The sequence below is a fragment of the Natrix helvetica genome (assembly GCF_964273705.1).
Source record: "Natrix helvetica genome assembly, chromosome: 7".
Lineage (NCBI taxonomy): Eukaryota > Metazoa > Chordata > Lepidosauria > Squamata > Natricidae > Natrix > Natrix helvetica.
The window spans coordinates 76079363-76223541 of NC_138558.1; the positions used below are offsets into that span (position 1 = coordinate 76079363).

General features: G+C 44.4%; 1 protein-coding gene and 1 long non-coding RNA gene across 2 annotated transcripts; one reads left to right on the forward strand and one right to left on the reverse strand.

The window, feature by feature from the left end:
* Positions 1-25972: 25972 nt before the first annotated feature.
* On the reverse strand, positions 25973-26736 carry LOC309395086. Its single transcript, XR_014175852.1, has 2 exons — positions 26547-26736; positions 25973-26500 (listed from the first exon to the last, which is right to left on the reverse strand). It is a non-coding gene; the product is annotated as an uncharacterized lncRNA (long non-coding RNA).
* Positions 26737-31203: 4467 nt separating this feature from the next.
* DHX15 (DEAH-box helicase 15) lies at positions 31204-77542 on the forward strand. Its single transcript, XM_081958968.1, has 14 exons — positions 31204-31361; positions 36847-37189; positions 39683-39876; positions 41639-41798; positions 43812-44030; positions 53277-53444; positions 61728-61814; positions 62723-62872; positions 64513-64621; positions 67116-67307; positions 70394-70516; positions 72445-72635; positions 74425-74594; positions 76954-77542. Exons 1-14 carry the CDS (start codon positions 31291-31293, stop codon positions 77069-77071), a joined length of 2295 nt encoding a protein of 764 aa, XP_081815094.1. The 5' UTR covers positions 31204-31290; the 3' UTR covers positions 77072-77542.
* The last annotated feature ends 66637 nt before the right edge of the window (positions 77543-144179 follow it).

Sequence of the window (144179 nt, forward strand, 5' to 3'; positions counted from 1 at the left end):
CAAACCATTGTAAAGTTGATTTCGCCAACCACCCTCAAAATCCTACTGACTAATACCCCATTTCTGGAAAAGCTTTAGCTAATACAGATGTCTTTGTGTGCAAGAGACAGTTTTGTACGTCAGGAGGATTGGGAAACAACAATCTCCCGTGTGTGTGTGTGTGTGTGTGTGTGTGTGTGTGTGTGTGTGTGTGAAAGATGGAAAGATGGTTATTCTGCATGAATCATTAATATGTATCTTGATCATAGATCCCTTACGGTACAATGAGTAACAGTCTGGCTATCAGAATGTTAAATCACGACTTGCTAAACAAGTTTGGGGATAAAATCTCTGGCAATGTTCACGACAACCACACAATGTTCATGATAAGCACAATCACACATCGGTTCAGCAACCAGGAAAAGCACCAGGCCCAAATGAGATAATTGCTTCTTGCTTAAAAGTCTGTGCTGACCAATTGGCCCCCATCTTCACCCGAATCTTCAACAAATCTACTAGAGATGTGCTATGCTCCTTCTTGCTTCAAATGTTCCATTATCACCCCAGTGCCGAAGAAGCCCTCCATCAAGGAACTGAATGACTACAGACCAGTTGCTCTAACATCTGTAGTTATGAAAACCTTTGAAAGGCTAGTGATGTTTCACTTGAAAAACATCACGGATGTGCTGTTAGACTCCCTGCAAATAGATCGACAGATGATGCTGTTAATATGGCCCTGCACTACATCCTACAACATCTTGAATCTCCAAAGACCTACGCAAGGATCCTCTTTGTAGACTTCAGCTCAGCATTCCATAACATGCCGGACATTCTTCTAACTAAACTAAATCAGCTAGCGGTACCTGAAGACACTTGTAAATGGATCATAAGCTTCCTAACAGACAGGAAGCTGCAGGGGAAGCGAGGCAAAATCACTTCATACGCCTGTACAATTGGCACAGGATCCCCCCAGGGCTGTGCGCTCTCTCCACTTCTCCCTATACACCAATGACTGCACTTAAAAAGATCCCTCTGTTAAAATACTGACGTTTGCAGTTGATACAAGAGTGATTGATCTCATTCGAGGCAACTGTGAATCTGCATACAGACGGGAGGTTGAACAACTATCCTAACCAGAACAATCTTGAACTAAACACACTCAAAACGGTAGAAATGGTGGTAGATTTTAGGAGAAACCCTCCTATACAACCTCCTCTTACAATACGAGACAACACAGAATCAACAGTAGAGCCCTTCAGGTTTCTAGGTTCTATCCTATCTCAAGACCTAAAATGGACACCTAACATCAAAAACGTCATCAAGAAAGCACAACAAAGAATGTTCTTTCTGTTCCAACTCAGGAAGCTCAAACTGCCCAAGGAGCTGCTGATTCAGTTCTACAGAAGAATTATTGAGTCTGTCATCTCCACCTCCATAACTGTCTGGTTTGGCTCTGCAACCCAATAAGAGAGAGACAGACTTCAGAGGAGAATCAGAACTGAAGAGAAAACAATTGCTAACAACCTGCCTTCCATGGAGGACCTACACACTGCATGAGTCAGAAAGAGGGCTGGGAAAATATCTACAGACCCCTCACATCCTGGACATAAATTATTTCAACTCCTACCCTCAAAAGACGCTATAGGGCACAGCAACCAAGACAACTAGACACAAGGATAGTTTCCCCCCCGAATGCCATCACTCTGCTAAACAAATAATCCCCACAACACTGTCCAATTATCTACTAAGATTGTATTACTATTATTCTTCTCTTCCTTTCTAGTACTGATCTCTTTCCATTTATGACTATAACCCTGTTGCTTGTATCTTTAAAATTTATATTGTTTTATTTGTTTCCTAGTATATTTTGATACTAGGAAACAGTATCAAGGATCAGCAAGCTTATTAGTACCCTATGACTATCACTAAGTGTTTTATTTTGTGATTCTTGATGAATGTATTCTATTTTATTTTTCTTTATGTACACTAAGAGCATCTGCACCAAAGACAAATTCCTTGTGTGTACAATCACACATGGCCAATAAAGAATTCTATTCTATTCTGAAGAAATCCGAGACTGATTTCTTGCTGTTCTCAAGAAAACCAACCATAACCTAATAGTCAGCAACCTTGGCTGATCTCAAGAAACCAGATGGGATTTCTCCTGCTGGATGCACGGATAGCACGACAATAGATTATACTAGTTTTTCTCAAACTCCAAAACTTCAAGACGGATGAACTTCAATTCCCAGAAATGAAATTCCTGAGAATTCAAATCCACTCATCTTAAAGTCATTGAAGTTGAGAAATGCTGGATTAGATGGGGAAGATCTCCACTGGTTGTTGTTAGTTGCAAAGTGGTGTCCAACCCATCGCGATCCCATGGACAATGTTCCTCCAGGCCTTCCTGTCCTCTACTATCCTCTGGAGTCCAAGGGACTCCATTGGAGGAAGGGGCAAATTACTTGCAAGGTTAACAATGTAGAGTCAACTTGAAAGAGGCTTGACACATAACATCCAAAGAACAACAAAGCATGTCCTTCCTGCGTCAACGCAGAAAGCTCAGGCTGCCCAAGGAGCTGCTGATAGAGTTCTTACAGAGGACTAATTGAGTCTGTTATTTTTACCCCCATAAGTGTCTAGTTTGGCACAGCAACCAAACAGGTCAGACGCAGATTTCAACAGATAGTTAGGACTGCAGAAAAAACAATGGCAACCCGCCTGCCTTCCATCGAGGGCCTGTATATTAGACGGGTCAGAAAGAGGGCTGAGAAAATATCTACAGTCCCCTCACATCCTGGACACAAAGTCTTTCAACTCCTGCCCTGAGGATGCTGTTATAGGGCACTGCACACCAAAACAACTAGACACAAGGACAGCTTTTCCTCGAATGCCGTCACCTTTCTAAACAAATAATTCCCACAACATTACCCTGGGATGTGAAACCACGTAGAAAGACTGTGTTACTATTATCCTCCTCATCTTTCCTATTACCCATTTCCTTAGCTTCTTATGACCACCGCCTGGTTGTTTCTATCTGATGATTTACGTCGATGATTTCTATTGAGTAACTTATGACCATCTGTGAATGTTGCATCTTATGATTTATGATGAGTGTGACTATAATAATAATAATAATAATAATAATAATAATAATAATAATAATAATAATAATAACAACAATAACAACAATAACAACAACAACAACAACAACAACAACAATAATAATACTTTAATTTATAGACCGCACCCTTTCCTGGACAGGACTCGGGGCGGTGTACAGTCATATTAAAAACAATGTGGATACAAAAATATAGATATACATAGATAGACGGAGGAGGTAGGATATACACTGTACAATAATGGATTAAAATTCGAATAAATTAAAAATTACCCTTAAAAACTACCCCCCAAAAAGATGTTTGCCAGGAGGTTGAAAGTGGGACTATAAATCAGCTAGGCCAGCTAATTGCAACAGGTGGGTCTTAAGTTTCTGTCGGAAGGAGCGGAGGTTGGTAGTAGTTCTGATATCGGGGGGGAGGTCATTCCAGAGGGTTGGGCCCATCACAGAGAAGGCTCTACTCCTGGGCGCCGCCCGTTGACACTGCTTAGTGGACGGCACCCGGAGGAGTCCCTCCCTGTGGGAGCGAATTGGTCGCAGGGATGTATGAGGTGAGATGTGATCCCGCAGGTAACTAGGTCCCGTGCTATGAAGCGCTTTGAAGATGGTAACCAACACCTTGAAACGCACCCGAAAAACCACAGGCAGCCAGTGCAGCTCGCGCAGGAGTGGTGTTATATGGGAGTATCTGGTCCTCCCCATGATAGCCCGCGCGGCCGCATTCTGAACTAGCTGTAGTCTTCGGGTACATCTCAAGGGGAGCCCCATGTAGAGAGCATCATCATCATCATTTAACAACCCCATAATAATCCCATGGGGGGTGGAGTCTGGGCAACTGAATGGAGCTAGCGTTTTACTGGCCGGATGCCCTTCCCTGTCGCCAATGCGGAGTTTTGTTCAGCAGATATATTCTCATTGTGCCCAAAGAGAGAAATATCTGCCTCTACCTAGGGTCAAACTCACAGCCTCCTGATGGTGAGGTGAGAGCCCCACCTCTAGGTGACCGCACCACTCATTGTATTTTATGTCTATGATCATGATTTATTACTTTTGTACATACAGAGGTTCTGTACCGGAGGCAAATTCCTTGTGTGTGTCCAACCACACTTGGCTGATAAAGAATCCTTTAAAACAAAAAGAGAGAGGGAAAGAAATCTTAAAAGAGTGTATCTTGCATAAGCTGCTTATACACAAAACAACGACTGGGTAGGTTAAATGGACCCAGGTGTGCGGTGGCTAGAAAAGCAGAAATGAGCCTGGGAGCAGAAGGAAAAGAGAATAGGCCATAGGAACAGTCAGAATGTTTGGGAATAAGAAAAGTTGGTGTTTTAAGATCAGCAAGCACAGCTAAAGCTCAAATCATCAAGTAATTCAGGAGTGCTATTCAGACGGTTTGGATCGGTTCAGGCAAAGTGATAATGGCGCCCGCCCACCCTGGCTCTAAGCCAGGGGTGTCCAAACTTGGGAACTTTAAGACTTGTGGACTTCAACTCCCAGAATTCCCCAGCCAGCTGCTGGCTGGGGAATTCTGGGAGTTGAAGTCCACAAGTCTTAAAGTTCCCAAGTTTGGACACCCCTGCTCTAAGCTATCCTATTTAGCTACGTTTTCTAAGCCACGTACATGCGTGCAAACCGCGCAGAAAGCCACACACTTGCGCGGAAGGCTACGCTTGGAGCCCACCCACAGGTCGCCACTACCGGTTCTCCCAAACTGGTCCAAAGTGGCTGAATCTGACCACTGGCGTAGGCTAGAAATTTGACATCCAGGCAAGAAGCTTTCTTAAGCGGTTCACTCTGATGCTAGGGAGAGAAAGTATTTCAGTGTAAACATGTCTTTTGTTGCTTTGATGCATGTCTGGGGAACATGGGCTGGGACCTGGGAAGATATTCCAAAGAGGAAGCCCAGCTGTGAATGTTGGCAGGCATTCATTTAGTGTTTGGGTAATAGCGATTGCGGTTGTTTTCGCAAAAGATACGTTGCAGAAGAGGGGGTTAAAGCCCAGTTACTTAGGGGACATCTCCCTGGGACAATGTCCCTCAGCTGCGGAGTTCAGAACTAAAATGAGCTAAGCAGGGCTTTGCCAGGTCACATGCTTTCCGATTAATATCTGACTAAGCTTGGCACAGGTTTTTTTTTTTTTAATTTCAACATGCTTGAAATTTCTCTGAGTCATTAAACCTGTTGCATGGATTACAACAATTTTGGCAGGCAATGCAACAAAATGTTTAACTCACATTTTGTTTTTCTAGGCTGATCCTGGCGGAGGGAAGGGAAATCATATATATACAGTACATACACACATACATACATACAGTACATACATACATACACACACATACATATGTGTGTGTTTGTAGTTACATTTTTGCTGATAAATAAATGAAGGTAGACTAGTATAGATCTATTTCAAGCTATTTAGCTCTCATCAGCTAGCCATACCCTTACTGGGATTCGAACCTGGGCTGTTTTTACATATTAGGCAGTTGTATTAACCTCTAAGCCACAAGCTCTCCTCCCTTATCAGCTGAGCCAGGCGAGTGATTAAGTGTTTGGGGTTTTTTTATGTGATGTGCCCAAATATGGGAGGGAGCATACTGCTTTCCTTTTGCCTTTCAGCCCCATTCCAGGAGCCTACACACAGAGACAGATACACAAAGAGACACATAGACACACACACACACACACACACACCTGGATCAGTGAAATTAAAACCATTGCAATGCAAGATAAAATGCTAGGTTTGCTGAATGTCTGTGGCAGGCATTTTCGTAGGAGAGTCCTAAAAAGTTGTTGACCTCTGTTGTCTTTTCGCTTTATACACAAAACTGAAATGCTGCAAACCGGGGCGAACTCACAAAGACTCAAACTTAACTGTAATCACATCTTATCTTATACGCCCATGGAAATTCTCAGTCCTCCAAATTGCGGATGTCCCAAAGACGCTTTTTCAAAAGGCAACTGGAGGGGAGGGATACAGCAAGGCTTTCTTTCTATTTACAACACAGTCCTTTCAACAGTTCCAAGAAGGACCCTCACCCATTTGAACTATTTAGGTGACCCGGAGGCAGAGGTGGGATTCAGCCGGTTCTGACCGGCTCTGGCGAACTGGTAGCAGAAATAGTAGTTCAGATAACCGCCAAATACTATCTCTGATTGGCGCTGCCCCCAGATGGCCTGTTTTGGGGGCATTTTTTTTGGGCCGTTTTCTGGTGCTCAAGCGTCCGCAAAGACCAGCTGGCCAGTCCGCATCCCAGTTGGGGCACTCAGTGCCGAAAAGGTTCGCCATCACTGCTCTAGCCCCTATCTAAAGATGGCTTGTCAACGTTTAGTCTCTAGAACTTCTTTGAGGAGCTTGGTGGGCCAATTCTTTGCACTGTTGGTTCTCAACAGCCACCTTAGCTAGCCTAAGCAAAACTCTGATTCTCTGATGTTCTCCCATTGTTTTCAATTGAGTTTCTAACCTGATTGCCCTCTCCATCGATATAAAACCAGGGAGCTAGAGATATATTGAAGGGTTTATGACTGCGAGCCACCCAGCTAATTCATTCTGCCATGTGCTGAAAAAGGGAGTCCCAACACCCAAATTAGGTCAGAGTTGAACGGTTGACAAGAAACTCTGACCATTTGAAGGTGATCAGAGAAGCTCCGGGGCGATGGCTGCCTCCACTCTGTGCCAGTGATGGCTAACCTTTTTCTAAAGGCGTACCAAAATTGTGTGTGCGTGCACACTATTACCTCTGTGTGTGTGTGTGCTCGCACGCCTGTGTGCCCAGCCTCCCCAGGCTCCGGAAGTTTTCCTGAAGCCTGGGGAGGGCAAAAAAGCGGCCCAACGGCCCAACTGGAAGTTCATTGCAACCCACCCGATGCAGTGGTGAGTTCCAGGCAGTACGCCCCAGTATGGGCGTCCGGTGCTCTCGAGGCCCCACCCTCCCTCCCTCGTTCCTCACCTGTATTAGAAGGAAACGGGCCACCTAGGCATGGGCGCGCAGCGTACAGTGCCTGCATGACGCTATGCCGAGCAGCTGGAGTGGAGCGGAGGCGTCGCGGAGCATCGCGAGGGTTAAGGACACATGCGGGTGCTGCGTGCATTCATGTGGTGGCCGCTGGGCCCTGTTGCACCGTACCAGTTGCACCGGGATCCGGAATCCACCACTGGCGCGTTGGACCTGTTTTTCGCCCTCTCTAGGCTCCGGAGGCTCTTGAAAAGCCCAGGGAGGGCGAAAACGGCCTTCCTGGGCCTTCCGGAAGGCCGAAAAGCAGCTGGCCGGTGCGCGCATGTGCGCTGCAGCTGAGGGCTATCGTGCCGGCAAATATGGCTCTGTGTACTCCAAGAGGCTGACTTTGTAAACTGCTTAGAGAAGCTATAAAGCCCTGTGAAGCGCTATATAAGTCTAAGTGCTATTGCTAGTCCGTCCTTCCTTCTTCCTTCCCTCCCAGTGGTTAGAATGCAGTATTGCAGGCTAACTTTACCCACTGTCAGCAGTTCGATCCTGACCGGCTCAAGGTTGATTCAGCCTTCCATCCTTCCGAGGTGGGTGAAATGAGGACCCAGATTGTTAGGGGCAAGAGGCTGGCTCTGTAAACTGCTTGGAGAGGGCTATAAAGCACTATGAAGTGGTATATAAGTCTAAGTGCTATTGCTAGCCCTTTTCTTCCTTCCTTCTTTTTTCCTTCCTTCCTTCCTTCCTTCCTTCCTTCCTTCCTTCCTTCCTTCCTTCCTTCCTTCCTTCCTTCCTTCCTTCCTATATAAGTCTAAGTGCTATTGCTAGCCCCTCCTTCCTTCCTTCCTTCCTTCCTTCCTTCCTTCCTTCCTTCCTTCCTTCCTTCCTTCCTATATAAGTCTAAGTGCTATTGCTAGCCCTTTCTTTCTTCCTTCCTTCCTTCCTTCCTTCCTTCCTTCCTTCCTTCCTTCCTTCCTTCCTTCCTATATAAGTCTAAGTGCTATTGCTAGCCACTTCCTTCCTTCTTTCATTCGTTCGTTCGTTCCTTCTTTCCTTCGTATATAAGTCTAAGTGCTATTGCTAGCCCCTCCTTCCTTCCTTCCTTCCTTCCTTCCTTCCTTCCTTCCTTCCTTCCTTCCTTCCTTCCTTCCTTCCTTCCTTCCTTCCTTCCTTCCTTCCTTCCTTCCTTCCTTCCTTCCTTCCTTAGCATATAAGTCTAAGTGCTATTGCTATTGTTACCCAAACATGTCCAGACACACGAATGGTTAAAAACACGCACTTTCATGGCTGTGAGAAAGCCGAAGTATCGGAATGGTGTTTCGTCGATTTATCTCCAAAACCCATTTTGCAAGAAGGAAAAAAAAAGGATTTCTTTTTTTTTCTTTTTGCTTCCCCTGTTGGTTTTAGAAAACAAATGTTTTCCCCCAAATACTGTTTTTAAAAAGCTTCCCACTTTTCAAAACAGTATTCACTCTAATGGGTCGGCGTTTGCAAGCCTAATTTAAACCCCGGGAGACTAATGAAGTTTTGGGGGATGGGTTAATTATTTTTTTCTCCCCTCTCTCGGTTAAAGCAAGCTCCTCAATTCTATTTGCAGCGTGAAACTTCAGGCCGAGGGAAAATCTTCTTGGCTCATGGGGATTTCACAGGCCTTGCAATGTTGCTGTTGAACACATCCACACACACACACAGACACACCACGGCGAGGGCTCCTTAAAAGTACAGGGGGTGAAGATTTCCGAACTGAGAAAACTTAAGACTTCGATTGTTTTCACTAATCCAGCCAACCCAGGAGAAAGGGCTGGGCGATGCTTGCTGTTTCTAATGGGGAATCAAATGAGATTATGGGGTTTCTTGGATCCAGCTCTCCCAGGGTGTGAGAGAATCACTTTCCTGTCCTTGAATGAAATAAAATCTCACTCTAAGCGGCAAGGCAAGGTTGATTATAATCCAGGTAGTCCTCGACTTACGATCACAATGGAACCCAAAATTAATGTTGCTAAGTGAGACTTTACTTTACTTTTATTCATATTTATAGACCGCCCCCTCTCCCAAAAGGGACTCGGGGCGGTGTACAGTCAATACATAAAAAGAATACATAGATAAATCAATACTTAGATATTAAATACATAAATAATTAAATGCTTAGATGGAGGAGGTTAAAAGAACTGTACATTCTGTACAACTGTACAAGTAAAGTATATAAAATACAATCTTTAAAAGACCCCTAAAAATACCCCACAGAATTAAATTTAAAATGGTTCGCCAGAAATTTCAATTAAAATATATCTGCCGGGAGGTAAAAACTATGAGTGTGCCAGGCCAGCTGTTCAAGAATAAAATAGGATAGGATAGGATAGAGATAGAGATAGAGATAGAATAGGAATAGAGTAGAGTAGAGTAGAGTAGAATAGAATAGGAATAGAATAGAAATAGGAATAGAATAGAATTAGAATAGAATAGGAATAGAACAGAAATAAAATAGAATAGGAATAGGAATAGGAATAGAACAGAACAGAACAGAACAAAATAGAATACAATAGCAGAGTTGGAAGGGACCTTGGAGTTCTTCTAGTCCAACCCCCTGCCTAGGCAGGAAACCCTATACCGTTTCAGACAAATGGCTATCCAACATCTTCTTAAAGACTTCCAGTGTTGGGGCATTCACAACTTCTGGAGGCAACTTCTGTTCCACTGATTAATTGTTCTAACTGTCAGGAAGTTTCTCCTCAGTTCTAAGTTGCTTCTTTCCTTGATTAGTTTTCACCCATTGCTTCTTGTTCTACACTCAGGTGCCTTGGAGAATAGTTTGACTCCCTCTTCTTTGTGGCAACGCCTGAGATATTGGAACACTGCTATCATGTCTCCTCTGGTCCTTCTTTTCATTAAACAAGACATACCCAGTTCCTGCAGCCCGTTCTTGACTTCCCATCCCATTATCAAACTTAAATTTTATTTTAACTTTGATCAATGGGTTTATATGCAGCCGGGCTTTATTTCATTAGCAGCTTTCCAATAAATAAAGGATTTCTTTCCTAAACTGAGATCCTTCTTCCCACAGCTAATTTTCCTGAAGTTTAACATATTTCTGGAAGAATGTCAGGTAAAATAAATGGCATTGAGATTCAGCAGGTAGGTAGGTGATTTTGGTCTCTCAAAGCTTTCCCTTTTTTTCATTTTTTTGGAACATTAACTTATGCTCCAGAGGAAACTCGGTTGGCAGAAGAAGGAAGCAGGAAAATGTCAGATGATTTATTGCAGCATTCGCCTCATGTATCATGTCCTCTCACCAAATATTACTGCATGAGGAACCTTTGCAAAAAGATTGTTTTCTTTCCTTGACTTTGGCCAACGCCAACTGTTAAGAGAGCAAGCTTTAGTCACTTAAAGGTAAAGTTTCCCCTCGCACATATGTGCTAGTCATTCCTGACTCTAGGGGGCGGTACTCATCTCTGTTTCAAAGCCGAAGAGCCAGCTCTGTCCGAAGACGTCTCCGTGGTCATAAGACCATCCTTGGATTACGGCAGAGGTGAGTTTCACACAATTTTACCACTGATTCTCCCCCCCGCGCACACAAAACACACTCCCTGAGTGCGCACACTTCCTGAGCGCACGTATCTTCCACACATGCACTTTGCTAGTGTGTGCGGGTTGCACGCATGTGCACGGTTTTGAAAACATGGCTAAATAGGATGGCACAGAGTCAGGGCAGGTGGCAGGCCGCCACTACTGGTTCGCCTGAGCCAATCCGAACCGGCTGAATCCCATCTCTGGATTACATTATCTACTTCTGGTTGCCACGATATAAAAAAGATGTGGAGACTCTAGAAAGAGTGCAGAGAAGAGCAAGAAAGAGGATTAGGGGACTGGAGGATAAAACCTATGAAGAACGGTTGCAGGAACTGGGTATGTCTAGTTTAGTGAAAAGGTTTCCTGCCTGAGCAGGGGTTGGACTAGAAGATCTCCAAGGTCCCTTACAATTGGTTGCCGCAATACAAAAAAGAAGTTGAGTCTCTGGAAAGAAGAAGAGCAGCTAAGATGATTGAAGGCCTGGAGACTAAAACATATGAAGAACGGTTGCACGCGAGAGAGGTAGGGGTCTTGGCTCTATTCCGAAGTCACCCAGAACAGCGAAAATGTCCCACAAAAGTTAGTGTGCATTTAAACCGTTATTGCTAGCCTGTACAATAGAGAATAACAGAATAAGAGAATAACAGAGTAGCAGAATAACAGAGTCGGAAGGGATCTTGGAGGTCATCTAGTCCCAACCCCCTGCCCAAGCAGGAGACCTTACACCATTTCAGACAGATGGCAGTCCAGTCTCTTTTTTTTAAAAAAAGGCTTTTTATTAGGTAAACATTAAAAAGCATTGGACATAGTGCGACATTTCTGGCATAGTCATTTCCATAGAGTTCATAGAGAATAGCAGTTTATATTCATTATATAGGTATGTATAATCTGTCAAATTGCCTATCCATTAATCCCTTTCGCTATATAGCTATTTATTTTATTTATTATTCATGCTTCTAGACCGCCCCCTCTCCCAAAAGGGACTCGGGGCGGTGTACAGTCCATGCAAAATATATCAAAATACAATAAAAATTGAATATGTACAGTTGGAATGGAGGAGGTTAAAAATGGAATTAAAAGAACTGTACAAAGCAATATATATAAATATAGGATTTTGAACCCCTAAAACACACACAATAAGTTAAAAACAATACCCCTAAAATAACCAGTTAATACATTTGCCAGGAGGGACAGTTGTAATTATGCCAGGCCTGCTAATCGGAACAGGTGAGTCTTCAATTTTTGCCGGAAGGAGCGGAGGTCAGTAGTGGTTCTAATGTCGGGGGGGGGGAGGTCATTCCAGAGGGTTGGGCCCATCACAGAGAAGGCCCTACTCCTCGGTGTCGCCCGCTGGCATTGCCTAGTGGACGGCACCAGGAGAAGTCCCTCCCTGTGTGAGCGAATTGGCCGCAGGGATGTATGTGGGAGGATGCGATCCCACAAGTAACTAGGTCCCGTGCTACTATAAGTACCTAGAGATATCCAGTTCCTACCTATCGTACAATATTAATACCATATTTCCAATTCTTAACTTATCTGTGTTTTTCTGTCTCGAACTTTTCCCCTTGTTTCTAGCCATCTATATGTCCCAGGTTTTATGATATTCTGTCTCCCCCTTGTCCTTGAGCTCTAGAGTCAGCCAGTCCATCTCTACGCACGTCAGTATCTTATTTATTTTTTCTTGTTCCGAGGGAGTCTCTTTATTTCTCCCTTTTTGTGCGAAGGTCAATTTTGCCCCCTGTTAAAATATGCAACATTAAATATAGTCCACCTTTGCTATATTTTTCTTTTGTGATCCCTAAAAGAAATAGTTATGGCCTCAACTCCATCCTTTGATCTAACGCCTCTTCCAAACACTTTCTTATTTGGGTGGCAGGCCAGTCTCTTCCTGAAAGCGTCCAGGGACGGAGCTCCCACAACTTCTGAGGACAAGGTGGTTGATGGTTCTCACTGTCAGAAAATCCCTCCTTATTTCTAGGTTGAATCTCTCTCCTTGTTCAGTTTCCATCCATTATTCCTCATCTGGCCTTCGGGGGCTTTGGAAAATAGACAATAAGCAGGCACAGATTTTTTTTTCAGCAAACAAATTTGTGCTTTGCATGTTTAGGATGGGAGGAGGACGGGTTATTTGTTTATGACAGCAGTTGTTTGATGTGTTTAGAGAATGAGCTGGCCAGAGGGTTAGCTCCCCATCACAAACAGACCCATTCCATCCACAATTTGACAGCAAGATTGCCTCCCAGCTTTCCCGACATGACAGCTTTCTAGAGTCTTCCAGATGTTTGATTCTAGCACAATTAAAACAAATGTTTGCACAGAACTCTCGATGCTGGATAGAAATATTCTGACAACGGCAAGCGGAGGAAAGCAAATAATTGGGAAACCGGAGTGGCACTAGGCTTCAGAACAAGAAAGCACAACGGGCAAAACCCACAACTGACTAAGCAAATATGATGAGGAGATGCATTTTTCACACCTAATCCCTCCCCAGCCCCCCAGAGCAAAACCTGCAAGTGACTGTTGGCTCTTTGAGCGATTTTTTGGAAAACCCAGGCTTCGAAAGAAATGTGAAGGTCATAACCATCCATCCATTGGATGTGTTGTGGCAGCCGAATCAGATGAGGAGGAGGGGGTGTAGGAATCAGGGTCAACATCAAGGCAACCCAAGAGCTCTGAGTGGGGAGAGGGAATGGAGCTGTCAGAGAGAGGGGGGGAAGGGGGGAAGACTGGGCCATCCGTCAGCCCTCAGATGGAGAGTCCACAGCCCCCAGGTCTGGAGGTGGCTGATGGGGAAGAGGAGGAACAGCTGGATCCAGTGCCTGACGCAAGGATGCTCAGAAGGCAGAGGAGAGGAGAGCAGTGGAAATCTATGGGCCTGTCCTTGGGCTGGAAGAGTCACCTCTGCTTGCTAAGCACCACCTTAACTGTGGGGATGAAAGGCAGGGTGCGGAGATGGATAGATGTGGCAGGCAACTATTCATCTACCAGACGGACGGACTTGTTAGCAGGCTTTGAGAGAGAATCTTTTTGCCGCTGCTCCTAAATAAAGGCACCTTTTGAGTTCACTTCAGATGGTTTGTCGTGTTTGGGGAGCTGGGTCAGAACAGGATGCAAAGCAAATGTTTTGAGTCTCGTAGGCAAAATACTTCGGAAATTTCACTTGATCCAGGATTAAATCATGAGCCGATTAACTAGAATTAACTATGTTTTGTCATAAGGCTCCTGCTACTTTGTCCCAATCCATTGGCTGGATGATGGAAGGGAATTAAAGGCAGTCCTCGACTTACGACCACAATTGAGCCCAAAACTTCAGTTGCTAAGTGAGACATTTGTTAAGTGAGCCCTATTTTATGATTTTTCTTGCCACAGTTCAAAGGTGGTTCGGCCCAGTAATGGAATTCGGGCCTGGGTCACAGAAATGGGTGATAGGAACGATGAGAAGATTAATAGTAATGCAGCCTTAGTGAATGATTTGACGGTGTTGAGGGAATTAGTTGTTGAACAGAGTGATGGTGTTCAGGGGGAAAAACTGTCCTTGTGTCCAGTTGTTCTGGTGTGCAGTGCCCTATAGCGTCGTTTTGAGGGTAGGAGTTGAAACAATTGATGTCCAGGATGCGAGGGGTCTGTAGATATTTTCACGGCCCTCTTTTTGACTCGTGCAGTGTGCAGGCTAGGACACCCACAAGGATTCACCTCCTGTTGCTTGGCCACGATTGTGAGTTCCAGCGATCGGATTTGGGGATTATGAGTCCTGGAGTCTTGAAGTCTGAACTTGAAAACTCTCCCGGCTTAACGGGAAGGTCAGAAGCAGCCTGCCGAAGCTGGGATGCCTGAGAGAAAAAAAGAAGTGCTGATCCAAGCCTAATGCTGGCTAAGCAAATGGCATTTGATATCTTCATTTCCAAAATAAAGAGATGCGGCAAAAGGAAAGCAGGAGGGTGTGCAGGGAGCGAAAAGTCCTGTGATCTGTATTTCCTTACAACCACGTGATGGGGAGAGCGATAGGTTGCATGAAGGATAGGAGCAGTTGTCTTCCACAGACCAGGATGGGAACCTTTTGCTGACGCCAGCAGAGAGCTTTGTCTTTTGCTAACATTTCTGGAAGGACATATCCACTGGGGAGTGTGTGTGTGTGACATTTTGCACAATCATGGATTTTGGATGGCGGTAGGAATAAAAAGGGTGGCTCAGTAGCTAGGATGCCGAGCTTGTCGATCAGAAAGGTCGGCAGTTTGGCGATTTGAATCCCTAGAGCTGCGTAACGGAGCGAGCTCCCGTTACTTGTCCCAGCTTCTGCCAACCTAGCAGTTCGAAAGCGCATAAAAAATGCAACGAGTGGGTATTAAAAACTAGATATCACATTATTTGGGAGCGCTGGGTGTTTTTAGATGGCTATTTGACTTCTAAATGTATAAGCCAGATTTATTGGTTGGCTGTTCGAATCCCTAATGGAGTGAGCTCCCGTTACTTGTCCCAGCTTCTGCCAACCTAGCAGTTCGAAAGCACGTAAAAAATGCAACGAGTGGGTATTAAAAACTAGATATCACATTATTTGGGAGCGCTGGGTGTTTTTAGATGGCTATTTGACTTCCAAATGCCATAAGTCAGATTTGTTGGTTGGCCGTTTGAATCCCTAATGGAGTGAGCTCCCGTGACTTGTCCCAGCTTCTGCCAACCTAGCAGCTTGAAAGCACGTAAAAAATGCAAGTAGAAAAATAGGGACCACCTTTGGTGGGAAGGGAACAGCGTTCCGTGCGCCTTTGGCATTGAATCATGCCGGCCACATGACCACAGAGATGTCTTCGGAAAGCGCTGGCTCTTTGGCTTTGAAACGGAGATGAGCACCGCCCCCTAGAGTCGGGAATGACTAGAACATTTACCTTTACCTTTTTATAGGAAATTTCAGGTTGGCCAAATAGGGCCAATAATTTTTATGCAGCAGCTGAAAATGATCTCAAGGGTTTTCCCAGATCAAAAAAAAAGTTGATCAACTTTTGGACAGCTTATCCTCTGTTGATCTGAAAGCCCCAGGAGTGATTTTGAGAAAGTAGAGAACTGTTACAGCGTACATGATCCACAAACCCAAAGACCTCAGTTTACCTATTGTCAGCCTTATGGGATAAACTAGACCGTAAAACCAAACTCCGTAGGAAGGCTGAAACACTGGCCAAGTGGTTAAGGCTAGAAACTAGGAGATTGTGAGTTCTAGTCCCACCTCAGATCTGGAAAACAAAACAAAACAGTTACCGTATTTTTCGGAGTATAAGATACACTCCCCCTCCTAAGAGAGGGGGAAAATTTGGGTGCGTCTTATATACCAAATGTGGCCAAAAAACAGATGCGAGGCATGGAGGAGGTGATGGTCTATGGCAGGGGTGTCCAAACTTGGGAACTTTAAGACTTGTGGACTTCAACTCCCAGAACGGCTGGGGAATTCTGGGAGTTGAAGTCCACAAGTCTTAAAGTTCCCAAGTTTGGACACCCCTGGTCTATGGCAATCCCTGCAGCTTGGAACAGCTGATTGGGAGTATTCTGGGAGGCCAATCCACCCGCCAATCAGCTGTTCCTGTTGAATCAGGCTGCAATAATGTGCTGAAGCTGACCAGGCTGTTCCCTATTTGCTGCAAGGACGTGTCAGAGTTTGCAGCAGCAATCACATTCAGAAAGCACACACAAGTAACTGATTCAGCAGGATTCAGTAGCTTCTCTTTATATATAATATTAACACATGAAGTAAAAATATACAACACCAAAAGCAGGTTTTCCAACGTGGCAGTTCAGCAGAGAAGTTTCACTTTCAGTTTTAGTTTCAGATCTCAGCCCAGCATGCAGCTTTAGTACAGAACAAGCCACGCCCAGGCTCCTTGCTGTCTCCTTCCTTGTTGCTCATACATCAAATACTGTTTGTTTCCAAACAGTCCTCAACTCTCTCACACACTGACAGGACGCTAGCCAGATGAATACGATGGATGCTGGTAGGCAGAGGCAGATTTTTTTTCTTAGTATTATTTCCCTCCCCCAAAACTAAGGTGCATGTTATACTCTGAAAAATACGGTGTTTCAAAGACACACACAGCCCTTTTTTTGGGGGGGGGGAGGTGTTTTGGAAGTAGGTAATGAAATCTGTAATTTTATGCACAGGTGAAAGAGGTGTTGTGTATACCTACAAATGCGCCTCAGCTCACTGATGTCTCTTATCTACCAGACTACAACTCCCATCACCCTTGGACAGCATAGCTTGAGTAAAGAAAGGTCATGCTTTCTTTATAAAATAAAGGTCTTTGTTTTCCAGAGGTGGGTTCCTCCCAGTTCGGCCCAGTTTGGCTGAACTGGTAGTAGCTGTGACGGGAGGCTCCCCCCACCTGCCCGAATCCTTCTGCGCATGCACAGAAGCATTGTGTGCGCAAACGCTCCCGAACCAGTAGTAGAAAAATTGGCAACCCACCACTGATGGACACCTGTTGAGCAAGGTCCCCTTCGGGGTGAAAAATCCTCATTCTGCAGACCTGAAGACTGCTATCTCCATCAATGCAGAAGAGGATAAACGCAAAGCAGAGTGACTAACCGACTGTATGTTTTATTCACAATTTTTTTTAAAAAAATACTGCCTTGATGATGCTAATAGATCTTTTAACAATGAACCGCTTTGAAAAGCTGAAGCTTTAATACACAGATACAAAATTATGTCTTCAAAGCTATATAAATCATGGCTAGGCAATAACGCCATTAATTTTCTGGCCTGCCTAGTTGGTGACCTACTTAGCCAGACCACAAACACTAATCTTGCTGGGTAATTAAAAGAGAGTAAATACCATTTGTTTTAGCCCCCACAACAATTTGTTGCCGACGCTGAGGAAATTCTGGGCTTTTGTGAATAGGAATCCCTTGGTTGTATACAAGCTCAATAGCAGTAACTGGAAGAGGGATCTTGGAGTCCTAGTGGACAATCACTTAGATATGAGCCAGCCATGTGCTGCAGCTGCCAAAAAAAGCCAATGCAATCCTAAACTGCATTAATAGAGGGATACAATCAAGATCCAGGCCTTTGAGCTCTGGTGGTTGGAGAAGAAGACTCCTGCATTGAGTCCCTTGGACTGCAAGGCCATCCAACCGGTCAGTCCTAGAGGAGATCCACCCTGGCTGCTCTTTAGAAGGCCAGATCCTGAAGAGGAAACTCAAAGACTTTGGCCACCTATGGAGAAGGAAGGACTCCCTGGAGAAGATCCTCATGCTGGGAACGATGGAGGGCAAAAGAAGAAGAAGGGGACGGCAGAGAAGGAGGTGGCTGGACGGAGTCACTGAAGCAGCCGGTGTGACCTTAAATGGACTCCAGGGGATGGGAGAGGACAGGAAGGCCTGGAGGAACCTTGTCCATGGGGTTGCAATGGGTTGGACACGACTTTGCAACTAACAACAACAACAATCAAGATCACGTGAAGTGTTAATACTTTATAAGGCCTTGGTGAGGCCACACTTGGAATATTGCCTCCAAATTTGGTCGCCATGATGTAGAAAAGATGTGCAGACTCTAGAAAGAGTGCAGAGAAAAGCAACAAGAATGATTCGGGGACTGGAGGCTAAATATATATAAAGAACAGTTCCTGAAATTGGGTATGTCTAGTTGAATGAAAAGAAGGACTGGGGTGACATGATAGCAGTGTTCCAATATCTCAGGGGCTTCCCCAAAGAAGAGGGAGTCAAGCTATTCTCCAAAGCACCTGAAGGACAGGAGAAGAAGCAGTGAGTGGAAACTCATCAAGGAGAGAAGCAACAAAGAACTAGGGAGAAATTTCTTGACAGAGAGAACAATTAACCAGTGGAACGACTTGCCTCTAAACTCAAGGATGTGGACACTCCCACACTGGAGGCTTTTAAGAAGGGATTGGACAATGATTTGTCTGGAACGGTATAGGGTTTCCTGCCTGAGCAGGGAGTTGGACTAGAAGACCTCCAAGGTCCCTTCTAACTCTGTTATTCTTAAGCAGTCCCTAATAAACCTTACACTTGGTTCTTCATGCATCTTGAAGATGAGTGTGCTATGATGCCAGGGGAGTGCATTCGGATGTGTTTTAATTGTTGTTGTCATTGTTAAGCTTTTGTTTTACTTTCAATAGGGCTTCCAAGTGACTATCCCAAATTGGCAAGCGTATTGCCTGTTTTACTGGTAGTCAGACAGTAGCAGAATACTTGGCTGTGAGTCCTTTTAATTACTCACAACTAATTTAGACTCCATGACTTCAGTTAGATTCCAGTTAAAAGGTGACAAGAGATTTTTAAAAATGGTTGTGGGGATTGGAGAAGATAAATTATTTCACATTGGATACAGTGCTGGGATTCAATTTTTTTTACTATGGGTTCTGTGAGTGTGGCTTGGTGGGCGTGGCAGGGGAAGGATACTGTAAAATCCCCAATCCCTCCACACTCCAGGGGAAGGATACTGCAAAATCCCCATTCCCTCCCCACTCCAGGGGAAGGATACTGCAAAATCCCCATTCCCTCCCCACTCCAGGGGAAGGATACTGAAAAATCCCCATTCCCTCCCCACTCCAGGGGAAGGATTCTGCAAAATCCCCATTCCCTCCCCACTCCAAGGGAAGGATGCTGCAAAATCTCCATCCCCTCCCCACTCCAGGGGAAGGATACTGCAAAATCCCCATTCCCTCCCCACTCCAGGGGAAGGATACTGCAAAATCCCCATTCCCTCCCCACTCCAGGGGAAGGATACTGCAAAATCCCCATTCCCTCCCCACTCCAGGGGAAGGATTCTGCAAAATCCCCATTCCCTCCCCACTCCAGGGGAAGGATACTGAAAAATCCCCATTCCCTCCCCACTCCAGGGGAAGGATACTGAAAAATCCCCATTCCCTCCCCACTCCAGGGGAAGGATACTGAAAAATCCCCATTCCCTCCCTACTCCAGGGGAAGGATACTGAAAAATCCCCATTCCCTCCCCACTCCAAGGGAAGGATGCTGCAAAATCTCCATCCCCTCCCCACTCCAGGGGAAGGATGCTGCAAAATCCCCATTCCCTCCCCACTCCAGGCGAAGAAAACTGCAAAATCTCCATTCCCTCCCAATCAGCTGGGACTCAGGAGGCAGAGAATAGATGAGGGTGGGGCCAGTCAGAGGTGATATTTGCTGGTTCTTTGAACTACTCAGTCTCTGCTACCAATTCTCCAGAACTGGTCAGAACCTGCTGAATCCCACCTCCGATCGGATACGAATTTCACTCTTACTCGTTCTAGAATTACATCAGTTCCTTCTCCCTTCCTGATGCTCTTCTCTTTGGATGGGATGGGATACTGTAGTTTTCATAATGTTGAGCTTGGAAATTGACATTTTAAGAGCAGCCATCAAGCAGGGCAGGCAACAGTACAAGGGTCTTTGGGCAAAACAGGTGCTCCCAAGGCCCAGAGCAAAGCAAGCTTCTGATCCAATTTTTGCAGATGACAAATTTGCAGATGACACTAAACTGGCAGGAATAGCCAACACCGCAGAAGACAGGGGCCCAAAAAGATCTGGACATGCTTGAACAATGGGCCCTATACAACAACATGAAATTTAATGGGGAGAAAAGGAAGGTGTTGCACCTGGGCAGGAAAAACCAAAGGGACAATCTTTGATTGCATAAAGAGAGGAAGAGAGAGAGAGAGAGAGAGAGAGAGAGAGAGACAGAGTGGGAGGGATGTTGAGAGAGGGAGGGAGGGGGAGAGGGAGAGAGAGGAAAGGAGGGAGAGAGGGAGGGGGAGGGAGGGAGGGGGAGAAAGAGAGGATGGGAGGGAGGGAGAGAGGAAGGGAAAGGGAGGGGGAGAGAGGGAGAGGGAGAGAGGGAGGGAGGGAAAGGGAGGGAGGGGAGGGAGAGAGGGAAGGGGAGAGAGAAAGAGAGAGAAATTAGTCTTTCTCTCTCCTTCTTTCCCTCTCTCTCTTTCTCTTTCTTCCTCCCCCCCCCTCTCTCCCCATGTTTATCTGTGTGCGCATATGCTCCTCCATGCCATTTGTTTTGGTCTGCCGGTTGTCGTTTCTCAACAATGAATCTGCTCTTTTGAGTCCCGACTCTCTGGGATTCTAAGAGGTTATTTCAGGCTATGCAGCCTTTGGAAAAAAACGATGCTTGTTAAGTTTCACAGATCCGGGACGATGCATTCGATTTCGTACCCAGTTTTTATGGCATCCCTAAATAAATGTGCTGCACATTAAAGGTAGATGGTGGCAGTACCCCGTAATTGTTGGAAAGACAAAACGCCACCAACTGCTAGGAAAGGAACATTTCAGGGTGCAGCCATTAATATGTGGTCAGAATGGGCACTGTAAAGAGGCAGTTAATCACCTCTTGTTTTGTGATTGCTTATTGAGGGGGGGGGAAGTGCCACATTCCACCCCTTGCTGGCACATTTCATTCTTTGTAATTAGTCAAGCCACAGAATTATAGAAGACGTGTTAAGACTTGTTGGAAGAGAAATCCGGTCTGCTTCCAAGCCTTCCATGGAGGACCTGCACACTGCACGAGTCAAAAAGAGGGCCGTGGAAATATCTACAGACCCCTCGCATCCTGGACATAAATTGTTTCAACTCCTACCCTCAAAACAATGCTATAGGGCACTGCACACCAGAACAACTAGACACAAGGACAGTTTTTCCCCCCGAATGCCATCACTCTGCTAAACAACTAGTTCTCTCACCACTGTGAAACTATTCACTAAGGCTGCATTACTATTACTATTAATCTCCTCATCATTCCTATCACCCTCTCCTCCCACTTATGACTGCAGGATTGTAATTCTGTTGCTTGTATCCTCATTATTTATACTGATATTGATTGTTTCCTGATTGCTTATTTGTACCCTCTGACTATCATTAAGTGTTGTACCTTATGATTCTTGACAAATGTGTCTTTTCTCTTTATGTACACTGAGAGCATCTGCACCAAAGACAAATTCCTTGTGCGTCCAATCACACTTGGCCAATAAAGAATTCTATTCTATTCTATTCTATTCTATTCTATTCTATTCTATTCTATTCTATTTCCTATTCTATTCTATTCTATTCTATTCTATTCTAAATTCTCTTCTTCGTTCCACTATCTATTCTATTCTATTCTACAATGGGAGAAAGTTTCTTATATTTCTCCTCTCTTTTCTGCCTTCCCTCTTCCTTCCCCAAATATTGCTGCCTGCTTAGTTTTCTCAGTTCTCCTAACATCTTGATTTGTGTTTCCTTTCCTCATTGTTCTCCACGCATTCCATAAAGTCTTGCACAAATACAATGCATGTTTGGCAGCTTACCGGGAGAATTTCATCCACATCAAAGGGCTAAAGAGCAGCACAGGTGCAGCGTGAGGAGGTGCCACCTGCCAGCGCCTCCGAGGAGGGCAGTTCGTTTGTCCCCGCTTGGAACAGAATGTTAAAACCTTTATAAAAAGAAAGAAAAACAAATGTGATGGAGTAATGGGGTATGTCTAGCCTAGTGAAAAGAAGGATTAGGCAGTAACATGATAGCCGTGTTCCAGGAATTAAGCAGCTGCCGCAGAGAAAAGGGAGTCAAGCTATTCTCCAAAGTACCTGAAGGAAGGAGAAGAAGCAACGGGTGGAAACTAATCAAGGAGAATTTCAGTTTAACATACTTTGGTCCAGTTGCCCTAATTTAACTGTTTTTGAAATATTTTTGGCCTGAATCTGGTGTGAAATCCAACAGGTTCTGACAGGTTCTGGAGAACCGGTAGTGGAAATTTTGAGTAGTTCGGAGAATCGGTAGCGGAAATTTTGAGTAGATTGGAGGGCCGGCAAATGCCACCTCTGGCTGGCCCCAGAGTGGGGAGGGAATGGGGATTTTGCAGCATCCTTCCCCTGGAGTGGGAAGAAAATGGGGATTTTGCAGTATCCTTTCCCTGGAGTGGGGAGGGAGTGGGGATTTTGCAGTATCCTTCCCCTGCCATGGCCACCGTGCCACGTACCAAGCCACACCACACCCACCAAGCCACGCCCACAGAACTGGTAGTAAAAAAATTTGAATTTCACCACCGGCCTGAATGATTGAGTCTTTGTTGACATGAATCACGGAGAAAACCAGCCGAGAACTAAGGAGGAATATCCTGACAGTGAGAAAAATTAACTGGTGGAACAGAAGTTGCCTTCAGAAGTTGTGGGTGCTTCATCACTGGAGGTTTTTAAGAAGAGATTGGACAACCGTTTGTCTGAAAAGGGTCTCCTACTTGGGGGGTTGGACTAGAAGACCTCCAAGGTCCCTTTCAACTCTGTTATTCTGTAAGATGAGTGACTGGCCAGTATGTAGTACAAAACTCCTGGGCTTTGTAGGAGCTGCTCTTGACTGATTGCTTCTGAGAAATAATGTGAATCATAAATTCGTTCATTCATTCATTCATTCATTCATTCATTCATTCATTCATTCATTCATGCCAAAACAAAGAACAGTTGCAGGAATTGGGTTGGTCTCATGGCATGCGTGGCTAGATACCCGTTCCAAGTTTGGGTTTCTGACATGCATGCATGCACAACGATCAGCTAGCTTTCGTGCATGCAGCAGTGCCAGAAACTGGAAGAGCTGGTCTTCCATTTTCCAGTGTGAGCAGGCGCACCAGCCAGCTGATCCTCACGCATGGGCACCAGTAACTGGAAGACTAGCCGGTCGGTGTGCACTGGAAACCAGAAGTTCATTTTCCAGCGTGCGCACGCCCCCTGGGCAGCTCCTCTTCCGGGATGTGGCCCAGGCGAGTGTGCATGCTGAGTTCGCCATCACTGGTCTAGAGGAACAGCTTGCTTCTAGACATCGTGAAAGCTCCAGCTCTGGAGGTTTTCAAGAAGAGATTGGACAACCATTTGTCTGAAATGGTGTGGGAAGCAATATATCCATCTGGTTCAGTTTCCAAGCTGGGAGAAAGACACTGGAAACACAGAGGCTGATTGGAAAGATGGTTTATTGATGAAGCAGAACGATGTGGATTTGTGGTTGTGGGCAGCTGACAAAATGGAGAGACTTTTTATACTTTCTTGAATGGGGGCAATTTGAACCTTGTTTAAACCAAGTTAATGGCCTTTTAGGTTTATTCCGCCTGAGTAGAGTTCACTTTTTGAGCAAAGTAAGAATTATATGTCACAGGGGGGGGGGGCATCAAGATTTTAGAAATGCTTAGGTGGGGCATGGGCAAAAGAAGATTGGGAACCATTGGTCTAGATACTTGTCCTCGTCCAATAAGCTGTTTATCTGTTTAAGTGCTGACATCTGCTGTGGGCAGAAAAGGAGAGGGGCTGCTTCCTGCCTCTAAAAAACCATGTTTCTCCATTTCTCATTTAGGAAAATATAATATTTTTAAAAAACATTCCTCAAAATATTTAATTCTTCTAGGAGGGTGTGTGTGTTCCCAGAATGGTATAATACGACTTCAGCAATAGAGTAGTAAATGTCTGGAACACTCTACCTCAGGGGTGTCCAAACTTGGCAACTTTAAGACTTGTGGACTTCAACTCCCAGAATTCCCCAGCCAGAGGGGAATTCTGGGAGTTGAAGTCCACAAGTCTTAAAGTTGCCAAGTTTGGACACCCCTGCTCTACCTGATCCTATTGTTCGTTCCTCTAACCCCTGGGACCTTTTACTTTAAACTGTATACCATGGACTTTACACGTTTCTTTCTTTTTAAAAAAAAACTTTTTCTCTTTTTAAAAAAATTTTATTCAGCATTTTTAAACATTAAAATCACAGTTACACTTTCACAGCTTTCTGGTATCGGTATTCTTTTTTTTTTATAATTTCTAATTTTCCATTCTAAGTCCTATTGTTTCATACATGTACCTCCTTTTTTCATGATTATTATTTTTATAATATATATAACATTTACATCTCTATTGGTTTCTGATATATACCATCTCCTTTTGTTATATTTTCTATACAATCATTATGCATTAATTTTACATCTCTTTTTGAGCCAATAATACCACCTATTCCATATCTTACAATGCTCTGTTTCCTCTCTATCCCTACGGTCCATTGTTAATTTATCCATTCCCGCGCATTGTAGCACCTTTTTTATGATCTCTCCATTCGAGGGGATGGTTTTTTGTTTCCAGTTTTGTGCGAATGAGATTCTGGCTGCGATAATTACTATATGAAGCACAATATATTGAATTTATTTGCTTAGATTTCCTTTTATTATTCCCAGAAGAAACAGCTTGGGCTTCGTGTCAATTTTTTGTTCGGTTACTTCCTCCAACCATTTTTGAATTTTAGTCCAGATTTCCTTAGCTTTGGGACAAGTCCACCACATGTTGTAGAAGGTCCCTTAGTTGATAGTTACATTTCCAGCCATTTGGAGGTCTGTCGCCTTACACGTTTCCTAAGAGGTGCGCAAAGGTCCGCAAAGGAGGCGCGCAGAAGCCCACCAGCCTGCCTACCGTCCCCTGTCCTACTGGCCCCATTGCTATGTACTCATATTTATGTGTTTATGGCTATGTTTTGCTTTATTTATATCCATTTATTTGTGCCATTTTTCATGTCTTCATGTCTATTGTCTATACTGATGCTTGTTTCCTTGTACTTGTCAATAAATAACAATAAATAAATGAGACCCCCACCCCAATTGGAATCGGGACACCTGTGGATTTTGGTTGCAAGCAGAACAGGGAAAACAAACACACACAACTTGGCTCAGTCAGGACATGCCTTCTAAGAGAGGGCCCGATTTGGGGAGCCGAAATTCAGGGGACCCTCAGCGGGTCCGAGGACACCCTCCCTCCTGCAACCCCCACCCCCACCCCACCAGCCAGAGAAAGACTCCCCCCCCCGTTTCGCGCGTAAGCCGGAACCCTCGCGCGGGGGGCGGAGCTTCCCCGCCGGAGGCGTCCTGGGAACGGACCCAGCCCGTTGTCTCCCTCTTTGCAGCCCCCTGCGCGCGGCGCTTCCGGTGGCGTCCGCGGCTTCCTTCCGGCCGCCATTTTAGCTGCTGGGAGAAGGGAGGGGCGACCCGCCGGCCGAGGCGGGAAAGTGAACCCGAAAGAGGAGGAGGAGAAGCAGGCCGCGCCGGTTTCGTTCGGGGAGGCCGGGCAGGAGCTCCATAGGCGGCTCAGCCACGATTAAATGGCGGGGGGGGGGAAAGGGGGGGTTGCAGGTCTCTCCTGGACTGGCTCCCCGCCCCCCCCATACTGTCCTCTATATATAGTCCTAGGTATCTTTCGCTTTCCAGAGAAGAGGAGAGCCTAATTCGCAGGGAATACAGAAGAGAATGAAGATTAGGAGAGTAGAGTAGAATAGAATAATTAGAATAGAACAGAATGGAGATTAGAATAGAGTAATTAGAGTGAAAAATGAATGATTGGAATAGAAAAATAATTGGAATATAGAAGAGAACGAAGATTAGATTAGAAGAGTAGAATAATGATTGGAATAGAATGGAAAGAGAATTGGAATAGAATCAAGAACGGAATAATGAGAATAGGTTGAAAAATAGAAGAGAATGAAGATTAGAATAGAGAAATAATTGGAATGGAATATAGAAGAGAATGAAGACTGGAAGGGCAGAATAGAAAAATAGAATAGAATGTAGAATATAATAATTAGAATAGATTGAGAAATAGAATAGATAAATAATTGGAATAGACTATAGAAGAGAATGAAGACTAGAATAGAAGCAGAGTACAGCAGAATAGAAAAATAATTAGAATAGATTGAAAAATAGAAGATAATGAAGATTAGAATAGAAAAATAATTGGAATGGAATATAGAAGAGAATGAAGACTAGAAGAGCAGACTAGAGCAGACTAGAAAAATAGAATGGAATATATTCTATTCTGTACTCTGCTTCTATTCTAGTCTTCATTCTCTTCTATATTCTATTCCAATTATTTCTCTATTCTAAACTAGAATATAGTTTAGTATAGTGAACTAGAATAGAAGTATAGTGTATAGTATAGTATAGCATAGTGAAGACTAGAATAGAAGCAGAGTAGAATAGAAAAATAATTAGAATAGATTGAAAAATAGAAGAGAATGAAGATTAGAATAGAAAATTCTAAATGAAGAATAGAATAGAATAATTAGAGTAGAGTGAAAAATAGAAGAGAATGAAGTTTAGAATAGAGTAGAATAGAATAGAAAAATAATTAGAACAGAATGTAGAATAGAATTTATTTATTTATTTATTTATTTATTTATTTATTTATTGGATTTCTAAACCGCCCCCTCTCCCAAAAAGGGACCCCAAAAAGAGAATGAAGATTAGAGTAGAATGAATAGAATAGAATACTGTCAAAAATAATTAGAATACATGTGGTTATATGTTATGAAAATGAAAAAATAAAAAAACTATAAAAATAATTAGAATAGAACAGTGTTGGGCAACCTTTTTTTTCAACTGAGCCAAATCTCGCCAAAACCACGATTGAAATTTATTTTGAGAGCCACACTTTTAAAACCGAAAATACATAGGATGGTACACTGTTTTTAGTTTCAATAAACTCTGGCATTTGAAGCACGCAAGTCTTAAAGCTGTCAAGTTACAAGATCCTTGCATCCCTAACCCTTTAGGAAAAAAACCCCAAGGGGTCTTCAAACCTGACAGCTTGAAGACTTGTGGACTTCAACTCCCAGAATTCCTCCTCCAGTCATGTTGGCTCAGAAACTCTGGCATTGAAGCATGCAAGTCTTAAAGCTGTCAAGTTGCAAGACCCTTGCACCCCTAACCCTTTTGAAAAAAAAACCAGGGTCTTCAAACCTGACAGCTTGAAGACTTATGGACTTCAACTCCCAGAATTCTGAGAATTGAAGTCCACCAAGGGCATCAATCATATTAGCCCAGGGATCTGCAAAATTGGCTCTTAAGACTGGTGGACTTCAACTCCCAGAATTCTGAGAGTTGAAGTCCACCAAGGGCATCAATCATATTAGCCCAGGCAGGGATCTGCAAAATTGGCTCTTAAGACTGGTGGACTTCAACTCCCAGAATTCTGAGAGTTGAAGTCCACCAAGGGCATCAATCATATTAGCCCAGGCAGGGATCTGCAAAATTGGCTCTTAAGACTGGTGGACTTCAACTCCCAGAATTCTGAGAATTGAAGTCCACCAGTCTTAAAACAGCCACCTTTGCAGACCTCTGTGTTAGCCCAAAGCCTGGCGCTGGGCGGGCCTTGCTCCCCCATTGGTGGAGCCCCAGGAAGCGAGGAGAGAGAAAAAGAGACGGAGGCAAGGAGCTTCTCCCCCCCCCCGCAAAAATATTATCAGGGAGCCGGCGGGCAGTAGCAAATTAGCTGATCACGCGGCGTGATCAGCTAATTTGCTACTGCCCGCCCAGCTCCCCAGTTAGATTTTTGCTGGGAGGGGGCGGGGGGGGGGAAGCTCCTTAGCCTGCGTTTCTTTTTCTGCCTCCTCGCTTCTCGTCCCCGCCCGACTTCAGGATCCTCCCTAATCATTGTGGATCGAAAAGAAAAAAGGGAAAGAGGCGCTTGTTTTGAAGTGCCCGAGAGGAGGGAGGGGAGCGGGCGCTTCAAAACAAGCGCCCCTTTCCCTTTTTTCTTTTCGATCCACAATGATTAGGGAGGATAATAATCCGGCACACAGAAGAGCCGCATTAAAATGTGTAAAGAGCCGCTTGTGGCTCGCGAGCCGCTGCTTGCCGACCACTGGAATAGAACAATAGAGAAGAGAATAACTATTAGAAGAGTACAGAAGAATAGAAGTATAGGAGAGAAGAATATAATTAATTTTATTGTCATTTTGAATGTATGCTAATCAGCATACATTAAAATGATTTTGTTTTTTGCACACAGCTACAAAAGTTGGTCTCATGCTGGAAGGGTTGCTATGCTGGCAAAACATTTGAAGACCCCTTTCTATCAGATGATGGGCCACAGTGTTAACTAGCACTCTTAAAGTCCTGAATGTAGTAAGACCTCAAAGTATATATATTTTTCTGTAGGGGTTTGTGAAGCAGGTAGCAAGGGCATTAATGTGGCATCCTTTTACAGCCTTCGTTGGAGGAATCAGTAATTAACTACTGTTTGGTATATCGCTTGGACTTGTTGAAAAGGAAGTTACCCTGTTGGCTTGTGTGACTAAAGCAAGATGAGAATGATTCTGGCTTCATATATCTTTAAGCTTTGGGGTGCGGTGGCTTCCCTGAAAGCAAAGAGTTTCTTTCTTGTAAATTTTAGTTTGAAAGAGTGATGCAGTTGTGATAAAGTACTATCTGGGTCTTTACCCTGGCTTGTGGCGAGGGAAGTCCTCTTTAATTATTGTGTTTGCTATATTTTCTACACACAACACCCATTAAATTTTGTTACAAGGTTCTTGGATTGTTGGGAGTCAGTGGAACAGAAGTTGCCTCCAGAAGTTGTGAATGTCCCAACACTGGAAGTTTTTAAGAAGAGGTTGGATAACCATTTGTCGGACGTGTAAGGTTTCCTGCCTAAGCAGGGGGTTGGATTAAAAGACCTCCAAGCTCCCTTCCAACTCTTGTTATTCTATTCCCATTCCCATTCCATTCCATTCTATTCTATTCTAGATTTACCGTATGTGCTCAGGGCAGCGTGTTGAAATGCAGCATGGGATGAAATTTCTTTGGTAGGATTGCTAACAGTGAGGTCTCTCACTTTGCAGAAGCTGCACAACAGCAAAAGGGAAATTGAGACTTCTTTGCTAGAATTTAAACTACCAGCCTCTTATCCCAAGAATAGTATTTTAGAAAGAATAAATTGGGTTTCATAGCGGGTTGTCTCAACAAAGTTTAGCCATTTCAACAGAGAAATGACCACACGTTACTACTACTTCTCGTGCCATATCCATCATCAAACGTTGGCGATCATGTTGGCAATCTTATTTTTGTCAACAGCCACGTGAAAAAGTGCTGCTAACCAGCCCCTTAGGTTTTGAAGCCTTGATGTTCTTCACAGGTGGACCTCGTTTGCTTTCAATTTTTTCCCTGGAGGATTAAGTGAAGGATGCCATATTTTTCTGGATGTGGCATCCCATGTCCAAAATATTCTAACTTTTGCTTTTTAATGGCTTTGATGATTTCCCTTGGCTTTCCCAGGCAGCTTATCCTCTCCTCTTTTGTGATTTTGTTAACCCAGTGTAAGGTTTGAGAATATGTTTAGACCCATAGAAGTTTTAAAATACATCCAAGTCACAATGAGACAAAAATGAGACAGATGGAGGCTTGAACAACAATCAGCATTTAATCTCTGATCAAAGTTTAAAGACATGATGGTCAGTTCCAAACACATCCAAGGATATGCAGGGAAGAAATACAAGAGGGGAAATGCCTTCTTTTTACCATTAGAAATGTTACAAAGTCAGTAAAATCCCCCAATCCTATTCCTGCAAAAGGATAGAATACTTCCTCATTAGTGCTATCTTCTTCCTTTGTTCTCACGATTGACCACTTAGCTTCCCATTGGACATCAAAGGTGGCAGTTTTACAGCTCCATTCCAGGGTAAATTCTATGCCCATAGATTGCAGATTGGTAAGAGTTCAAATGGCCGGGATCACACATTTTGACATTTGCCAGATATTTTACAGACCCCAATAACAGTGTTACAGGAAGTTAGTTGCAGGAAACAAATGTTTCTACTAAAACCAACAAGTTTCTACTTATTCCAGTATATTACATTCTGGTATATCCTTATTACTATTCCCCTTCACCAGCTTATACATGTTACTACAGATAGTCCTAACTTACAACTATTCATTTGGATCTTGGAATCCCAGTGGACAACCATTTAAATAGGAGCCAGCTGTGTGCAGCAGCTGCCAAAAAAGCCAACGCAGTCAACAGAGGGATAGAATCAAGATCAGGTGAAATGTTAATACTTTATAAGGCCTTGGTAAGGCCACAGTTGGAATATGGCATTCAGTTTTGGTTACCACAATGTAAAAAAGATGTGGAGACTCTAGAAAGAGTGCAGAGAAGAGCAACAAAGATGATTAGGGGACTGGAGGCTAAAACATATGAAGAACGGTTGCAGGATCTGGGTGTATTTAGCTTAAGAGAAAGAAGGACTAGGGGAGACATGATAGCAGTCTTCCAATATCTCAGGGCTTGCCACAAAGAAAAGGGAGTCAAACTATTCTGCAAGGCACCTGAGGGCAGAACAAGAAGCAATGGGTGGAAACTAATCAAGGAGAGAAGAAACTTAGAACTGAGGAGAAATTTCCTGACAGTTAGAACAATGAATCAGTGGAACAGCTTTGCCTCCAGAAATTGTGAATGCTCCAGCACTGGAAGTTTTTAAGAGATTGGATAACCATTTGTCTGAAGTGGTAAAGGGTTTCCTGCTTAAGCAGGGGGTTGGACTAGAAGACCTCCAAGGTGCCTCCCAACTCTGTTATTTTATTCTATTCGGTGACTGATGTTCACTAAAGAGGTTTGGCTCGTTCTGCCAAGGAAAAGGATTTAAGGAGAAGAGCCCCTTCATTGAGTTGACAGGGAGAGAGGAGCCAGGGCAGAAGGAGAGGGAAATGCACCAAAAGCAGGCCGGAACCTTCGCGCGGAGGCGGAAGTTCCCCCGCCGGACGCCAATTGGGGACGGACCCGGACCGCTTTTTTTCCTCTTCCCCCCGCCTCTGTCTCTGTCTCTACCGCGCGCGGCGCTTCCGGCGGCGCGCGCGGCTTCTTTCCGGCCGCCATTTTAGCTGCTCGCTCGCTCTCCGGCTGGCAGGGTCGGCGTCCCCCGCCGCCATGTCCAAGCGCCACCGCCTCGACCTCGGCGACGACTACGCCTCCAACAAGAAGCGCGCCGCCTCTGACGGGTGAGGGGAGGCCGGCGGGACCGGGGGGGGGGGAATGGAGGTTGGCGGGGGCGAGCGCCGCCTCTCGCGCGTGACCGTGTTTGTGTTTATGTGTGTGGGGGGGAGCAGCGTTAGGGCCTGTGGGCGGTGGGGGAGGGGAGGGGGCTCCCAGGGCGGTTTTGAGGCCGCCCCGAGGAGGAGGAGCCAGGTGGGGGGGGACGCGGCCTTCTGGGCAAGGCCGGGGTTGTGGCGATTCCTGGGCCGCCCACGTGCTCTGCAGCGGGGATCGCGGCCTTTTGGAGGCTCCTTCCTTGGCTTGAGAGGTCCTTCTGTAAGCCCCGACGGGAGCAAGGTTACGATGTCTGTACAATGCCTTTGTGGTGCCTTTATTTAGTGTCTTTGTAATGCCTTTAAATAGCGTCTTTTAAATGTCTTCCTGAAGCCCTTAGGATAAGTATAATCTTTATTGTCATTGTACTTGAATACAACGAAATTGGTTGTATTTGAAATGATGCCTTTATAGCGCCTTTATATAGTGTCTTTAAGGCCTTTAAATAGTGTCTTTTTAATGTCTTTATATAGTGTCTTTAAGGCCTTTATCATGTCTTCATGAAGCCCCAATAATGCCCTTATAATGCACTTTAGGGCCTTTACATAGTGTCTTTTTAATGTCTTTATATAGTGTCTTTAATGCCTTTAAATAGTGTCTTTTTAATGTCTTTATATAGTGTCTTTTTAATGTCTTTATATAGTGTCCTTAATGCCTTTAAATAGTGTCTTTTTAACGTCTTTATATAGTGTCTTTAAGGCCTTTATCATGTCTTCATGAAGCCCCAATAATGCCCTTATAATGCATTTTAGGGCCTTGACATAGTGTCTTTAATGCCTTTAAATAGTGGAATAATGGGGACCACCTTTGGTGGGAAGGTCACAGCGTTCCGTGCCCCTTCGGCATTGAGTCATGCTGGCCACATGACCACGGTGATGTCTTCAGACAGCGTTGGCTCTTTGGCTTTGAAATGGAGGTGAGCACCGCCCCCTAGAGTCAGGAACGACTGGCACAGATGTGCAAGGGGAACCTTTACCTTTACTGCTATAAACCAAGGCCTACAAATTTGTACCTATACGTGCAAAATGAACACTTCCCTTCATGTAAGGCTGATTGGATTTTCATTGTGAAGCCTCTTTCTCAAGGCCTGTATACCATTAAACGTGGTAAACTAAGAGTCACATTGTGGTGATTTGGGCACCAAAAATAAACAAACAAACAATGGACCTTGTTTGCGGCCATTGAGAGCTGTTTTCACCTTCCCAACTTTTTCATTTAAAGTTATTTTGTTCTGGTTGACAGTGATTTCCATACTTGCTATTGTAGTTTTTTTTTTTTTTAAATGCTTCCTCTGCCCTCACTTGAATCTTTAATATTGACTTGAAATTCTTTATCGGCCGACCATTTTGTTGGATTTTTTTCAGCATTGCTCCTGGACACCTGATAAGCACTTCTGGGCAAATCTGTTTTAAAATATACACTTGCACTTTGGTTAGCGAAAAATGCATGATCATGTGACCCTGGGCAATGCTGCAACAATAGTTGTAAGTGTGAAAAAGGGCACATTTTTTTCAGTGCTGTTGTAACCTTGAACCAGTCAGCACAGGCGTACCGGAGTCTGCCTGGAGCACCGGATACCGTTCCGGTACAGTGCTCCGGAGGGCCGACCCTCCCGCCCGAGCTCCTTACCGGTCTTTTAAGTCTTCGGCACTTCCGTGCATGGCGTATACAGCGCCTGCACTCCCCTCCGCTGAGCAGCTGGAGCGGTGCAGAGCCCACGGAGGTGCTAAGACGCATGCGGGCACTGCGCGTGTCCATGTGGACGCCGTGGGGCCCGTTCCAACCTTACCGGTTGGAACAAGATCCAGAGCCCGCCACCACTCTTGAATGGTCACTAAATGAACTGTTGCAAGTTGAGGACGAGCTGCAAAAAGGGAAGAAGCAACTAGGATGGATAACCAGTCCAGGGATGGTTTAAAGCAGGGGTGTCCAAACTTGGGAACTTTAAGACTTGTGGACTTCAACTCCCAGAATTCTTGGAGTTGAAGTCCACAAGTCTTAAAGTTCCCAAGTTTGGACACCCCTGGTTTAAAGTTACAATTAGGGGATACAATAAGATAACATTAAATTTGGTCACTTTTGAAAATGTCAGGATAGTCCTGTTAAACAAGCTACTGTGTAACATTCAGGCCCATCTAATCACCGGAAATTCAAGTTCCCGAACTTTATTTTGTGTTCCATGGAGTTGTGCTGCAGGGAGTTGTGTGTTTCTTTCAACACATTTCCACTTGCAGAGCTGGTTAAATTTCAGATGCACAAAAAAAGATGAGCTGCCAAGGATCCGCATGAGAAATTTATGGCATCCATGATAACTCGCCTTCTTCCGCTTTTATTCCTTCTTACAATTGCAAAGAAGAGCAGAAAATAATTTTGTAATATTGGTAAATGTCAGCAGGATCTGTTCTGTTATTTCAGGGCCAATTTTCTAACTATTGGAATTCCCCAATCATATTCTTCCTTTTCTTTTTTTAAATGGAGGACAGAAAAGCTGGTGCTTGATTAAAACTTTAGTACTTTCCAAGGATAACGGCATCCTCTGTAGTACAAAACAGCTTTTGTTCTTGTATCAATTGTTATATTTTTAAATTTTAATTGGATTTGATTTTTAATCTTAACATTCTTTATTTAATTTAATTATTTTGCCTTTTGCATTCTTAAAGTTAATTTTTGTTAAGATGGATGCATCTTTTTCCAGTGCTATAAGGCACATTTTTGAAACATATTCATCTGAAAACACAGGTGAGGAAAGTTAACGAATGTGTAGCCTACTATTCCTTGTTTATTCTTTGGATAGTGATTAGTGTAATGTGCAGGTTTAATATGAACCCCGGCCTCATAAAAATATTGCTTGTACTAACACCAGATTTTGGGCAGCTTAGTATTTACTTCTTTCTATGGTCCTTCCTTATGGTATTTTTTTCCTGATATGAATTTCAAAAGCTGCTTGCTTTCAATTCTGTTGTGGCAGTCAATACATATTTTTCGTGGCCATTTAATAATTTTAAAAATCAAGTCACTGAAGCATGAGCCGAACCCCCAATAATGACAAGTACAACCAACATTTTGATTAAGGTAGAATAATCTGGAATTAGAGGGAACAATTGTGGATTGACTTCCCCCGTGGATTAACATTTTTTGTAGGAGAAAAGCTGCCTGCCGCAGAATCAAAAGATGAAGCAACCCATTTTGCTAAGTCTACTAACGGCCCTCAGTTGCGCAGTCAAGAGTGATAGTTGAGGCTGGTGACTAGGCCACTTTGTGTAGCAGTTGGTATCAGGATACTTAAAGACAGGCGTTGTTCTGGGAATCAAATGCTCTCAGCCTCCTGGTCTGCCTGATACAAGAGGTTTAGCATTCAGCGCAATGTTCTGCCCCTTTTAGTTCTTGAGCACCATAAGTGCTAGATATGTTTTTCTATGAAGGTTCTTCGTCATCCAGATCACGGTTGCCCCAAAGGTGCTTTTTCAGGAGGCAACTGGACTTCCTTGTTTTTCTTTGAAGACGTTTCGCTTCTCATCCAAGAATCTTCTTCAGCTCTGTCTGGATGGTGGGGAACGGAAGGTTTGATACTCCTTACAGACAGCTGGTCATTTGAGGCCATCTCCAAGTGTCCTCAAGGACACTCTAAAAAGGATGCAAATGACCAGCTGTCTGCAAGGAATATAAGTCCTATAAAAATCAGAAGATGAACATAAAATTCTTCAATGCTTTATTTATAACCTGTATGAATCCTCCTCCATTAAAATACAAAAGCCAACTTTGAGGGTCTTTTAAAAATAACCGTTCTTCTCATATAGCTTATATGTGTATGGTAGAGCTCACATAATTTAGCATTCTTGCTCCAAAGTATGATTGTTTAAAACTATATATTAATAATAAATCTTTGAATTATTTATTAATATAAATACAGAAAAGGAGGAAGAGACTTAAGCAATCTCCCCCGTTTGAAAATAGGTCACATTTTTTGTCTGTTATAAACAGTGATATTTTCACCATTGGAATTAATGGGAACATCTGTCAAATATGTTGTTCAAGTTTGATATTTTGGACAGATTTATGTTCCTGGGATACTTGGAAAATATCCCATCAATCTTCTCTTGTCAGAGCCAGCAAAAACATTACTTTCTCTATCATTTCCCCTGTTGTTTCATTTTACACAATTCAACCTGGGCTGAAAAAACGCTGAAAGCATTTCTGGTATGAGAAAAGCCACCAAAGGGGAGGGGGGAACCTGCAGTACAGAAATATTTCCCCTGAACAACATCTGTGTAGGATACTTTACGTATGTTTATTGTATGTAATTGCACTTGGCTAGTTCCAGTAATGGTTAAATTTGCAGAGTTTGTGGAGGCTGATACTATCCCTTGGTTTGGTTTGGTTTGGCTTTGTATGTTGAATAATTGTTAGGTGTAAGCAGAGAGTGGTATGTAGCACCTTGTAGCATTCCACCTATTATCCTGCGTCAATCCGTAACTTCACAAATTGGTTAAGAGGGAAATGAATTACTGAAGGTTGGTTGAGATTCTTTCTTTCTCCTTCCTTTAATCCAGCAGTCACCAACTGCTGGTCCGTGAGAACATTTTGGTGGTCTGCAGAAAAAGTATTTGCATTTTTTTATATCGCACTCAATCAGGGGTCCTCAAACTACGGCCCCTGGGAGGGATACGTGCAATGAACACTTGTGTTGCTGTAGAGAGTCTCCCCCTTTGGGGTCTTTTTGTGTGGGTCAGAGGGGGGCAGAAATTCTGACTGGGGGTCTGCTTCGGCCTCCTGGTGGGGGGCTTTGGGCGAAGGCTGGAGGGAAGCACCGCTAGTGTTGAAGAGCCGGAGGGCCTCGTTCCAGTGGGACTGCATCATGGCCTGGAACTGGCTGACCATCTCAGCCCACTGAGCCTCCAGGTGCCGGTACCTGGCCTTGCACTCTCGAAGGTCTTCCCTCTGCTTGGAAAGCCCATGCTCCTAGTCCTCAGTGAGGTGCTTCTGCTGAGCCTCCTCCTCGGCCAGATCCAATTTGAACTGAGCTGTTTTGCCAACTCTTTCTCATGGCAACTGCTTAGCTCCAGCAACGGCTTCCCGTTGGGGCCCTAAAGAGCCCCGGGCGGGCAGGCGAGGAGGGGCTGGGAGGGGAGGGGTGAGTAGAGGCTGGCAAGGCACCCATCGACATGAGTGACATAGTTAGCCACGCCCACACGGTCACATGACCACCTAGCCACGCCCACCCAGCCGGTCATTAGGCAGATCGTATTAGTGGTCCACGGGATTTAAAATTATGAATTTAGTGATCCCTGAGGTCCGAAAGGTGGGTGACCCCCGCTTTAACTCACTGTTTTCTTCTTTGATAGCATGGAGTTTTTGTTCCTTTCAAAACTCTTCCTTTTTCTCCTGAAAACCATTTAGGAAGGATCGGGATCGTGACAGGGATCGGGATGATCGTTCCAAAGACCGGGACAGGGATCGAGACAGAGACCGCGAACGGGAAAGAGATAAGGAGAAGGATATGCGTCCTTCACCCAACTCGGCCCTCCTCGCCGGAGTCGGGCTTCCCCCTTTGAAACCCACCGTATTCCCACAGAGTATCAACCCTTTTACAAACCTGCCACACACACCTCGCTATTACGAAATCTTAAAGAAACGCCTGCAGCTCCCGGTGTGGGAATACAAAGAAAGATTCACCGACATCCTCATCCGAAACCAATCCTTTGTGCTGGTTGGCGAGACTGGCTCCGGTAAAACCACGCAGGTGGGTTTGGCTTCGGCCGTTCCTTCCTTTTGCAAACCTCGCACGCATCTGTACGCCACAGCACACCGCAAAATAAGTTTGGACGTCTCTTGTGAAATTATTCCACCCACTATTAGCAATATTTCAGGGTCCTCAAAGAAACCCACTGTGCGTTGACACATGGCAAGGCTTAGCCTTTTGAGCAAGATCGGTTAAATGAACCTTTTCAGTGGTTTAATGACTAGAAAATGATGCGATGAGCTTTCGCTATCTCTCCCCCCCCCCCCCCATATCCCCTCACCCTCCAACTCTGGCATTTTGTCTGGTTCAGTGAGATTTGAATTGCTTGGTATAAACCTCTGTTAATCTATAAATATCCGCTGTACCGCTTTTCTTGCCAAAGTTAGACTGATCAGGAAGCAAAATTGAGACAAAGTGGGTTTTTTTTTTTTTTGATGCGACTACTAACTGGCTTAAAAAATAAAATAAAACAGAATGCCATTAATCGCTTTCTTAAATCGAATTCCCTGAAAACACTAAATGTTCCCTGTAGATCTGCAGATTGAATTTATTTATTTTTTTGGTATAAAAATGAAAGGATACAGTCCTCCGAGCAGAATTAACGATGCTCTGAAAAATCTACATGCAAGAAATATGGGCGGTCTGGGATTTTCAAAAGCTAGTAAAATACGGTGAATATTGCTCAGGGATAGATTATTATAGGCATGAAATATTGAAGTGCCTTTGCTATTACTACATGTCTGACTGGTACATCCTCATGACATCAGTTTTAGTATCCTCGATCCTCAGGTGTCGGAGGGATTGGTGACGATATGTGCCATGTTTGGACCTTCCCTTAATGACAGAACTTAAATTCTTCTTCTTCCTTCTTCTTCCCCTTCCCCCTCGTCTTCTTTTTCTTCTTCCTCTTCCTCCTCCCCATCCCCCTCCCTCCTTCTCCTTCCCCTCTCTCCTTCCTCCTCCTTCCCTTCCTCCCCCTTTCTTCTTCTTTTTCTCCCTACCGCCCTCCCCCTCCTTCTCCCCCTCCTCTTTCCTTCTCCTTCCTCCTCCTCCTCCCCCCTCCTCCCTCTTTCTTCTTCTTCTCCTCCTCCTCCTCTCCCTTCTCCCTCTTCTCCTCTTTCTCCTTTTTCTTAATTCTCTTCTTCCTCCTCTTCCTCCTCCTCTTCTCCTCCTTCTCCTCCTCCTCCCTTTCCTCCTCCTCTCTTCTTTGCATTATGAAAAAAGAACTTTTGGGAAAATAGACATAGCACAGTGAGTGGTGTGGAGCTCTCACCTCACAATCAGGCTGTGAGTTCAATCCTAGGTAGAGGCAGATATTTCTTTCTCTGGGCACAATGAGGTTATATCTGCTGAACAAAACTCTGCATTGGCGACAGGGAAGGGCAGTTGGCCAGTAAACATTCAGCTCCATTCAGTTGCCCAGACTCCACCCCGCAAGGGATTATGCGGTCATTATAGGAGGGGAAAAAAAGATTATAGCACAGTAACACATCATTCCAAATGACAGTGGATACTTGTATTTCCTTTAAGCCTAAAACAAGTTTGTTTTGTTTAGTGATGGTTCAACGTAACAGTGGCACTGAAAAAAGTGACTTATGACTGTTTTTTACACTTAACGGCCATTGCATCGCCTCCACCGTGGAGTCAAGGGATCAAAATTCACGCGCTTGGCCAGTGACTCGTATTGATTCCCCGGGGTCCCTTTTGCCGCCTTCTGGCAAGCGAAGTTAATGGGGGACCCAGATTCGTTTCGCATCCAAATTTAACGCCTGCAGTGATCCGTTTAACAATGGTAGCAAAAAAAGGGCGTAAAATGGGGCAAAGCTCACTTATGATGTGTCTCACTTAGCAACAGAAATTTTGGCATTCGGTTGTGGTCGTAGGTTGAGGACCACCTGTATTTAAGGCTTTGAATTACATAATTGGGTTATATCATCTATGTACGTCACTGGCAAATGTTGACTGGCCTCTTAATACTGGATTGGTTGAGCTACTCTGTAAGGTGGGGGTTCCCCCCCCCCAAGTTTATTTACAGTGACTTTATGACATTTATTGAGGCTTCCTTTTTAAGGCAATCTGTAGGCTGGTGATGGCGAACCTATGGCATGTGGGGCACCCCAGCCGTCGCCCGAGCTCAGCCCCAATGCGGCTCCGGCCTCCCGCTGGCCGTCTGATTTTTGGGTCTCTGCTGCTCATATGCGGGGGGACGGGTGGGTCGCGCATGCATGGCATGGGGTGGAGGGAGCATGGGGGGGGGTTGCAGCGTGCTCCCCTGCACCCGTTTTTTGGTCCCAGGAGGCTTCAGGGAGTAAATAAAACTGACCTCAGTTAACGTTTTCTCATAGGTCTTTCTGTAGCACAGCCTTTTGTTCTTTTGTTCTACCGTTGTTTGATTGGAGCAGATCTGTTTGCCTTCACTTCAAATCCAGCTGTAACATCTTCCAAGGTCTCTTTAATAACTAAGACTCTTCTCTCCCCCCCCCCCCCATTTAGATCCCTCAGTGGTGCGTTGACTACATGCGGTCGCTGCCAGGCCCAAAGAGAGGCGTGGCTTGTACACAGCCCAGGAGAGTCGCTGCGATGAGTGTGGCCCAGCGAGTTGCAGACGAAATGGATGTGATGTTGGGTCAAGAGGTCGGTTATTCGATTCGGTTTGAAGACTGCAGCAGCGCCAAAACGATTTTGAAGTAAGTACATACTTTGATGTCTTTGAGTGGTGCGGTGAGCCAGAGGTGGAGCTCTTACAGCCTCACAATCAGGAGGCTGTGAGTTCGATCCTAGGTAGAGGCAGATATTTCTCTCTCTGGCCACAATGAGAATATATCTGCCGAATAAAACTCCGCAATGGCGACAGGGAAGGGCATCTGGCCAGTAAACACGCTGCTAGCTCCATTCAGTTGCCCAAGGGATTACAGGGTGATTAAAAGAAGATGATGTTGATATACCTTGATGTGTTTCTCCCAATCAAGTCCTCAATTTATCTCAAGATTGGTCATTATTATTTCCTTGGGCCCTAGTGCTGCATCTCTCTCTCAGTTATACTAAAGGTAAAGGTTCCCCTGTACATATACGCTAGTCATTCCCGACTCTAGGGGGCGGTGCTCACTTCTGTTTCAAAGCCAAAGAGCCAGCGCTGTCCGAAGACGTCTCCATGGTCATGTGGCCGGCATGACTCAACCCCGAAGGCGCACGGAAGGCTGTTCCCTTCCCACCAAAAGTGGTTCCTATTTTTCTACTTGCATTTTTTACCTGCTTTCAAACTGCTAGGTTGGCAGAAGCTGGGGCAAGTCAGGGATTTGAACCGCCGAACTGCCAACTTTCTGATCAACAAGCTGAACGTCTTAGCCACTGAGCCACCGCATCCCATCAGTTATGCTAGGCGATATTATATGAATAAAACCAGCCAGTCTTTCCCAAGCAGGACAGGAATCTCGTCATTTCAGGAAGATACCAGTACATAGTTCTTACAGCATCGGCAAGAATTAGGGCCAATTATATTCATGTCTAATCATCATGCCCAGAACAATTCAATCGTCCCCGTCCAGCTGTGCATATATGCACGACCCCTTCCCCAGCCCCCAGAGGCTTTCCTGAAGCCCAGGGAGGGTGAAAACCAGCCCCCACGGCCCAACCAGAAGGGCGGAAAATCAGCTGGCATGCCAGGAAATGTGGCTCCGTGTGCCACCTGTGGCATGCGGGTCATAGGTTCCCCATCATGGTTATAGGACATCATCTCCAAACCCCCACTCAAGCAGGAGACCCTACACCATTTCTGACAGAGGTTAGTCCAGTCTCTTCTTGAAAGGCTCCAGGGATGAAGCTCCCACCATCTTCTGAAGGCAACTTTTGTTCCATGGGTTGATTGTTCTCACTGTTGGAAAATTTCTCATTTCTAGGTTGAATCTCTCCTTGGTCAGTTTCCATCCATTGTTCCTTCAGGGGCTTTGGAAAATAGCTTGACCCTCTTCCTCCTCTCTGTGGCAGCCCCTCAAATATTGGAAGATGCTTTCCTGTCTCCCCTGGTCCTTCTCTTCCCTAGACTAGCCAGGCCCAGTTCCTGCAACCGTTCATCGTGTGTTTTAGCCTCCAGTCCCCTCATCATCCTGGTTGCTCTTCTCTGCACTCTTTCTAGGGTCTCCACATCTCTTTTTATAATGTGGTGACCAAAACTGGGTGCAGTACTCTAGGTGTGGCCTTACTAAGGCTTTATAGAGTGGTATTAGTTACTCCCTTGATTTGGAATGCATCCCTTTGTTATTGTATGTATGTATGTATGTATGTATGTATGTATGTATGTATGTAAGTATGTGTATATGTGTATATGTGTGTGTGTGTGTATATATATATATATATGTGTGTGTTGTATTTGTGCTGATTTATATATATATAAAATGAAAAAAAAAAAAAACAGAGAAGCTCTGGAATTCATCTACTGGTTTCCCACTCAAGGTACATGACCGATGGTATGTTGCTGCGTGAAGCGATGAACGACCCTCTGCTCGAACGTTACGGGGTAATCATTCTTGACGAGGCCCACGAAAGAACGCTGGCTACAGATATTTTGATGGGAGTGCTGAAGGAGGTGGTGAGGCAGAGATCGGATTTAAAGGTCAGTGGAATATATCAAGCCGGAGTGTGTGTGTGTGTGTGCTGTTTGATGCAGAAGAAGGAGAAAAAATGTGTTTTGCTTCAAGTCTGAAACAAACTAACAGGTTGGCTGAGATCCCTTAGAACGGGGGTCTCCAACCTTTCTGACCTCAGGGACCACTAAATTCATAATTTTAAATCCTGCGGACCACTAATAAGATCTGCCTAATGACTGGCTGGCTGGGGGGTGGCTAAGTGGTCATGTGACTGGGTAGGCGTGGCCAACTTGATATCATTCACATCGAGGGGCGGCCTATACTCACCCCTCCCTTTTCAGTCACTCCTCGCTTGCCTGTCCGGGCTCCTTAGGGCCCCAACAGGAAGCAGTGGCTGAAGCTAAGCAGCCACCATGAGAAAGAGTTGGCAAAACAGCTCAGTTCAAATTGGATCTGACCGAGAAGGAGGCTCAGCAGAGGCACCTCACTGAGGACTAGGAGCATGGGCTTTTCAAGCAGAGGGAAGACCTGCGGGAGTGCAAGGCCAGGTACCGGCGCCTGGAGGCTCAGTGGGCTGAGATGGTCAGCCAGTTCCAGGCCATGATGCAGTCCCACTGGAACGAGGCCCTCCAGATCTTCACCACCAGCAGCGCTTCCCTCCAGCCTTCGCCCAAAGCCCCCCACCAGGAGGCTGAAGCAGACCCCAAGTCAGAATTTCTGGCCCCCTCCAGCCCACACAAAAAGTCCCCGAAGGGGGAGACTCTCTGCAGCAGTGCACGAGCGTTCATTGCACGCCTCTGTCCCAGGGGCCGTAGTTTGAGGACCCCGGATTTAGTGCTATATAAAAAAATGCAAATAATATTGCTTCAGACCACTGGTGGACCAGCACTTGGTGACTGCTGCCTTAGATTACGCCTGGATGATTCTGACTCCCAAAGTCATTTAACAGAATTATCAGAGTTGGAAGGGGCCTTGCTTCTCTCCTTGATTAAAAGTCTATAGATATTCCCACTTGTCCAAGTCCTGGTTATCCCAAAGGTGCTCACAGTTCGTGACCTTATCAGCTGACCTCCAAAAAGAAGAGTCCGTCAGAAAAGCCGGATTTGCTGAATAACTGTGGGATTCGCTTAACGGCGAGGGCAAAAATGGCCATAAAAACGATGGCTCATTTAACAACAACTTCTGCTAATGACTGAAATTCTGGTCCTAGTTGGCAGCTGCCTGTCAAATACCAGCAGAAACAGGTTTCGTTTTTTAAATGTACCATATTGTTCAGAATATAAGACAGACCTTAGTTTTTAGGGAGGAAAATAGGAAAAATAAATTCTGCCTAACCAGGTATCCATCTGGCTACCGTCCTTAGCCTGGTCAGCTTCAGCACATTGGTTCACTGGTTGTGAGCGAGCATCCTCGTTGGGGATGAAAAGCAGCTTCTGAAGCACAGCTGAACATCACAGGGAGGTCCAGTTAATAAAGCAGGCGAAGCGCGGAGGCAGTAAGGTGAGGCAGCAGCTGTTCCGGGTTGCCATTTTGGCCTCCGCATCTCGTATTTTCAGCCTCCGAACACTCCGTTTGAGACCCGTTCAAGGCTGTGCGGATCGCCAAAGCACATCACTGCTGCCCACCACCCAAAAACATGATGCACAGAGGCCAAAAACGGGGTGTGTGGAGGTCTAAAAGGCGCTGCGCAGTGGCCGAAAATGCGATGCGCGGAGGCGGCAATCGGCGGCAATGAGCTCTGGCGATCCCAGCAGCCTTCAATGGGTCTCAAACGGAGTGTTTGGAGGCTGAAAACACGAGGCGCCGAGGCCCAAAACGCAAGCCAATTGTGGCAATCTCTGCAGCCAGAAAGAGGATGCGCGGAGGCTGGCGGGTGGGCGGGGCTACATTTGGAGTATAAGACGCACCCAAATTTTCATCCTCTGGGGCGGGGGGAGTGCATCTTATACTCCGAAAAATATGGTACTTTTGAAATTTAAGACTTGGTTCCAACAAGGTCCAACTTTTCATTCTTCCTGTCTTTTTCGGGTTTTTTTTAGGTGATCGTTATGAGCGCTACTCTAGATGCTGGCAAGTTTCAGATCTATTTTGATAACTGTCCTCTCCTCACGATTCCTGGTCGTACACATCCGGTGGAGATCTTTTATACTCCGGAGCCAGAAAGGGATTACCTCGAAGCAGCCATTCGGACAGTAATACAGATCCATATGTGTGAGGAAGAGGAAGGAGACCTTCTTCTTTTTCTTACCGGACAAGAGGTATTTTACATGTTGTGTGTCTCAGATTTTCCTCTGTGGTATGGTTTTGCATTTGCTACGTTGGGTTTGAATCTGTGGTTTAAAATATCTTAATATTTATGGAGAGTGGCTCAGTGGCTAAGATGCTGAGCTTGTCGATCAGAAAGGTCGACAGTTCGAATCCCTAGTGCCGCATAACAGAGTGAGCTCCCGTGACTTGTCCCAGCTTCTGCCAACCGAGCAGTTCGAAAGCACGTAAAAAATGCAAGTAGAAAAATAGGAACCACCTTTGGTGGGAAGGGAACAGCGTTCCGTGCGCCTTCGGCATTGAGGCATGCCGGCCACATGACCACGGAGACGTCTTCGGACAACGCTGGCTCTTCGGCTTTGAAACGGAGATGAGCACCGCCCCCTAGAGTCAGGAACGACTAGCACATATGTGCGAGGGGAACCTTTACCTTTTACCTAATGTTTATGAAATCCATATACTTCCGACTTGCAATGATAGTACATTGGTATTTGATAATCTGCTAATTAAAATGGAAAGCTTATATATTATGACTTTTCCCACGTAACAAAATCTGGTTGTACACTATCAAAGTTTTAAGGTTTAATTGCCCTACTGGTTACTTTATGAATTTGAACCAGGGAGTTTTTCATGAAAACCATTAAAATACTTAGTATTTTAGCTATACAACTAGCAATAAAATAAATATTCTATGGCAGCACTACAGAGAAATCCAAGGACCCCTTGAAGAATCCATTCTTTTGCAAAACGATGCCTAGAGAATAAGCCGGGCATCCATTCTGTGCCCTCTCCTTTGATAGGAATAATAAGAGAAATGGAAGTACAGGTAGTCCTCAACTTACAACGGCTCACTTAGTTCAAAGTCACAACGGCACTTTAAAAAGTGACTTATGACTGTTTTTGACACTTCACGTCCATTGCAACAATCCCAGAATCCAATAGACAGTCAGGACTGCAGAAAAGAATCAATTGTAACCAACCTGTCCTCCATTGAGGGCCTGGACACTGCACGAGTCAAAGAGAGGGCTGAGAAAATAGCTACAGACCCCTCACATCCTGGACATAGTTTCAACTTCTGCGCTTAGGATGCTACTATAGGGCATTGCCGGCTAAAACAACTAGACAGTTTTTTCTCCCTGTGCCATCCCTCTGTGAACATTTAATTACCATAGCGCTGTCTCATTTCTCATTATTTCCCTCCTCATCTTTTATTGGTTTCTTACAATTTATCTGTTGTTGTTTGCAACTTACGATAAATGATTGTAACTATGATTTATGACCTATCACTTTGCCGTTTGTATATACACTGAGCTGCTGCACTGGAGACAAACTCCTTATGTGTCCTATCACACTCGGCCAGTAAAGAATTCTGTTCTATTAACTGTTATTATTAAAACCTCTGCCATCAAAGATAGAGGAGAGGAGAAGAGAAGAATAGAGAATAGAATAGAAAATAGAATAGGAATAGAATAGAAAATAGAATAGGAATAGAATAACAGAGTTGGAAGGGACTTCTAGTCCAACCCCCTGCTCAAGCAGGAAACCTTATACCATTTCAGACAAACGCTTGTCCAATCTCTTCTTAAAAATCTCCAGTGTTGGAGCATTCACAACTTCTGGAGGCAGAAGTTGAAGAAGATAGCAATGGCCACTGTTGAGGTGGGGTTATAAGGAGGCTGGGATTTTGGAGGAAGAAATTATCTGTATGCCTTAAATACAATTTTGTAGGAAACAGTGAAAAGGCTTTGGGTTTTTTTAGGCTGTGTGTGCGAGGCTTCCGAATGGCCCTGGCTGGTATGAATGAGAATTATGACTTGAAGAGGCTTTTGACTGGATAAAGTAGTTCTCTTTGGTAATAATAATAATCTCTGCAGCATAGGAATTTGGATTTAATTTTCATTTGTCGAAGATTAGACCCATCCTTGAGTTCTGAAGCAAGGCTTGGTGCCTGTTCTATGTGCTTCAGTCCTGGGTGATCGACAGTGATAAAATTTGCTGGTTTAAAAACATATCCTGGGATTAGGTTATATCTTTAAATACAGAAAATGAATGCTTCTTGTGTTAAAACCCCAAAAGCTGCATGAAGGGCTGCTCTTGGTTTGTCAACAAAATATTCTTCCGTTGTCATAGTGATGGATTAGTTTATTAAAAACAGCCCTCTTCTGTTATTTTGAGTGATTTCTAAAACCCTGCTGTTGAGAAATCTTATTTCACGTTTTTACAAAATCGTCTATTGCAAAATGGTGGGTTTGATGCAAGGAGGGGAAGGGTTTTTATTTTTTATTTTTTCAGTTTTCAAGGGTTGCCTCCAGAAGTGCTGGGGGCTTCATCACTGGAGGTTTTCAAAAAGAGATTGGGGAGCAATTTGTTCGGAATGGTATAGGGCAGGGGTGTCCAAACTCGGGAACTTTAAGAGTTGTGGACTTCAACTCTCAGAATTCCCCAGCCAGCATAGCTGGCCGGGGAATTCTGGAAGTTTGAAGTCCACAACTCTTAAAGTTCCCAAGTTTGGACACCCCTGTTATAGGGTCACCAGCTTGAACGGGGTTGGACTAGAAGACCTCCTAGGCCCCTTTCTTCTCCATTCGCCTATGATTCTGTAAGGCTCTGCTGCTTGAGCAGGGAATTGGACTAGATGACCTCCCAGGTCCCTTCCTGCCCTAGTATTCTCTGATTCCGATTCCTTTTTTTCCTCCAGTTTTCTAAAGTTGGAGTGTTTGGTCTGTTGCCAGCTGTGAGCAGAACGCACGAGACCGGATGTGGGCATGCTTGGAGGGCATGGAACACCTTGAGGCTAGGCTGACCTAAGAGCACCTGTACAATTTCAAATATATGCTTGTAGGTTTGCGGGTGTTGCTTTCCGCCGCTGGCACACCGGGTGGAAAGTACAACGCCAGACAGAGCGAGGAAAATAGAGGCAAGCAAAATAGCTGCCTTCCATTCTCCGGAGGGAACGGAGCCTTCAGGTGACTTCAGGTGTTCCCAGAGGAAACACATCTCTCAAGTCCATCAGGGTTGCTAAGCAGCTGGAAGAGCCAAGTGACTCTGCTCGAGTTGCTTTGGCGGCTAGTGTGAAGTTACAACTCGGTGTTTCATCAGCAGTTTTCCTCTCTCCCTCCACTCCTTCCTCCCTTCCTCCCTTCTCTCTTTCCTCCCTTCCTTCCTCCCCTCTTTCCTCGCTCCCTCCGTATTGTCGTAACTTTCAAGACAATTCTGTATAGGGAATGCTTCATAGTCCTTCCCTCTGACTCCTTACCTTTATTTCTGTCTAATATAGATCTTTTCTTCTGCCATTCGGCTAATTCATCCATTGAATGAGGATTATTTGGAAATAGTACAAGAACTCTTGTTAATAGGGAAAACTTGTCATAATTGTTTCTTGGGTTCCTTAAGAGGACTTTAAGTGGCAAATGTTTTGAGAGTCAGATTACTGGGAGCGCTTCACTTGGGAAGAGGCATCGAGTTTTCCTGTGAAACTCCAAAGGGGGGGGCTGTGTGTCCTCTTGATTTAGAGAGGGAGGGGCCTTCTTTTTGGAGCCACTCTGTGTATACTGTGAAGGTGCATGTTCTCATTAGATACAATAAAAGCAAATTCCCCCTCTAATTGCATTAGTGGTACGTGACATTAAAGCTTAATTGGCTTATTTAAAACATTGTGCACATTAATTTCCTTCAGATTGTGAAAGAGGAAAAGGTCACGAGTGCAGTTTAATATTCCTGGGTGAGAGATTTCAATTTTAGTACAATTTGTAGAGAATTAATTAGGGAATATGACGAAAAGAAAAAAGGGCATTGAATACAAATAAGGCGGTTACCTTCTCCATAGTGAGGGGAGGAGTATCCAGGATGGGGGTTGACCTTGTTCTCTCGTTGATTGGACTGAGTCAGATAAGCTCTTTGGGACACGCCCTGGTCACCAGGCACTGCCCAGTTATCGACTCAGTCCCTCAACTGGATGGTTTGCCATTCTGGATCTCCTGAAAACTTGGAAAAATACTCTGAAATACGGAATTTGCCTCCCTGCAGCAACGTTCACAGCCTCCTCCGGACTGGACTAACTCCCTGGTGGGCTGAAAGGATTGCCACAAGCCCTCAGGGGCGGCACGCTGCCCAGGCCACTGAGTGAGACCAAGTTCACTCAGTGAGGACTTCTGCCGGGCAAGCAAGAAAACTAAAGGCACGAGCCTTACCAAGGCAAGCCTTGCCGCGGAGGCTATACCGGCACTGGAGCGCTCTGCTGCTCCCCTCAGGGGTCGAGTGGTGAACCGCTGCTTCTCCAAGCGCCGCGGAGCGCCCGCGACGCTTCCACGTGGTCCGACTCAATGGAGAGGCCAGGAGCGAGAGCCCAGCCGCAGCGGCAGAAGTCAAGGAAAACCGACGGCAAGGGTGCAGGGCAGCTCCTTGGAGCACAAGCCGCTTGGGAAACCCTTTTTAAAGGCACCACTCTTTGTTTTTGGCGCACGGCACCATTTTGAAGCCGGGAGGAACCATGTGACCCAAGATGGCGGCACCCAGCAGCTCCGAGGAAGTTGGCAGGACCTGGGTAGCCACATCTACGGCCAGCAGTCCTACTGGAGGGTCAGAGGAGCAACCATCCAGGTCAGTAGCCACCCCAGAGGCTGCCCAGAAGGGGGAGGCGCAAAGGCTAAGGCCAAGAGGAAGCACATTTCCCCCAGGGCAGAGTTAGAGGCAGAGGATGGCCCCAAGCCTTCCAAACCCTCTTCAAAGTTTGAAAAGCGAAGGCCTTGGAGCGGATCTGCAAAAAGGCAGGCAGCCAAAAGATTACCCCAGTCGCGGGAACAGAGGGGAAGGCTCCAGGGATTTCCTCACCCAGCGGGGCCACAGAGGAGGACCCAGCTTTGCAAGTAAGGATCCCTATTGACACCTCAGGCCTTTGGGGCTCTGCTCAGGGGTGGCAATCCCACCCACCCACCCACCGCATCATTGGGGACAGCCCCGCCCACGCGACTACCACCTCTGGAGTTTCCCCGTGCACAGGTGGGCCTGGGCACCAGCCAGCAACTTTCAGGACATGATGATGCGTGCCTTCCAGCATTGCATGGCAGCAGCATTCCAACAGCCACAGATGCAGCCACAGGTGGCATCCCCTCCTAGGGTCCCAGAAGGCCTGGAAACCCAAGGGGAGGACCCCCCAGTTCCCCGGCCTCATCCCAGGAGGACAGTGACCTGGAATGCGAGGAGGGTGAGATTAGAGAGGACAAACTGTCTGAAGGCGAAGGCATGCCTCCTCCTAAGCCGACCTTTTCCGGGTTATTCCAGCCCTCCTTGTACAAGTCACTTCTCTTCAAGGCCAAGACAGCCGCCAAGCTCGGCAACAGATCAGAAGAAGCACCGCCTCAACGCCAGGGCTTCTCAGCAGAGACCATCTTCGATGAGCAGGCCATCGAGGCCAACACGGTGCCAACCCCCAGGGCCTTCCTTGACCTGGTCAAGCGTCAATGGGCATCTCCCACAGCGGGACCCATGCCCACATCCACGGACAAGGCTTTCTTCAACGTGGATCAGGACACGGCTCAGGTGCTGTCGCAACCCACCATCGATGCACCTGTCACGGCTCTGCATATGCCTACCAACATGCCCGGGGAACCAGAGGATGCTCTGAAACTGGAGGACAAGAAGGCGGACCTCACCCTGCAAAGGGGTCATCAAGCGGCCGCTTGGGCGGTGAAAGCAGCCACCACCGCCTCCTCCTTCAATCGGTCGTCTCTGCTGTGGCTACAGGAGCTGCAGCAACGAATCCCCATAACTGATGTCAGATCGTACCAGGACATCAACAAACTGGTGGCAGCCATCCAATTTTCATCGGACGCCACCTTGGCCGCAGCCAAGTTTGCTTCCAGGGCGATCGCCTCGTCCATAGCATCTCGTAGGCTGCTGTGGCTGCGACAGTGGCAGGCGGACGTACGCCACAAGTGGCGCCTGGCATCGGCCCCCTTCACGGGGGACTCCCTGTTTGGAACGGCTCTTGATCCCTACCTGGTTGAGAACAAGGACAAGCGGAAGGTGCTTCCCACCACTCTGAAGAAGGGCAACCTCAGGACGGCTCCATACCCCAGACGTTCCTATTCCCGGGGACAAGACTTCGGGTCCTCCTTCCAGGGTCAGGATTCCTTCAGGGGGTCAGATGTGGGGTACTCAGGTTCCATGCAGTACCAGGGAGGATTCTCTGCCATGCAGAGATACCCGGATAGACAGCAGAGAGGCAGGCAGCAGAAGCGGCCCTTTTGAGGGGGGCGGAGGAGACGGCGGGGAGGCGCCCCTTCCGCAAACACTAGATCTAGACCTAGCTCACTCCCCCATTGGGGGGCACTTGGTGTACTTCGCCGACCGCTGGGACCTATCCTCCGATAAGTGGGTACAGAGCACCATCAGGTATGGCCTTTCACTCGAGTTCCTCTCCAGCCCCCCAAGCTTCTTCCGGATCTGCCCGGTCTCAAATAACTTGACCTGGAGGTTGCTGATGCAGGAGGCCATCCAGCACCTTTTGGACATCAGGGCTATCCAACCAGTGCCTCTAGAACAGCTGGGTCAGGGGTATTACTCTATTCTCTTTGTCATTCCCAAGGCCTCGGGGGGCTGGAGAGCGATTCTTGACTTGAAACGCCTGAACCGTTTCATTCGCTATCGGAGGTTTAAGATGCACTCACGGCATTCCATCTTGGAGGGGGTTAGGCAGGGAGATTTCCTCACCTCCATAGACCTCACAGAGGCCTGCCTGCACATACCCATTGCTCAGGAACACCGCAAATATCTCAGGTTCTTCTACCTAGGGCACCACTTCCAGTACCGGGCCTTGCCTTTGGGGTTGTCTTCCGCCCCCCGAGTTTTCACCAAGGTAATGGCTGCTCTGGCAGCGTACCTGAGGCAGTTACCGGTTCGAATTCAGGTAGCCAGGGAGCGTAGGGTGTCCTTAGCCACTCTGACCAAACTGCTGGGCACCATGCTCTCTGCCATTGGCATCATCCCTTGGGCTCGCCTCCACACCAGAGACCTCCAATGGTTCCTTTTGCCTTTCCAGTGAAGGTGCATGAGCTGCTCCCAGACCAAAGTACTTCTCCCAGCAGAAGTCTCCCGCTCACTGATTTGGTGGATGTCCCCGGCGATAACCAAGGGCGAAGTCTTCAGGACCCCAGACCGGGTGACGGTAACAACAGCCTGCTCGGGTGGGGCGCTCATCTGCAGGCTCAGATGGCGCAAAGACAATGGAGCCAGGCAGAATTGACTCACAACATAAACTCGTTGGAGCCCAGGGCGGTCCGCCTGGCCCTGTTACAATTTCGCCATTCCCCTCAACGCCCAACTCCCAGGGTTCTTCTCCAGGTACCAGACACGGGGGGCGGAGGGGGTGGACACTCTCTGATGCCCATGGCCCCAGGGACTCCTCTATGCTTATCCACCTTTGCCCCTGATTCCCAAGGTCATACAAAAAATCCTTCGGGAAGGGGTGGAGGTGGTGCTGATTGCCCCACACTGGATCCGGAGGCTGTGGTTTGCAGATCTCCAGTCACTTTCAGTGGAGAGGCCCTGGAGGATTCCCCAGGAGAGGATCTCCCTCAGCCAGGGGTCGCTGGAGCATCCGGACCCGCAGTGGCTCCAGTTGACCGTTTGGTGCTTGAGCGGAGCATCCTGAGGGAAGACCTCTTCTCCCCCAGAGTTATACAGACCACCCAGGCTGCTCGCAGACCCTCCACAGAGCGCATTTATGGTGCTACATGGCGTGCCTTCTCTACATAGTGGCCACTGTTCCACAAGTTCTGGACTTTCTCCAGGCGGGCCTGGACAGAGGGTTAGCTCCCAACACAATTAGGAGACAGGTCTCGGCTATCTCATCGGTTCTTCTGTGCGGCAGGAACCAGACCTTGACTCACCATCCCATGGTCAGGCGATTCCTCAAGGGGGCGTCCAACCTCAAACCACCCACGGTACATAGGTACCCTTCCTGGGACTTGCACAAGGTATTGGACGCCCTGGCAGACGCTCCGTTCAAACCATTACGAACGGTTTCTCTTACGTTTTTGACTCTTAAGGTGGCCTTCCTGGTGGCCATCACCTCCGCCACGCGGATATCCGAGCTGCAAGCGCTGTCCACCAGGGAGGATCTCTGCGTGTTCCACCGGGTCAGAGTGGTGCTACGGTTGGATCCCTCCTTCATCCCCAAGGTGTGCTCCTGCTTCCATCGAGCATAGGAACGGATCTTGCCCAATTTCTGTCCAGACCCTTCTCACCCGTTAGAGAGGAAGTGGCACACTCTGGACATAATGAGGGCTCTGGGGATTTACCTCAGAAGAACCCGGCCGAACAAGAAATCCGAAGCCCTGTTTGCCTCCTTCCAGCCGGGGTCTCTGGGAAACAAGGTGACTTCCACCACCATAGGCAGGGGTTGCGAACCTGTATTGCTACTGCCTACCAAACACAGGGCCTGCAGACACCGAGCCCTATTACGGCACACTCCACGCGAAGCGCGGCCACTTCAACGGCCTCATTGACTGAGATCTGTAGGGCAGCCATGTGGGCTTCCCCCTCGCCATCCGCGAGGAACTACAAGTTGGACTCCTTTGCCTGGGCAGAAGCCTCATTCGGCTGCAGGGTGTTACGGGCTGTTCACAGGGAGACCAGGAGCATAAAGTTGGCCATGTTCTCTCTTCATGTGTGACCCCCCCTAGGGATGTGTAGGCTTTGGTACGTCCCATCCTGGATACTCCTCCCCTCACTATTGAGAAAGGGCGTTGGTACTTACCTGATACACCTCTTCTCATAGTGGGGGAGGAGTATCCAGCCCCTCCCTGACATGGTTATGTAGCAAAAGCATTATGTTTGGTTGTTAAACTGTTTATGTTGAAAGAATAAACCAATAAAGGCTTGAAACGAGAATAAGAGTCTGGAGTGGATGGCACAGCGAGTCGGATAGAGTTCTTTGCCGATAACTGGGCAGTGCCTGGTGACCAGGGCGTGTCCCAAAGAGCTTATCTGACTCAGTCCAATCAACGAGAGGACAAGGTCAACCCCCATCCTGGATACTCCTCCCCCACTATGAGAAGAGGCGTATCAGGTAAGTCCCAACGCCCTTTCCCCGATACGGAAACAGTAAACCCCTTGGACTCAACCGGTGTACAAAGAGGCTCTGAAGCATCATGCTTTTTTTAAAAAAAAATGTACAGCAATTAACATTTATTTCCTTTTATTTTTTTGATACTGTTTTCATGGACTTCCCTGCGTAGGAGATAGATGAAGCCTGCAAGAGGATAAAGCGTGAAATCGACGACCTGGGCCCCGAGGTTGGTGACATTAAGATCATCCCGTTATATTCCACGCTTCCCCCTCAACAGCAGCAGAGGATTTTTGAGCCCCCACCTCCCAAAAAGCCCAGCGGTGCAATCGGGCGAAAGGTAAGTTCACTAAAGCTTTATTTATTGCACCCCTGATTTTAATACTGCACTTCCATAAAGACTTGGCAATAGAAATGCATAAAATGCACTGCAAGATTGTTTCCTTCTTCATCTATGTCCCAAGGGTGCTTTTTTGCAAGAGGCAACTGGATTTTCTTCCTTTTCTTGGAAGATGTTTCGTTTCTCATCCAAGAAGCTTCTTGAGCTCTGGCTGGAGAATGGAAGGATTGATATCCCTTGCAGACAGCTGGTCCTTTGCATTCTTTTAGAGTCATTTTGAGGCCACTTGGAGGTTTATCTATATCCAGGGGTCACCTGAGGGGTGCAAATGAGTGTGGAGCCTTCTTGGAGCTGTGGAAAGGACTGTGTTGTAAACTGGAGGTAGACAGATGGTGTCGTATCCCTCCCCCTCTGTTGAGAGAGGGCTGTTCACTTTTGCCCTAGATGGCCTCTTTGACCCCTCTTCCAAACCAGAGATCCTCTGTCCAAAATGTGGACTTTGCTGTCTTCAGAAAAGTGGCCTTCGTCTTTCAAATGCAAATGGACCGCTGATGGGTTGTTGCGCTGTGCGTTTGTGAAGTGGTTGTTTCGTTTCCCCAACCTACCGATCTGCACACCTCTCCCTGCATTGTACTATGTCCCTGTTTAGCCATGACCCGGATGACTGAGACTCTCTCTAGACGTTCTGGGCAGGGTTTATTCCTTAGCTGTAACCCACTGTGCGTGCCCGGTGGAGTGTGACACTGATGACAGTGTGTTCTGACAGAGGACATTGCTCTTTGCGTCTAGGGAAATAAGCCTCTGTTATGTCAGTGGGTGGTTGGGCATATATTTGAGGTTGACAAAGCTAGGGCAGTAGTAAGTTATTATTATCCTGTTATGAACTGGTGGTAGTTTCCCATTTCCCCCCTCAAACTAGAAACGCTGGTGCTGTTTGATTCAGCATACGAACATTAGAGATTGGTAACGTCATAATAGACGAGCGCTTTGTTGCCTTGGGTGCCTTGTGCTTTTCTGGAAAACACGAAGGGCGCGTTGCTGTTGTTTTGTGGTTGCAGATCCTTAGCAAGGACTTGCAGAATATAAGTAACTGACACCTTCCTGATCAGTGGTGGGTTGCTCTTACCGTCATCATGGGGAATTGGGTGGATTAGATCCGAAGTGAAGCTGTGCTCTCTCTCTCTCGTTTTCCGAGGAGTGAAGAATTTAATTCCATACCAGCACAGCATCCTTCATGGGGGCAGCCCAGGTGTGTTACAAGCCAGGTGTTTCAAAAGTCTTTATATTGTCACGCCCTGAAGACAAGTTAGCAGAGAAGAGGTTTCCCATCAGCCACGCTTGACTGGCAATTTCAAGGTTGTTTATTGAAATGCAGGCCTCACGGGACAACCTTAAAAATACTCCTAAAGTACAGCTGGCCTGGAATAGCTTCTTTTCCCCCCTTTACCCCGCAGGATTTACATCGAGAATTTCTATGCTGTAGGTTGAATACAATCTGGGAACCTTGTAAGAATTGTAGGAAGTTAGCATCCACCCTTTTACTAGAAAAATGAAATATTAGGTAAAAGTAAAGGTTCCCCTTGCACATATGTGCTAGTCGTTCCCAACTCTAGGGGGCGGTGCTCATTTCCCTTTCAAAGCCGAAGAGCCAGCACTGTCTGAAGACGTCTCCGTGGTGATGTGGCCGGCATGACTCAATGCCGAAGGCTCACGGAACGCTGTTTCCTTCCCACCAAAGGTGGTTCCTATTTTTTTACTTGCATTTTTACATGCCTTCCAACTGCTAGGTTGGCAGAAGCTGGGACAAGTCACGGGAGCTCACTCCGTTACGCGGCGCTAGTTAGTCAAACCGCCGAGCTTTCTGATCGACAAGCTCAGTGTCTTAGCCCCCGGCTCCATTACAATTGAATACAATTAAAGTCCCCCCAAAACTGCATGGTATCAGGTGCCCCAAATCCTGTCTGATGGAAGGGCGGCTGTTTAGGTGAAACCATCAAACCTTGTTTTGATTTCTGCTCCTGAGTTTTGGACAGGAGACATCACAGCGGTTAGACAACATCCTGATGGGAGTTTAATATCAAAACTTCAATACAATACAATACAATACAATAGTAGAGTTGGAAGGGACCTTGGAGGTCTTCTAGTCCAACCCCCTGCCTAGGCAGGAAACCCTATACCGTTTCAGACAAATAGCTATCCAACATCTTCTTAAAGACTTCCAGTGTTGGGGCATTCACAACTTCTGGAGGCAAGCTGTTCCACTGATTAATTGTTCTCACTGTCAGGAAATTTCTCCTCAGTTCTAAGTTGCTTCTCTCCTTGATTAGTTTCCACCCATTGCTTCTTGTTCTACCCTCAGGTGCTTTGGAGAATAGTTTGACTCCCTCTTCTTTGTGGCAACCTCTGAGATATTGGAATAATGCTATCATGTCTCCCCTAGTCCTTCTTTCTCTTAAGCTAAACATACCCAGTTCCTGCAACCGTTCTTCATATGTTTTAGTCTCCAGTCCCCTAATCATCTTTGTTGCTCTTCTCTGCACTCTTTCTAGAGTCTCCACATCTTTTTTACATCGTGGCGACCAGAACTGAATGCAGTATTCCAAGTGTGGCCTTACCAAGGCATTATAAAGTGGTATTAACACTTCACGTGATCTTGATTCTATCCCTCTGTTGATGCAGCCTAGAACTGTGTTGGCTTTTTTGGCAGCTGCTGCACACTGCTGGCTCATATTTAAATGGTTGTCCACTAGGACTCCAAGATCCCTTTCACAGTTACTACTACTGAGTAAGGTATCACCTATACTGTACCTGTGCATTCCGTTTTTGTTGCCTAAATGTAGAACCTTACTCTTTTCACCATTGAATTTCATTTTATTAGATAGTGCCCAATGTTCAAGTTTGTCAAGATCCTTCTGTATCTTAAGCCTATCTTCTGGAGTGTTGGCTATTCCTGCCAGCTTGGTATCATCTGCAAATTTGATGAGTTCCCCATTTATTCCCTCATCCAAATCATTGATGAAGATGTTGAAGAGTACTGGGCCTAAAACAGAGCCTTGGGGTACTCCACTGCATACTTCCCTCCATGTAGATGCAGTTCCATTGAGAACTACACGTTGAGTGCGGTTGGTCAGCCAGTTACCAATCCATCTGGTGGTGATGCTGTCTAACCCACATTCTTCTACTTTATCTAGTAGTAGGTTATGGTCTACCTTATCAAAAGCCTTACTGAAGTCCAAGTAAACTATATCAACGGCATTCCTCTGGTCCACTAATTTTGTCACATTATCAAAGAATGCAATAAGATTAGTCTGGCATGATCTGTTTTTGACAAATCCATGTTGGCTTTTGGCTATTACTTTGTTTGCTTCTAGGTGTTCGCAAATTCGTTGCTTGATTATTTTTTCCAGAATCTTTCCTGGTATTGAGGTTAGGCTGATAGGTCTGTAGTTTCCTGGATCTAATTTTTTCCCTTTTTTGAAGATGGGAACCACATCAGCTCTTTTCCAGTCCTCTGGTAGTTCCCCGGTGTTCCAGGATCTCTGAAAGATATAATTCAGTGGTTCTGAGATCTCGTCTGCTAGTTCCTTCAGAACTCTGGGGTGTAATCCATCCGGTCCTGGTGATTTGAACTCATCTAGGGTAGACAGGTGCTCACTTACCATTTTCTTCCCTATTTCAATTTGTGTTCCTAATTTTGTGGTGCTGCTTTTGATAGGTTGGACTGTTTTATCCCTTTGTGTAAAGACAGATGCAAAACATGAGTTAAATAGTTCTGCTTTCTCCCTGTTGCTTGTCACCTTCTTGCCACTTTCTCCTAGCAATGGACCAATTGTTTCCTTAACTTTTTTCTTGTTTTTAACATGTTGGAAGAAGCTTTTTTTGTTAATTTTTACTTTTGTGGCAAGCCTTTCTTCATTGTGAGCCTTAGCTTTCCTCACTTCATCTTTACAGGCTCGGGCTATTTGCTGATATTCTGCCTTAGTTATGTCCCCCTCCTTCCACTTTTTATACTTACTTTTTTTGTCTTTCAGTTTGTCAGATAGTTGTTTATGCAGCCATTTTGGGAGCTGTTGTTTTTCTTCTTCATTGGTATTGTGTTAGACTGGGCTTTTCTAATCTCATTTTTCAAAATTTCCCAAGCTTCTTGAGTTGTTTTCCCCTCGAGGATTCTCATCCATGGAATTTTTCCCAAGCTCTCTCTAAGTTTATTGAAATTAGCTTTCTTAAAGTCCAAGACTCTAGTTTGACTTTGTTCTACTACTTGTGTTTGGATAATGTTGAATTCCAATATTGCATGGTCACTTGCCCCCAGGGTTCCTATGACTTCAACACCTTCTATCATTTCCTCTCTGTTAGTGAGAATTAAGTCCAGTATGGCTGATCCCCTTGTTTCCTTCTCTACTTTTTGGAAAACAAAGTTGTCTGCTAGGTTTGTTAGGAACCTGTTGGATCTTCCACTTGGTGCAGAGTTTGTTTCCCAGTTGATGTCAGGGTAGTTAAAATCTCCCATTACTATTGTGGTGTGCTTCCTACATACCTTAGTTAGCTGACTAGCAAAGAGTTCATCTTCTTCCTCTGCTTGGTTGGGTGGCCTGTAGTATAGACCTATGGCAATGTCATTTCCCCCACAACCTTTAATATTGACCCAAATGCATTCAAGATAGTTCTCATTATTGTTGTGCTCTATTTCTGTAGAGACATAGTTATTTCTTATATATAGTGCAACTCCACCTCCTCTTTTATTTGGTCTATTTCTTTTAAATAATTTAAATCCTTCTAGCTGTATGTTCCATTTGTCAGTTTCATCCCACCAAGTTTCTGTAATGGCAATAATATCATATCTGCCCTCTTTTACTTGAATTTCTAATTCTCCCTGTTTATTCCTCATGCTCTGTGCATTGGTATATAGACATTTGAGTCCATTTTGATTGACCTTGTGTTTACTGTCTACATAACCTGTATTATGCCTGACTGCCCCTATTTTCTTGCCACTTGTGTGATTCATGCACATGGTATGACAATCACTATTACATGCTTGGTTTTGCTTGACAGCAGGAGTGATAATCTTACCCACACACACATCTATGTTACATGCATTTATAACCCTATGAATTTTAGTTTGCTGGGGACAGAGATGTTCTGTATCTATTAATTCTCTGTCCCCGCTCTTCAGTTTAAATGTTTATCAAGAAAATCTGTGAATTTAATGCCAAGTAACTCAGTTCCTTTCTTGGATGGGTGCAACCCATCTCTTTTGTACAGTTTTTCATTGGACCAGCTACAGGCTTCATGACTAATAAAACCAAAGCCTTCCCTTTTACACCACTCCTTTAGCCAAACATTAAACTCTGCTACACGCTGGCCCTTCCCTTTTTGTTCCTTATATACAGGTAAAACCTCTGAAAAGATAAGCCTACAACCTATACTATTAAGTTCATACCCCAAGTTCTGGAAATCATTCTGCACAGAAAGTACATCTTTCTGGGATAGATCATTAGTGCCAAGATGTATAATAGCATCAACGTCACAGTCCTTACTTGCATTCTTGACTATCTTAAGAATACGCCTCTTGTCTCTGCTGGCAGTAGCACCTGGCAGACACCTGACCTCTTTTAAAACCTCCGTATCCTCTCCTAAATTAACATCTCTTACGATTGAATCACCAACCAGAAGGTGACTTCTCTTTTTACATACCTTGATCTTCTTCTGCGACTGATGTGTGATACCTGGTTCCCCTTTTCGCCTTTCCGAAGAAAGTTCTTCGTTTTGGACCACGATCCCCTGCTTATTTGAGTCATCATTATCACAACTGCCTTGACCTATCTCTTTAGTGTCCCCATTAAGGTCAGCAAGGGCACTATATCTGTTTTGCTGGGTCGCAGCAAAAGCTTTGGGTTTATGGTTCACAGCTCTCAACCTGCCAGATCCCACAGTTGTCCAGACAGCTCTTCTCCTGCAAGATCTTTGTGGTAGAGGGGGCTGATAGTGTGGCTTCACCATAGAGTGGAATGGCTGACGTAGACACCTAGTTTCTGCTTGGAGAGCACAGATTACAGATTCTAGATAGGTAATCTGCCTATGTAGACTCGTAATTTGTTTACAAAGGGGACAGTATCCAAATTTGAAAAGAGTACTGCGAAAGACAGGTGCAAAACAGCTATTACATTGAACTAAGCCAGTCATTTTGAAATAAATAAAATCACAATCTCAAACACACTAATCCAGAATGTATTATTGCTATTTTGGTTTATAGATATATGATTCGCGCGCCGTTAGGCGCGCGGGCCCCCACCTCAGTGTCTTTGTCTTGTGACTCACCCCCTCCTTCTCTCCAGCAGCTCCAATCCTAGCTTCAGGAAGATTCAAATGATATATTGAATCTTAACAGCTTTCAAGCATAAACCAAAGGAGCCATTGTTACGTTTCTTGTCCGGTGTAGTTTTCTGCCCTCTAAATAACACTTTCATGGTATCCATAATTCAAAAAAATTGGACACCATTATAGCTGAATAAGAACAGACAAAGCCATGACTCACGACGATTCATTTAGTGACCGTTCAGAGATAAAATGGCACCATGCTTAGAGAAAATGTTACATCGATGTATAGAATTGAGACCAAGAGTCATTTTTATTGGGCATCTTATCAGAGAAATATAGCAAAGAAGATGCATATTTGATTATACCTTCTATAATAGCGGCTAAAATTTGTGTTTGCACAAAACTGGAATCCAGATAAAATCCCATCAGAAGGAGAGATAGTAAAAAAAAGAATTTAAATTGCGCAGAAATGAATAGGTTAACACTGAGAATAAAAGATAAGGAGGAATCGGTGTACTTCAAGACTTGGGGGCAATTTTATGAGTGGTTAGAAAAGGAATATGAATAAAAGAACACAGGTGAAGTTATTCAGACGACACACTGTTAAAGGAAGGAGGGGAAAGAGGAAGAAAATAAAATAGTATTAATATACAAATATACGTTTAAAATATTTTATATGTGGAATTATTATAATGTAAAATAAAAGGAGGAAGAGGGAATTTAAGAGTGTGATGTAAATATAGAACCCAGTTTGCCATCCCAAAAATACATCAGATTGAATAAAATATGAAAATACAACAACGGAAGGAGGGAAAAGAGAGGGAAGAGGAGAGGAAAGGAGAGGAGAGGGAAAGAAGAAAGGGTAAAGAAGAGGAAGGAAGAGTAGGAGAGAGGGGAGAAGAGGAGAGAGAGTAGGGGAGAGGAAGGGGGAAAAGAAAAGAGAAAGAGGAGGAAAGAAGAAAGGAGAGAAGGGAGGGTAGGAGAAACAGAGGGAAGATAAAGTTGGGTTGTTGTAATATATGATGGATGGATGGGATGGCAGGAAAACAAATCTCGAGTATATTATTATATCTTATGGGGAAGAACGGAATCATAAATGTTAAAGGATAATATATAACACTAATCTATGAGAAATGTATATTTGTGAAATGTATGTATGAGAAAGAAAAAAAAACCTTTCAAAAAATATGGCACCGAAAAAGGAAGGTAAGAAGAGAGGGAAGAGGAGAAGAGAAGGAGAAAAGAGGTTTTTCGCACTTTCGACCATTGCAAGCATCCCCGTGGTCACGTGATCGAAACTCAGACACTAGGCAATTGACTCACATTTATGATTCACTTAACGACGGTGTCACTAATTTAACAATGGCAGTGATTCACTTAGCAACTGTGGCAGGAACGGTGGTTAAATGGGGCAAAACGCGCTTAGGAAATGCCTCACTTAGCAACACAAATTCAGGGCTCCTTGTGGTCGTACGTCAAGGACTACCTGTCCTTAATCATTCTTCCTTTGAGTGCATATTTCCATGTGACATTTGGCCTAAGTAATAGGCAGGCATTTCACAGTATCCTGAATTCTAAGTGGAAATATGAAGTATTTTGAATGTGACCCGATCAGTGTAGGGCAGGGGTGTCCAAACTTGGGAACTTTAAGACTTGTGGACTTCAACTCCCAGAATTCCCCAGCCAGCTGGCTGGGGAATTCTGGGAGTTGAAGTCCACAAGTCTTAAAGTTCCCAAGTTTGGACACCCCTGGTGTAGGGATATCTAGCCAGTACGAGAAAACATTGCAAGATTTCTCTTTATTCTGCTTTTAGGTTACTCCATTGTTTTGTTTTTTTCCTGCCTCGCCTGACGGACATCCTAAGCATGGAAATTGTGCCTGACGTCCACAAAGTCATGTTTATGTGCTAGCAATATTTTAACACTTTTGTGTAATGCAGAAAACTCTCCTGTGTTTTTCGACAGGTTGTTGTATCAACTAATATTGCCGAGACGTCATTGACAATAGATGGGGTTGTTTTCGTCATTGATCCTGGCTTTGCGAAACAAAAGGTAAACAAAGATTTTTATTTATTTATACATTCAGTGTATCACAGAAGTGAGTACACCCCCCGCACTGTACTCACTTTTGTTGCTAGCAGTTTAGACATTTAATGGCTGTGTGTTGCGTTATTTTGAGGGGACAGCACATTTACGCTGTTATACAAGCTGTCTGCTCCCTTCTTTACAAGTGTCATTTTTTTCAGTGTTGTCACATGAAAAGATATACTTAAGTATTCACAAAATGTGAGGGGGTGCACTCACTTCTGTGAGATACTACAACTGCCATCTGATCCACAAGATGATGTAAATTTTCCATTCTGTTTGTATTGCTGATGAATGGATTTATTATCTGGATCAGTGGATACATTTAAATAATACATCTAAATGTAATAAATGATAATACATCTAGATCAATGGATACATAGGGGAGGGGTGTAATGGCCAAAGGTGGAGCTCTTTCCCCACAATCAGGAGTCTGTGAGTTTGATCCTAGGTAGAGGCAGATATTTCTCCCTCTGGGCACACTGAGAATATATCTGCTGAGCAAAACTCCGCATTGGCGACAGGGAAGGGCATCCGGCCAGTAAACACTCTGCTAGCTCCATTCAGTTGCCCAGACTCCACCCCGCAAGGGATTATGGGGTCGTTAAAAGAAGATTAATACATTATTTGGATCTACAAAAGGAACAAAGTGTTTACTTTGCAAGCCTATATAAAACTCCTTCCTCCTCCTGGCAAACCCCACTCCGTTCTAGCACTGACGATGTTACCTAGTTGGGTCATGAAATGTCTGCAAGAAAACAAGTTCAGAGAGCAACAAGGATCCCTCATTTCAGCCCCGAGCAACAAATATTCTCCTTTAAGGGGGAATAATTCACTGTGAACATTTTATTATTTATACTCTTCTGCCCTAATAGGTCTACAATCCGCGAATCAGGGTGGAATCTCTGTTGGTGACCGCGATTAGCAAAGCTTCCGCTCAGCAGAGAGCTGGCCGCGCAGGTCGTACTCGCCCCGGGAAATGTTTCCGGCTATACACAGAGAAGGCGTACAAAACCGAGATGCAGGTTCGTAAAGTGGCAGTTCATCAGCTTTGGATCATAAGCGATTTGGGTTTGTGGAAATACAGGTATCCCTCAACTTACAACAGTTCATTTAGTGACAGTTCAAAGTTACAGCGGCCCTGAGAAAAGGGAACATTTTTCGCACTTAATGACGGTTGCTGCATCCCTATGGTCACATGATTTACATTTGGGCGCTTGGCCACTGGCTCATATTTATGACCGTTGCAGTGTCCCGGGGTCATGTGATCCCCTTTTGCGCCCTTTTGACGAGCTACGTCAATGGGGAAAGCCGGATTCACTTAATAAATGTGATTGAGAAGTTGTAAAATGGGGTAACATTCATTTAACAAATGCCTCACGTCACAACATAATTGTGGTCATAAGTGGAAGACTACCTGTACGTTTTCATCTGTAGCCGTCATAATTTATTTTCTTGGCTAGGAAACAATGTGGCTGTTCTGACCGAGGCTTCCCCAAAAAGCAGGAGGCAGAGTCCTCGTCCCGACAAAACCCCCTTTTACTTAAACAAATGTGAATTCCTCCCATTCACCTTCAGCCAAGGCCTGGCAAACGGTCTTTCAAAGGTGAATTTATGACCACAGACCTCATCTAGCTTGGGAAGCTGCCATATAAATATTTTCCCAAATGAAGTTCTGTGCAAGGAAAGTCTTGGCACAGAGTCTCTGAGATTCAGGGACAGATCTTCACACTCCTGAAACGAACGAACGAACAAATTATTTCCTGAAAAAGCCCCTTTCGCTCCTCCTTTATTTCCTATGGGAGGGGGCATTCACCTTCTACCTGTGGCTTTACTCCCAAGTCAACCCTGATTTCTGAGCTGTTCTTTTATTCTGGCAGCTCTGCGCATGCGCACACTGGGAACAGGCTCCAGCTGTTCCTCTGCCTCACTGATGTCTGACTCTGAAGGCAGCTGAGAACTGGCATAAGGCCCTGGCCCCCTCTCTGCCTCCTGCACAGAGCCCCCATCAGAGCCTTCCCCAGACTCCAGGACTGGCCCAGGTTCCTCCCCAACCTCCTCACTGTCCGAATCTGCTGCCTGATCTGCTGGCTGGCCACAACAATGACCCAATAAAAGAACGAGTGGTTTAATATTCTGCCTTTTAATATTCTTATTCATGTACTATATTTGCTTCTCTGGTATCATTTTTTTTTTATTTGCTTCCACCCTGGTTTTTTTTTTTATGGCGATGGTTTGCTTTCACTCTTAGTTCAAAATTTCATAATGCTGAACAATTTGTAGATATAAACACGTTTGCAGTAAAATGGCTGCTACTGTTACTCATTAAGGTAGCAGTTTTTAGGAAATAGCTACTATTATACATGAAACAGGCTTTTACAATTCTATTTAGGTTAACTGGGTTGCTACCAGATCGGGCCTACCGATAGCGGAATGTTGGTCTGGGCGCAGATACGGCAGTGACCCAGGCTGGCCACACCTTCGAACCGGTTCCCCGGTTACCACAGCATGCTTTTTTGGCAATTTTTTTAATGTTCTGCGCATGCACAGACCTATTTACAGGCACCTGGGCATGCGCATGGAGCAGTAAGCTTCCTATTAATCAAAAAAATACCAGAACAGAAACTGAATTAATTCTAAAATATATAAAAATCTTCGTTTCCAGGACAATACCTATCCTGAGATTCTGAGGTCCAACTTGGGTTCTGTGGTGTTGCAGCTGAAGAAACTTGGTATAGATGATTTAGTTCACTTCGATTTTATGGATCCACCAGGTATATTTTTAAGAATCCCTAAATCTACATTTGTGGAACATAATGTTAAGTGTTAGCAAGATGCATTTTTTCCCCTTTTCGTATCATGAGTTAAATAAATGTGTGTTCCCTGAATGTGAACATAAGCAAATTCATTGTAGTGTAAAAGCCATCAGTCAGTGCCAAAAGTCTTTTTTTTTAAAGGTACACTTTATTATTTTTTTAAAAAAACCTTATCCGCTGTACACTTTGTATGCAGAGCTCTTTGATAGCAAAGTTTGTTAAACACATGGAGCGAGTGCTACAAGAATGACAGCAATATACCGTATTTTTCGGAGTATAAGATGCACTTTTTCACCCCTAAAAGAGGATGAAAATTTGGGTGCATCGTATACACCGTATGTAGCCCCGCCCACCCGCCGGCCCCCATCCTTTGGCCTCTGCCTCTCACAGTTTGCCTCCTTGCGACAAACAGAGAGCAGCCTGTTTCAGCTTCAGCACAGCCCGATTAGCATAAATAGCTGATTGTTGGCTGGATTGGCCTCCCGACTATCAGCTGTTTTAGGCTGCAGGGATTGCCATTGTCTATTGCGCATCCCGTTTTGGTCTCCACACGCCCCATTCTGATCCCCGTCTCCCAGAATGGGCGGAAAACGGGGCATGCAAAGGCAGCAATAGGCTATGGCAATGTCTGCAGTCTGAAACAGCTGATTCTCGGGAGGCCGATCCAGCCGACAATCAGCTTCTTGTGCTAATCAGGCTAAACTGAAACTGAAACAGGCTGTTTGCTACAAGGAGGCAAATTGCTGGGAGGCAGAGGCAGATTTTTTCCCCTTGTGCTAATCAGGCTAAACTGAAACTGAAACAGGCTGTTTGCTACAAGGAGGCAAATTGCTGGGAGGCAGAGGCAGATTTTTTCCCCTTGTGCTAATCAGGCTAAACTGAAACTGAAACAGGCTGTTTGCTACAAGGAGGCAAATTGCTGGGAGGCAGAGGCAGATTTTTTCCCCTTGTGCTAATCAGGCTAAACTGAAACTGAAACAGGCTGTTTGCTACAAGGAGGCAAATTGCTGGGAGGCAGAGGCAGATTTTTTCCCCTTGTGCTAATCAGGCTAAACTGAAACTGAAACAGGCTGTTTGCTGCAAGGAGGCAAATTGCTGGGAGGCAGAGGCAGATTTTTTTCTCTTGTTTCCCCCCCCCCCCCCCAAAAGCTAGGTCTTATACTCTGAAAAATACGGTATTTAATATGAAATAACTTTAATGGGTCATCAACCAGTATGGGTCATAGGACTCTTCTACAAACCAGTTGGGTTTGCTTTTTAATGGAATTCCTGGGATTTGAAACGGCAGGAAAAAGGTTAGATCCAAAAAAGGTTAGTTTTCATACGCTAAGTTGTATTGATGAAAGTCCTCTTTCTCATTACTCTTTCTGTGGAAAAATAACTGAAGACCTTTAAGTCTTACGCACATAATATTTTACATTTTTTCCTAGAAGTCTTTCCCAGCGTAATGGCTAGAAATTTGGGGGAATCTGGGTAGATTGTCAAAATGCATCTGGAGGGTCCCATTGTAGGGAGGAAAGATTTGGTAGAAGCCTGTATTATATATTGAGTGGAAAACGGGGTTTGTCGTCATAATGCTGGGTGCCAGTTGTGCTTCTAACATCTTTTGCTCAGTTACTTTATCTGTAGCCAGGAAAATTGATTAAGGTCAGGGTTATAAAACTACAGGGATTATTATTATTTTTTTTGGCAGTAAATTTTCAAACACGTTGAACAAATCCATAGGTTTACAACAGATTTACTGACTATGGGAAAAATATGCCTAGAAGGTGGGGGGGATGAATAAAATGAAGGTGTCTGTCCAAGTCTTTGGACATGGTTTTCTGTTAAATTGCCAAACTTTATAGACAATTAGCCATGTTTTTTTCCTCCCAAGCTTCTTGCTTTTAGAATTGCAGAATTGACCTCTTCTCTTCCAATGCCAAAAACTCAGCCAGGTAGTTGTGGAGATGATTTGATTTCCCCATACTTCACTGCCCTTAGGGAGGAATTAAAACTCTTAACGGGGTAAAGTTTGGGGTAGGCCCAAAGGCAAAGAGCTAAAACAGCAGGAATTCAGCAGGAGTAGAATGAAAATAGTATGAAGAATAGAATAGGAATTTATAGAATAGAATAGAATTCTTCATTGACTAAGTGTGATTGGACACACAAGGAATTTGCCTTCGGTGCAGATGCTCTCAGTGTATATAAAAAGACAAGATATATTCCTCAAGAATCATAAGGTACAACACTTAATGATAGTCACAGGGTACAAATAAGCAATCAGGAAACAACCAATATCAATATAAATGGTAAGGATATAAAGCAACAAAGCTATAGTCATGCAGTCATAAGTGGGAGGAAATGGGTGATAAGAATGATGAAATTCATTTTGCATTTAGACAGAGCGGGGCTGGCATTGCTGACCAGCGATCTGTTTGTGTTTTTGTCCGTGTGTGTATGTGTTTTGCAGCTCCAGAAACTTTGATGAGAGCCTTAGAGCTTCTGAATTACTTAGCCGCCTTAAACGATGACGGAGACTTGACTGAACTTGGCTCCATGATGGCGGAGTTCCCTCTTGACCCGCAGCTGGCTAAAATGGTTATTGCAAGTTGCGACTACAACTGTTCTAATGAGATTCTATCTATTACTGCCATGCTGTCAGGTAATAGCAGGGACAGAGATGCCAATCAAAACCCAGCTCTCCAATTAGGGGAAGCTTGTAATATTCCTGCAACAGGACTACTTTACGGTCTTTTTTTAAAAAAAATTGATTTGTGCCGATCAGACGTACTCTGTAGTAGGCTTCACAGTGGAGTAAAAAAAAAAAAAAATCCGTAAAAAGAAATCAACGTTGAAGCTCCAGAAGTCATTGTGTGTGGAAAAGGGGAAGCCTAACTCGTCTCACGTCCAGAAAAAATTTCTTTCACCCTTTAAAGGATTGCAAAAATATCGTAGGAAAAAACACGTCTTATTCCTTTAGAAACTGCAGTTCTTAAGCCCGTTTCTTGTTATATGAAAGTGAGCAAATAGCAATAAGAACTGGGTTTGTTTTCTGGTCCTGTAAATTTGCGACTTAGAGCATTTATAAAGATACGACAGAGAATCCTCACAAGCTTACACAAAGTTGGAAAAAACATTCATTGTTTAAAGGGAATGTTGGAAGGAAAGATGGCAGCTTTTAATATTATTATCACTGCATATAAATATATATATATAAACGATACGATTGGGGAGGGAGGGAAATTGGTTTGAACTTTGCTTATCATGGGATGGATTTTCCTAGCTAGCAGTGTCCGGATGCTTCCTAGAGCCTGACCATGTGAATGTTAATTTTATATACATATAAAATTTAATTATTCCTTTCTGGAGAAAACCAGTTTGATTCCGGGAAAAGCCAGGAAAGAAATGATGTGCTTAAAAGCTTCCTTAACTAATTCAATATCATTTAAATATTTGTGTGGAACAACGGGGATATTGCCAGTTAAGGAGTGCCAGAGGGGATATAATTTTGGGGGCATATCTCAAAATATGCACGTTTGTGGTAAGAGCGTAATATAAGATAAAGGGTTGTGTTTTTTTTGGTGAGACAAGCTGTCACACTGTAGGGTATTCTTCCTTTTTTTTTTTCCTTCTAAAAACTAACTACAATGTTTATTGCCGAATTTTGACACTTCAGACTCAGAGCAGATGGGCAGGGCAGAATCTCATTGTCTTTGAGTAAATTGTCGCCTTATTTGCGGAGGTGGTGGTAGGTTGATACCTGCCTTTTCATGCAATCCTGCTTATAGGAACTGAATTCTTAAACGAAGTGGCTATGTGTTATTCCCTCTAATTGCATATGTGAGTATTTTGACTTAAAAAAAAACCACACCACCTTCTCAGTAAAACTGCAAAATGTTTATACGTACGCATGATGAATTTATGGTTCTTCCAAGACAATAAGGATGTAGCATCAATATACACAGCGGAGAAGAAAATTGTGGGGACACTGTCTCCTTGGACTTAGTTGTGGAACAATTGTCTCTCCACTGGTTTCCAGAAAGTGCCACTGACACACACCAGTGAACACAATCGGATTGAGCCAAAAGAATATACGAGCCATCTAACAACAGGTTCAGGATACCGTCTTCCCAGAAGTAATCCATTAAATTGAGACCTTTACTGTGGGAAGACTTGAGAGGGCAATCTTGAAACACTTCTTAGAGAGGCCTAAACAAAGGGGGGGAAAGGGTGAAGGAGAAGCAGCAATTTGCTGACCAAACCTCTCTTAAATTGAAATAATCCCATTTCCAACCCCCTGAGAACTAAGAGCTTCCATTAAATGGGAGTAACAGATTAGCACTGCTCTTCAAAATATTCAACTTGCAGTATAAACATGACTATACGTGTACTTAGGTAGTTTTTGTGCTTCAATATTGATGGTTTTCGGCAGCCTTAGTTCCACACAATTTCATCTGTTTTCAGTTTCTGGATGTTGACGTCAATGGGGTTGTTTTTATTTTTCCCGCAGAAACGTTTCTCTTGACACTTCCACTTCTTAATTTTAAAAAAAGAAAACAAGTGCTATAAGCAGTGGACCTTTTGCAATATTGCTGTTGGCATATTGGCAGAGTTGTTCATAGTCTTCCATTTCTGTGCTTATTTTTTCCAGTCTTTTCCCAGCGTTCCTAAAAGGCCAATCTAGAAACTGTGCAAAATGATTTAACACTTGAGACAAAAACTTCAGTGGAAATGCTTGAATTTGGGTTCGGATTGAGATCAAAATTTCAAGGCACTTGAGGGAAGAGTGGTTTTTTTTAAAGCCTGTTCCCTCCTCTACCCGGGGCGATTAATTGTATTTAAGCAACCTACATAAAAACCAATGGGGAATTTTACAGGATCGCTACCGAAATGACCCAGCTTTTCCTACGTAAAAGTCATTTTAAAAGCAACAACAGACTTTCAAAGTTTTCAACAAAGTGCTTTGTGAGATACTGACCTACTCTAAACAATGAAAGTCTGGTTCATGTATCTTCCAAATGATTAGATAAAAGAGAAGGCTCTGTGTAACGAGATGGAGCCTCGGTCCACAAATACATTGGTCGACCTCTGATAAAGCTGTTGAGCGTCTACCTTCCACCACGGCCGCTGTGACTCTGGCCCTGGGCCACCACGGGGCCCCCTCTGGTTCCCCCAGGATTTTGCCCACCGGTGCTGATAGCGATGCTTGCTGCTGGCGACGGAGCTGTGATGCAATGCCTTAACGCTTTTGCCAGCGGAGGGGATGTTTGCCCAACCGCTTTTAGGGGGCTCCTTTTTCTCGAATGCCCTCCTTTTACCCCCCCTCCCTCCCGTGTGTTGCTCTTCTAGACCCATGGATTATTTCCATGGGGATGCTTGGTCTCCACAGCGCACGGCAGAGCTATCAGCATTTGGTTCCTTGCCATGGTCACGCCACTCTTTCCGCAGGCTGATGGCCTTCAGGGAAGACTCTATTTTTATTTTCGTTTTTGTTTTCCGTTTCGGATGCCTACTTCTAGTCCAAATAATCAGGCCTTCTTGTAGCTTTGAAACCCCTCTTGTCTTGCAGATGTGGTTAGGTGTTGATGTCCCAAATCAAGGTAGTAGGCAGCCCAAGATGCAGTTGGAGGCCATCCTGCCCTGCCCTATGCTCTGTGAACTGACCTAGCTAGGCCTTGTACCTCTGTCTGTGAATGCGTGACTCATCGATATGGGCGTTTGTGTTGGGCCCATACCAACCTTGTTTAGTCCCACAGTGCTTTGTTCGCCCCACGGAAGCCAAGAAAGCCGCAGACGAGGCCAAGATGAGATTCGCCCACATAGACGGAGATCATTTGACGTTGCTGAATGTCTACCATGCTTTCAAACAGAGTGAGTAGGAGCTGCTCTCGGCACGAGTTGGGTTGGCCGTCGGAATTCCAGCCAGACAATTATTTCGACCGTGAGCCAGCCATGGCAATTTTTGCATGCTTTATGTCTCGGGGTTTTTGATATGTGTTGTACAGTTTTAGGTAGCTTGTAACTGAGATTCACAGTTTGCTCTTAACTCTGATTGTGGTCTTGATTCTGGCCATGCTGCTAAATTTAGTTTTAAGACCACGACTATTCTGATCCAACAACGTCAAAAAGTCCTTACTCACTCTCAGGATTGGGAATATGGAATGGGATGCGTGGGGAATGGAATGTGATCTGTAACGGAAATGGGACATGTGTGGGGCACGGTGGCTCAGTGGCTAAGACGCTGAGCTTGTAGATCAGAAAGGTCGGCCGCTCGGCGGTTCAAATCCCTAGCGCCGCGTAATGGAGTGAGCTCCTGTGACTTGTCCCAGCTTCTGCCAACCTAGCAGCTCAAAAACATGTAAAAATACTAATAGTAAAACAGGAACCACCTTTGGTGGGAAGGGAACAGCGTTCCATGCGCCTTCACCATTGAGTCATGCTGGCCACATGATCCCGGAGACGTCTTCGGACAGCTAGCACACATGTGCGAGAGCAACCTTTTACTTTTAATGGAAATGGGGAAAATGCCCTCTTTAGAAATACCATTAAAGAAGAATGTTCCTAAAATATGGATAAATGCTAGCTAAAAAGCAAAAGGCAATATTATTTGCACATTAATATGGGAAAAAAGATAGTTTCATAAATCAATCAGAATAGAGCTGGAAGGGACCTTAGAGGTCTTCTAGTCCAACCTTTAGCTCAAGTAGGAGAGACCCTATGCCGTTTCAGACAAGTGGCTGTCCAGTCTCTTCTTTAAAACCTCCAGGGATGAGGCACCCACAACTTCTGGAGGCAACTTCTGTTCCACTGCTTGATTGTCCTCACTTTTAGGAAGTTTTTCCTTAGCTCTAGGTTGAATCTCTCCTTGATTAGTTTCCATCCATTGCTTCTTGTCCTGCCCTCAGGGGCTTTAGAGAATAGGTGTGCCCCCTCTTCATGGCAGTCCTTCAAGTACTGCTGTCATGTCACCCCTAATCCTCCTTTTCTTTAGTCCCTAGAAATAATTCAGTCTGATTAAATGTATACCCTGTTTCACCCAAAATAAGATTTCCTCGGATAATAAGCCCAATTGGGCTTTTGAGCGCATCCCCTAAAATAACCCCTTCCCCCGAAAATAAGCCCTCCCCAAAAATATTGCAACACAGCAGCAGCCGTGAGGTGACTGCACCCCAAAAATAATAAGACCTCCCTGAAAATAAGGCCAAGCGCTTATTTGGGGGGGTGTCAAAAGAAAATAAGACCCTGTCTTATTTTGGAGGAAATATGGAAGTTATATATTGCTGAATGGATTTTGCATTGTATGGAATGAAATACTGGTTAGTGACTAAGGGAACTAGGTTATATAGATTCTTGATATTCTGATAAGAACACTGTCGGTGGGGGAAATTAATCCCCGATCTGTGAAGTCAACCGAACACCCTGATGTTTAGTTGGCTAGGCCTGGTTGGACTTTACAGACTGCATAAGACAAGGTTTAATTTTACATACCAAAAGCCATCATCACTTCCTTCTGTTTACTTCATTCTCCCTCATTGTTTCCTATTGTCCCGACTTCCTGGGGGGGGGGGGGGGAGAAGAAATTAAACAATTTGGGGTTTATTTCCTTGGTGCTGCAGCAATTTTTTTTTTCAAAAAAGAACATATCACTGAAAAAAAAACATCATTCAAGAGTTTAATTGGTTGAATTGACTTGGCCTGGTTTTCTGATTGTGGGTTTGTTTTTAATTGGGTATTAAAATGCTCAGTTTTAGATGATTCATGCCTCTTTCTTTCTTTCTTTCTTTTTTTAAACGTTGCAGATCATGAATCGGTTCAATGGTGCTATGACAACTTCATTAACTACAGGTCCTTGATGTCAGCGGACAATGTACGCCAACAGCTGTCACGAATCATGGACAGGTTTAATTTGCCCCGTAGAAGCACAGACTTCACAAGCAGGGACTATTACATCAATATACGGAAAGCGCTGGTGACCGGTTACTTCATGCAGGTATGTCCCCAAAATAAAAGGAAGGAAGTCTCTGTATAATTTTCCGTTTCTTAAACCTTTTGTTGCCCTTAGATAGCGGGGTAAATTCATGCTAATCTTGCAGTGTAAGTTAAATCTCGCTAATTTCAGGGCAGGAGGCAGAAATGGCTCTGTTCTAGCCTCATTTTTTCCTCCTGAAGGGACACGAGAAGTCTTGACATCTGCTAGCTTTTGTTACTAACCTTACTGAAATATTTATGATGTGCATATACTACGGAGGTGGGTTGCTAGCGGTTCGCATCGGTTTGGGCGAACCGCTAGTGGAAATTGTGACCGGTTCCTCCGTTGCCACGGCATGTGGTTTTTTTTGGCATTTTTTAAAAGTTTTGTGCATGCGCAGACGTATTTACAGGCAACTGCGCATGTGCACCGAACTGGCAGTAATGCCGGCAGCCACCCACCCCTCGTATGCTGCCTACCTCTATTTATTTATTCGGCTTCCAGGGCTGCCCAGCTAACAGCCCCACGTTGCATGGCGTACACGCAATTTTGGAAGTTATCATGGCTCCAGAGCTTGACGACTGAGGACTCCTGTCCAGGGGCGTCAAACTTAATTTCATTGAGGGCGGGATCAGGGTTATGTTTGACCTTGGGTGGGTGTGGCCATGGTGGGCGTGGCCAGCTTGATGTCACTGGTGTCCGGGGCACTTACGGCCAAGTGCTAAGGCAGAATTTCCCTCGGTCCCTCCCTCCATCATTATAATCTCCCTTCCTTCCCTTCCCTTTTCTTTCCTTCCTTCCTTTCCTTTCTTCCTTCCTTCTCTTCCTTCCTTCCCCTTCTTTCCTTCCTTCCTCCCTTTTCTTCTTTTTCCTTCCGTCTTCCTTCCCCTTTCTTCTTCCTTCCCCCTTTTCCTTCTTTTTCCTTCCTTGCTCTCTTCCCATCTTCCCTTCTTTTTCTTTGCCTTTCCTCTTTCCCTTTCTCCTTTCCTGTCCCTTCTTGCATGCTCAATTGCAAAAGGGGAAGCGTGTCTCCTTTTGTTTTTAGTTTGCTCCGATAGCCCTCTGCAGGAGCTCCATTTTCGCTGTCAGAGGCACCGAGGGTCGGTCCTTAGATGCTTCCAGGGCGGCCTTGCGTGGTCAGCCCTGCCCTAGTCAATATGCCTCAACGGATTTAGTATTCTTGCCTAGCTCCATGGGATCAGCCAGGTCTTCAGTGCCTCATCAAAGACTGATGAGTTGGAGCAATTGTGAAATTCAAATCTTTTTACTACCGGTTTTTCTGTGGGTTTAGTGGGCGTGGCAGGGGAAGGATACTGCAAAATCTCCATTCCCTCCCCACTCCTGGGGCCAGGCAGAGGTTCTCCAAACGACTCAAAATTTCCACTGCCAGTTCTCCAGAACCTGTCAGAACCTGCTGGATTTCACCCCTGGGTTGGCGGCATCTACATTTTAGAAAAGGAGAGCAAGAGAAGGCTCTGGATCTGATCAGATGTTTGATTGAAGAGGCTCCCTTGCAAGAAAACAGCTGCCCTTCTCCAGAATTAAATTCAAACCATGTAAAATGGTCCAGCGAAGGGTTAGCAACACAAGAAAGGGATACTTACGCACTCTTACGTAGTGTCCTGCTTGAGGGGGGGGAAATCACATTCTCAGATTTTGGGTCTTTTTCATTCCTGCTGACAGATTTCCTCCCCCCCCCCCCAGAGAGACTTCCATTAGCACAGAAATCATTTTGTAAGCCTAAAGCGTGACCGCTCTTAATGCGTATCTTGGCTTGAGAAAGTGACCTGTCATCATCTCGTTCTCGTAGGTGGCACATTTGGAAAGGACGGGACATTACCTGACAGTGAAGGATAACCAGGTGGTGCAGCTCCATCCCTCGACAGTTCTCGATCACAAGCCGGAATGGGTGCTTTACAATGAATTTGTTCTTACCACAAAGAACTACATTCGCACTTGTACAGACATCAAGCCAGAATGGTAAGGCTGCTTGTCTTCAAAGCTGGGGATTTTTGGGGGGTTGGGGGGTTGGGGTGGGGAACACAATCCCCAGTTGACAGGGAAGTGCCTACATAGGGATGAAAGTTGGACAATTTGTCTCCAGAAGTGCTCCATCATTGGAGGTTTTTAAGAAGAGACTGGACATTCACTTGTCTGAAGTGGTATAGGGTCTCCTGCTTAAAGAGGGGGTTGGACTAGAAGACCTCCAAGGCCCCTTCCCACTCTATTCTGATTGATTGATTAACCTACCTACCCCTATTTCACGAGGAAGCAACCAACGGTAGCATATTTGTCATAGAACTTCATTTGCTTCTGCTTCTATCTGCCCTTTTACCCATCACCATGTATAAGAAAGCGTTTTTCGACAACTGCTAATATTGCACCAAAATATTTGGCAAGTGGATTAGTCAAAAGTTGGGATTTCAGAGAATTCGTGGGATTCCACTAGATCATCCTTTTATTTTGTATATTTATTTTGTATTCTGTATGAATCATTACCCTCTGGTTTAACTTCTACCACTTGAATATTAGCTTTCGACTTGAATGTATAAAAAATATAGCGTGTTTGCATTACGCAAGAAGAATCAAAACTCCCTTGAGTACCTGGTTACCCTTTACTATGAGACGCTGCTTCTACAACTAGCTGAGCCATTGCTATTGACCGTGTTACATGTTTTGTTTTGTTTATATAACATCCAATTTTCATCAAACAGTTTGTGTTCTGGGCACAATTATGCTTAAATAATCATCTTATACATCTTTTCGTTATAAATCCTCACCATCATATAATATAATAACAAAAGAACATAATAACTATTATAATAGTTATATTATTATAATATAACTATTATAATTATATAATAATAATAAATAATAAATAACAACAACAACAACAACAACAACAACAGTAGTAGTAGTAGTAGTAGTAGTAGTAGTAATAAGTCACCTGAAAAAGCCTGAAAAAGTCACCGAAAATCAGATGGTCAAGATCCTATGGGATTTTCGTATACAAATGGACAAAATACTGGCGCATAACACACCATTTGAGAAAAATAAGGTTACAATCATAGACATCGCAATGCCAGGTGATAGCAGGGTCGAGGAGAAGGAACATGAAAAAATCGCGAAATACCAGGACTTAAAAATCGAAATCCAACGATTATGGCACAAACCAGCAGTGGTAATTCCAGTGGTAATCGGCACACTGGGTGCTATTCCAAAAGCACTGGGATTACATTTAAGACAGTTAAAAATTGACAAAATCACCATCAGTCAAATGCAAAAGGCCACACTGCTTGGATCCGCACACACATTACGAAAATACGTTACGACGTCCTAGGCCTCTGGGTGGGGCCCGACTAGTAAGCAATGCCAAATCCGGCAAAACAACTGGCCGCTGTGATACAATTCTGTTGATGCAATAATAATAATATGTTAAATAATATGTTAAATAATATTTAACATTTGCCATCTTTTTTAACAACTCTCCTCTTTACCACTTCCTTCAATTGTATCTCCTCTTTTCTAACTTCTATTGTTTAGCCATTGATAAAATATGTCCCATTTCAAAAAGTATTCCGTTTCTCCTTCATCCTTAATAGCAAGTGTTAATCTATCCTTTTATAATTTTTTCCAGCCCTGTATGTTTTTTCATCCAATATTTTCTTGCTTTGGGGCATGTCCACCACATATGATAGTATGAACCAGATACTTGCTTACACTTCCAACATTTAGCCGCTCTATCTTTAAACATTTTTGCCAATCTTGCTGGTGCAAAGTCCCATCTGTAAAACATTTTATACCGATTTTCATTATAGGCAGTTGATGTCAGGGCTCCAAATAGCATCCAAAATAAAATAAGAATCTGAGGCAAGAGATTCCTCAAAGTTCCAATTTATTAAAATTGGGAAAACCCGAATCTGAAAGCTTCCATGTTTTCCCACCCAGTTGAAAGTTCAAAATCCTGCCCCAAACACCCACAAGTCCATCACATGGTCCAATTTGTCACTGCCACGAAGACGGAGTCCTCCCATCCAGATCCTGCCAGGTGCAGAGACAAAGATGACTGTGACTTTCTAAGAAGAATGTTGTTGTGGCTACATATCACCCAACTCCGTATGATCCGCCCTCCCATTTTCCCACAGTAGAAAGTCCAAAAAGAAAAGATGGCTTGCAGGTCTGACAGTCGACACTGTCAATCTAATATTTATATCCCACAATTTCTGCCATTTATCTAAGTCTATTGCATATCCCAATTTTTTTAGCTCAGGTAATCATCGTCTCCTTTACACATTCGACTGCTTTGTGTACGTGACAGACTCTTCCCTTCCTTTGACAGGTTGGTGAAAATTGCTCCCCAATATTACGACATGAGCAACTTCCCCCAATGCGAAGCAAAGAGGCAGCTGGACCGTATCATCGTCAAGCTCCAGTCCAAGGAATACTCGCAATACTGATATTTGCCTTTTTTTTGAGTCGAACTTGCTCAGAGAACAGCGGAAAACGATAAAATGGAGTTTCCTCACTTGCAGGTTGTGCTCTTTTTTGCCTTGATTCGGGAGCTTTTTAATTTTCTTTTACAGTAAATATTCCATTTTGATTTCATACATTAAAAGGATGTATGCTCTCTTTTTATTGTGTTCACGCTGTAACTCATACGACGAGGGCAAACGCTGATCAATGTTTTGCAGTTTATTAAAAAAAAAAAGTAGTTTTCTCTCTCTCTCTATAACAATGTTGTAAGCATTTCTTTAGAAATGGTTGAAAAAAATGCTTCTGAAATGTGATTTATCGACCATGGCATGATCGTTGTAATTGTTGACATTCCTTTTAGAAGTTGTGAAATGTTACAACGTGCTTATGTAGACGCGACCTTCAGCTTCACTACAGAAGTGTACTGACTTCAATAAAGTCTATTTATACTAAAATCTTGGCAGTTTATTGCTTCTGCTCCCTTAATCGAGAAGTAACCGTGGACTAAGTTAACCTGATGTCTTAATTGGATTGCCTACAGCGTTTCCGCTTATGTGTTCAGATGTTTGGGTAATGTTGGGTAAAGATTAGACCGGCGTGGTGAATTAATGCATATACAGGAATGTATTATTTGAAAAAGAGTAGATTCCCACCTTCATGTATATTGAATGGAGAAACCCAGAGCCGAGAAAATACATGTTTTAAATCCATTGTAAGACAGAGTAAGGTGGCTCAGTGGCGAAGATGCTGAGCTTGTGGAGCAGAAAGTCCAGCAGTTCGAATCCCTAGCGCCGCATAACGGAGGGAGCTCCCATTACTTGTCCCAGCTTCTGCCAACCTAGCAGTTCGAAAGCACATAAAAAATGCAAGTAGAAAAATGGGGACCACCTTTGGTGGGAAGGGAACAGCGTTCTGTGCACCTTTGGTGTTGAGTCATGCCGGCCACATGACCACGGAGATGTCTTGGGACAGCGCTGGCTCTTCGGCTTTGAAACGGAGATGAGCACCGCCCCCTAGAGTCAGGAGCGACTAGCACATACTTGCAAGGGGAACCTTTACCTTTAATACAGAGTACTTTTTAAAATGTTAGCTCTTATCATGGAAAGCTCTCCCTGGTGTATCCAGGTTTAATCAAAGAGTTTAAACCTACTAGTTAATAATACCAGAAGAATCCAATTCATTCACTTATGCCGAAAGTCTTATATAGGTGATCCTCGAATTTACAACAGTTGGTTTAGTGACCATTCAAAGTTACAGTGGCACTGAAAATCGTGACTTCTGGATGTTTTTCACAGTTCCGACCTTTGAAGGATCCCCACGGTCACACGATCAAAAGTCAGCCACGGATTCATATTTATGGCGGTCGCTGTGTCTTGGGGGGGGGTGTCATGTGATTCCCTTCTGAGAAGCAAAGCGATGGGGGGGCCCGATTCACTTCACAACCGTGTTACTAGCTTAATGGTGGCAGCGATTCACTTAACAACTGGCGAGAAAAGTCGTAAAGTGGGGCAAAGCCCGCTTAATAGATGTCTCACTTAGCAACAGAAACTTCGGGCTCAATTGTGGTCGTACATCAAGGGCGATCCATGTAGTCTTTAGCAATTAATTTTGCAGAGTGGTCATTTCATAAAAACACACACGAAAAAGGGAGTGTTTTTCCAGGACTTGTTAAGGGGGTTATGTCAGTTCCCTCACTCTTTGTCTACCAGCTTGTTAGAAGCAAATCCTTCCCTTGAGATGTCATATACCTTGTCGAATGTTGCAACAGAAAGCACTCCAAAGAATTTTTGTGTATTTGCTTTGACTATTTAACCAGCGTGCTCTTTATACAATCCTGCTGGTTTATCTGGGGACTCTTTTTTTCTTCTCAGTACCTTTGTGTTAGACTGGGCTTTTATAATCTCAATTTTCAGAGTTTTCCAAAGTGTTTTGAGTTGTTTGCCCCTTTAAGACTTCCATCCATGGAATCCTCCTTAAAGTATTTCTAACTTTGTTGAAGTCTTTTAGAAAAGGCTTTTCTCCTTTTCTATTTTCAAGTGAGACTGGTTTGGTTTACCTTTATAGATATTGTTTATTTCCATTATCTTATACGCAGAAATAGAGACACCGGCCTACATTTCTTTTAGAGGTGAATTTTGCCTGTGCTAGTTTACCATTGAAAATTATTTTGCTAAGAAATAGCAAAACATTTTAGGCATTTGCTCTCATTAGACTTCATGCTAGAAAAATTACTATTTCTGTCTGCTTCAACCACATTTTTGGCAAATCACATTTTTTTTCAGCTGAACTGATAATTTCTCATTTTATACTGATACGTATATTTTATTATTTTTCACAGAAACATAAATCACTTTCTTCCAATATCAATATTCATGTAGTCTGAAGTGCCACAACTTTTCTTTAAAAGGAAAACAATAACAACAACAAAAACAGCCTTTTGCATGTTAAATGTTTGGGAGAGAGTATTTTCTGGCACTTTAAAATCTCTTGCCAAAGTTAATACATTTACCCTAGTTATTTTTAGATTGTTGTCACAAAGCTTAATAAGGAAGGCTTAATGGAATTGTATAGAGGACTTATCTTAGTCAGCAACTATGACCTAAAAAAGTCTTTGCCAGTGTTGGCAATTGTTTTGTAGAAAAGAAAAATAAACTAGGAAGGAAAAGGATGCCGCCCCTATTTTTCTGATTACCGAAATTCTTACTACAGCCAGTCCTTTATTTAGCAACGGTTTGCAACTTCAACGGTGATGAAAAAGTAACTTGACACCAAGCCCTTGTGTGCACAACCTTTGCAGGCTTGTAAAGCAAAGGAAAGCTGAAATAAGATCATTGTGTCACTTAGCAACCGCTTTGCTTAACAACGGAGTCATCCTCAGTAAAGTTATCAGTGACGTTAGAAGAAATTTCCACTGCTGTGACTGTCGATTGCAGGAAAATATAACTAAAAATAACGTGCCCCATGCTCGTGCCCACTGAATCCTCCCCCCAACCTGCACATGTGCGCGCACTCCCGTGCGTATGTGCATATGACCGCTCCCCAGCCTCATTATATATAACATATTATATATAAATGCGTGTGTGTGTGTGTGTTCTGGGCCACTGAAATGAAAAGGATTGAATTGTCGTGTCAAGTCACAGTGTGCATTTTGGATTCAATTTTGTTGTGTACATGATGTACAATGACAATAAAGGCTATACTATATGAAGTTTTGTTAAGATACAGCCTGTTGTGCCTTAAAATGGCTTCTACTGTACAGCACAGTGGAGTTGCCATGTTAACGGCTTTGCAGTACTCCACAAGGAGGCTCCTCTAATACAGGATTGGGGTAAATACATACTTGGGCTACATCGGGTTATCGGCTAGTCGGGAATAAAAGGCAGCGTTACAAATATTCCTCGCAAAACTGATCTTGCTGGCATCCCTTGAGGATTAGTTTAATATATAAAAGTTTTAAGGTCTCCTTCAAGATGAGCTTGACCCCCTCTGACTTAAAAGTGATAAAGTTACGGTGTTTCCTTGGCACAAATGCAGAACAATATGCTGATGCCAACTCCTGCGCCTTTTTTTAAAAAAACAACTTTCTAGATTACAGTCCTAAAATTTTCTGCTAGACTTCCTTTCCAAGTATTAATCAGGCTTGAGTTTCCAAGCTCAAACAAGGTCAATCAGATGCAGTTACTGGCAGGAAATCGTTCTAATTCATTAGGTAGGTAATATTTGTATGAATTTCTGACACCTCATGAATGTTCCACAAATCACATTTTGATTTTTTTTCCAGCCCGAAGTGAGAGCTTATAGGTACTTTTATAGCCTCTTTTATGGAGTTGTCAATATTTTTTTGCACTCGCCTAAACCATGAATCCAAAGGTGGTGGGAGTGGGGGGGGGAAAGGTTGAATCTCAAAAACACCCATGGTATTTTGATAAAAGCCAGATTAAATAAAATTAGCTCTTTCTATCCATGGGAGAGGGACGTGGTGGCTCAGTGGCTAAGACGCTGAGCTTGTCGATCAGAAAGGTCGGCAGTTTGGCGGTTCGAATCCCTAGCTCCGCGTAACGGAATGAGCTCCCGTTACTTGTCCCAGTTTCTGCCAATAAATAATATAAAGATAATAATATCTTTATTCCCCATTTTAAATAGGATTAAGGCAGCCCCTAATCCAAGGGTGTCAAACTCAAGGCCCCGGGCCAGATCTGGCCTGCGATGTGGTTGGATCCAGCCCATATGGGCGTCCTGGAAAATGTCACCAGAGAAACTAGCACCAATGTCCACAGTGAACAGAATTGACAAATAACTCCTGGCCCACAGATTTGCTTGGAGAAGTAGGGAACGAAGAGCGTTTGAGGTTTCACAGAAATAAAACAGGCAGACCGACGATAAATCCATCTTATTGTAGATACCAGAGAGAGCAGCACCTGGACAGCTCCTAAACCGACTGCATGAAAATCATCTGAAAAAGCACAAGGGTCCTTAATTCCATTTTTGATAGAGTGTTCGAACCGTGGCTCCCTTTAAAGAGTCTCAAAGGGGGTAAAACCAGCCACATATGGCTTCATGGTGGCAAAATTAAAAGGCCACTGTATATATGTGTGTGTAGAGAAAGGCCACTGTATATGTGTGTGTGTAGAGCAGGGGTGTCCAAACTTGGGAACTTTAAGACTTGTGGACTTCAACTCCCAGAATTCCCCAGCCAGCATGGCTGGCTGGGGGATTCTGGGAGTTGAAGTCCACAAGTCTTAAAGTTCCCAAGTTTGGACACCCCTGGTGTAGAGAAAACCTCACCCACTTCCCAGAGTAACAGTGGAAGTTATATAAAACTCTATAAATGGGGATATGACGTAACGCAACACCTGTCTGAGGGCTTAAGGGACCCAGCGTTTCTCAACTTCAGCGATTTTTAAGACCCCAGGACTTCAACTCCCAGAATTCCCCAGCCAGCCTGCCGATTGCAAGAAGCAAAACAATTAAGTGGATTTTAAGTCTCTTTATGGGAAAATTAAAAGGGGTCTATCCAACATCTGCATGAGGCAGATGGATTGTTATTTTTTTCCCCAAAGACTCCGTTAATGTTTAAGGCCTTTGTCAGAGTTTCCGTAAGCAAATCCCTAACTCTATAAATACAGGTAGTCCTTGACTTACGACCACAACTGAACCCAATGTTTCTGTTGCTAAGTGAAATAGGTGTTGAGTTTTGGTCAGACTAGCCAGGGAGGCTATTCTGGCTAATCCAGGGGTGTCCAAACTTGGGAACTTTAAGACTTGTGGACTTCAACTCCCAGAATTCCCCAGCCAGCATGGCTGGCTGGGGAATTCTGGGAGTTGAAGTCCACAAGTCTTAAAGTTCCCAAGTTTGGACACCCCTGGTCTAATCCCAGCATCAAGAGAGAGAAGGACCACAAAGGGCAGAAAGACCCCCAGGGACCCTGCCCTCTGGGTGCCCCTTCCGCTTTTTCTTTTTCCTCTTCTTTCTTTTCTCCCTTCTCTTTTCTCTCTCTTTTCTCTATTTCTTTTTTGTTTTGTTCTTTTTCTCTCTTTTCTCTTTTCTCTCTTGTTTTCTGCTCTTTTCTTCTTTTCCTCTCTTCTCTCTCTTTTCTGTTCTCCTGTTTTTTCTTCTCTCTAATTTTCTTCTTTTCCTCTTCTCTCTTTTCTTCTTTTCCTCTTCTCTTTTCTTTTTTCTCTTCTCTCTCTTTTCTTTTTTCCTCTTCTCTCTTCTTTTCTCTCTTTTGTTTTCTGGTCTTTTTCTTTTCTCTCCTCTCTTCTTTTGACTTTTCTTTCACCTTCTCTTTCGGGTTCCCCTTTGCCTGCTCTTCCAGCTTCCTTGTGCCCCCCCCCATTCCCTCCTATCGGGGCGGGTCTCTTGCACTCTGTGCATGCTCAAGGGCGGTCGGGGGGCGAGGGGAGGCGGCGGCGGGAGCGCGCCCACGTGACGCCGGCGGGGCTGCCGGGCGAGCGAGCGAGCGCGGCTCCGGCGGCGGCTGAGGCGGCATGGCCGGCTGCGGGCGCTCCGAAGACGCCCCCGCCCCCGACGCCTGCCCCGGCCCCTGCGGCCGCCCCTGGGAAGCCCCGTCCGCCCGGCAGGTAAGCAACTCCCGCCTCACGACGCCTTTCCCGCGCTTTCCTTCGCAGGGGGGGGCTGAGGGGGAGGGGGCGCCGCTCTTCTTCAGCCCCCGGGAAGGAGAGGGGAGGAAAGAAGAAGGAGAGGGGAGGAGAAGGGAGGAAAAGAAGGGAGGGGGGAGGAAGAATGAGGAAAGAATGGGGAAGGGGGGAGGAATGAGGGAGGGAGAAAGGGGAGAGAAGGAAGGAAAGAAGGAAGAATGAGGAAGGAAGGCGAGAGAAGGAAAGAAGGAGGGAAGGAAGGAAAGAAGGAAGAATGAGGGAGGGAGGAGAGAGAAGGAAAGGAGGGAAGGAAGGAAAGAAGGAAGAATGGGGAAGGGAGGGAGGAGAGAGAAGGAAAGAAGGGAAGGAAGGAAAGAAGGAAGAATGAGGAAGGGAGGGAGAGAGGGAGGAGAGAGAAGGAAAGAAGGGGGAAGGAAGGAAAGAAGGAAGAATGAGGGAGGGAGGAAGAATGAGGAAAGAAGGAAGAATGAGGAATGGGGAGGAATGAGGGAGGGAGAAAGCAGAGAGAAGGAAAGAAGGAAGGAAGAATGAGGAAGGAAGGGAGGGAGGGGAGAGAAGGAAAGGAGGGAAGGAAGGAAAGAAGGAAGAATGAGGAAGGGAGGGAGGAAGGAGGGAGGAAGGAGAGAAGGGAAGAAGGAGGGAAGGAAGGAAAGAAGGAAGAATGTAGAAGGAAGTTAGGGAAGAAAGGAAGGGAGGAAGAAGATGGGAAAGAAGGGAGGGAGGGAAGCAAATAAAAAGGAAGGGAGGAAGGAGATGGGACGAAGGAGAAAGAAAGATAATGGGAGAAAGAGGAAGATGGGAGGAAGGAAGGGAGAAGGAAGGAAGGTTAGTGGAAGGTAGGAGATGGGTGGATTAAGGAAAAATAATGGGAGGAAGGAAAGAAGGAGGGATGAGAAGGAAGGAAGGAAGGAGCCACTGTCTCAGGGCTTAGAGGCCAGTAGGTTGGGGGGAAAGGGCCTAAAATCAGGAAAGGACCCTCCGGTCTGACATTGGGAAAGGGGGGCACCTGCAGGAGGGTGGAGCCCCCATTTCCAGGTATTTCAGCCGGAGGAGGGGGCTTCCCAAGGGAAGAAACCCCTTCTTGGCTTCTGCAGGGTTGCATTTTCTTTTTTCTTCAGAGCAGTGACCCCCAGCCTCAAATTGCCCAGCATCCCCCCTCCCACCCACCCCTTCCCAAATTCCTGAAGATTTACCTTTCGGTGGGTATAGTTGGGTGTTTGTTAGCTGTCTTCCCTCTCCTCAACTTTTATGCTCAGATTCGGGGGGGGGGTGTTTGAGGTTGCAGAAGGAGGGGGGGAGCTGTCCAAACACCTTTGGGACCGAATGGCGAATATCACGGTGGGCCTTTGCTGCCCCCACTGCTTGCTTGGGGAAACTCTACAAGCAGTGGGGGGGGGGGGGGAAACTGCTAATGGTTTGCTTTGGGAGGTTGTGTGGGCTTGCTTCCTGCGGTGGAATAATGGTGCGATGGAGAAGAAGATGCTCCAGCTGGCAGAATTGGCAAACTGACTTCAGAGGAGGAGGAGGAGAGGGAGAGAAGGAGAAAGAGAAAAAGAAGGAGAGGAGGAGAAAGAGAAGGTGAAAGGAAAAGGAGGGAGAGGAGAAAGAGAAAGATGGGAAGGAGAGGAGAAGAAAGGAGGAGGAGAGGGAGAGAAGGAGTAAGAGAAAAAGAAGGAGAGGAGGAGAAAGAGAAGGTGAAAGGAAAAGGAGGGAGAGGAGAAAGAGAAAAAGAAGGATGGGAAGGAGAGGAGAAGAAAGGAGGAGGAGCGGGACAGAAGGAGAAAGAAATAGGATGGGAAGGAGAGGAGAAATAAGAGGAGAAAAAACGATGAGAGGAGCAGGAGAAAGAAAAGAATGGGGAGGAGAGGAGGAGGAGAAAGAGAAGGAAAAAGAAAAAAGGAAGGAGAGGAGAAAAAGAAGGATGGCAAGCAGAGGAGAAGAAAGGAGAGGGAGAGAAGGAGAAATAAGGAGAGGAGAAGAAAGAGAAAGAATGATGAGAGGAGCAGGAGAAAGAGAAGGCGAAAGAAAAAGAAGGATGGGAAGGAGGGAGAGGGAAAGGAGAGAGAGAAAGAAAAAAGGATGAGAAGGTAGAGTTGGAGAAAGAAGTAGAAAGAAATAAGGATGGAAAGGAGAGGAGGAGAAAGAGAAACAAAAAGAAGGAGAGGAGGGAGAGGGAAAGAAGAGAGAGAAAAGGATGAGAAGGAAGACTTGGAGAAAGAAGTAGAAAGAAAAAGAAGGATGGGAAGGGGAGAAGAAGAAAGAAAGGGAGAAGTAAAAAGAAGAAGGATGGGAAGGTGTGGAGAAAGAAGGAGAAAAAAAAGGATGGGCATGGAGAGGAGAAGAAAGGAGGAGAGGGAGAGATGGAGAAAGAAAATGATGGATATGAAGGAGAGAAGAAATGAGAAAAAAGGAAGGGAAGGGGAAGAGGAGAGAAGGAGAAAGAGGAGAAGAGGAGGAGGAGGAGGAAGAAAGTGTGGCAGGCAAGACCTCCAATTTCCCCTCCTTCCTCTCTTCTCGCATTGCTGAGCTCATGGAAAAAGATGCCTTCGGTGACTCCTGTTTCCTGGAAACTAAGCTCCCCCAAACTAGCAGTTGCCAGTTTAAGGTTACACCTCCCTCCCAGCTGGGGATCATGATGCCACCCGTCTCGTCCTCCTCCTCCCTACTCCTTCCCTCCCTCCGGGAGTTGTTTTTTACAACGGGAAGATCCCTGGATGTGAACAGCAAGAAAAAGGAAGAAGGGAGAGAGACCATCCAGAGACCTTTGGGGCACAGAGCATTATTGATGATGCCTTGCCTGACAACTACGTTAGTTGCCCCTTCCGCATAAGTATACAACTCTTCTCTGGCGAGGAGGAAATATTTATTAGCACCCAGAGTGAGGAAGGTGGCTGGGTGTTGAGTCAGGGTGATGGATGACTTTGCAAATCTAGGGTGGGCGTTGAAGAAGTGGTCCCAGTTAAGCGGTGGTGGAAGCCCTCCTCTTCTTGATGCTACTTTTTCTCTTTTATCTTCTTCTACATCTGGCTAAACATGAAGAGTCGTTCAACGTACGTTGCAATCTAGCCGATTTTATAATAATAGCTTTAGGAAAGACGGCAGCGTGTTTTTCGTGGCAAACATGAAAAAAGGAGCAAACACTCAGGATGAAATAATTCCCGTAGGCAATAAGGAGAGGGCAATTCCTAATCCCCCCCCCCCATCTATGCAGCAACTTCTGTACTGTCCGATGAGTCTTTTCACTCATTGATTTGTGTTTAACAATATCAAGTTTAAATGCGATTCTTTTTAATTAAAAACGGTTTCAGTACATAATTTTGAACTTTGATACCGATGCACGTAATATACTTTTGCAAATGATCTTTGGATAGTAAAATTGTATTCTAACTGGGAAAGTAATAAATCTGCCCGCTTCATTGTCAACCTGTTTTATTTCTATCGAGAGCCAAAAGGATAGTGTAGAAGGATGTTCTTTTTTTTAGCAGGTCTATAAACCTTTGAAACGTTTACATTTTACTCAAATAAGTGCAGGAGGCTAAATCAGGTAGAAAAAAAGGGAATGTATTAGCACAAGAAATGCAAGCTTTTTTTTGTTTTTCCTTTTCATAAACTATCCCAATTATCTTTTTTTTTTAAGAAACAGCTGCTTTCATAGCACAATCTAAAAACAGGCCTTAAAATAATAAGTTTTCTTAATTAGAACACAATTTCCCAACTGAAAAGCATTGTCAGAATAAAAGAACCAACTTAATTATCAATAAATTAAAGCAAGTAGTATTTTCAAGCAGTTGTTTACATAAACTTGTTTTCATTTGCTGTGAATGTTGGTTTTCTCACATGTTTAACAGTAAACAATCTGTTTGTAGATCCATCCAGATGAAACCAAGTCTTTTTCTCAAAAGTGTTTTGCTTCTGCATTACATGGTTATGTAGAATTGGGAAGGGGAAAAGCGCAAGAAATTTAAACTGTCTTGGTTAATGGAGCTTCCATTTGATACAAGACCAGTCCACTGGAATGCTTTAGTAATGGTTTCTGAGTTTTTCCACAATAAATTTATAATGCTTGTGGATTCTTGTGTGCCTGTTTATGCAGTCTGTTGGGTTAAGATTGACACATTAGTTACTTTAAATCGAGACAACTTAACAGTATGATACCAAAATAAATAAAGTCTTAAAGTAAGATTTAAGATGGTAACATTTCTTTCTTGCAACTGTGCTATATTTGGTGATGCATAGGTTGCAATATCGTACGTTGGTATCCTGCTTGTATTAATAATCTATTGCAGTGGAGAAAGTCATTTCATAATAATCTGCTTTTTAATTGCATCTGTAGACCTTGCAGCCAGTGCAGTGATACAGGAAAGGAATCATACAATCCCCAAACTTTGCACCAGTCAAGAGTTTTAGTGGCATGATTCTGGGCTATTTAATATTATCAGTGGTAGCCTTATATAAACCATATTACAGATGGCCAAACTTAAGCTACGTTTGTAAATGAAAAGAAAAATGTATGGCAAGATACATTCTAAATTTCCTGGTCTTACTGTCATGTTAGAAAACAGCAATTGAATCCTCATTACTTATTTGCAATTGGAAATGAAAGAATTGCTATTTTTAAGCGATGGTTTAGCATAATTTAGCCCTGGCTTAAGTTTGAGATACATTGCATTATTTTATTTTGCTTGATGCAGTTCCGGAAACTTATGTCTATATATAGGAGAGAAAAAAAGCATTTGCTGCAAGTAGCAATGCAATTCGTTTTAAAGAAGGGAATCCTCATATTTCAATATATCACACAAAGGCTTATAAAAAGGGTCTGGAAAATAAGATTTCTCTTCCTAAATCAATACAAGTACTCTGTGAACATCTAATGCCATATAAATGCAGCCTTTTTAAATATCAATAGAAGTTCAGACAGAGCTTGCTAAATATTTCCTGGCAGAGCAGGGGACACAATAAAATTGTACATAAACAAAACATCGCTTACATAATACAACATAAGACTTGCAAATTCATTAGCAGAATTTCCCCCCTAAACTTGAGTATTAATGCTACAGAGTTTAACTTTTGAATCTCCATGTATATAGGCCTGGGAATATCTCAAGAATTGTATTTAGGAAATTCTATTTGATAAAGCAAAACTTTGCTTAATTTTAATGCAGAAAGTCTTGGATAATTCTGAAAAGTCTAGTTTTGATATTAGAGGTAAAGGTAAAAGCTCCCCTGCACATGTGTGCTAATCGTTCCCGGCTCTAGGGGGCGGTGCTCATCTCCGTTTCAAAGCCCAAGAGCCAGTGCTGCCCGAAGACGTCTCCGTGGTCATGTGGCCGGCATGACTCAACGTCGAAGGCGCACGGAACGCTGTTCCCTTCCCACCAAAGGTGGTGCCTATTTTTCTACTTGCATTTTTTCCGTGCTTTCCAACTGCTAGGTTGGCAGAAGCTGGGACAAGTAACGGGAGCTCTCTCCCTTACGCGGCACTAGGGATTCAAACCGCCGAACTGCCGACCTTTCTGATCGACAAGCTCAGCACCTTAGCCACTGAGCCACTGCGTCCCTTGAAGTTATAGATAGTCTTCACTTAATGACAGTAATTTGAGACCAGAATTTCTAGAGACATAAGGTGACTTAATTGCTTAGTGAGGGTTAAGCCCAGCATTCACTTTAGCTATCATTCATCAAGAATCAGGTGGCTTCCAAACAGACTGGCAGGCAGGTGAAGGTGAGAACGCAAATGATTTTATCACCACTGTATCTTTGAATGGTGCTGAATAACTGGTCATTAAATGAAGATTGCCAGTGCTATTTTAAATGATTTCTTGGACAGAGAAATAAGGGGTGTCCCAAGTTGTCGGAATACTTACAACCTACATTTGTACTTTAGTAACACATAGCTCCCTATGCAGAAAATCGCGAATGTCTTACTGTCCCAAATAATTAATTTTTTGCTTTTATGCTCAGAAAACTCACACACACCTGTTGCAGTCTTGAAAATTCTGCACAAACCTAACTTGCCTCAATTCTTGTAGTGTATATTGGAGGTACCCAATATACACATACCCTTTAAGAGGTGTGTGCAATGAAATTTCATTTTAATGTATGCCAATTACAATACATTCAAAGTAACAATAAAGTTTATTCTATTCTATTCCCTCCATTCCATTCCATTCTTTCCATATTCTATTCTGTTCTGTTCTGCTCTCTGCTCTCCTCTACCCTACTCTATTATTCTATTCTAATTTACTCTACTCTATTCTTTCCATATTCTTTTCATATTCTTTCCATATTCTATTATATTATTTCCATATTCTATTCCATTCCATTCCATTCTTTCCATATTCTGTTCTTTCCATGTTCTATTCTGTTCTATTCTATTTTATTCTTCTAGGAGGTCTCATTGGATTTACTGTTACTTTATTGTAGGCAGAAAAAAACATGTTTCCCCCCCCCCAATTTGGCTTTTATGCTTTCTAAAGGTTCAGAAGGCATCTGAATTCCTTTCATAATTTTTCATTTTTTAAAGATATTACTTTTGCTGTTCTGATACTGTTTTTGGGGTGGTATGCAATCTATAAAGGCAACTCCTGTGTACTTCAATGCATATATTAATAAATTTCTTTACTGGCTGTTCTCTCATTCCTGCTATTTTTACCTCGGACCAGATAGAAGAAAAACATGCAAAAGATAAGCTGAAAATTATTTTCAAGAATTTATAAAGGCTTTAAAAGTGATAGGGTGCAAACTTGCCTAGATAATAGAAATTTTATAAAGAGATTTTTTTTTTAGTTCTGCGCCTCCATTAAAAGCTCTTTTGCAATGTTACTTTTTGTTGACATTTGCAGTCTTGGTTTTTTTTGTTTTTGTTTATTTTAATACAGGCCCTCATGTTCTTAGAGTTTTATTAGCCTGCATATCTGGAGTTATCTCTTTTTCTCCCGTAGCAGATCAATACCTAAGGAAGCTAGAAACAGTTTGCAAAAAGCTTTTGTGGCTAATAGCTCAGGCATGCTTCTTATTTTTCTCAGAAAAGCAGCTATTTACACTCACTGCATATTATTTAAACTATCCATTATTTACTTCTCGGACTTAATACAGAAAACAGATTCAAGGCTCAGAAGGAACAGAAAATAAAGGGATACAGTGCAAAGTTATTCAAAATCAAAGCTTCAAAGAATGAATATTCATCATCAACACATTAAAGTAGCAATAGTACTTAGACTTTATATACCGCTTTACAGTGCTTCTCTCTATCTTCTTTTAATAACCTTCAAGCTAGGCTATAATGGTCCATAATGATATAACCAGGGGTGTCCAAACTTGGGAACTTTAAGACTTGTGGACTTCAACTCCCAGAATTCCCCAGCCAGCCATGCTGGCTGGGGAATTCTGGGAGTTGAAGTCCACAAGTCTTAAAGTTCCCAAGTTTGGACACCCCTGATATAAACATATATAGGCAGTCCTCAATTTTCAACCATAATGAGCTTACGTATCGGCGACAAATTCCTTGTGTGTCCAATCACATTTGGCCAATAAAGATTTCTGTGATTATAATTGAGTTCAAAATTTATGTTGCTAAGTGTGACATTCGTTAAGTGAGCTTAGCTCCATTTTACCACCTTTCTTGCCACAGTTCTTAAGTGGATCACTGCAGTCGTTAAGTTAGCAACAGAGTTGTTAAATGAATCTGGCTTGCCCGCGGACTGTGCTTGACCGAACGTCGCAAAAGACGAACAGATGAACCCAGAGAGACTGCCACCATCATAAAGATGAGTCACGCGTCTGAGATCTGATCGCGTCACCGTGGGAATATTGCAATGGTCATAAGTGTGAAAATGGTCATACATCACTTTTTTTTCAGTGATGTGACTTTGAACGGTCACTAAATGAATGGCGTAAGTCAAGGAATATTGACGTATGTATTCATTGTTTGATGTGCTAGAAACCAGCATTCAGGATAGGATAGAAGGAAGGACATGCAAAGTTTCAGACATGTAGGTAGAAGGTAGAGCAGGGGTGTCCAAACTTGGCAACTTTAAGACTTGTGGACTTCAACTCCCAGAATTCCCCAGCCAGCTGCTGGCTGGGGAATTCTGGAAGTTGAAGTCCACAAGTCTTAAAGTTGCCAAGTTTGGACACCCCTGAGGTAGAGACTTCATGGCTGCGTCACCTGCTTAGGTAGATTACCTGAAATGTGGAAGCATGGGGGAGGGGAGGATCAGTGCAGTGAGAATGGGGTCACCCCCACCCACCCCGGTTCTTCCTCATACTTAGTGTACCCGACTTTATTCTCGCGTGACCATAGGAAATCGATGAATATACTTGGCTAGAGTTCCACTGATTAATTGTCCTTATTTCTAGATCGGTTCTCTCCTTGCTTAGTTTCCATCCGTTGCTTCTTGTCCTACCCTCGGGTGCTTTGCAGGACAGGTTGACCGCCCTCTTAAGACTAGCACCTAGACTTATATACCACTTCACAATGCTTTAGCAGCTCTCTCTAAGTTTACAGAGTCAGCCTCTTGCCCCCAACAATCTGGCTCCTCATTTGACCGACCTCGGAAGGATGGAAGGCTGAGTCAACCTTGAGCCTGGTGAGATTCGAACTGCCAAATTGCAGGCAGTCAGCAGAAGTAGCCTGCAGTACTACAATCCAACCACTGCGCCACCAGAGCTCTTTGGAAGACGGCTATCACGTCCCGCCTAAGAGAACCACATCAGAATATTTCTTTTTTAACGGTGGCAGTTTTCTTTTGCAGGTAGTCCAACTTCATCCAGCTCCATTCATTCTTGACTCTTTGAATGCAATACATGCTTTTCAATGCAACGCATCTTTGCTGCATTCAATGCAGTGCCCAAAGTGGGAAGAAGCATGCCGTGGACACAGTATGCGCAAACATTTCTATTCCTTTGCAAGTGACAATAGCCCCGGCCGGGGGTGGCAACCTTAAACACTCAAAGAGCCACAAAGATTCTAACCGGGAGCCCCCCGTTCAATTCTGGAGCCACCATAGAGTCTCCTCCTAGTGTGGCATCCTTTTTCCTCTACCTGTCCTAACCGAAAGCCCTGTCCATTGTGGAGCTGACCGGAAAACCTGCCCCTTGCCATAGAGTCTCCTGGTGCACCCTGCTTCCCCCCCCCCAACCGGAAACTCCTCTCAAAATTGTGGCACTGATTGTCGACAGGGAGCCACAGCAGAAGGATGAGAGAGCCACATGCAGCCCCAGAGCCACAGGTTGCAGCCCCCTGGCCCAGGCGCTGTCCTTTTAAACCCTCGCGTGCCATGTTCCAGGGTTTAATAAACTTTACTATTCACCTAATTTGCTTTCTTTCCTCGACATTTGTGGGTAACTTGCATCGTTGACTTCATTTTCCTTGTCAAACCAACTCCCTCAATCACAGATGTGTGAATTTCCATATCCGGGCACCCCCACCGTCTTCCGTTTCCTGTAGATTATTTGCGTCCACAGCTAGCGTAAAATCGTAGAGTGGGGAAGGACTTGGAGGACTTCCGGTTCGAGCCTCCCCTGACCACGGCAGGAATTCTCAGGCCTTCCCCACACGAGTTTTGTTCGGAAACTTCCAGTGCTCGAGCATTTACAACTCTAGGAGGCAGCCTTGTTGCATTTCCTTAATAGCTCTCATCGTCCAGAAATTCCTTCTTGTTTCAAGATTGGATCCTTGTTGTAAAACCTCTGCCTGTTAGCACTTGCCCTACTCTACGGCACCACGGAAGATAAAATCCAGACCTTTCCCCCTGCCACAATCCTTCAGGTATTAAAAGACTGCTGTCCCGGGATCACCTGCGAATAACAGCATGCAGACATCCGCTTCCCCACATCAAACACATCTGGTATAACCACAGTCCTTTTGTTTTGATTTATATTTATTCACAAATAGTTTAACTCACTCAAACCACATTGCCTATCCTGGCCTTACTGTCTCCGCTCCCTGTTGACCCCCTTCACTGGGCTACATTTATTTATTTCTGTTATATTTTGGTTTTATCTCAATTTACCAACCAACCTTCGACTCTTGTGTCGTGCAAATTTAAATCCATCGCTGTAGACTTGCTGTCCTATGCTTTCTCTAAACCAGTGTTTCTCAACCTTGGCAATTTGAAGATGTCTGGACTTCAACTCCCAGAATTCCCCAGCCAACTGGGGAATTCTGGGAGTTGAAGTCCAGACATCTTCAAGTTGCGAAGGTTGAGAAACACTACTCTAAACCAATGCAATGTACAGAACTCTTAGTATATTTTTGAATGGGTAAAGAATGCACAATTATTATATACGCCAAGATACATAAGGGTAAATACATCCTATTTATGGATGTTTTAATTTGTGGGGAAGAGACTTTTTGGTCGTTATAAAAATTGAATATATATGCAAGGACCATTTCATTTAAACTGCGCATTGATATTAAGTACTGCATGGGGGATTCCCCCCCTCTCCCCTCAAATTGCCCACTCTTGTTTGATCAGGTTTGAAAGCCATAGAATGGCTACAGATGAAAAGAAAATTGCAGTTTTTAGCGCAATTTAAAAGAAAGAGACACCAGTTCTCCAAAATAGAAAGATGTTATCCATGGTTTACAGGCAGAGCTGAAGTACCGTGATCTATGATTTTGCTACGACACATAAGAGGAGGCTGTTGCTGGTTTTTATTATTGCAGCTAGAGGGACAGAAAGTAGCGTTTCTAGAAACAAGACCTGTTCCATGGCTCCAAATCTATATTTGATGCTAAAGGTGCAGAGCACCCCAAGGGGAGAAAGGAGAGATATACAGTAAATCATAAATTCTTGACTACAGGCGAAGCTCGAAAAATAAGAATATGGTGCAAAAGTTCATTTATTTCAGTAATGCAACTTAAAAGGTGAAATTTATATATGAGATGAGACTCATTACATGCAAAGCAAGATAGTTCATGCCGTGATTTGTCATAATTATGATGATTGTGGCTTACCGCTCATGAAAACCCCAAATCCACCATCTCAGAAAATTAGAATATTACATGCCATCCATAAAACAAGGATTGTACATAGAACAATATCGGACCTCTGAAAAGTATAAGCATTCATATGTACTCGGTACTTGGTTTGGGCCCCTTTTGCAGCAATTACTGCCTCAATGCGGCGTGGCATGGAAGCTATCAGCCTGTGGCACTGCTGAGGTGTTATGGAAGACCAGGATGCTTCAATAGCGGCCCTCAGCTCTTCTGCATTGTTCGGTCTCATGTCTCTCATCTTTCTCTTGGCAATGCCCCATAGATTCTCTATGGAGTTCAGGTCAGGCGAGTTTGCTGGCCAATCAAGCACAGTAATCCCACGGTCATTGAACCAGGTTTTGGTGCTTTTGGCAGTGTGGGCCTGCTGGAAAATGAAGTCAGCATCCCCATAAATCTCCTCTGCGGAAGGAAGCATGAAGTGCTCCTAAATCTCCTGGTAGACTGCTGCGTTGACCCTGGTCTTAATGAAGCACAGAAGTCCAAAGTCCTCTTTTCTGATGAGAGCAACTTTTGCATCTCATTTGGACACCAAGGACCCAGAGTATGGAGGGAGAATGGAGAGGCCAATCAAGCACAGTAATCCCAAGGCCATTGAACCAGTTTTTGGTGCTTTTGGCAAAAGTTGAAAAGAAGAATAATGTTAGTTGCCAGGTATATTGGCTAACATTTAGGCTTGGAAACTAATTTAATTGTATCAGGATGGGCCAGCTTTGCTTTTTCTTCATATTCTATATATTAATCATCTTCTTTTAATGACCCCATAATCTCTTGCGGGGTTGAGGCAACTGAATGGAATTGAGTGTTTACTGGCCGGATGCCCTTCCTTGTCGCCAATACAGAGTTATATTCAGCAGATATATTCTCACCACACCCAGAGAGAGAAACATCTGCCTCTACCTAGGGTCAAACTCACAGCCTCCTGATTGTGAGGTGAGAGCTTCACCTCTAGGCCACCACACCACTCATATTAATACTATGTATTAATTCCAATTTTAACCTGTGAATTAAGGATTTCACTGTTGTGCTATCAAAACTGTCATTAAAAGCATCCTGTTTTTTTAACATGTCACTTTTCCATCATAAATAGTTTTTGTCTCTTGCTGAATCAGAATACAACAGCGCTCGTCCACCGTGGTGCTCAAAATTCCCATTGCTAAGTGAAATAAAATTTTAAAAGTGAGTTTTGCTCCATTTTACGACTTTTCTTGCCACGTTTGTTAAGCGAATCACCACCGTTCTTAAGTCAGTAACACGGTTGTTAAGCGAATCTGGCTTCCCCCGTGGACTTTGCCTGTTGGACGGCCGCAAAAGGGGATCATGTGGCCGGGGGGAACACTGTGACCGTCGTAAATGTGAGTCAGTTGCCAAGCATCTGAATTTCAATCAGGTGACCGTGTGCAACGGTTGTGCTGCAACGGTTGTAAGTGTAAAAACCAGTCATACGTCACTTGTTTTGCGTGCCCGTAATTTTGAATGGTCATTAAGCACACTGCTATAAGTCGAGGACTCGTGCAAGAAGCTTCCCTTCAACTGATCTCTTTTGTCAGGCATTGTTCTGACCCAGGCTTCCTTAAAAAGCAAGAAGCGGACTCTTGGTCCCAGCAAAACCACTTTTATCTACACGACTGTGAATTCCTTTCATTCACAGTCAGCCAGGCTTGGCAAACAGCCTTTCAGGGGAATATTTATCAACACGAACCTTATCTCGCTTGGAGAGCTGCCAGATAACCAGTTTCCAAATGCAGGGCAAAGCAAAACTTGCCACACAGTCTCTTATAGCCACAAACAGGACCGAAGGAACAAATTGTTTCCTGCAAAAGCCCCCTCCCCATTCACTCCTCTTTTGTTTCCTCTGGGGTGGGCCAACAGCTCCAAGGTGTGGCTTTACTCCCAAGTCGACCCTGCTTTCTTACTTCTTTTTGTTTTCTAAGCAACTGTGTGCATGTGCACACTTGGAACAGGCTCCAGCTGTTCCTCTGCCTCACTGCTGTCTAGCTCCCTCTCTGCCTCCGACGCAGAGCCCTCGTCTGAGCTTCCCTCAGCCCCCAGGACTGGCCCATGTTCCCTCCCCAACCTCCTCACTCTCCGACTCTGCTGCCAGCTCCACTGGCCACCGGAGTGCCGCAACAGGCATAATAAAGTAGGGTAAGTCCAAGGAAGACTTAGGAAGGAATGGAGAAAGAGAGAGAGAATTGTGAGAGTGCTTGTATGTAAAACTGGAATGTAAAAAAGATTTATAAGTTACAGCTTCCTCTAATAAAACAATTGGCAGCAAAGATGGAATAAGGGAACATCATCGAAGCTTGACTTCATGAAGAGGTGGAACTCTCACCTCACAATCGGGAGGCTGTGAGTTCGATCCTAGGTAGAGGCAGTTATTTCTCTCTCTGGGAACGATGGGAATCTATCTGCTGAACAAAACTCCGCATTGGCAACAGGGAAGGGCATCCGGCCAGTAAACAGTTCCATTCAGTCGCCCAGACTCTACCCCACAAGGGAATATGGGGTCATTAAAAGAGGATGATGATAATTGATGCTTGACTCACATTTGCTAAGTGGCCTTTGCCTCGTTTTATGGCCTTTTTGCCACAGTTGTGAACTGAGTGAAGTCAGTGTTTATTACAGAAACCACTTGCTAAGCGAATCACTGCATTTACTAAATCAGTCACACTGATTTAGTCTGTTATTTCCTATTCCATTCCATTTTGCATTTTCTATTCTATTCTATCTTTGCGTAGACTCAGGAATATGGACTAAAGAAGCCTGCCTCTTGGGGCAGCTGCTGAATCTTTCGCAAATTGAGTGTGAAACTTCAGGTGTGCGTGTGTGTGAGCCATAAAATACCTCAGTCTATATGTGAGGATGTCTCTTTGCACTGGTGATCGATCGCCAGCTCCTCACACAAAAAGGCTTCAGCTCCTCACACTCCTCAGATCCAGACTTTCCTGCTCAAGATTGCAAATTTATGGCTTTGTTATTCAACATATTCCTGAAAAATAAACATAGCTGATGCCTTAATATGTCTTCCATTACCTGATTTGCAATCAGATTAATTGGTAGAGGAGCTCGTTCATCGGGCTGTTGATTAATCTATGCATCTTTTATTTTTTATTCTGAGGTATTTTCCTTACAAGAACGCTTTGCTCTTAAGATTTTGGCTTACAAGATTTTGGCATATTGTTCAACCAACAAATGAATAGAATAGAATAGAATAACAGAGTTGGAAGGGACCTTGGAGGTCTTCTAGTCCAACCCACTGCTTAGGCAGTAAACCCTACACAATGACACAACCGGTTCCTCCTTTATGGTGATAAATTTAGGCATCTTGTAGCTGAATCTTCTGTCTGGATAGTCCTCAGCTTACAACCATAAGTAATCCCAAAATTTATGTTGCTAAATGAGACAGTTGTTAAGAAAGATTTGCCTCATTTTATGACTTTGCTTGCCACAGCGGTTAAGCGAATCATTGCAGTTGTTAAATTAATAACACTGTTGTTAAGTGAATCTGGTTTTCCCCTGGACTTTTGACGGTTGCCAAAGGGGACACAGCGTCCATCATAAATATGAATTGGTTGACAATCGTCTCAATTCTGAATCACGTGACCACGGGGATGCTGCAACGGTCGTAAGTGTGAAAAACGCTCAGAACAGGCCACTTTTCTCGGTGCTGTTGTGACTTCAAACAGTGACTAAACAAACTGTTGTATGTCGAGGATTATACTGGTGGTTCTTGACTTATGACAATTGGGACCAGAATTTCTGTTGCTAAGCGTGGCAGTTGTTAAATGAATCACCACCCAAATTTATGAGAGCGATCCTGTGACCCAAACATCCTGCAGTCATCCTCACACCTGCCAGTCGCCAAGGGCCCAAATTTTAATCACGTGACCATGAGGATGCTCTCATCGTTGTAATTATGACGACCAACCCAAACTACCTCACAGGGTTGTTGTGAGGAAAACAGCAGGAAGTGTGGGATATGTTGGCCACGTTGATTTATTTGTCAAAATAATAAAGGCAGGATACAAATAAATAAATAAACAACGGAGCAAGGAAAGATGTTTACATTGGTACTCCTAGCTACTTTGGCACTTAACTCCTTACTACTTGGTTACTTAACTCTTCATTATGCTTCTCCTAGTATCCTCTATATTTGCTTTAAAGTATGTTTCAACTCTAGCATTGATGAGTAGTTTGCCTCAGTGTTCGTATTGTTCATCCACATTATTCAACCTTACTTAGAAATGGCTGCCATTTCTAAGGAAGGTTCTAGAAATAGACAGAAGGAAGGGAACTTCTCCACAGATACTAACCACTTCTAAGGAAGGTTCTAGAAATGGACCGAAGGGAGAGAATTCCTCCACAGATATCTTACATTTCTAAGAAATGTTCTAGAAATGGCCCAAAGGGAGAAAGCTCCTCCTCAGATAGCAGCTATTTCTAAGGAAGGTTCTAGAAATAGACAGAAGGAAGAGAACTTCTCCACAGATACTAACCACTTCTAAGGAAAGTTCTAGAAATGGACCGAAGGGAGATAATTCCTCCACAGATATCATACATTTCTAAGAAATGTTCTAGAAATGGCCCAAAGGGAGAAAGCTCCTCCTCAGATAGCAGCTATTTCTAAGGAAGGTTCTAGAAATAGACAGAAGGAAGAGAACTTCTCCACAGATACTAACCACTTCTAAGGAAGGTTCTAGAAATGGACCGAAGGGAGAGAATTCCTCCACAGATATCTTACATTTCTAAGAAATGTTCTAGAAATGGCCCAAAGGGAGAAAGCTCCTCCTCAGATAGCAGCTATTTCTAAGGAAGGTTCTAGAAATAGACAGAAGGAAGAGAACTTCTCCACAGATACTAACCACTTCTAAGGAAGGTTCTAGAAATGGACCGAAGGGAGAGAATTCCTCCACAGATATCTTACATTTCTAAGAAATGTTCTAGAAATGGCTCGAAGGGAGTAAGCTCCTCCTCAGATAGCAGCTATTTCTAAGGAAGGTTCTAGAAATAGACAGAAGGAAGAGAACTTCTCCACAGATACTAACCACTTCTAAGGAAGGTTCTAGAAATGGACCGAAGGGAGATAATTCCTCCACAGATATCATACATTTCTAAGGAAGGTTCTAGAAATGGACCAAAAGGAGATAATTCCTCCAGAGATACTAGCCCTTTCTAAAGAAGGTTCTAGAAATGGACTGAAGGGCGAGAACTATAGAAGGTTCTAGAAATAGACCTAAGGAAGATAACTCCTCCAGAGATGCTAGCTCTTTCTAAGGAAAGTTCCAGAAATGGACCAAAGGGAGAGAACTCCACAGATGTAAGAAGGCTAAAATACGGTTCACAAAACATGATTAGGTCCAATATCCTCAGTTCGGTTTCTAAATGTGTTAAACATCTCGAGAAGCATGAAGACTGTTTATGGATTCATCTAAAGAGCTGGTTTAAACTGGTGTAAGAGAAGAAAAATAGCTTAAAACACGTGTACTTTAATCAGATGTATTTATTTTCCCCTTCCTAGCTCAGAGATAAGATTTTTGGCAAAAACACTCCCGACATTATGTAAATTATAGTTTCAGAAAATTAATATTTGTCTTTTTTTTTTGTATTGATCTTCCCTCCCGCAGAAATGCAAAAGCAGATTTCGCTACCAGTGATTATCAGTTGGCTTCCTAATTAGGAATCCAAACTTTTCCCTTTGTAATTTGCCTCTCTGCCCTTCCCTTCCCTTTATTTATTCAATTTTATGATTTATTTGCAAGAGCAGTTTTAGTTCCCAATGTTAACAATGAATGATTATGATTTTCTGCTTCCGTTTACAGCATAAATTAGCATTTTTTTTCTTCTTCTTCGTTTTCTATTACGGCTTTTCAGTAAGGAATTATAATGCGTAATTTGCTGCAAATAGATGTTATGATCTTGCTGGTTGAGAACAGGCCCATAAACTTGTAGAAGTGATAAAAATGGAATCAATTACTTCTCAAATAGAAGCTGTTTACAACCTTTCCACGGAAACTTGCCACTGATAGCACTTGTGACAAATAATTAAATTTCCTAAAAACAACATTCATTGAATTGTATTGCTTTTTTACGAACGGCTCATAGGAGCCTAACATTCTTCCCTTCCTTATGAAGCAATGGAACAAAAGCCCATGCACTGCTCCATCAATAAGTTATCTTTAGATTTTCTTATTGTATATTTATTTAAAAGCCACTTGGAAAATAATGATGAATAATCCAGGGCTTAACAATAGTTACTCACAAAATGAATCACCCTGGGATATTAGCTCAGAAAGGCTCACGAGGAATGAAATATTAAAATATATGCGCTCTGGAAGCCGCTCACATGCCATAACTTCTCCTTGCTTCTTACTGGAGGTTGTTAATTAAAATTAGATTCTGGTATATCTCAGGGCTGTGCAATGCATTGGATTGGATTTCCAGAAACTCTGCAGGAGTTTTAGCATCTGTCAAACCTCTTAAAGGAGCTGTCTTTTTACTGCCTATAACTGTGATGGCCAACCTTGTTTTCCTCGGGTGCCAAAAGCGTGCGCATGCGTAACCCATAATCCAATGCCCCCTCACTCCCACGCATGTGTGTGCGACCCCCATTTGCTCCCCTCACCCCTGCACATGCACGTGAAATCCCCGCTTGGAGGCGCATGTGACGCCCATGCGCTCCTCTCACCCCCACGCATGTACGCGCAATCCCCGTTTTGATGCTAGCACGCATGCCATCGTTTTGCCATCACGGGCCTATAACTTTGAGAAAAGGCTGAAGTGATTTGAGAGAGTGGATGCCATGTTTGGATTTACTCACGGTTTGAAGAAATTTTGTGAGACGAAGTCTGAACACCTCGCACGGCCCTATCCTACCACATAGCCACTGAAATAATAAGTGTTTTAAATGTATAAGCCATCTGCCCCTGTGCCTTTTTGTAGTTTGCATGGAATTTGGCTTCTTCTCTACCTCGAGTTAGTTATAAGATTCATTCTAGAGAGAGAATAGAATAAGAGAGTTGGAAGGGACCTTGGAGGTCTTCTAGTCCAACCCCCTGCTTAGGCAGGAAACTCTACACCACTACAGAGAAATAGTTGTCCAACCTCTTCTTAAAAATTGTGTTGAAGCATTCACAAATTCTGGAGGCAAGTTGCTCCACTGATTAATTGTTCTCACTGTCAGGAAATTCCTCCTCAGTTTTAAGTTGCTTCTCTCCTTCATTAGTTTCCATTCATTGCTTCTTGTTCTGCCCTCAGGTGCTTTGGAGAATAGCTTGACTCCCTCTTCTTTGGGGCAACCCCCGAGATATTGGAAGACTGCCACCATGTCTCCCCTAGTCCTTTTTTTCATTAGATTAGACAATACCCAGTTCCTGCATCCGTTCTTTACATGTTTTAGCCTCCAGTCCCCTAATCCTCTTTCTTGCTCTTCTCTGCACTCTTTCTAGAGTCTCCACATCTTTTTACATCATGGCGACTGTAACTGAATGCAATATTCCAAGTGTGGCCTTACCAAGGCATAAAACGCTCTGCGCTTTATATTTTCTTGAGAACACGCACACACACACAAAAATTCATGAGAAGGCCGTGTACTTTTGCCGTACATGTGTCCAATTCCAGAGGCCTTGTTTGTCTGTTGCTGGAATTCAGCAGTTCATTAAAGTGCCATTAATGGCCACATCGAAGGGTCAAAATTGCTGCGTCTCCCTTGCCAAGGGAAATGGAAACGGAGCAGTCGGCTTCGAAGTGAAAGAAATTGCAAAAGTTGCAATTTGGCTACTGCTGGCGGTGGTGAAATAATAACTATTTGTTTTTTCTCTCTTTCTGTGTGCAAACTGAAGGGTACAGTTATTGTCCCAGGTTTGCTTCAGTGTTTGAAAGACCTTTTTCCGCAGTTGTCTGTGTGTCTTCCATTCCTCCACGCAAAATCTGGATTCGGTGTATTTTCTGTTGTGGCGCGGGATGATGTGCAAACAAGGGGATTGTATGCCTTTGGGTAAACTGAGGCATAACTCAAAACTTGCAGCGGTCTTGTCCCTTTTGACAGTGCATCAGTAAGCTGTGATTAGTTGTGTGTGTGTGAGAGAGAGACAGACAGTTGTGTGAAGGAATGCTAGTGATTAATTTTATCCCTCTATTGCAGGGATGGGGAACCTTTTCAGCACCGAAAAGGTAGCATGGAAATGTCTCATGCGCGCTCGTCAGCACGAAACTCAAGAAAAGCCGAACTTCTGGGTTCTAGTGTACCTGACGATCAGCTGGCCGGCGCGCATGCACATGCCAGTTTTCGTGAACTGCCACATGTGCAAAGGATAGCTGATGATAGCGTGCGCATGTGCGCCAGAAACCCGGAAGACAAACAGGCAAGGCTGTGCATACCGGGTAACATGGCTTCGTGTGCCACTTGGGCATGCATGTCGTAGCTTCGCCATCACGACTCTATTGTATCTTCTGGTCATGTTGGCATATATAAGGGGACTCCAACCTTGGCAGCTTTAAGATTTGTGGACTTCAACTCCCAGAATTCACCAGCCAGCTGTGGTTGAGGAATTCTGAGAGCTGAAGTCCACAAGGCTTAAAAGTTGCTAAGTTTGGAAAGCCCAGGTGTCAGTGGTGAAATTCAAATTTTTTTACTACTGGTTCTGTGGGTGTGGCTTGGTGGGCGTGGCAGGGAAGGATACTACAAAATCCCCATTCCCTCCCCACTCCAGGGAAAGGATACTGCAAAATCCCCATTCTCTCCCCACTCCAGGGGAAGGATACTGTAAAATCCCCACTCCCTCCCCACTCCAGGGGAAGGATACTGTAAAATCTCCATTCCCTCTCCACTCCAGGAGAAGGAAACTGCAAAATCCCCATTCTCTCCCCACTCCAGGGGAAGGATACTGCAAAATCCCCATTCCCTCCCCACTCCAGGGAAAGGATACTGCAAAATCCCCATTCTCTCCCCACTCCAGAGGAAGGATACTGCAAAATCTCCATTCCCATCCCGCTCCTTTGGGAAGGATACTGTAAAATCTCCATTCCCTCCCCACTCCTGGGAAAGGATACTGTAAAATCTCCATTCCCATCCCGCTCCTTTGGGAAGGATACTGCAAAATCTCCATTCCCTCCCCACTCCAGGGAAAGGATACTGCAAAATCTCCATTCCCATCCCGCTCCTTTGGGAAGGATACTGCAAAATCTCCATTCCCTCCCCACTCCTGGGAAAGGATACTGTAAAATCTCCATTCCCATCCCGCTCCTTTGGGAAGGATACTGCAAAATCTCCATTCCCTCCCCACTCCAGGGAAAGGATACTGCAAAATCTCCATTCCCATCCCGCTCCTTTGGGAAGGATACTGTAAAATCTCCATTCCCTCCCCACTCCTGGGAAAGGATACTGTAAAATCTCCATTCCCATCCCGCTCCTTTGGGAAGGATACTGCAAAATCTCCATTCCCTCCCCACTCCAGGGAAAGGATACTGCAAAATCTCCATTCCCATCCCGCTCCTTTGGGAAGGATACTGCAAAATCTCCATTCCCTCCCCACTCCAGGAAAAGGATACTGCAAAATCCCCATTCCCTCCCCACTCCAGGGGAAGGATACTGCAAAATCTCCATTCCCATCCCGCTCCTTTGGGAAGGATACTGTAAAATCTCCATTCCCTCCCCACTCCAGGGAAAGGATACTGCAAAATCCCCATTCTCTCCCCACTCCAGGGAAAGGATACTGCAAAATCTCCATTCCCTCCCCACTCCAGGGGAAGGATACTGCAAAATCTCCATTCCCTCCCCACTCCAGGGAAAGGATACTGCAAAATCTCCATTCCCTCCCCACTCCAGGGGAAGGATACTGCAAAATCCCCATTCCCTCCCCACTCCAGGGGAAGGATACTGCAAAATCCCCATTCCCTCCCCACTCCAGGGGAAGGATACTGCAAAATCCCCATTCCCTCCCCACTCCAGGGGAAGGATACTGCAACATCCCCATTCCCTCCCCACTCCAGGGGAAGGATACTGCAAAATCTCCATCCCCTCCCCACTCCAGGGGAAGGATACTGCAATATCTCCATTCCCATCCCGCTCCTTTGGGAAGGATACTACAAAATCTCCATTCCCTCTCCACTCCAGGGAAAGGATACTGCAAAATCCCCATTCTCTCCCCACTCCAGGGGAAGGATACTGCAAAATCTCCATTCCCATCCCGCTCCTTTGGGAAGGATACTGTAAAATCTCCATTCCCTCCCCACTCCTGGGAAAGGATACTGTAAAATCTCCATTCCCATCCCGCTCCTTTGGGAAGGATACTGCAAAATCTCCATTCCCTCCCCACTCCAGGGAAAGGATACTGCAAAATCTCCATTCCCATCCCGCTCCTTTGGGAAGGATACTGCAAAATCTCCATTCCCTCCCCACTCCAGGAAAAGGATACTGCAAAATCCCCATTCTCTCCCCACTCCAGGGAAAGGATACTGCAAAATCTCCATTCCCTCCCCACTCCAGGGGAAGGATACTGCAAAATCCCCATTCCCTCCCCACTCCAGTTAAAGGATACTGCAAAATCTCCATTCCCTCCCCACTCCAGGGGAAGGATACTGCAAAATCCCCATTCCCTCCCCACTCCAGGGAAAGGATACTGCAAAATCTCCATTCCCTCCCCACTCCAGGGGAAGGATGCTGCAAAATCCCCATTCCCTCCCCACTCCAGGGGAAGGATACTGCAAAATCCCCATTCCCTCCCCACTCCAGGGGAAGGATACTGCAAAATCTCCATTCCCTCCCCACTCCAGGAGAAGGAAACTGCAAAATCCCCATTCCCTCCCCACTCCAGGGGAAGGATACTGCAAAATCCCCATTCCCTCCCCACTCCAGGGGAAGGATACTGCAAAATCCCCATTCCCTCCCCACTCCAGGGGAAGGATACTGCAAAATCCCCATTCCCTCCCCACTCCAGGGGAAGGATACTGCAACATCCCCATTCCCTCCCCACTCCAGGGGAAGGATACTGCAAAATCTCCATCCCCTCCCCACTCCAGGGGAAGGATACTGCAATATCTCCATTCCCATCCCGCTCCTTTGGGAAGGATTCTGCAAAATCTCCATTCCCTCCCCACTCCAGGGGAAGGATACTGCAACATCCCCATTCCCTCCCCACTCCAGGGGAAGGATACTGTAAAATCTCCATTTCCTCCCCACTCCAGGGGAAGGATACTGCAAAATCCCCATTCCCTCCACACTCCAGGGGAAGGATACTGCAAAATCCCCATTCTCTCCCCACTCCAGGGGAAGGATACTGCAATATCCCCACTCCCTCCCCACTCCAGGGGAAGGATACTGCAATATCCCCACTCCCTCCCCACTCCAGAGGAAGGATACTGCAAAATCCCCATTCCCTCCCCACTCCAGGGGAAGGATACTGCAAAATCCCCATTCCCTCCCCACTCCAGGGGAAGGATACTGCAAAATCCCCATTCCCTCCCCACTCCAGGGGAAGGATATTGTAAAATCTCCATTCCCTCCCCACTCCAGGGGAAGGATACTGCAAAATCCCCATTCCCTCCCCACTCCAGGGGAAGGATACTGCAACATCCCCATTCCCTCCCCACTCCAGGGGAAGGATACTGCAAAATCTCCATCCCCTCCCCACTCCAGGGGAAGGATACTGCAATATCTCCATTCCCATCCCGCTCCTTTGGGAAGGATTCTGCAAAATCTCCATTCCCTCCCCACTCCAGGGGAAGGATACTGCAACATCCCCATTCCCTCCCCACTCCAGGGGAAGGATACTGTAAAATCTCCATTTCCTCCCCACTCCAGGGGAAGGATACTGCAAAATCCCCATTCCCTCCACACTCCAGGGGAAGGATACTGCAAAATCCCCATTCTCTCCCCACTCCAGGGGAAGGATACTGCAATATCCCCACTCCCTCCCCACTCCAGGGGAAGGATACTGCAATATCCCCACTCCCTCCCCACTCCAGAGGAAGGATACTGCAAAATCCCCATTCCCTCCCCACTCCAGGGGAAGGATACTGCAAAATCCCCATTCCCTCCCCACTCCAGGGGAAGGATACTGCAAAATCTCCATCCCCTCCCCACTCCAGGGGAAGGATACTGCAATATCTCCATTCCCATCCCGCTCCTTTGGGAAGGATTCTGCAAAATCTCCATTCCCTCCCCACTCCAGGGGAAGGATACTGCAACATCCCCATTCCCTCCCCACTCCAGGGGAAGGATACTGTAAAATCTCCATTTCCTCCCCACTCCAGGGGAAGGATACTGCAAAATCCCCATTCCTTCCCCACTCCAGGGGAAGGATACTGCAAAATCCCCATTCCCTCCCCACTCCAGGGGAAGGATACTGCAACATCCCCATTCCCTCCCCACTCCAGGGGAAGGATACTGCAAAATCTCCATCCCCTCCCCACTCCAGGGGAAGGATACTGCAATATCTCCATTCCCATCCCGCTCCTTTGGGAAGGATTCTGCAAAATCTCCATTCCCTCCCCACTCCAGGGGAAGGATACTGCAACATCCCCATTCCCTCCCCACTCCAGGGGAAGGATACTGCAAAATCTCCATCCCCTCCCCACTCCAGGGGAAGGATACTGCAATATCTCCATTCCCATCCCGCTCCTTTGGGAAGGATTCTGCAAAATCTCCATTCCCTCCCCACTCCAGGGGAAGGATACTGCAAAATCCCCATTCCCTCCACACTCCAGGGGAAGGATACTGCAAAATCTCCATTCCCTCCCCACTCCAGGGGAAGGATTCTGCAAAATCTCCATCCCCTCCCCACTCCAGGGGAAGGATTCTGCAAAATCTCCATTCCCTCCCCACTCCAGGGGAAGGATTCTGCAAAATCTCCATTCCCTCCCCACTCCAGAGGAAGGATACTGCAAAATCTCCATCCCCTCCCCACTCCAGGGGAAGGATACTGCAATATCTCCATTCCCATCCCGCTCCTTTGGGAAGGATTCTGCAAAATCTCCATTCCCTCCCCACTCCAGGGGAAGGATACTGCAAAATCCCCATTCCCTCCACACTCCAGGGGAAGGATACTGCAAAATCTCCATTCCCTCCCCACTCCAGGGGAAGGATTCTGCAAAATCTCCATCCCCTCCCCACTCCAGGGGAAGGATACTGCAACATCCCCATTCCCTCCCCACTCCAGGGGAAGGATACTGCAAAATCTCCATCCCCTCCCCACTCCAGGGGAAGGATACTGCAATATCTCCATTCCCATCCCGCTCCTTTGGGAAGGATTCTGCAAAATCTCCATTCCCTCCCCACTCCAGGGGAAGGATACTGCAAAATCCCCATTCCCTCCACACTCCAGGGGAAGGATACTGCAAAATCTCCATTCCCTCCCCACTCCAGGGGAAGGATTCTGCAAAATCTCCATCCCCTCCCCACTCCAGGGGAAGGATTCTGCAAAATCTCCATTCCCTCCCCACTCCAGGGGAAGGATTCTGCAAAATCTCCATCCCCTCCCCACTCCAGGGGAAGGATACTGCAAAATCTCCATTCCCTCCCCACTCCAGGGGAAGGATTCTGCAAAATCTCCATCCCCTCCCCACTCCAGGGGAAGGATTCTGCAAAATCTCCATCCCCTCCCCACTCCAGGGGAAGGATTCTGCAAAATCTCCATTCCCTCCCCACTCCAGGGGAAGGATTCTGCAAAATCTCCATTCCCTCCCCACTCCAGGGGAAGGATACTGCAAAATCTCTATTCCCACCTCACTCTGGATCCAGCCAGATGTAGCATTTGCCGTTTCTCCGAACTAATCAAAATTTCCGCTACCGGTTCTGCTGAACCTGTCAGAACCTGCTGGATTTCACCCTTGCCTGGCGTATACCATTACACCCTTTCCTGTTGTATATTCTTTCACATATTTGATTGCCTATACAGATAATGGAGAATAACTGCTAAGAATCCCTTACAAGCTATTCTTTGGTCTGGCTAAAACAGCTGTTCCTAACATTTCTTCCAATTTCTGCTAATGCTGGACATCTCACCTCACACCTGCAGATGAAGAAACAAGGTTAAAAAGCCTTGCTTGAGATCACACAGTTAAAGTACTAGTCTTCTAGTCCAACCCCCTGCCTAGGCAGGAAACCCTATATTGTCTGAAACAGTATAGGGTTTCCTGCCTAGGCAGGGGGTTGGACTAGAAGACCTCCAAGGTCCCTTCCAACTCTACTATTGTATTGTATTGTATTGTACTGTTGAGAACAGCTTGAAATAGCATTTTATAATTTTAAGAGTTCGTTATCAAGAGGTTTTACAGGTTTCATTGCTCACTTCCCAGAAATACTTTCTAGCGATTCTTCTGGGAAGCTGCTAACCCAGCTGACAATATATATTTATCCTATCCTTCCATTGCTCCGTCTTTAACTAAGGCGGTCTTTACTAAATAGGATGGTGTTTTAATATGTCAGTAAACTTATCCCTGATAGAAACAGTTTTCTCCTTACTACAGGTACAGTTTTTTTCGGAGTATAAGACACTCCGGAGTATAAGACGCACCTAGCCTTTGGGGAGGAAAACAAGGGGGGGGGGGGAAATCTGCCTCTGCCTCCCAGCAGTTTGCCTCCTTGCAGCAAACAGTTCAGACGATATACACTGTTTGTAGTGTTAACATTTCAGACTATACTTGCACAGATGCTGTTAAAATTGATATGATTTCTGGAAGTATACGTTATTCTCTGCTATTTAAAAGAAGGTACAATAGCACTGGGCCTCTTCAGATCAAGCATTTATTCTAAAAAGCTTCTTCATTTTGTTAAGCTGTCTAGAACAATAATAAAGCTGTCTTTAAAAAATAAGTCTAATAGTTTGAACATTCTATAGGCATTTATAGTTATTGACTTACCTCCTTGCAACAAACAGCCTGTTTCAGTTTAGCCTGGTTAGCACAAGAAAAAAACCAAAAACAGACTCTGCTTCCCAGCAATTTGCCTCCTTGCAGCAAACAGACCACTTCACTTTCAGTTTCAGTTTCAACAGGGGCCTCCCAATGATCAGCTGTTTCAGGCTGCAGGGATTGCCATAGTCTATTGCGGCCTCTGCAAGCCCCATTTTCCCCATTTGCTGCATGGAGGCAAATTGCTGGGAGGCAAAGGCTAAAAAGGCTTGGGGCCAGGGGTGGGCTACATTCGGTGTATAAGATGCACCCAAATTTTCACCCTCTTTTTTTGGGGGGGGGGAAGTGTGCCTTATACTCCAAAAAATACAGTAGTCCTCGACTTCAAACTGTTTTTTTGGTGACCATCTAAATGACAATGGAACTGAAAAACGGGAAACCAAACCTTAATTTTCATTTCAACAAAATAAATCTAGTGTATAACATTAGATCCTATTGGTTTATGACTGCTCAGGGACCAACAGAAAAGCAAAGACACACAAAAAAACACCACAATAAAATAAAACAACCAGTTTAGTGAGTAGGGAAACATATACAAGCTGTCTAAAGCAAGACAATTAGCTGAGATGAAATCTAATTGTTATTAGTTTATCCTAAATAAAATGTTGGTTACCTTGGGGGCTTATTTAGGAATATTTGTGCAATCAAAAATTAATAAACTTTTCTTGGATTGTTACCAAGGGAGATATGTGGGACAATTAACAGTCTGGAAAATGTAGATTTGGTAAGCATCCACTGTCAATTGAGAGAAAAAATTTAAAAGCTGTGGCAAAAAAATAAAATAGCAATTGAGTGTGTCAAATGTTTGCTGACTAAAGGAGTAAGATGTATCCCTTATTTTTGTGATCTTGCTGATATTTGAAAGAGGAGAGGTTAGGGTGGCATAAAACTTTTTGAATAACAAAATAACAGAGTTGGAAGGGACCTTGGAGGTCTTCTAGTCCAACCCCCTGCTCAGGCAGGAAACTCAGACAACTGGCTGTCTAATCTATTCTTAAAAATCTCCAGTTTTGGAGCATTCACAACTTCTGGAGGCAAGCTGTTCCACTGATTAATTGTTTTAACTGTCTGGAAATTTCTCCTAAATTCTAAGTTGCTTCTCTCTTTGATTAGTTTCCACCCATTGCTTCTTGTTCTGTCCTCAGGTGCCTTGGAGAATAGTTTGATTCCCTCTTCTTTGGGGCAACCCCTGAGATATTGGAAGCCTGCTATCATGTCTCCCCTAGTCCTTCTTTTCATTAAACTAGACATACCCAGTTCCTGCAACCGTTCTTCATATGTTTTAGCCTCCAATCCCCTAATCCTCTTTGTTGCTCTTCTCTGCACTCTTTCTAGAGTCTCCACATCTTTTTTTTACATTGCAATCATGTACAGATCCTTAATGGAAAGCAAGCTGGTTGCATTTCCCCCCCCCCCTGCAGTCCTAATTATCCGTTGAAGTCTGTGCTTGTCCTGTTTGGTTGCTGTGCCAAACCAGACACTTATAGAGATACAAATGACAGATTTGATAATTTCTCTTTAAAACTGTGTTAGCTTATCCTAGGGCAGTTTGAGCTTTCTGCAGTGGGGCAAGAAAAAAAATTTTTGTTGTGCTTTCTCGATGACGTTTTTGGAGTTCGGTGTTCCTTTTTAAGTCCTGGGAGATTAAGAGTAAAGGTAATAGTTCCCTTGCACATGCGTGCTAGTCGTTCCCGACTCCAGGGGGCAGTGGTCATCTCCATTTCAAAGCCAAAGAGCCAGCGCTGTCCGAAGACGTCTCCGTGGTCATGTGGCCGGCATGACTCAATGCCGAAGGCGCACAGAACGCTGTTCCCTTCCCACCAAAGGTGGCTCCTATTTTTCTACTTGCATTTTTTACCTGCTTTCAAACTGCTAGGTTGGCAGAAGCTGCAACAAGTAATGGGAGCTCACTCCGTTACACGGCGCTAGGGATTCGAACCGCTGAACTGCCGACCTTTCTGATCGACAAGCTCAGCGTCTTAGCCACTGAGCCACTGTGTCCCTCAGGGAATCAGTTCAAGATTACAATTTTCAGTTAGGAATCCCTAAATCATTGTCATCATGTATATTTTAATTTTGTCATTCCGTTTGTGATGCGTTGGGTCCTATAGCTGAAAGATAATCCCAGAGTCAAATAAAGACATTTTTAAAATCAGAGCATTTAAATCAGGACATAATTCTGTGTTCGTTCTCTGATTCTTCTACCAACAAAAAAAAAAATTAGAATTTTTTGTAATTAGTGCAATTAATGTTGATTTTAGTTCAAAGCTGAGACCACAGAAGATGTAAAAAAAAAATTCATTTTTATTCATGCTGCGTAGAGGTGTGTTTTTGTGCAAAAAGTTGATGTTCTACTAAAATTAAAACTCCGGCATTTGAAGAAATATTAAAAATGAAAAAATAACAATTGCCTTTTCTATAATTAGGCCATTCAGGTGTCTTGAATTTTAGTCTGATCCCTGCAGAGCTGTCAAACACGTTGTGATTTAAGGAAAAAATAAGATAATTATGTGCTATTAAAGAGGTATTTAATGTTACATGTAATTATGTTGAACATACATAATTGAATATACATTATTTTGAATTATATATACATACGCATATATAATTAAATATACATTATATTGAAGAGGTATGTATGTAATAAATATTAGATTTTTTAATAAAAATTGAAAAAGTTGTGAACTAGTGGTCAGTTTAATTATGGAAAACAATTAGCCTGTAGTTCCTTTAAGTCCAAAGGAAACATACTTGCTTCTAGATTGCTGACCAACCGCTCTCAACGTGTAGTCCTCAATGGAACTGCATCTACATGGAGGGAAGTATGCAGTGGAGTACCCCAAGGCTCTGTTTTAGGCCCAGTACTCTTCAACATCTTCATCAATGATTTGGATGAGGGAATAAATGGGGAACTCATCAAATTTGCAGATGACACCAAGCTGGCAGGAATAGCCAACACTCCAGAAGATAGGCTTAAGATACAGAAGGATCTTGACAAACTTGAACATTGGGCACTATCTAATAAAATGAAATTCAATGGTGAAAAGAGTAAGGTTCTATATTTAAGTAAGAAAAACGAAATGCACAGGTACAGTATAGGTGGTACCTTCTTCAATGGTAGTATCTGTGAAAGGGATCTTGGAGTCCTAGTGGACAACCATTTAAATAGGAGCCAGCCCTGTGCAGCAGCTGCCAAAAAAGCCAACACAGTCCTAGGCTGCATCAACAGAGGGATAGAATCAAGATCCTGTGAAGTGTTAATACCACTTTACAAAGCCTTAGTAAAGCCACACTTGGAATATTTGCATCCAGTTTTGGTCGCCACGATGTAAAAAGATGTTGAGACTCTAGAAAGAGTGCAGAGAAGAGCAACAAAGATGATTAGGGGACCTAAGAGGCTAGAACATATGAAGAACAGTTGCAGGAACTGGGTATGTCTAGTTTAATGAAAAGAAGGACCCGGGGAGACATGATAGCAGTGTTCCAATATCTCAGGGGCTGCCACAAAGAAGAGGGAGTCAAACTATTCTCCAAGGCACCTGAAGGCAGGAAAAGAAGCAATGGATAGAAACTAATTAAGGAGAGAAGCAACTTAGAATTAAGGAGAAATTTCCTGACAGTGAGAATAATTAATCAGTGTAACAACTTGCCTCCAGAAGTAGTGAATACTCCAAGTTTTTAAGAAGACGTTGGATAGCCATTTGTCTGAAGTGGTGTAGGGTTTCCTGCCTAAGCAGGTGGTTGGACTAGAAGACCTCCAAGGTCCCTTCCAACTCTCTTATTCTATTCTATTTCTATTAAAAACATGGAAATAGGCCTTTATGATAGTAGAGCATAGAGTAGAGATAGAAAATGGAATGTGACAAAAGTATGTATTTTCTTTTTATGAGTCAAAGATTGGGGAAAGATGTTGTAAACTTTGATGACACTGTTTGATTTGAAAAATACTATTGTTAAAAAAAACATTCTTTTTAGATTTTTAAAACCTTTTTTTGAAAAACGGATGAACTGCCCCTTTAAATGGACACCTGACGTAGGTATAATTGCATTGCAAATGCATGTAGAAAGGAGCTTTTGGTTTTCTAATTAAAAATTATTTGTGAAGGAACCGATAAATAATGTAATAATTCAATGTGAACATGCTTAGTAGATTTTATATATACATATATATATATATATATATATATATATATATATATATATATATATATATATATATATATATATATATATATATATATATATATATATATATATATATATATATATATATATATATATATATATATATATATATATATATTTGTGTTACAACCCCTGGTATGCCTAAATATGGGAGGAAGGTCACTACTCCATCTTTCTGTCCTTCGGCTCATCACAAAAGACCATGTACAAATACAACACACACACACACAGATATATACAGATATGCTGGATAGCCATGCTTTGCGTTGAAGCTATGTGATCAGGCAATGAAGGAGAAATCTGGTTCACTCCTGTTCAATCCATGGTTGGTGATTGAAACACATAAGGGAACATCGCTCCTTCCTCGAGCCTAGGTGGAAGGCATAGACATTTTGGTGAGGTATCGACATTTAGTATTGTAAGGAGCCCCTGACGACTCCTGAGTGAAGGAGTGGAACTTCTGCCAGTTCGAACTGAGGTAATGGAATGTGAGGCAACTGGCAGTTGGAACAGAGTTCTTTTCAGGTGGGGAAGGGGAGTAGAATGTCTAAGCATCAGAGCGTGTTAATATAAGGCAACTGGCAGTTGGAACAGAGTTCTTTTGAGGTATGGAGTGAGAGTAGAATGTCTAACTCCTTAGCATCAGAGCGTGTTAATATAAGGCAACTGGCAGTTGGAACAGAGTTCTTTTCAGGTGGGGAGGGGGAGTAGAACTCCTTAGCATCAGAGCGTGTTAATTACTGTATAAGGAATACTAATGATCTGATGAGCTTTTCGAAAAATCCTTTCTTAGCGAGCACCTAGAAGCCAAGAGGAACGTACGTGCCAAATTTCAAGTTTGTAGGCTTTACAGTTCTGGAGATTTCATGATGAGTGTGTGGTACTTGGCTTTTATAGATATAGATATGTGTGTGTGGGGGGGAGGAGGGAGGGAGGGAGGGAGGGGGAGGGAGAGAGAGAGAGAGAGAGAGAGAGAGAGAGAGAGAGAGAGAGAGAGAGAGAGATGCCAATTGTGATTGTGTTGTCTAATCCTTTCCGAAGCCCTCTTTGGTTCTGATAGTAGATGTGATTTATTAAAGAGAACAGATAATCAGGGAGCCGTAGAAATCAGGGCATTAACTCAAGTTTCACTTAAGAGGGAAGTGGAACAAATTTTTGTAAAGAGAAACAAATTTGGTAGGAAGCAACCCTTCAGTCGTGTCATTTGCAAGGTCTATTTTGCAGAAATCTAAGCAACCCTAAATGGCAGGAAAGAGTCAAATCTTTTCAAGCTCTAATCTAGTAGCCATGCTGACTGTTTCTGTCAGTCAGTTGAGCCATTTCAGGGCTAAAAGAAACTAGGGAAAGAGAGCAGTTCAAGTTGGTCTTCCTTGGCTTCTGTCACCTGTCACTGCTTCATTGGTGACCAAAAACGAATTGAGCTTCTGTTTGCTCGCATAATCAATGGTTCTTTGTAGCGTTACAAGGCAGACTTAACTCAGTCTTGTCTAGCCTCATTTTATTTTATTTTTTGCTTTTAACCACCCTGTAATCTAATGGTGGGTTCCGGTTTGCTCGGGGACACGCCTAAACTAAAATTGCTCTGCGCATACGCTGAAGTAAAAAACAAGATGGTGCCACCGCCTATGGTGCTGCCAGGAGAACCAGTTCAATGGCATGGCAGGCCTGGGTCGCTGCCGGTTCCAGGTCACCAAGTTACTACTGGTTCAGCTGAACCGGTCCGAACCGGTAGAAACCCACCACTGCTGTAATCTCTTGCATAGGAGTGGCGTTCTGGCAAGCAAATGGAACTGAGCATTTACTGGCCAGCTGCCCTTCCCGATGCCTACGTGGAGTTCACAGCAGATATTTTTGTTTTGCGTCCAGAGAGAGAAAATATCTGCCGCTACCTAGGATTGAACTCCCGGCCTCCTGATTGTGAGGTGAATGCTCCATCACTAGGCCACCACGCCATGCCTTAATATATCTTCAGAATGTTTGCATAGCTTCAGTTGCAAGATAAAAATCACTACAACTTAGGGAGAAGTGATAAGTACATAATTGTTTTGTTTTTTTTAAAAAAAAGGTTTTCTAGAGAAGGAGTTGATCCGAACCATCCAGTCTTCAGTTGCACCACTGGTTCCAGATGTTCAGATCTTGCATCAGAGGAGGCTAATACTTTTGGGCTGGTGGACCTTCTCATTCACCAATGGCCTGCCAAGATGAGTGGGAAAAATGGCAGAAATCAAATTTCCCCTTGAGGGGAAATTAGGATGAAAAAGCGACAGGACCCCAAAGCATCGTGCAAAAATTGAGAGTGAGAAGTTCAGTTCCCCAAACACGAAAAGGGGATGTTGGATTTGGAGTTTTTATCTCTAGCACTGGTGTCAAAGAAGACGGATTCAGAGTTGACCCAGGAAAAAGCAGAGCAAAGATACAAACTTTGTTTCCGCTGAAGTTAAACTGTTGTGGCTCTAAATTTATAACAATTTCATTCTACCTCTCGGGGGAAAAAAACAACAACAAATTCTTTTGGTGAAACAAACATTGCCCTAAAGCAGAGAAAGCCAACTAGGTGGCTGCACAAATTTAGGTGCCCCTCGTCCTATGCTGCATTTTATTTTTATTTTATTTGGTTTGGTTTGTCAAACATGTACAGGATAGCAAGTATAAGTGTAAACGTGGACATGGACAAAGGAAATGAATGCAAATAAATGGGGACAGTAGGAGAGGGGACGGTAGGCACGCTGGTGCGCTTATGCACGCCTCCTTTACGGACCTCTTAGGAATGGGGTGAGGTCAACAGTAGACAGCTTAAGGTTCAAGCTATGGGGGGTTTGAGGAAGTAACATGGAGTCAGGTGGAGCATTCCAGGTGTTGACCACTCTGTTGCTGAAGTCGCATTTTCTGCAATCGAGTTTGGAACAGTTCACCTTGAGTTTGTATCGATTGTTTGCCCGTGTATTAATTATTGAGGTTGAAGCTGAAGTAGTCATTGACAGGTAGGATGTTGTAGCAGATAATTTTATATACTATGCTTAGGTCGGACCATAGGAAGTGTAGTTTCAAGTTGTCCAAGCCCAAAATTTCAAGCAAGGTGGCATAAGGGATTCTATTGCGAGCAAAGGAGTGGGGGGACTCTTCTTGTGAAATACCTCTGGACCCACTCAACCGTATTAATGTCCTATATTTGAATGAATTTGTAAGTGAACAGAAATTGATGCAATCTCTATGCAACACAAGGTTAAACTCGACATCATTCTGAAAATTGGAATCCATGCTTATTGTTTTCTTTTTTTAAAAAAAAAAAACTTATTCGGAATAGGAAAACAGTGAATATGAGAGGTGCAGAAGACTCTGCAGTTACAAGATTTTTTTTTCTTTCTGGTAAAGTTGCTAATACATCCCCAAAAGATGATTGACCTGCTGGCCCACAATTAGCCAGATAAAACCAATTCCACAAGAGACTAAAAACTTTGGCCCTTCAAACCTCTCTGAATGTGATTTCTCTTTCTATTTGTAATAAACAGATCCCTTTAAGAAGCTGTTTTAGTACTTGAAAAGGAAGATAATTCACTCTTCCAAAGGAGAGAAAGCTATAAAAAGATCTTTCTAAATACTCACAGCAGTATAAATAGTGAGAAAAACTGTGAAGAAGAGGAAATGGAATTGTTGAAGTCAGAAAAAAGCCAATGCAATCCTAAATTGCATTAACAGAGAGATACAATCAAGATCAAGGGAGGTACTAATACCACTCTATAAAGCCTTAGTAAGACCACACCTAGAATCCTGCATCCAGTTTTGGTCACCACACTATAAAAAGATGTGGAGACTCTAGAAAGAGTGCAGAGAAGAGCAACCAGGATGATGAGGGGACTGGAGGCTAAAACATACGATGAAGGGTAGCAGGAACTGGGCATGGCTAGTCTAGTGAAGAGAAGGACCAGGGGAGACACGAGGACAGTCTTCCAATATTTGAGGGGTTCCCACAGAGAGGAGGGGGTCAAGCTATTTTCCAAAGTACCTGAAGGCCAGACAAGGAATAATGGATGGAAACTGACCAAGGAGAGATTCAACCTGGAAATAAGGAGGAATTTTCTGACAGTGAGAACAATCAACCCATGGAACAGAAGTTGCCTTCGGAAGTTGTGGGAGCTTCATCATTAGAGGCTTTCAAGAAGAGACTGGACTGCCATTTGTCCGAAATGGTGAAGGGTCTCCTGCTTGGGCTGAGGGTTGGATTAGATGACCTACAAGGTCCCTTCCGACTCTGTTAATCTATTAAAGTCAAAACAAGATTTGGAAGATTAAGCTCTGCTCAAGAACTGATCAGGTCTCTGAAACATAACTGTTGTATCACTACAAGTGACCAGTTCAGTTGGGTTGTCAGCTTAATTGCGGGGACATTTTCTCACATTCCTTAGAAATGTAGATGTTGAAAGGGAGAGCTGTTTAGAAGGATTTATCTCATCTACTATTCATCTGGATCAAAGGACCAGCCTTGGAGAAAGTTGGCTCCTCTACAAGCAATAGTCACTTCCCTTTATATTCTGTTTTTCTCAGGCCAAACCCCACTATTCCTTATCTGGAGCTGCAAGTATTATTACAAAAAAGGTAAATCCCCCCCCGTACATATCTGCTAGTCCTTCCCAATTCTAGGGGGCAGTGCTCATCTCCGTTTCTAAGCCGAAGAGCCAGCGCTGTCTGAAGACGTCTCCGTGGTCCTGTGGCTGGCATGACTCAACGCCGAAGGTGCACAGAACACTGTTCCCTTCCCACCAAAGGTGGTCCCTATTTTTCTACTTGCATTTTACATGCTTTCGAAATGCTAGGTTGGCAGAAGCTGGGACAAGTAATGGGAGCTCACTCCGTTACATGGCGCTAGGGATTCGAACCGCTGAACTGCCGACCTTTCTGATCGACAAGCTTAATGTCTTAGCCACTGAGCCACCCCCGTCCCACTAAGTATTATTATCGGGAACACTTACATTGTTAATGTTCTTCTAACACAATGCCTGCTAGTCGTATTCAGATTACAACTGGCATGATTGTATGAGATTATTGTGAGATTATCTGCCTCTACTTAGTACAACTCAAAGTGATATACACAATGCTGCCACATCACTACCAACAATCCTGTGAAGTGGATTGGGTTGGGCTTGAGGGAGAGTGATTGGCTCAAGGTCACACAAACACACACACACACACACGTTTTCATGGCTAATGCAGGACTAGAACTCACAGCCTCCTGGTTTCTAAAATAGAACCCCTTAAACAGTTTTCCACTGGTTTGGAAAAATTGGCATCTTGGTTATTTTGAGGAATAGACTAGGTTGATCTTTTTTGTAGGTGCCCATCGCTGCAACCCTTAAAGCAGACAGAAAACTTTGGGAAATTCAGCCTCTTCAAACCTTAGAATTAAATAACAAACTTCTTCGCTATCTGATAAAGAATTTCCCTTTGTTTTCTTGGCAGGTGATTTTCTGTGTTCCCCCTACCTTGTATTGGAGGCACTTGCAACTTTCCTTAATAATGATAATAATAATAATAACCTGGCCATTGAAGTTACGCGATTATGGATGAAACATGTAACAGTGATACCCATTGTCATCGGGGCATTTGGTAACATGTCCAAGAATTTTGCAAAATAAACCAAGAAATTGCAGCTTCCTGCAATAACACCAGCGGAAGTGCAAAAAACTGCGCTACTCGGAACATCTTATATTTTAAGAAGGTCCTTGGTTGATACTTAGGACACTGGCAGCAACCCGTATCAACCGTCAGAGCCAATCAGTGGTATTTGTGACACATTTTTAAATGTTCAATTGACTGAATTTCATGTTTCATGAATAAAAGTTTATAATAATAACAATGGATCATGATTTGTAACACAACACATCAGATAGCACAGTTGTCGAAAACCGAAACATACAATTTATTGATATCGCTGGAGCAGGAGACATCAGAGTTGAAGTAAAAGAACTGGAAAAAATTATGAAGTATCGCGACCTGGCCATCAAAACTACACAATTATGGATGAAGCATGTGACAGTGATACCCATTGTCATCGGGGCACTTGGCACCATGTCCAAGAATTTTACAAAACTCATCCACAAATTGCAGCTTCCTGCAATAACACCAGCGGAAGTGCAAAAAACTGCGCTACTCGGAACATGTTATATTTTAAGAAGGTCCTTGGTTGATACCTAGGACGCTGGCAGCAACCCGTATCAACTGTCAGCAACAATCAATGGTATTTGTGACACATTTTTAAATGTTCAATTGACTGAATTTCATGTTTCATGAATGAAAGTTTATAATAATATTAATGATGATGGATCGTCATTTGGAACACAACACGTCAGATATCACAGTTGTTGAAAATCAAGGCATATAAGAGATAATAACAATAACAACAATAACAACAACTACCACCAGTTGGACAACTAATGCATACAGACATGGTGAAGGTCGCGGGTATATAGAATGCAAGACTATTTCCCATCCAAAGTGCTTTGCGGAATATGTAGAGATGACATCATTTCTGAAATGATTGGTTTAATTGATCATCTATCAAGTTCCTCCTTCTATCCTTTATTTGCCAGATTATCTTTGGGAAAATGTCCGATTTGGTGTCTTCGCACCAAACTTCCGTTTAATTTCAAGCAGAAAACTTCAAAGTACCCGAATGTTTCTGTTTGAAAGGCAACAATAGTGCAGGATTATTTTGGATATCTTTCAACGTATCCCCTCCAAAGGCATGATGCTATCCCATGATGCATTTCTCTCTCTACTGGGACACGGTGACTCATTCCCACCATTAGATGCTTGGAAGAGTTCCAGTATCCAACACTAATACCATTATGTGTTAATGACCAGCGGTATCCATTGCCTTAAAATAGGATGTGATCTTGTTATCCATTTATTTCCTCCTGACTTTGTATGAGCTTGTTGCAAGATTGCAACCACAGCGTTCCGATCTTTGGCAAGGCGTAGTTGAATGTGGCATTCCTGTTTCTAGACCAGATCCTGTCACGTCCAGGCATCCTGTTTCCCGACCTAGACCCCTTCCTGGGGGAGCGCATGAAGAAGACAGACACGTTTGGCCCTTTGAAATTGTGCAAATCACCCCTTCACGGACCTTTGGATGAAAAAAAAAGAGAGAAAAAGGATATTTGTGATTTATGGGTTTAAGGATGAGAAAGGTTAGTTTATAGGAAAAAGGAAAACATTTTGTGAACAGGAAGCAAGAGGGTAAAATAAAAATGTATTTTTAACTGCTGTCAAAAAGATCAGAAGACCCTTCCTTCCTTCCTTCCTTCCCTCCCTCCATTCATTACTTCCTTCTCTCCCTCCCTTCCTCTGTGTCCTCCCTCTCTCCCTCTCTCTCTCCCTTCCTTCCTTTCTTTGTCCCTCCCTTCCCCTCTTCCTTCCTTCTTGTCCCCCTCCCTCCCTCTGACTCCTTCTTCCCTCCCTCCTTCCTTTCTTCCCCCTTTTTCCCTCCCTCCCTTCCTTCTTGTCCTCCCCTCCCTTCCTTCTTCCTTCCTTCCTTTGTCCCTCTCCACTTTCCTTCTTTCCTCCATCTCTTCCTCCCTCCCTCTGAGTTCTCTCTCCCTCTCTCCCTCCCTCCCTCCCTCCCTTCCTTCTCTCCTCCCTCCCTCCCTCCCTTCTCGTCTTCCCTTTGGAGAATAGCTTGATCCCCTCCTCTCTGGGCAGCCCCTCAAATATTGGAAGTCTTGGGTATCGTGTCTTTCCTACTTCTTTTCTCTAGATTGGCCATAGCCAAATCCTGCAACCGTTCTTCATATGTTTCAGCCTCCAGTCCCCTAATCATCTTGGTTGCTCTTCTCTGTGCTCTTTCTAGAGTCTCCACATCTTTTTTGTATCATGGCGACCAAAACTGAATGCAAATATTCCAAGTGTGGCCTTATGAAGGCGGTATATAGGAATAGGAGTGGAGGGGAATGGCATGGAACAGAACAGAACAGAAAAAATGAAGAATAGAATATAGAATAGAATAGAATAAAATAGACTAGGAGCTGGAAGGGATCTTGAAGGTCTTCTAGTCCAGCCCCCTACTCAAACAGGAGAACCCATACCAGACAAGTGACTGCCCAGTCCCTTCTAAAACAACCCCCATTGATGGAGCAACCACAAGCTCTGAAGGCAACTTCTCTTCCATTGGTTTATTGTCCTCACTGTTGGAAAGTTTCTCCTTAATTGCTTCTTTCCTTCATTAGTTTCCATCCATTGCTCCTCCTCTTGCCTTCTGGTGCTTTGGAAAATAAGTTGATCCCCTCTTCTTTGTGGCAGCCCCTTTCAACTAGTTGTCTAATTCATTGATCAGTCAAGCTAATTTATTAGTGTGATCTTGATTCTATTCCTGTGTTAATGCAACCAAGGCCCTTTTAATTACTATCATGAGTGAATGAGTGAGTGAATGTCAGTGATATATTCCCTCCAGTAGTTATTGAATAATCTTGGGGTGTAAACCCTTTCTCCCCTCTTAGCTCTCACATCCTGAATCGTGTCTTCTGACAGCGTTATCCAAATCAGGAATTCTCGTTCAGCTTCCTGTTGTCTTTCACTCCCCGATATCCTCTTTACTATGACACCACAAGCAGGAGGTTTAATAGTGTTTGCTATCAGGTCTTCTGCCAGAGCTGGCTTCCACCCCTCGAGCTGACCTTTCACTCAAGAAATGTCAAACTGGGTTCTTTCCTAGAATTTAAAACTCTCCCAGAGTAGAGTGGAAGTTTCTCAGCACGAGGAAGCTTTAATTGAGAAAGGTTTATCTGCTTCTTGGCTACCGATGCTCTGCTACCTATTTTTATAATCACAAATTACAGCTCCATCGCCAACACTAAACGAATCCTGTTGCTAAATAACCTTCAACAGTGGCAGTTTTTCTTAATTTTTCTTCTCACCTTAATCTTGCTTGCATATATATATATATATATATATATATATATATATATATATATATATATATATATATATATATGTATGTATATAACTGAATATATATATATATATATGTATGTATGTATGTATGTATGTATGTATGTATGTATGTATGTATGTATGTATGTATTTGTGTTACAACCCCTGGTACGCCTATATATATATATATATATGTGTGTGTGTGTGTGTGTGTGTGTGTGTGTGTGTGTGTGTGTGTGTGTTGTATTTGTACTGATAAATAAATAAAGGGAGACTAGTATAGATCTATTTCGAGCTAATTAGCTCTCATCAGCTAGCCATACCCTTACTGGGATTCGAACCTGGGCTGTATATATCTTAGGCAGGAGTCTTAGCCACTAAGCCACGGGCTCTCTTCCTTATCAGTTGAGCCAGGGAAATAGGTATGTATTTGTGTTACAACCCCTGGTATGCCTAAATATAGGAGGAAGGTCACTACTCCCTCTTTCTATCCTTCGGCTTTATATATATATATATATATATATAAAACTGAACACTTCAACAAGAGAATAATTATGGAAGCTATCGAAATAGAGAAACATCCCCACAACATGAATAAACGTGATGATACCTCCCGCCTACCAGACATCTGGAAACCAGCCCTAATCAGCAAACGAGCCCCACCCACCACTCAGGCCGTTGCAACACAAAAGAACAACGGACACACAGCCAGCACCTCAGCCACACAGGATGATACGAAACAGCCAACCAATCTACAAACATCAACTCCATCTACCAATCAGGATGCAACTACACAGCCAATCAGCCCACTTACAGCAACAAAGCCAGCAATCCACACACCCCCACCAAGAGTTATAGAAAGATGACAGCTCCGAGCACGTCTTACTCGCACAAGCACGAAGCCGAAAACACCAGTCTGAAGATGGCGAGAGGGACCTGTCCGAAACGTGGCCGACAATCTAAATCTTACACGGGAAAAGACCCGAATACAACAAGATCAACATACCTGTACCCATGAAAATCTACAAAAACATTATCTATCTATCTATCTATCTATCTATCTATCTATCTATCTATCTATCTATCTATCTATCTATCATCTATCTATCATCTATCTGCCTGCCTGCCTGCCTACCTACCTACCTACCTACCTACCTTCCTTCCTTCCTTCCTTCCTTCCTTCCTTCCTTCCTTCCTTCCTTCCTTCCTTCCTTCTTGTCTGTCTGTCTGTCTGTCTGTCTGTCTATCTATCTATCTATCTATCTATCTATCTATCTATCTATCTATCTATCATCTATCTATCTATCTATCTATCTATCATCTCTCTGCCTACTTACCTTCCTTCCTTCCTTCCTTCCTTCCTTCCTTCCTTCCTTCCTTCCTATCTATCTATCTATCTATCTATCTATCTATCTATCTATCTATCTATCAATCAATCTATATCTATCATCTATCTGCCTGCCAACCTACCTACCTACCTACCTACCTTCCTTCCTTCCTTCCTTCCTTCTTTCCTTCCTGTCTGTCTGTCTGTCTGTCTGTCTGTCTGTCTGTCTGTCTATCTATCTATCTATCTATCTATCTATCTATCTATCTATCTATCTATCTATCTATCTATCTATCTATCATCTATCTGCCTGCCTGCCTGCCTGCCTGCCTACCTACCTACCTACCTACCTACCTACCTTCCTTCCTTCCTTCCTTCCTTCCTTCCTTCCTTCCTTCCTTCCTTCCTTCCTTCCTTCTTGTCTGTCTGTCTATCTATCTATCTATCTATCTATCTATCATCTATCTATCTATCTATCTATCTATCTATCTATCTATCTATCTATCATCTCTCTGCCTACTTTCCTTCCTTCCTTCCTTCCTTCCTTCCTTCCTTCCTTCCTTCCTTCCTTCCTTCCTTCCTTCCTATCTATCTATCTATCTATCTATCTATCTATCTATCTATCTATCTATCTATCTATCTATCTATATCTATCTATCATCTATCTGCCTGCCTACCTACCTACCTACCTACCTTCCTTCCTTCCTTCCTTCCTTCCTTCCTTCCTTCCTTCCTTCCTGCCTGCCTGCCTGCCTGCCTGCCTGCCTGCCTGCCTTCCTGCCTGCCTGCCTGCCTGCCTGCCTGCCTGCCTGCCTGCCTGCCTGCCTGCCTGCCTGCCTATCTATCTATCTATCTATCTATCTATCTATCTATCTATCTATCTATCTATCTATCTATCTATCTATCTATCATCTATCTATCTATCATCTATCTATCTATCATCTATCTATCTATCTATCTATCTATCTATCTATCATCTATCTATCTATCATCTATCTATCTATCTATCTATCTATCTATCTATCTATCTATCTATCTATCATCTATCTGCCTACCTACCTTCCTTCCTTCCTTCCTTCCTTCCTTCCTTCCTTCCTTCCTTCCTTCCTTCCTGTCTGTCTGTCTGTCTGTCTGTCTGTCTATCTATCTATCTATCTATCTATCTATCTATCTATCATCTATCTATCTATCATCTATCTATCTATCATCTATCTATCATCTATCTATCTATCTATCTATCTATCTATCTATCTATCTATCTATCTATCTATCATCTATCTGCCTACCTACCTTCCTTCCTTCCTTTCTTCCTTCCTTCCTTCCTTCCTGTCTGTCTGTCCGTCCGTCCGTCCGTCCGTCCGTCCGTCCGTCCATCCATCCATCCATCCATCCATCCATCCATCCATCCATCTATCTATCTATCTATCTATCTATCATCTATCTATCTATCTATTATCTATCTATTATCTATCTATCTGTCTATCTATCATCTATCTACCTACCTACCTACCTACCTATGTGGGAAAAGTAATGGGAGCTCACTCCGTTACGCAGCGCTAGGGATTTGAACTGCTGAACTCAAGACCTTTCGATCGACAAGCTCAGCGTCTTAGCCACTGAGATAGGATAATGGAATGAAAAACAGAAAGGAAAAGAGATAAGCAGGTCTGAGACAAATTGGAGAAAGGGATTCTCTTCCAGATTTCTGTCGACGTTAATGTAGTTGGCATCGGGCTTTAACTAAATAAACTCCATGGGGGGTTGTGGAACAAAGAAGAAAATCATATATCTCCAAAAATCGCAGTCTCAGCAGCTGATTTAATTGCTCTGAGTGTTGTTCTGGGTTAGTCAGTCAGTCACTCAGAATTGAAGTGGCAGGGACCCTGGGAGGTCTTCTAGCCCAACCCCCCAGCACAGAACAAGACGTTGGCAATATTTCCATCTTGTTTTGATTTTTGTCATTTGCCTTGAGTGAGTTTTGCCCCATTTTACGACTTGTCTTGCCACAGTTGCTAAGCGAATCACTGCCGTCGTTAAGCTAGTAATGGTTGTTAAGTGGAACTGGTTTCCCCCATTGACGTTCCTTGGCAGAAGGTCGCAAGAGGGGATCACTTGACCCCTGGACACTGCAACCGTCATAAATTCAAGTCAATGACCAAGTGTTCAGATTTTGATCAGGTGACCACGGGGATGCTGGCCATGGTTTGAAAAGTTTGAAAAACGGTCATAAGTCACTTTTTCTGGTGATGATGTAACTTTGAGCGGTCCCTAAATGAACGGTTGTAAGACGGGGTGTGCCTGTATTGCATACTCTGTACTTGCGGGTGTGATCTCTGGGATTTAAGGGCAACTGGACTCAACTCAACTCAACTTTTTCCACCACCCAGTCAGAGCTGAAGAAGCTTCTTGGATGAGGAGTGAAATGTCTTCAAAGAAAAGCCAGAAAGTCCACTTGCCTCTTGAAAAAAAAACACCTTTGGGACAACCACGATCTGAATGATTTAGAATCTCCATAGACAACTCAACTCAACTCAACAACTTCACTCTCCCCACCATCCAATCAGAGCTGAAGAAGCTTCTTGGATGAGGAGTGAAATGTCTTCAAAGAAAAGCCAGAAAGTCCAGTTGCCTCTTGAAAAAGCACCTTTGGGACAATCATGATCTGAATGACTTAGAATCTCCATAGACAATTCAACTCAACTCAACTCAACTTTCCCCACCATCCAGTCAGAGCTGAAGAAGTTTCTTGGATGAGGAGCAAAACGTCTTCAAAGAAAAACCAGAAAGTCCAGTTGCCTCTTGAAAAAGCACCTTTGGGACAATCATGATCTAAATGACTTAGAATCTCCATAGACAACTCAACTCAACTCAACTCAACTTTCCCCACCATCCAGTCAGAGCTGAAGAAGCTTCTTGGATGAGGAGTGAAATGTCTTCAAAGAAAAGCCAGAAAGTCCAGTTGCCTCTTGAAAAAGCACCTTTGGGACAATCATGATCTAAATGACTTAGAATCTCCATAGACAACTCAACTCAACTCAACTCAACTTTCCCCACCATCCAGTCAGAGCTGAAGAAGCTTCTTGGATGAGGAGTGAAATGTCTTCAAAGAAAAGCCAGAAAGTCCACTAGCCTCTTGAAAAAGCACCTTTGGGACAATCATGATCTGAATGACTTAGAATCTCCATAGACAACTCAACTCAACTCAACTCAACTCAACTTTCCCCACCATCCAGTCAGAGCTGAAGAAGTTTCTTGGATGAGGAGCAAAACGTCTTCAAAGAAAAACCAGAAAGTCCAGTTGCCTCTTGAAAGCAAAGTACCTTTGGAACAATTATGACCTGGATGGCTGAGAATATCCATACACAACTCAACTCAACTCAACTCAAATTTCTCCACCATCCAGTGAGAGCTGAAGAAGCTTCTTGGAGGAGGAGCAAAACGTCTTCAAAGAAAAACCAGTAAGTCCAGTTGTGTCTTGAAAAAAGTACCTTTGGAACAACTATGACCTGGATGGCTGAGAATCTCCATAGACAACTCAACTCAACAACTCAACTCAACTCAACTGATTGGGGTGCCTTTAGCAGATGTCTCTGTTAAGACATCCAAGAGCTCATTCATTGTTGCTCCTCTCTTAGCCCCGATGAAAGAGAAGGCTTGTTGTAGAATGCCTTTCAGAGAAGAGGATGCTTTCAAGACAGCGGGGTAGCGATAACAGACAATAGTAACATGTCAAAATCTGCTAATGGAAGTGACAGAGAGATGCGCCTTAGATCTCTCTCAACCAAAGCTTTAGATTCGATGCCTCCTGAAAGAAGAGAGTTTTAGCTAGAATGTAAAAAGGGCAGCATCCATGAATATCTTATTTGTCTGATTTGTTTTGTTGGCTTGTTTATAAATTAAAATTCCAGTGGAGTCTCTTGTCCCAACTTCTGTTCCTGTGTGTTCCAACCGAGGCTTCCCCAAAAAGCAGGAGGCAGAGTCCTGGTCCCGGCAAAACCCGTTTTATTAAACAAATGTGAATTCCTCCCATTCACCTTCAGCCAAGCCCTGGCAAACAGTCTTTCAAAGGAATATTTATGACTACAGACCTTATCTAGCTTGGAAAGCTGCCATGTAAATATTTTCCCAAATGAGGTGCTGTGCAAGGAAAGACTCTGGGCACAGATTTACGGACAGATCTTCACACTCCTGAAACGAACGAAGGAACGAATTGTTTCCTGCAAAAGTCCACTCCCCTTTCGCTCCTCTTTTGCTTCCTATTGGAGGGGCCAATCACCTCCAAGGTGGGGCTTTACTCCCAAGTCGACCCTGCTTTCTTAGTTGTTCTTGTCTTCTGGCAGCTCTGCGCATGCGTACACTGGGAACAGGCTCCAGCTCTTCCTCTGCCTCACTACTGTCTAGCTCCCTCTCTGCCTCCGATGCAGAGCCATCCTCCGAGCCTTCCCCTGTTCCTCCCCAACCTCCTCACTGTCTGACTCTGCTGCCAGCTTCGCAGGCCACTGGCGGGCCACAACACATCCGATCGGAGCTGAAGAGGCTTCTGGGATAGAAGTGAAATGTCTTCAAAGAAAAACCCAGAAAGTCCACTTGCCTTCTGAGAAGAAAAAAAGCACCTTTGGGACTTCAGAGGAAAAGGCAGACGAGAGGGTATGACGGTTGGGGATGAAAACGATTCAATAGCTATGCTGGCTTTCACTACTGCTGACTCCCCCCTGGTTTCTCTCTACAGACGGAGCTGCTTTGATTTCTTTGCCCTGTTAGACCTTTGCAGTTCTTCCAATTTTGCTTCTGTAAATACTTTAGTTTGTATTATAAATGGATATTGATCGGTTAGTCTCCGTTCCCATATTTCTAATTCTGGACGTTCTTTACCGAAGGGGTACATTCTTTCTAAATATCCTCTTGTCACCCGGATTTGATTTGTAATAGCTTCAAATATTTGTCAGGGCGAAAAAAAACACCTTTCCTTTCAGTAGCCCTGTTGCTTGCTGGATTTGTACTCTGACCAAGGCTTCCCAAGAGTATGAAACTAACTCCCAACAAAGCCCCCTTTTATTAATTTCCTGTGAATTCTGCTGATTCACATCCAGCAAAGTCTTTCCAGGGAGGATTTACAGTCACAGACCTTATCTGGCTTGGAGAGCTGCAGGGCCGATCTCTGCAGAACTTGGCAAGGAGTCTCGGAGAGTCACGAACCAATTAAGCAAATGAATGGTATCCTGCAAACTCCACTCCCCTTTTACTCCTCTTTTATTCCCTCTGGGACGGGCCATTCACCGTCCACCTAAGTCAACCCCTGTCCTTTAGCTGTTCCCTTCGTCTGGCAACTCTGCGCATGCGCACACTGGGAACAGACTCCAGCTGTTCTTCTGCCCCACTGATGTCTGACTCTGAAGGCAGCTGATAGCTGTCAGACGGCTCTGGCCCCTTCTCTGCCTCCGACACAGAGCCCTCATCAGAGCCTTCCCCAGACTCCAGGACTGGCCAATGCTCCTCCCCAACCTCCTCACTGTCCGAATCTGCTACCAGCTCCACTGGCTGCTGGTGGGCCACAACAGCTTGGTTGCTCAGCCAACATTCCTGAGTCCTACGGGCCATTTTTCTCCAGGTGTCTAGAAGCTCCAATTCTCCTTGACCATGGATCTGGTATGGATTTCTGTCCATTTCCTTATTCTTGTAAATGCAAGGAAGATCATAAAATGGGGCAAAACACCCCTCATTCATCACCTTGCCTAGCCTTGGAAATTCTGGTCACAACAGTGCTTGCAAGTCAAAGGCTTACCTGTATATACAGGTAATCATCGACATACAACAGTTCATTTAGTGACAGTTACAACGGCACCTAAAAAAGAGACTATTTTTCACACAATCGTTGCAGCATCCTCAGGGTCACATGGTCAAATTTTTGCCACGCCAGTGGCCAGAGGAGCTGGCAGCAGATTCGGACAGTGAGGAGGGTTGGGGAGGAAGATGGGCCAGTCCTGGAGTCTGGGGAAGGCTCAGATGAGGGCTCTGTGTTGGAGGCAGAGAGGGGGCCAGGGCCGTCTGACAGTTGTCAGCTGCCTTAGGAGACAGACATCAGTGTGTTGCAGACGAATGGCTGGAGCCTGTTTCCAGTGTGCTCATGCACAGAGCTGCCAGACGAAGGGAGCAGCTAAGAAATCAGGGTCAACTTGGGAGTAAAGCCACATCTTGGAGGTGATTGGTCCCTCCCAGAGGGAATAAAAGAGGAGCGAAAGGGGAGTGGGCTTTTGCAGGAAACATTTTGTTCATTCGGTTGGTCGTTAGATTTGTTTCAGGAGTGTGAAGATCTGTCCGTGAATCTGAAAGACTCTGTGCCAAGCCTTCCCTTTCACAGCACTGCATTAGGAAAATATTTACATGGCATCTTTCCAAGCTAGATAAGGTCTGTGGCCATAAATCCACCTTTGAAAGACCGTTTGCCAGGCCTTGGCTGAAGGTGAATGGGAGGAATTCACATTTGTTTAATAAAAGGGGTTTTGTCGGGACCAGGACTCTGCTTTGTACTTTTTGAGGAAGCCTAGGTTAGAGCAAATTCAGACAACAGACTCATACTTACGACGGTTGCAGTGTCCCCGGATCATGTGACCTGTTTTTGTAACTTTCCAACAAGTGAAGTCAATGGGGAAACCAGATTCACTTATCAACTGGGTTGCTAATGTAAAAACTGCAATGATTCACTTAAAAGCTGTGGCAAGAAAGGTCATAAAATGAGGCAAAATTCGCTTAACAAATGTCTGCCTTAGCAACAGAAAATTTGAGGTTCGATTGTGGTGATAAGTCAAGGACTACCTGTATGTGCCTGTGTATAAACATTTGTCTATTGTTTGTGAATTAATCTCTCTCTCTCAATGTCTTTATCTATATACATTTTGTATGTTATAAATAGGTGGGCATATGTGTATTTTTCTTATTAGTTTATGTTAATTGCCGCAATCTTGTTACTGAACTTTTAAAACCTAATTTTATTTTATTGCTGTTTTAATACCTGCAAACAGCTTAGAGAGCCTGCAGGAATTGAGGGAGTAGATAGACTGCATAAATTAATCTTAAAAATGGGTCTTTTCAATCAGAATAGAACTGGAAGGGATCTTGGAGGTCTTCTAGTCCAGCCCCCTACTCAAGCAGGAGACCCTATACCCATGATGGTGAACCTATGGCATGTGTGCCACAAGTGGCATGTGGAGCCATTTATTAGGGCACGCGAGGCATTGCCCTGTCAGCTCCAGCGTGAATGCACGCGCTGGCCAGCTGACTTCACCCTTCATTTTTGGCTGTTTTTCGCTCTCCGGAGGCTTCAGAGAAGCGAAACTTTCAGATTCGGGTTAATGTCAGGGTTCCAAGTAACACCCCCAAGGAACGAAGACTCCGAGGCTTGAGTTTCCATTTTATTAGAGATGTCCTATTGGCACATCTGGGAAAACCCGAATCTGAAAACTTCCACGTTTTCCCCACCTAAACGAAAGTCCCTGCCCAGCGCCCACATGTCCATCACATGGTCCAGTCAGGTACCACCCAACACAGGAGATGCCCCCAAGTCACCTCATTGCAGCTGCAGGGCCGGATGACCTTGACTTCATGAGAAAGAACGTTGTTATGGCTAGATATCACCCGCACTCTGTATAATCCCCCCTCCCATATTCCCACAGTGGAAAATGTGGCAGGCCCGAAGGCCCAATGTAAAAGATGGCTGCCAGGCCTGATACCTGGACTGATATCAAGCAGCCTCAACCTTTGAGGTGGTCCTGGGAAGAACACGTACACCTTGGAATTACTTTGAAGGTCCCCATTCTTCCTCTTCCCTTTAGCCCCTAGAGACTCAGTTGCAAATGTCACACAAGGACCCGGCCCGATTGCGGACCTGAAGTTGACTCTTGCTTGGGAGTTGGCTGAAACTACAGCGCTAGAAGGGACAGGTGTCATGTTCCTTCACTAGGCCAGCTGCTTCCTCGCGTATATCCAAAAGGCGTTGATAGGGTAGAGTGGCATTTTCAGGAGAGAGGCTCCAGCAGACTGAAAAATAATCCCCTGGACATGAATTCCATCGGAGCAGGACAGCAATTAACAGTCCTGTCTATCGTCAAAAGAGGAGAGGATTAATGGTTTGGCCACTACTGCTGGAACAAGGCACAGGCAGGGGAGCCTTCTACTCATTAGACCAAACTCCTGGTAGTTTTGCATTTATTTTGCTCCCCAGGCTTAGCACAAGGGAGCGGTTTTAATAACCAGAAGATAGGTTTCCGTTTTCGGGGGGGGGGGATTAAAATGAGAGGTGCCTACGACTTGGAAGGGACGTTTCTGTCTCCATCCCACAATGAGACATTAAATAGCATTTGTGAGAGCCACATTCCTCCCTGGAGAAGCATAGGTGGCCGGGTGGACTCCAATTATTTTTTGGATTCCGTGTTTTCTAATGAAAACTTCGGGCAAGTCGCAAAGCTGACGCTTTGCCCACCTGAAAAGATAAGCATTTCAGCTGCTAAAATTGAATCATGTGGGGCTTCTTCCTTTTTGCTAAGAAATAATAAAATAATATCCTGCTCATTCCATTCTATTTCTATTCTTCACTCCATTCTTCTCTCCTCTCCTCTCCTCTCCTCTCCTCTCCTCTCCACTCCACTCCACTCCACTCCACTGTTCTGTTCTGTTCTATTTTATTCTATTTTCCATTATTCTATTCTATTCTTCACTCCATTCTTCTCTTCTCTCCTCTCCTCTCCTCTCCTCTCCTCTTCACTATTCTGTTCTGTTCTATTCTATTATTCACTCCACTTTTCTCTTCTCTTCTTTTCTACTCTATTCTTCACTCCACTATTTTATTATTTTCTGTTCTGTTCTACACACACACACACACACACACACGATTTTTACTTGTATGTTTTATTAAGAGAGAAGATCTTGCTTTTCTGCTTTAACTTCAAAATTGCCTTCATAATTATATGAAATAATCTCTGATATTCTTCTGGATGAGGAGCCTTTCACCCAGAATTGCTTGGGACAAACACAGGTCCTAAACCATGATAGTAATTTGTATGAAGACATTCTTGGGGAGCTTCATCTCCTTCCCTTTCCAAAGGTGTCTCTTCCTGGGTTTATTCCTGGAGACATCACCCTGGGCTTCTGTCCCAGAACCCCAACTTCAACCTCTGAAGGCAACTTCTGTTCCATTGGTTGGTTGTTCTCACTGTTAGGAAAGTTCTCCTTAGTTCTAGGTTGCTTCTCTCCTTGGTTAGTTTCCATCCGTTGCTTCTCATCAAGATCAAGGGGGGTACAAATACCACTCTATAAAGCCCTAGTAAGGCCACACTTTGAATACTCCGTCCAGTTTTGGTCACCACGCTTGAGCGAGGAGGTTGGGCTAGATGACCTATAAGGTCCCTTCCAACTCTGTCAATCGGTTAAATCTTGCCTTTTAGTACTTTGGAAAATAGTTTGTAGGAGCCCCTCAAATATTGGACCTCTTCTGCATCTTCCAGGTGGATAATGCTATGATAGGAGAATAACACCCTGATATTTCACTTCAGACAGAAGTTATCCTAATGCAGCAATGGCGAACCTTTTTTGGCTCGCGTGCCAAAAGTGGGGGGAGCGCGGGGGGGTCATGTGCGGGCGTGCCGCACCCATAATGCAATGCGCCCCCCAGTGCGCATGCGCGCACAACGCACCCATTTTTGCATGCTTTTTTCGCCCTCCCCAGGCTCCAGAGGCTTTATAGGAGCCTGGGGAGGGCGAAAAGAGCCTCCCCCGGCCCCCGGAGGCCCTCCGGAGGCTTCAGGGATCGTCCCGAGGCTTCCCTGAAGCCTTCGGAACACTTAAAACCACCCTCCGAGCAACCCGGAAGTGACTTCCGGGTTGCTCGGATGGTCGTTTTAAGAGCTCTGAAGGCTTCAGGGAAGCCTCGGGACAGTCCCTGAACAGGCACTAGACGTGCGTCTCGATCACCCGGGCTCGGATCGCCTCCGCCGCTCCACCCAGCCTCTGCGCACTCGCCAGCGTGGCGCGGCGCCACCTAAGGCCGGGATCGAGGCGGCTGCGCGGCCTGCCTGGCGTGGCGCGGCTAGAGGAGGAGGAGGAGGAGGAGGCGAGGGCGGTGCGGCCGAGGCCTAACAGCCGCGCAGCTGCCTTGATCTCTTGTGCCGCTCCGCCCAGCCTCTGCGCGCTCGCCCGGCCTTCACATCGCTGCCGCCGCCCGCCACCAATCCCAGCCTTAGGCGGCGCCGCGCCACACTCAATAGTCGCAACTCAGCTGCCTGCTGCTTTTCCCCTCCTTTGTCTCCCAGCCGGGGCGGCCCGCCACCGAGTTGCGACTATTGCCGCAGCTGCTGCCGCCGTTCACAGGACCCGCCTCTCACCCTCTTCCTCCAGTCGGCAGGCTCCAATTCATTTGCTGCCTGCCGGGCCCCGGTGCCGCGTTCGAGCCGGAGGGGGAAAGGAGGAGAAGGAGAAGGAGGACAACAAAGCCCCCTTCGCTTTCCCCGTCCCCCACCTTTCGGCTTAATCCTTGCGACGCCCGCACAAAGCCCCGAGGGGACGGATTCCTGTGCGGGACACATGGCAGGAAGGCCATAGAGTCCCCCCTCCCTCCGCCGTCCAGACGGTCCCTGAAGCCTTCGGAATGCTTAAACTGACGCTCCGAGCAACCCGGAAGTCACTTCCGGTTTGCTCGGAGGGTGGTTTTAAGCGTTCCGAAGGCTTCAGGGACGGTCCCTGAAGCCTCCGGGGGGGGGGCAGGGGAGGCTCTTTTCGCCCTCCCCTGGTTCCTATAAAGCCTCTGGAGCCTGGGGAAGGCGAAAAATAGCTTTTAAAAAGGTGAACTCAGCTGGCCAGCGCGCGCATGCGCACTGGCCAGCTGATAGGGCAGAGCCTCGCGTGCCCTGACAAATGGCTCCGCGTGCCACTTGTGGCACGCGTGCCATAGGTTCGCCATCACAGTCCTAATGCATTTCTTCCCAGGAAAAGCAAAGGGAGAGATTCAAAACACACACACACACACACACGAAATATTTCACACATTGTTGGGCTGATACTACCACTTGAGCTCTTTCAATTTTGGTTTCTTAATATAGTATTTTCCTGTTAAGATACTTTATTTTCACCGAAGGGAATCAGTTTTCAAATCATTTTAGAGATTTCTAGTGGGCCATTCAGCTCGGATTGCCTACGTTTCAAATACTAGCAGGATTTGAGTCAATTTTGATAAACCCTTTGCTCTGTTCATCAGCAGGGAATTGATCAAGAATTGCAAAACTGATTTTAGGAATCAATTGGACTTCGTATCAGTCCAGGGAAGCTTAGATATTTAGGAGTCTTGAACTCCAGTGAGTGCTGTGGTATTATGTTGTTATGATTCTGTTTGTGAAAAATCAAAGCATGGTGATTTCTGTTTTGCTCAATACTCGCAATGAAAGTCTTACTAAAGTTCTTTCAAATTGTTTCAAACCTCTTGCCTACGTATAGAAAAATCGTAGAATATAACAAACCACACAAGTGGATTTACAGCAGTGATGTGCTGTGAGGTTAATGGCAGGAAGGCGGGGAATGGGACCACGTGTGCTGGAGGCACACATTTCTGCCTCCGCCCTCCGCAACTCCCGGGCGCGCATGGACGGAGATAGGCAGAATGGCGCCGATCCGATCCAGCGGGTGAGCGACCAAGGATCAGGCTGCCTCGCTCGCTCTTTCGTCCGCCCGGATCGCCTCGGTGTCGCTGTGGCGATCCGGGCGGACGAAAGAGCGAGCGAGGCAGCCCGATCCTCGGTCGCTTGCCCGCTGGATCGGATCGGCGCCATTCTGCCTATCTCCATCCATGCGCGCCCGGCTCCACGATCCGGGCGGACGAAAGAGCGAGCGAGGCAGCCTGATCCTCAGTTGCTCGCCCACCGGATCGGATCGGCGCCATTCTGCCTATCTCCGTCCATACGCGCTCGGCTCCGTGATCCGGGCGGACGAAAGAGCGAGCGAGGCAGCCCGATCCTCGGTTGCTCGGCTGCCATATCGGATCGGCGCCATTCTGCCTATCTCCATCCGTGCGCGCCCGGCTCCGCGATCTGGGCGGACGAAAGAGCGAGCGAGGCAGCCCAATCCTCGGTCGCTCGCCCGCCGGATCGGATCGGCGCCATTCTGCCTACCTCCGTCCATGCGTGCCCGGCAGAATGTCGGCGTTTCCGGATGACGAAGGCACAAAGCGACAGTCAACAGTCGCTTTTGTGCCTTTGTCATCTGGAAACCGCCCTCCGCAGCTCCCGGACGCAGCCGGACGGATGTATAATATTATAATATTATATATATATATAGTATATAATATTATATACTATTATTTCATGAAGAGAGGTGAGGCTCTGCCTCCCTTGCCTCCCCTGACCGCACGTCACTGATTTACAGCATGTACCAAATCATCATTATTTGCATGTTAGTTTTCAAATTATTGAACATACTAACATGTATCCAGAAAGTCATGGGAACATAAAGTGGAAAAAGTTATTGAAAATGGGAGGGTGAAGATCTTTCGGGACTTTCGAATACAAACGGATCGTCATTTGGAGCACAACGCTGGCCTACTGCGCATGCCCAAGATGGTGTCCTGTCGCGTTTGAGAACTTCGGGGAGATGATTTTCCTTCTCGGGGTATGCAGGGGGTACCCTGTCCCCATCGTTGGTTCCAGGTCCAGCTATGGCAACTTCCTGGGACCTTGGCGGGTAACCTTGAGCTGCGATTTCCTGCCTTGTAGCTGGAACGTTGTGAGTGAAACGGGGCGGTTGGCGGTGAATGGAGAATGGAGAGCGTTTTTCTGCTGCCGGTGTGGGTGTGGTTGTCATCGTCGGGGCTCCCTACCTGGGGTTTCTGCCGCTGCCCTCGTCATGGTATTATCCCAGTTGCTCCCCCCTGTTTATGGACGTGATAGACTGGATTAGCGGGGGAGTGGCTGAGGCAGCTGGCATGGGCATTGATGCCAGTGGAAGATGCTTCGGTAGTTGGTGTGGGTGTTGTTGGAGTGGGGGGGGCTCCTGTGTTGTGGCCCCCTTGCTATCACCGCCGTTGCCTGGGCCACTGTACTGTGCCATTTGGCCCCTCCCCTTGTGACACTATGGACTGGGTTAACGGAGTGCGGCCCCGGCGATGGATATGGGTGCGGCTGACATGGACGGAGCTCAGTTGTTGGAGTTGTTGGAGCAGCCGCCGCTGTCCTCACCGCCGCCATTATTGGCCGCTTCACCAACCCGCAATTTATCATCATCTGCGATTTTGATATCTGACCGTTACCCTTACATATTGTCTTCAACATCGACCATGGCTGTGATGGACATAAGCCTCCCGCTACCCCCTTGAACACTGGCGGCTGCCTCCCTACTTGGCACCATGTCCAAGAATTTTATAAGATACATCAACAAATTGCAGCTTTCCTGAAATAACACCAGCGGAACTGCAAAAATCCGCTACTCGGAACATCTTATATTTTAAGAAGGTCCTTGGTTGATAGCTAGGATGCTGGCAGCAAACATTATCAACCATTAGCACCAGTCAATGGTATTTGTGATGCATTTTTGAATGTTAAGTTGGCTGAGTTTCATGTTTAATGAATAATGTAAATAATAATAATAATTAGGACTCGAGCTGTTGAGCTACCAACCAGCCCCAAAGGCTGTGAATTTCACCAAAGATTAAAATAATAATAATAATAACAACAACAACAACAACAACAACAACAACAATAATATCATCTTGACCCTACAGAATAATAAGATCTTGACCCTAGAGAATGAGAAAGTCAAGATCTTGTGGGACTTCAGAATCCAAACTGACAGGCACTTGGCCTACAACACACTTGACATAACAATAGTTGAAAAGAAAAAAGTTTGGTTCATTGACATTGCAATACCTGGAGATGCACGAATTGAAGATAAACAGCAAGAAAAAAATCACAAAGTACCGGGACTTGCAAATTGAAGTTGAGCGACTGTGGAAAAAGAAATCGTGTGTTGTCCCAATTGTAATTGGAGCCCTTGGAGCAATACCTAAAAGGCTACCTGGCTATTTGAAAATTCTAAATTTACCTGACTTGAACATTCTGACTCTACAAAAAACCTCCCTAGTTGGAACAACTTATATCCTCCGACGTTACCTTAACAGTTCCTAGGTCCTTGGTTAGGACTCGAGCTGTTGAGCTACCAACCAGCCCCAAAGGCTGTGAATCTCACCAAAGATTAACCATATAATAATATGCTCATATTATTTGTGATTTTATAATGGGTACAAGTTTAGTATTGTGTATTGTGTTATTAAGTTTCATAGCAATACTTTATGGCAAATTAAAAAAAAAAGATTATAACATTAATCCATAGATAGTACTGTATTCCAGTCAAAGCCTTCTAAATTGTGTTGCAAAGGTTGCGAATCAAATTGATAGTTATTAGCATCTCCCATTATTCATTTTAGTTGAACATTTCGATTCAAAGATATTCAAGCTTTGATTATTAGTTCAAGTGGGAATTTATTATCAATTATTGACCATAAAAAGATGCAGGTAAAAATTTGATCCAGTTTTTTGCTTTTGGTTGTTAGACGTAGCTTTCAGCAAAAAAATAAAAATCAAATATTGGAAACATTGGAAAATCAAAGTACTTCTTTCTATAGGTGAGTGTTATTTTAAAACAGAAAACAACGTTGATTAAAACTTTGATGCTAGAGCTGTGAGTTTTGAATGCTCCTTGAATTAAGGGTTGTTTGCTTGATTTTGGTCTCCATTTCTAACAAAGTCATTCTTAATAGATGGTTTATATCTCTTCAGATGGGCACTAAATATGGATTCTTGCAATTTTTTTAAAAAAAATCTCCTTAAGATTAGCGATGCCATCATGGTTTGTCAAGTTTGTGTCCCTGACCACATGAGAATATAATATAATAGAACAGAACAGAATAGGAATATAGAATAAAATAGAACCGAATATAGAGTAGAATAGAATAGGAAAAAGTGAAAAAGTTGTGATACGTCACATGTTGACAATGTGTCATTGCGAGTTTGACACCTTGGTATACTAGATCCGGTTCATTTTCTTCCCTTCCCTTCTCTTCCTTTCTGTTACCTTCTCTTCCCTCTTTCTTTCTCTTCCTTTTCCTTCTCTTCCCTTCCCTTCCTTTCTCTTCCCTTCCTTTCTCTTCCTTTCCCTTCCCTTCTCTTCCCTCTTCCTTTCTGTTTCCTTTCCTTTCCCTTCCTTTCCCTTCCCTCTTCCTTCCCCTCCCTTCCCCTCCTTTGAAACCGATTTGTTCTCGTCTTCCTAGGGCTGAGAGACAGTGGTTGGTTCAAAGTCTCCAGGTGTCTTCGTTATCTAAGAACTCAACATCCTGTGCACATCCAAATACTTTGATCTTTAAATATGCTATTTAAAAAAAATTCTTTAGGACCCTACTTTTTCTTTTCCATGCTTTATATAAAGCAATGTTCCCCTAAAATGAAAATTGGTGGAAAAATGACTGCTCCGTTTCCTTCAAGCTGTTTGCTTGGGCTGGTCATGATATTTCCCTGTGCTTCTTCTGTTGCTATTGTTGAAGGTTAGTATTTTCCAAATAATTTGAGATCGAGAAAGCCTTGGGGGGATAATACTAGAAAAAGTAAAGGCGTTGCATGCTGTTTCACATTATAGTAATTTGGTGATCGTCGGAGAAGAATATTACTGACCTAGTAGTAAAATAGCAGACCACGCTTGAGTTGTCCCTTGGTCATCATTAGTTGATAATGAGTGAAGATATTATTGTTATTATAAATGGTCCTTGAATTGTTTTCAGCTTCCTGTGTTATTTAATGGCTACTCATATCCTCTGTAAAAGATTACAGGATTTGACAGGACAATTTTGTAGATGCGCGTGGGGGAGGCAACAAATGATGGTCCTGCACAGCTTCACAATGGTTTTCTAAAGAAGATGTACACAAACGCAACCAGGTCTCTCTTTATTGTGTCCTGGTGGTATGAATAAGAAAAGTGCTACTTTTTTTTAAGGTGTTAGAGAAATGGAATAGAGTAAATGAGAATATGGAATGGAAGGGAAGGGAAAATATGGAATAGAATAGAATAGAATAGAAGAATAGAATAGAATCATGGAGTGGAGTAGAGAGTAGAGTAGAGTAGAGTAGAAATGGAATAGAATAGAACAAAGAATGAAGGGAATAGAATAGGAAGAATGTAATGGAATAGAATAGAATATAGAATAAATTAGATCAGAATAGAGAATAGATTACATCAGAAAATAGAATAGAATAGAACAGAACAGAACAGAATAATGGATTGGAGTGGAGTAGAAAATAGAGTAGAGTAGAAACAGAGTTGGAAGGGACTTTGGAGGTCTTCTAATCCAACTCTCTTCTTAGGCAGGAAACCCGCTACCATTTCCCATTCTTTTTCTTTCTTTTTCATAAGTCTTCCTGCTTTGAATGATCTCCTGCGGCAGCACTTTTGACAGATGGGATGAGACTGAAGGTTACATTTAAATGTGTTTTAATGTCAGGCGCAAAGAATGAGGTGAAAGTTCAAAAGTAACTGATTTATTGCTCAAGGCTGTGCAGAGGAATCTTCTCAGTCTAAAGGTTTTCACCTGGGTGAAGCTGGATTAGATCAACGGCTCTCAAGGTGAGCCGGACTTCCACCTTTTGTGACTATGTAGAGACACTCAGCTAGTGCCTTGCTTGACTCCTCCACCTGGCTCTGCCAAGTCTCTCTCCTACATTTTAAAGGCTTGACTTGTTTCTGTCAATTGCACTTGGAAACACGGTGGGAACCCTTTGCTTCTAGGACCGTGATGGCAAACCTATGGCATGCGTGCTACAGGTGGCACGCGAAGGCCTCTTTGCCGGCACACCAGCCATCGCCCCAGCTGAACTCCACCGCGCATGCACGCACGCCTCCCGCCAGCCAGCTGATTTTCGGGTCTCTGCAGCGCATGTTGTTTAACCAAAATGCAGTTAAAACAGTATACAAGCCATCGGGAATATAATTATTTACATCCAATAAGAACAGGAAGTGCCTCACAGGAGCAGATAGAGGTAAATCCTAGAGAGGCTGGAAATGCACCACTGAACAATGGAGATGCATGCTAGAGAGGAATAAAACTGCATACACGGCAGACGTACCACTTGTAAAAGCGAAGGCATGCACGGGAGGCGGGGAGAGTGCGGGGTGTGTGGTGCACCCCCTGCCCCCCATTTTTGGTCCCAGGAGGCTTCAGGGAGGCCTGCTAGGCCCAAAATGGAGTGTGAGGGGGTCTCTCTCTCACACACACACGCAGGGGCGACACGGGGGTGGGTGGGTGTCATGCGTGCATTGTATTATGGGTGTGGGCACATGAGCGTGCTTTTGGAGGACAAAAGGTTTAGCCATCACTCTTCTAGGGGAATCAATCTTGAGAATTAGGCAGGTTTGAGGATAATAACCAGTGTGCAGTGTAGTGAGTAAGGTTTCAGAAACTCAGAAAAAGTCTCTGTTATTAAAATAGGCCTCAATTATACAGGTACCATGCCTTGGGGGTGGAGGGGGAGTAGAATGTCTAACTCCTTAGCATCAGAGCGTGTTAATATAAGGCAACTGGCAGTTGGAACAGAGTTCTTTTCAGGTGGGGAGGGGGAGTAGAACTCCTTAGCATCAGAGCGTCTTAATTACTATATAAGAAATACTAATGTTCCGATGGTCATTTCGAAAAATCCTTTCTTAGAGAGCATCTAGAAACCAAGAGGAACATACGTGCCAAATTTCAAGTTTGTAGGCTTTACGGTTCTGGAGATTTCATGATGAGTGAGTGGTACTTGGCTTTTATGTATATATGGATTTGTGTTACAGTTCTGAATCTTGGTTAATAGGCACTTTTTCCCCCCTGGTGGTGGAGAGAAATTGGACAGAAAATGTCAAACACACTACAATTCACGGTGATGCCATCTTACGAGAATATTAATCGAACGACGGTCGAGTTTATTTATTTTGCAGCTAAGGGCATAATCCCAGGAATGTTTTTAATGTATGTGTTAATTGGTAAGCGGAATTATAATTACATCCGTAATCATGGAAATTTATAATCTGCTTTATTTACATGCTGTCAAGAAATTAATCTGCAGAGATCGTATATTAAACTGCGTGTTCGTTATGGGGATCTCTGCTAATTAAAACAGAACCTGAATTAGCCATAAGATGGACTCAACTGCCTTACACTTTCTTCATTCTTATTCAGCGTGGTGTCAAGAGTTCACGTTTTGAGTGGTTATCGATCTGGATTCAAACACTTCATTAATCTAAACACCCATTATATGGATTTCCCCCCCACCCTCAATGTGATTTCAAAAAGGTTGAAAACAGTATTGAGGGATAATAGCCAAATTAGCTTTTTATAGTATCTCCCTTGGGACACCAGCCGTTTGCAATGGGAATGGTGTGTGTGTGTGTGTGAGAGAGAGAGAGGCAAAAAAAGTGATTATTGATAGACTCCCCCCCCCCGCTTTTTATTCCATTAGATTGAAGACTTTGGAAGACATTTTGAACGCTTTGGGAAATGAATGGGTAGATTAAAAAAAAGATGTTATCTTTTTTTATATACGCGCTCTGATTTGGATCTGTGGAGTTGCGGGTGGAAAGGAGTGTGATTTAGAGGCTAAATGCAGCAGAGTTTAGATCTAGTTTGCCCAAAATCAAACCAGTAGGTGATAGCAGAGAAGTAAGAGTTTTCATGTCTGTGGAGAGATCATATCCCCTGATCTCACCTGGCTGATAATGACCTGTTACGAAGTCTCACGTCCTGGACATAAACTCTTCCAACTCCTTCCTTCAATTTGATGGACGCCAAAACATCTAGAAACAAAGATAGTTTCCCCCCCTCCTTTCCACTCTGCTGAACACCCAATTCTCTTGAATTCTGGGAGGAACTCTTGGAATTGAAGTCCATAAGTCTAAAAGTTGCCAAGGTTGGAGTTCCCTGCTCTGGGACATGTTGAAGACCCTTCAGGAAAAGGAAAAAGAGAGGGACAAACTTATAATTGGTTTAATGCAGTGGTGTCCAAACTTGGGAACTTTAAGACTTGTGGACTTCAACTCCCAGAATTCCCCAGCCATGCTGGCTGGGGAATTCTGGGAGTTGAAGTCCACAAGTCTTAAAGTTCCCAAGTTTGGACACCCCTGGTTTAATGCTTCTGTAGCATGAGACACTGGCTCCAGGCATCTAGCAATATTGGAGCCCATGAGGGTTTTGACCCAGGCTTCCTTAGAAAGCAAGAAGCAGAGTCTTGGTCCTGACAAAACCTCTTTTATTTACACTATTGTGAATGCCTTTCATTCACAGTCATCAAGGCTTAGCAAACAGTCTTTCAGAGGAATGTTTATCAACACGAACCTTATCTCGCTTGGAGCGCTGCCAGATAACTAGTTTTCAAACGCAGGGCATGGCAAAACGTGGCACAGAGTCTCTTATAATCACAAACAGAACTTTCCACTCTTGAAACGACCAAATGAATGAATTCTTTCCTGCAAAAGCCCCCTCCCCATTCGTTCCTCTTTTGTTTCCTACAGGAGGGGCCAATCACCTCCAAGGTGTGGCTTTACTCTTAAGTCGACCCCACTTTCTTAGTTGTTCTAGTCTTCTGGCAGCTCTGCGCAGGCGCACATCGGGAACAGGCTCCAGCTGTTCTTCTGTGTCGCTGCTGTCTAGCTCCCTCTCTGCCTCCGATGTAGAGCCCTTGTCGGAGCTTTCTACAACCCCCAGGACTGGCCCCTGTTCCTCCCCAACCTCCTCACTGTCCGACTCTGCTGCCAGTTATGCTGGCCAATGGCAGGCCACAACATTAAGCCCGGATTGCAACTAGTAATAAGCCTGTTCTTTTCAGTTCTTCATTCTGTCAGTGAATGTCTTCATCCACCCCTCAACCAGGCTTGATCTTGGCCTTGTGAACCTGGATCTGTTTTCCGGCGCCTTGCTGTATTTATGGAGCTTCTGTGTTCCTTCTGCACCCGGATTTCAGTTTCTGACTTCCAGAGTGGCTTTTATTTCTTTTTTTCTTTTTCCCAGAGCAGTGACATTTTATATTTCTATAGCTTCGGAATTGGTTCAAGTATCGAAGGGGTTAGAGAGCTCAATTAACCTTTTGAGCAATTAAAAAGATGCCTCCAAGTAATTGGCTGGCAAGATTTGGTGACAATTTGAATATAAATAATGTGTAGCTGTCGGATGCGGTTTTTAGAAACGGAGGGTATATTGTATAGTGTAAATTTGATGGACTATAGAAGTGAGAGGGGAAGGGAAGCATTTGCGTCACTGCTGTGATCTGCCAGTGGCCTGCGGAGCTGGCAGCAGAGTCGGACAGTGAGGAGGTTGGGGAGGAAGATGGGCCAGTCCTGGAGTCTGGGGAAGGCTCGGATGAGGGCTCTGTTCAGGAGGCAGAGAGGGTGCTGAAGCCGTCTGGGACTTATGTGCTGCCTCGGAATCTGACATCAGCGAGGCAGAAGAACAGCATGAGCATGCGCAGAGCTTCCAGAAGGCAAGAACAGTTAAGACAAAACGGGCGACTCGGGAGTAAGGCTTGGAGATGATTGGCCCCTCCCATAAGACATAAAGGAGGAGCAAATGCACATGAGCCTTTGCAGG

Excerpts from the sequence above, each read along its gene's own strand:
- DHX15 (XM_081958968.1), top strand. The coding sequence starts at position 31,291 with ATGTCCAAGCGCCACCGCCTCGACCTCGGCGACGACTACGCCTCCAAC. Across the intron at positions 53,445-61,727 it reads GCGGTGCAATCGGGCGAAAG|GTTGTTGTATCAACTAATAT; the intron begins GTAAGTTCACTA and ends GTTTTTCGACAG. Across the intron at positions 72,636-74,424 it reads TGACCGGTTACTTCATGCAG|GTGGCACATTTGGAAAGGAC; the intron begins GTATGTCCCCAA and ends TCGTTCTCGTAG.